The sequence below is a fragment of the Falco punctatus genome (assembly GCF_963210335.1).
Source record: "Falco punctatus genome assembly, chromosome: 3".
NCBI classification, from domain to species: Eukaryota; Metazoa; Chordata; class Aves; order Falconiformes; family Falconidae; genus Falco; species Falco punctatus.
In genome coordinates, this window is record NC_137582.1 from 16,260,618 (window position 1) to 16,404,796 (window position 144,179).

The 144,179-nt window shown below is 40.2% G+C and overlaps 3 long non-coding RNA genes across 5 annotated transcripts in view; all 3 read right to left on the reverse strand.

Moving 5' to 3' along the window:
• Positions 1 to 15,112: 15,112 nt before the first annotated feature.
• Positions 15,113 to 61,064, reverse strand: LOC308060719. Its single transcript, XR_013926862.1, has 2 exons — positions 40,606 to 61,064; positions 15,113 to 38,738 (listed from the first exon to the last, which is right to left on the reverse strand). It is a non-coding gene; the product is annotated as an uncharacterized lncRNA (long non-coding RNA).
• Positions 61,065 to 111,189: 50,125 nt separating this feature from the next.
• Positions 111,190 to 144,179, reverse strand: part of LOC308060717 — a 113,309-nt gene continuing 80,319 nt past the window's right edge. For all 3 annotated transcript variants that reach the window (XR_013926858.1, XR_013926859.1, XR_013926860.1), the window contains 2 exons: positions 125,677 to 125,781; positions 111,190 to 114,903 (listed from right to left, as the gene is read on the reverse strand). This is a non-coding gene — a long non-coding RNA (uncharacterized lncRNA). The remainder of the gene's footprint in view (positions 114,904 to 125,676; positions 125,782 to 144,179) is intronic.
• On the reverse strand, positions 131,494 to 136,841 carry LOC308060720. The gene is made up of 2 exons (XR_013926863.1): positions 135,676 to 136,841; positions 131,494 to 134,054 (listed from the first exon to the last, which is right to left on the reverse strand). It is a non-coding gene; the product is annotated as an uncharacterized lncRNA (long non-coding RNA).

Genomic DNA, 144,179 nt, shown 5'->3' on the forward strand with positions numbered 1-144,179 from the left:
TTCATTATATAGATAGTGGGATCAAGTCCACCCTCAGCAAGTCTGCAGATGGCATCAGGCCAAGTAGTGCAGCTGACATGCCTGAGGGAAGGAATGACTTCCAGGGGCACCTTGATGGGCTTGAGCAGGGGGACCATATGTATCTCATGAATTTCGATGAGGCCAAGTACACCTGGGTCGGGGCAGTGTCTAATGTCAGTACAGGCTGGGGGATGAAGGGATTGAGATCAGCCCTGTGGAAAAGAATCTGAGGTTATTGGGTGGATGAAAAATTGCACGAGCCAGCAATGTGCACTCACAGCCCAGAAAACCAACCATATCTTAGGCTGAATGAAAAGAACTTGATGATCTTAAAGGTCTTTTTCAACCCAAATGGTTCTATGATTCTCTGAACTCTTTATTGTACAAAACCTCCTCATATGACCACTGAGAGGCCAAGAGAAGTGGTTCTCCCCTTTTACTCTGCTCTGGTGAGGTGCCACCTGGAATACTGCATCCAGCTTTGGGGTCCCCAGCAAAGGAAAGAAATGGACCTGTTGGAGTGGGTCTGGAGGAGTGCCACAAAAATGACCAGAAGGATGGAATGCCTCTCCTGTGAAGAAAGGCTGAGAGAGCTGGTGGTGTTCAGCCTGGAGAAGGCTCTGGGGAGACCTTATATTGCAGCCTTTCAGTGCTTAAAGGGGTCTTATAAGAAAGAAGGAAAGAGACTTTTTACCAGGGCCTGTATTGGTAGGACAAAGGACAATGATTTTAAACTGGAAGGGTAGATTTAGGTTGTATATAAGGAAGAAATTTGTTATGATTAGGGCGGTGAGACACTGGAACAGGTTGCCCAGAGAGGTTGTGGATTACCTACCATTGGCGGTGGTCAAGGCCAGGCTGGATGGGACTTTGATCAAACTGGTCTAGTGAAATATTTTCCTGCTTGTTGCAGGGGGTTCGGACTAGATGATCTTTAAAAGTCCTTTCTGACCCAAACCATTTTATGATTCTATGAGATATATATGGTGGCTCTCTCACAGTTAAAAACAAAACAAAACAAACAAACAAACAAAAAACCCCAAAATACCAAAAATTGTAAAGAAAGAAAGAAAATTCAAAATGCTGGTCATTGTATGACAGTAGCCAAACAACTCTGCCAAAAAACATGGTAATTTTAAACAGCATCACAGCTAGGGGGGAGGGTGGTGGTGGTGTTTATTTTTTCTCTTTTAGGGGTCTCTTTGTTTTTATTTCACCAAAGTATTTTTTCTGCTTTTCAAAACTTTTTTTCTTAGTTGGGTCATTAGAAAAGCAAAAAAGAAAAGTAAAAGGGCAATTACAAAACATTTAACAAAACAAATTAAAACTGTAAAGGAGAAATAAAAGTCCTGATTCTTGTCATTTTGTTTCCAAACTGCTTGCAAAACCCCTCAACCACAAATACAAATTTTCCATGTAAATACCTTTGCTATTTTTATTGTCATTTTGGCTTGAAGGAGCACTTGAATGTTAGCCTAGACCTGGGACTTCATCATTTTAAATATACCAAATGTGTCCATTAAAAATGAAGGCAAAGTATTCAATTAAGGAAACAGCACCTGAGTCCAAAAGAGATCAATGTACTTTAATTGCCAATGCACTTTGTTGTCATTTTAAACTGTATCTCTATGAAGCCCATCAGACAAATCTATGATCACTTATCAAAGTAAGCAAAGTTTCCTAGCAGCTGGAGGATCAAAGAATAATAGGCCTTTAGTCTGCAGACTGCATCAGTGCCGTTCTTCAAAGGCAAATAGACTTCTCTGTCCATGACTGCAGAGCACTTTGAGATCCTTTGGGATCACAGGTACTGCGTTTCAAAGTACACCAAGAAGTGTGAAAGTCAAAATTGCAGAACAGTGCTCTGTCATCTGGGAAGAGAATTTTAAAATTAACTAGGGACAGATTCTTCACCATCTGTGTGAATTCACAGAAAAGTTTCCTTTGATAATTCCAGAAAAGGCCACTTGTGAATCCTGAAGAAAACAGCTTCTGACCTTAAGTAAGTGTCTTAGCGGAAGGACTACACTTTCTCTTATTTTCCTGGTGCAGATCAGAACACTAAGCACTCCACTCTACACAGCACAAAGAAGCTGTCTATTCTTATTAGGGACTCATATCTGGTATAATGAGAGATAGATGCTATTTTGAATGCTGCACAAATATTCTGCCCACAGTACTGAAGCAAGACAGAGAGAGGGAATCCCTAAGGCAACCAAAATTCTTTCTGCTTCAGCACTTTTGGAGAGGGGGAAAATGCCATCAGGCTGCATCCTTGGGAGAGCAGCAGAATTCCTCTGAGATGAAAGGAAGTGAGAGGAGGGCTTTAAACCAGACATCTAGCAGAAATTTGGCTAGATGAGCAGGTAAAAGATGAAGATCACATATCTTGCTGAAACTTCTCCTGAAGAGCTCTATTCACTACAGGGATGTGAAGGCATCAAGGATGATGTCTTTTTTTAAAAAAAAATCGTGTACGAAACAGCTTACAGTGCATTCTACAATCTTTCCCCTACCATGGTCCTCAGTGAAAGATCTCAGAAGCAAATAAGTAAGCACAAAAATATATTAGTAACTCTACTGATCCTTTAAAATTCTATTTTGTGTAACTCATTAGCTCACCCACTATTTGAGAAAGAAGTAAAATGTCTTTATTTTGGTCTGTAGGTGTGGCACGAGAAGGAGGGGTAGCTTGCTAGCATTATCATGAATCTACAGGACTCCTTGCACTTAGGGACAGGCTGACGTTCCTGTTATCCTGACTTCCTTAGGCACCACGCTTTGTGCCAGGTGTGGATGTCAGTGGGTATTTCACGAGCGGCAAGCTTTGTTCCTCTAACCTGCAAGTCTGCACTGCCTTCACTAAGCTACCCTTTCCTTTTTGCAAACTGTTCCTGATTCAATATGTAGTGGTGTTTTTAGATGAAGGTCTTGTCTACCTATCCATGAAGCACTAAAGTATATGGGGAGGTTTGTACAAGAAAGAATTCAGAGAATCATAGAATCATTTAGGTTGGAAAAGACCTTTAAGATCATCAAGTTCGACCCTTAACCCAGGACTGCCAAGTCCACCACTAAACCATGTCCCTAAACACCACATCTATGTTTTTTAAACATGTCCAGAGATGGTGACTCCAACACCTCCCTGGGCAGCCTGTTCCAATGCTTGACGGCCATTTCAGTGAAGAATTTTCCTAATATCTAATCTAAACCTTCCCTGGCACAACTTGAGGCCATTTCCACTTGTTCTGTCACTTGTTTATTGGGAGAAGAGACTGACCCCCACCTGCCTACAACCTCCTTTCGGGTAGCTGTATAGAGCAATAATGTCCCCCCTGAGCCTCAAATTCCTGAGTGTTAAAAACTAGTCTTTTCCTACATGGTTAGGCATCATGAGTTGATGGCCCCTTTAGACCCTTCCCTACGCACAGCTGGATCCCTCCATTGTGGCAGTCCTTTCTACGGCCAGGTGTGATAAACTGCATTTCCTTCCACAGGCAACATGTTAATAAACTTTGTTGATGGAGGACAGAGAGGAAAATGGTGAGTGAATGGCTGGGTGACTCTGTGGAGGCTAGAGACAGAAAATGAAGAGAGTGAAGAAAAAATAGAATTTCTTCTTTTTTTAATTCTTGACACTCTCAGCCTGTGAACAGTTTAATCCTTTAAATGATCATGTCTCACATAGTGTATGGTTTTCTTGGCTCTTGAAAACATTTGCTGTTTGAGACATGTAGTTCTAGTATAGCCTAAAGAGATCCGTTTGCGACTTCCTCCAGGATTACTGCTTCTTTAGAAATTGTTTCTGGTCTAAGACTGACAGCAGGGCATTTGAGATAAAGTTTCACAGAAGCTGTAATACAAAGACACTCTTGTATTATCTCAACTCTTCCCTCTCCCTTCATTTCCCCAAATGAGATCATGTATGAGATAATCTGAAAGATGTTCTTTCTCAGTGAGAAACTGGTTGTTCTCACCTCCAGCTGATCAGATTGTGGCTGAGAATATGTGGGCCCTCATTGCTGTTTGAAATTTCTACCTCTTTCCAGAGGAGACTTCCTGCACTGTGAGGCAAATCAAAATGAACACCAGGCACTTGTACGAAACACACTATTTCCTGCCACTGCGCTGAAACACAGAGGTGCAGATACCCAGCAAGGGCAAAAATGTGTGGGAGCATTGCAGAATTGAGCTTGAAATTTGGTTCACTCTCTCTCGAATATTTTTGTCCAAGAATACCTAACCAATGAAGTATTGTAAATTAAAAGAGTCACATAAAATAATCTGTTATGTTTTAAATAACAGCAATAGGGAAGCTAGAGTCTTCATGTGCTTGAACATTTTTGAGAAAGGCAAGTGTAAAGGTCACCCAACTGAGGTGATAATGAGGAAAAAATACTTCTGAGACCTTTTTAAAAGCTGAACATCAAAGTCCCACTTTTAGTGTTTGAAAATATGTCTACTGTGTTGCTGTTTCAAATTTCTACCTGTTTCCAGGGGAGACTTTTCTACGCTGTGAATGAAGACCAGTTACCTTAAGGCCAACTTCTGTGAAGTTAGCCCAAGGGGCTTTTTGATGCAAGGACATGAAGCAAGCCTTTAGAGAAGGGGACACATGCAAGAGTTCCACAGCAATCAGTGTGACTAAAGACAAGCAGCATCTGCCCCCGTGGTATACTCTATTGAAAGAGTTATTTATAGCATGTTTATTCTATAATAATTGATGATATTACATAGCTTTTCTGTCTAAGTAACAATTACCTGCAATAAGCTGATGTATCCCATGTGAGGTACAGGATTTTAGTATCCTCTCATATAAGGTAACAATACATGTACCATAACGGTAGACATTTCTGTTGTCTTAACCAAAACACATTTAACTCATCTCAGTTTTAAAACAAAAAAAGAAAGAAGACTCAATACGATTCTACTGACATCTACCTGAATTCTTGTTTTTAACAAAAGAACACCCCAGAGTATACTTCTTTAAGACACACCTTGTTTCACAAGTGTCTTTTCACTCACCACGCTGGGTTACTTTGCGAAGAAAATTTCATTCTGCTCTCATGCCTCTGGGAAATTCCAGGTGTCCATGTAGAAGTGTACACAGGTATGTGCATACATGCAGCACCAAAATGAATATCCCATGTTGCAGCCTTCTCCCTTTCTCATGTGGACTCTTACCATGCCCAGGCCTTTTCCAATACACAAGCAACAGTGCTTTTTCTTCCACCCAAAAAGAACTAATGGTGGAAAGTAACATGTAAAAAGAGGGGAAAGAAAAAGGAAGTGGATAAATGATCATCTCTCCTGGAAGAACAGGCTTGAACAGGGAAAAGCTTGAGAAAATAAATGCAAAAGATTGAAAAATCAGAAAGTAAATAAAAGAAATTTCCAGTTGTTAAAGTCCTCACAAGATATAGTACATTCAGAGCTCTGGGGACTTGTCCTATGGCTTTGCATTGCTTGGAGGTGGTAACACTAAATTACTAAAGCTCTGCATCGTGGTTGAATACCATCTGGCAACTAAGCCACTGGGATGGAGGAGAGTCAGAAGAGTCAAAGTGAGAAAACTCATGGGTTGAGATACAGCTTAACGGTTAAAGCTGCACACACAAGCCAAGCCAAACAAGGAATTCATTCACCGCTTCCCATGGCAGGCATCCCCAGGCATGCTCAGCCATCCCCAGGAAAGTGGGGTTCCACCATGCCTAATGGTTACTTGGGCACACAAACACCATCACTCCAAACATCCCCCACTTCCTTCTTTTTCCCCCAGTTTTATATGCTGAGCATGACGTCCTATGATATAGAATATCCCTTGGGTCAGTTGGGGTCACCTGCCCTGGCTGTGTCCCCTCCCGACTGCTTGTGCCCCCTCAGCCTGCTCAGCAATAACAAAAACATCCCTGTGTTATCAACACAGTTTCCAGCACAAATCCAAAACACAGCCCCATACCAGCTACCACGGAGAAAATTAACTCTATCACAGACAAAGCCAGCACACTCTGATTGTAAAAATTACTGTGATGAGAAGTAAAGATGGCTGAGTTTTCTGTACAAAGTCCTGATGGCAGAGCTTTAATTTCAGGTAAGAACAGAGGCATATTTAAAAGTAGAAAAAAGCGGGTTTGATATAAAATGAATGGTACAAAAAGCTATTTAATGAAATTAGGTGCTGTAGGTCAGTAAAGAAACACAAGCTAGTGCTCATTTCATGATGTATATTTTACACACATATGGTCAGAAATGAAAGAAGAACAAACCACACCTGCACGACGATGACACGGATCCTGCAAAGAGGAGGGAAAGCAAAGGCTGCATTTATTGAGCCTCCTATCCACCATCTAATTAAAAAAAAAAAAAAAAAAAAAAAAAAAAAAAAAAGTGGTTGTCTCTGTGGAGGAGAGGAAATGTTTTGTCCATCACAAATTCATTAGTGTCTTGGTGCTTCTGTCAATGGTGGTAGCCAAAAGGCTTAGGCAGAGACAGGGCTTCTGGTGTTTCATGCCTCTGTCATCCTTGCACTGTCCTCCTTCCCACTGTCTCCTCACTTGAGACCTCCCTAACAACTTGGCTACAGAAATTTCTGCCTCAGGCTTCCCTGCTTACTACTTTCTTTCCACAGTGTCTAGAGCTGGATCACTTCACAGAGGAAGGAGTGTGACTTTCAAGCTGATTTCCAAGAAATGAGGCAGCAGAAAACAGCCATCCTTTCAGATCCTTCTCATCCCCAGGACTCTCAGAGAAAGATGAGGGATAATGTCACAGATGGGTGTTCTCTCCCTTCCCAACTTTTTGGCTAACATCCAGGAGTGCAGAATTTTCACAGGAAAGCCAACGTAGTCAAATCCAGTGACATTATATTCTGATTTTATGTCATTTTAACTACACCTGTCAGAAGTTTTGGACTTCATGTGCACAGTATTGACTTCAGTTGTATCATGATGGCAAGCACTAAAGAATAAATAGCCTTAAAGGAATATTTTTGCACAAGATTTGAGGGAGGTGACATAGATTTGGTTGTAAATGTTGGACTTCTCACATTTTTAGCTATTGTCCCTTTGATATATGATTAATTCCTTTGATTCTTGTGCCAACCACTGTAGTGCTGAGATCAATACCCAAAATTTTAAATGCAAGGTATCTAATATAAAGGCATGTGTGTCCATCTAGAAATCATTGCCAGATTGGCTGGAGCTGAGATCCAGGTGGAATCTGTTAAAGCTGGGAAAATCTCACATTCACAAGGAATTATTACTTGTTTCTTCCCACCTCATCAGATGCTTGTTACACACAGACTGACACCTTCACATAAGCTTCTGGATTCTTTGTAATGAAAGTCCTCTTGATAGTGGCAACCACTGTTTTACAAGATTACTGTTTCAAACGCATTTTTCCTACTAATTTCTAAAAGCCTAGATAGGATATATGATATTGCCCATATCATATAATACAGAGGTTATACTGTTCTATATAATCATTTGTGACTGTAAGTCCAAGATCACAAAAATAAGTCCTCAGCATAACTTAAGAGAATCCAGTAGTATTATGTGCTAATTCATGGGTCTGAATCTCTAACACTTTCTTCCCAGTCAAAAATTAGCCACTCATCTAGAAATTAATAAATTATGTTTACCTAAATATAATCTGTACGTAGAATATATATATCTTTATATACACATATACAGTTCCACAAATAGGTATATACACACATAAATACCTACATACATATGCATAGACATGTATTTATGGAGTCACCAAGACAAAACCCAAAGGACCTAAGAGGAAAATACTCTATATTCTTAAGCAACCCAGTTCCTAATCTCTTGTCTCAGGAGCAGCAACAGTTGCCTCCTTGGTAAGAATCAAAGTTACTTTGAAAGTAGATTTCACATCAGCGTCAGGCACTGAGTGATCACAAATGCCTAAATTCTATTAAGGTTCAAACAGAAAAATAAAGCACTTCTAGTGCACATGAACAGGAATGTTTGAACAGTGGCCAAAGCAATGAAATAAGCACATTTTAAATTGCAGTGCACACATGTAAGCCTTGTTGCACAGAACTGTGTAAGAGTTCCTGAGTTTCTAAACTGTCAGCTGAAGATCTGTGAGAAGCCATTGGTGTAAGTGGTGTCAGAAGATAGCAAAGCTGACACTGAATCAAGAGTTTCCAGCAAAAAAAAGAGGACCTCTAGAACATCTTTTTGAGATATTTGCATTTCTTAGAAAATTTGTTTGCTGATATCACAGGAGAGTAAAAAAATCCTGCTTCACTTTATCTAAGAAATTAATTATGGCAGCCAAAGCATTTCTTGATCATGGAACTAATGTCATAACAACAAATGTATGCATGCATAGGGGTGTATCCTCAGGTCAGCACTCCATTCAACTTTTCCCAGTCCTCAGTCCTTGGGAGTAAGGGAAACTGAAGAAGCTGTAAAAAATAAGAGCAAAGGGAGAGAAAATGGAAGAAGTAGCTTCCTGAAAAGTGAAGAAAGGAAGGAAAAAAAAAAAAAAAAGCTAATATAAATCAAGCTATAAGAGGTAAGGCAGACAGATTAGAATGAAACTGAAGCATGATTTAAAATCTAGCACTGCAGAAATTAGTTTGTTATAGCCATGTCTGACCTTGATTTGACTGTGTTCTGACAGTTCTGAACATCAAAACTATAGAGAGACATTTCTAAAGGAAAGAGTAGGTGTTATACCCCAGATGGTTTTCTTTTTCTCTGGGAACTAGGCTTTTCAAATTTTCTCCTACTTACTGATTAAAAAAAAAAAAAAAAGAAAAAATCAGAGGAGGTCATTGTTGAAGAGTGTGAAACTACTAACAAAGAAAAAAAATCACTGGTTTTAAATAGTCATCACTTCTTGATGAATAAGAAGGGAAATATTCAAGGGATAAAAAAAAGCAGCAAAAGAAAAACACTGTAGCTTAAGATGTGAGGAGAATCATTGGAATGAAATGTAAAAAATAAAAAAAAAATCCAATACTGTGATAATTTCTTCTATTTTACTGAATTCTTCTCCATTACTGAATGTAAAAGTAAAGACAACTCTCCCTGCTCCTACTTGGTACTTCAAGGATGTAAGGAGAGTACAAAACCTACTTAGGAAGCCCTATTAACAAAACTCAGCATGTTGCAAGGCTGAATGTTGGGTATCTTGCTGCATAGGAAGAGCTTTTTTGTTGCCCTTAGGGACTCAAATGAGGGTGAATTCTTTTACTGTTCTGTATTTCAGTTGATGCAGTTGACCGTAATTTAGGTGCAATAAGACAGATTCTTCTGCCTAATTTTAGTATCACCATTCCTTAAAAGGGCTTCAATTAACATATTCTCTTTTCCTAATGTGTCGTAAGTTAATTTACATTTGAACCAACTTTTGTATATTGCTAAGGTTCAAATCAAAACAACCACATTTCGCTTCTGGAATTAGTAGTTGCTTGAGGTGTGAAAAGAATGTTTCTGTAAGCCTTATTTTAATACAAAATTGTAATACTGTACTGTGCAAGTCACCATGAAGGCTAATTGATTAGATATAACTATTGCTGGGATTTCCTTCAACTGCAAGCACCTAATAACTTTGCTGTGGAACATGATAGCAAACCATTTACTGTTTCACTGTGACTTAGATTTCATATCCATATTTATTGCATTCTATGGTGTCCTTCTTTCTGTAAGAAAATGTATTCTAGCACTATTTGTAATTCCAGTATTGTAATATTTGTGAGTCCTACTTCACACTTCCTATATACTGCTTACCTAGTACAGGAGTTAATCATTCAACCATATTTCAGTACCACTAATTGTCAGTTAATATCTCTGTTGTACAAATCCTATCTGAGAGGATACCCTTAAATAAACTTCCCACTTTAGTACATAAAGTTTTATAGAACAAAAATCTGTATTCCAACAAAATAAACTTATAGTATTTTCCTCAGAGTCTTATTCTTTAGTTTTAGAAGTGTTTTATTTAATGCTTTTCAGGATATTTGCTGCAATTTATCGTTTTTCTCCATCTTTTACTTTCTTTGCACCCTACCATTCCTCAAAGCAAGTAAACTACAAATTGCTAAACAAAACCCACAATATTTGGTCCAGTGCTTTGGTAGATGAAGAATAACATCTTTATTTTTAGATCATAGCACTCCTTTAGGAAGGTAAATAACGAACGCTAATTGCTCTGAAGAAACTGAGAAATCCGTCTATTGTCATCTGTCAGTAAGGAAGAGAAAAAATGACTTTTACTATATACACTAGTACCTTAGAAAAATCAAATAATAAGAACAGATATCAAATACATCTATATTGAAGAAACAGCAAAACTTAAAAATCTGTTACATTAATTTATAGAAAATGGCAACAAAAAGTTTCAAAACCAATTAAATCCATCATACGGTTTTTAGATAATAATACCTCTGCAGCCCATTGAGAGTCAAGATGTGCAAGGTAATCATCAATTAAAAACTTTATGTATCCCACACACTGGGAAAGGAATATTTTTTTATCTTCTGAAGAGCAGTGTCTAAAACCCAGTTCAAATGAAAGAAGTGGGTTATGGTAGTACAAAAGCTTGAGGCCAAGAATTTATTGCACCATTTGCCTGCCATAACCCTATGATCCTCCACTTGACTTGTGTGAAGTGTTGGAATGAGATCTCACACCCAGTGCTCTCTACAACATACCTATACAGCTGTCCCATAAATTCAGCCACACCTCCCTGGAGAAAGTTCTCTGGACCACACTTCATTCCCTTTTTCCTATACTGTCACATACAAATTGTCAAATTTGAACACATTCCCAGGGCCAGTCATTGGGGTGCTTCCGATATAGTCCTTATTTTTGTAGACATTTTGTAGTATTCTGGGATAATATTACATTTTCAATGCTTCATCATAAGCATCCTGACTAATCATACCTGCCTCTATCATTCAGCACATGGCTGTTCTGATTGTCTACCACGTGGTTTACCAGGTATTCACCGCAGGCATTTAGGAAGATGACAAACATGAGAAGTCCTTTGGAAGCCTGAGTTAGAAAAACATCTTTTTCTCCTAATTTCCAACTGACAAGTTTCTTAAGACGGTTAAAAATAATGCACAGAACTTCTTAATCATCCTGTTCTATGCAAGCAGTTCCCACAGCTATTATTCAGACATTGCACACTGTATTTTTAAAACTCCTGACTGATTGCTTCTCTTTTGCATAATGTGTTACAGTATACCCACCAGTGAAAAAAAGTTTACATGTTTCTTGACGTGATTTTTATTAGCTATACATGTTAGTATTAATAGTGTGTGGAGAAGCAGACTGGTGCTATGTTGAAGGACTAGAGTTGTAAGTGCTGCACTGTTTTTAACACAATCTGCTCCTCAGAAGACCTGCCATTTGATGCCTAGAGGAGGCTGAAGCCTAATCTGAAAGGCTGTTTTGTCAGAAGGAATCACTTGTGTGGGTATTTTGTTGGTTTTGACATGCAGCTTAATTAGGTCTTTAATTCCTAAACCACAAATTCTTCTTAAATTGGAGAGGAAAAAAAACCCAACAAAACCGAAAACAAAAAACAAGGCTTTATGCCACCTGGAAGAAATTAAAATAAATGTCCTGCCCCACTAATCTTATTTCAAGTCACAATAATAAATATGCTCTGTATTCAACAGCTTCATTAGCCTGCAGCTAAGTGGAGTCTTCTGTGAAAATGAACATATTCCAGCACCGATACTTGACAGTAACAAATTAGCAAGTACTAGTGAAATCACCAATGCCTGTGATGTATCCCAACTGGTACTATCGAAACATAGGCATTTCTGCATCCGATCAGTGGGAGATTATATACATCCCGGGTATTTTGCTGTTGATTATCAAGGTGTTAAGGGAGTTTAATAATTTTTGTAGGCAGGCCATGAGTTTGGAGATCAGATTTAAAACGGTGGACAGGAAAAAGTAAGGAGATAGTGAGTTCTAGTATGTGCTCAGTATCCGAGGGGCACTGCTCCAGCGCTGGAAGTGAGGAGAACAGAACAGCCCCACTAGTTTGAAATTCCCCCTGCTTCTGCCCACAAACCATCCATCCAGGGCAGGGCCCTCTCTCCTACATGGACCGGTACTTGCCATTTAAAATAACACATTTCAGGAGCCTTCTGCCAGTTTTGAGCTTTGCCATCAGGAGTTCTAGCAGGACAGGGGTCCCCCACAGCTGCAGAGCCAGCTTGTTGCCTCTACCTTTATGTCCCCATGAAGAGAAACTACAAGTCTCTTGGATGACCTAGGGTGTGGTGGGTGCTACCAATATACATTACTCTCAAGTTTTGCATTTTAAGTCTGTAATATCTCTCCTGCTTACTTGTGCCTCCTCTCTTCCCTCACTAGCTGTCTCACTGGACTCAATGCAGTTTCTGGTTTGTACCCCTAATCCCAATACAAGGGCCTTTCTGGTTCAGGGCAATCCTATGACCTTTATTTCCCAGAGGAAATCAATAGGGACAGACATTTACAGACAAAGATATGAACACTGCATTAAGTTGGTTTATGTTTTCACAGGCTTGACAGATATGAGCAATTACTGCTGCATGGTTGGTTAAAGCTAATATGACATACCTAGAAACACCGATCTGCTCATCAAAATATAAATCTGCTGTGAAAATGCAGATGCTCTGCCAGTCCCGGAGCTTGACTACTTTATAACCTAAGTGTCAGCAACCCATTAATACTTTTACCTCCCACCTCATGCTCATTAATTCCTTTTATCTAAGTATTCATGACCCTCACCATTTCCTCACAGTTTAATGACTTCAGAGAAAACCTTTCATCCCATTGTTAACCCCCTTCTTTAGCTCTTGCCTTTTGCAGAGAAAACACGGTCTGCTAGAGCAGCAGTGCTCATGTCCCCCACATGCTCTGAGGGAGGATTCCCTCAGACGTAATTGTAGCAGTCTACTTTCCCCCTGTGGACAAATCAGTCCCAAATCAGCCAAGTACAAAGATGCACAGTTGGGCATCCAATTGTGCTCTGAAGTCATTAGCAAGACAAAACACTCTGTGGAATTTTGGCTTTCAGAATCTCCTCTGCTAGGAGGTTTTCTAAGAAAAACCTGGCAGTTCCAACTGGGAGAGGAATTCCTTCTGCTAAATAGAAGATAAGGAAAGATTAGTTTAGTGACAACAAACTTGGAGTTAATGCTCTTCAAATGGCGATTTGCTCCCTCAGTGACTTCTCCTTCAGAGGACTGAATCATATTATATATACACTCAAAAAGTTCCCTTTTCAAATATTGGCAGTTCAAATTAATTAATGTCTTTAACTGGGAGCATCTTTTTAACAGGAGATACCTGTTGCTCACAATATTTTGTATTAAGGGTACTATGAGCAGCGCTATGAATTATTTTATGTCAATACTGCAAACCCAAAGCAGAATAATGAAGTCTCTGCACTTGGTGTGTCATAGGGGACACTGAATGCTCTGTGTGGCTTGGCAAAAATTTGGTCATTTTCCTCAGTTTCCCATGTACAGGGAAACCTAAACTTAAGGAAAGTCAAAGTTCCTTCACACGGCTGGAAACAACATCCACTGATAAAACAATGCCTCCTGAAGAAAAGAAAGGTCAATTCTATTTGTACACAAAACAACTAGCCACTTAAAGTAAAAAATTGTGATCTGGTTTATAAATAAATCAACTTATTTAAAATTGAAATTTGCCTTTGGATCTCATTTGCCTTTGCTGAATAATTCCATCACTAAATGACTGTTACCAATGGGAAGCAACATCTATACACATGAATCTTGTTAGTTATCAGTTCTCGTGAATCATTTCATCACTCAGCTATACTGATGGAAATAACTCCAAAAAGAACATATATTTTCAAAGTTGTTAAAGGAAAATGTTGACATAAATATAAAGAGGAAAAGCATGTGCAAAATTGTTTTTCCCTTGGGTTGGAGAGGAGGAGGGAGGGGGTTAAACCGCAAAAATTCCATGTCTAGTGCTTTAAACAATAAAAAGAGACACACAAATGCTGAAAAAAATCATGTTGTGAAAAGGATGAAAGTGTAAATATACTTAAGGTGACATTTGCAGGACAAATTGCACTGCAGTTGCCCACTTTGAGTGCATTTTTTTCTTAGTAAAAGTCACAGTGGGAATGTAGAGCATGTTTTAAAATGTGAATCTTGTGTAAGATCTTAATTGAGAGGTACATATTTGTAGGGGAAACAAACAAACCAATCCAAACCAAACAAACAAACAAAAAAAACAAACCACCACCCTCTTACTCCAGGTTACCAGAATTTGAATATAGAAGAAATGGAAGCTGAGGTAGTTTGAAGTGTGGCTCATCCTGACTTGTCAGAGGTCCCTCACAAAGGCAGTCTGTGCTGGGTCAAGGTATAACTCTGTAATCTCCATTTTCTGGGTATAATGCCCTCACAACTGCATTATTTTTTTCCAAGACAAAATCCTGAAATGTTCCTAGATTTGGGGGATACTTAATGCAACATTCCTAGCATTGGTTTAAATTAGGAGTTCGTATTCTGTAGATTAGATTTTTTTCTTTTAACTAATTTATTCTGGATATTGGATCTGGATCTGTAAATTATTGGAATGAACAGGTCATAGCTTTACCTAGACCAGCTGCATTACTCACATTTAAAAATTGGAAGCATACGACTGTTACTTCATTCAATGGCCAAAATGGTGTTAAAATTATCATTATTATTGTTGTTGTGTTATTGTAATTATTATTATCATCATTGTCATCCTGAGATATCACTTAACTGAGAGAAGAAATGGTAGAATAAAACACAGGTCCTTTTGTAAGTTAAAAACATGTGTTTACTTGGCCAGACTCTAAATTGGTTTCATCCTCTCCATTCATTTGGGATAGCTGATTTTAACTACTGTATGAAAACAAAATTGCTTCTGTTTCCTATAAAACTATTGTTTATTTTGGCATCACTCACACACAGAAGTACCCAACAGGGGTCCCACCCCAGGTAGGGGGGACACTCCTATGGGGCTCCCACCCTCATTGCAGCGTGTCTCAGCTTTCCTTCAAGCAAATGAACCAGCACAGTTTTTATTTCAGCATATTTTTTTTGCAGTTTAAATTATTACCACTTTAATTTTATTTTTTCTGGCCACATTCCAATATCAGACTGTTAACCTCAGTGGTTCTGCAACAGCTTCATGAGCAACCAAGTCATCCTTGCAATAGGATGCCAGGATGCCTTGAAGATAACAGCAGGTCCTTCACTTGGTCCAATTAGGACAGTGCTGCTTATGATTCAGAGCTCTTAGAGCTCTTAAGTCCTTGCACTGCAAATACATTCATACAATTTAAGGTGTGTGTGAATAAGATAGACTTAAAATAATTCAGATTCTTCCTGCCAGTGTAGCTTAGGTCGCTTCCCCTGGTTTACACTTGGCCAGCTTGGGCAGTTAAACTGATTTTGGTTACGCATTGGTGCAGGTTTCTTAATATGGAGAAGGTCTGGCATGCTGTTAAGTTCCTGAGGTGGAACCTTTGCCTGATATACTTAATTTTGATCCTTCATTATATTAATACCAATGTGTAAGGGGAGGGGGGGGGAGAAAAAAAAAAGAAAAAAGCATAATAGGCTTATTAAAAAAATGAGCATAAGGATGCATCTGAATGCTTTTCAGTGAGAGGCTGATAGCTGTAGATAGTTATCTCACATGGCAGCCCTGTGTTTTAAGAAGCAGAAAAGTTTTCAGTTTGTGATTACATACATATGGTGGCAGAAGAGGCCCTTGGGGTTGTTGCAGAGACCTCACAGGAAGCTCAGTCACAGGAGCTTCAATCCAGGCCATGGGGGAGGAGGAGGGATGCTTGGAAGTCAGGGCTCAGAGAGATAGGAAACAATTATCATTCAGCTGGCAAAAGGCTAAAGATGTCCTGCAGCAACATTCCCGGGATACCCAAGAGCAAGACCTACCAGCCAAAAGAGGACGAGGAAAAAGGAACTGCATTGTTTCACCCAGGCGGAATTTCATGTCCTATTACATTCGAGTAACGGACTACACAGTGCTTTTATTATTTTTTTTCAGTGAATAATCTTGTTGCTGAAAAAGAGTCTGAAAGCAACCAAAACTTGTAGCAAATTCAGCTCGAGTTTGATGTTTAGTTTTGGGTGTCATGACCTGCTTAATAACTTGTATAGTCTGGATAAAGAAATAAGCAGCACACAGGCTAAATATGTGATTTATAGACTTCCATTTCTAAACAGGTCTTGGAGCTGACCTGCTGCATTGCAAAGAAAATGGGGTGTTACTAATTAGCCTCAATAATTTAGATCAAAATACAGAAAGAATCAAAAATTATTTGAACACTGAGTACATCTCTTGAAATCAATATTTTCACCCCAAATGACCAAAATTTGATGCAAAAACAAATTAACAAAGTTTTGAGAAGGTTATATATATCTCTCTCTATATATATATAGTATTATTTTTTTTACAAAGAAAAATGTTCACCAGGATCTAAAGTAGTTGTTAGTGCAGCTGGAGAACTGAAGAATCTACTTTTTGCACAGCTCATCTGTGTATATATAAGCATGTAAACAGAAAAGAGAAATGGATTGATAATTTCAAGAGGATATTATCTTTAAATAATGCACAAGTGAAGACAAGCCTAGTGACAGTGTGTATGTCTTGTGGTACTGACTGAAATTTCTTGGATGCATAGATGCTTTGAGTGGAGTATGAAGAGAGCCAAACCACCAACTGTGTTTCCTGGGACAGCCAGCATTTTCTTCAGCAATCTACATTTTTTTAAGTGTCATTCAATTTTTTTAAACAGATATTTGTGTCTCTCAGTGTTCCTAGACACTGTTTAAACAAAGATTGCAAGTAACATTATTATCCGTTGTTCAACTATAACAGTTGAGGCTTGAAGAGTAAAATATTTGATCTCCACCTGAGGAAATCTAATAATAGAAGCTCTGCAACAGTAACTGTTAGAATGAGATTACTGCCCACTTATATATCTTTTCTCTTGTCCTGCCTCAGCTGGTGCAAAAATGAGGACTTCTAGTGTTCTCCACTTAATTGTCAGTGGCAGATACTGTAGCCGGAAGACGACATCAGCAATTTGAATGGAGCAATAACCTGTTAAGATGGTTGTTTCATATCTGACAAAAATTTGTATCAGGTGCTGTAGCAACATAAGAAATGGAATAGGTAAAATAATCTGTAACTTCCAACCATCGACACATCATCATCCATTCACCCTTCAGGAGTGTCTTTTAAAAAGCATTCATTCGACTGGAGTGCTTTTATTTCTCAGTGCCCCATCTTGTATTTGTCTCTCCTTAGCAATACAGATACCTAATACTATTTGAAGCTTTTGAGCTTTTGAAAATGTGGCTTTCAGTAGACATTTGAGGCTTCTACAGTGGGCTAAGGTTTGTCATACGAACCCAGAAGATTTAATTTATTACACTGTAACATCAATGAACTTAACAAAATAGTATTGAATAGTGTTCCAGGAGACTAATACTCATTAGGTTTCATGTATCTGTAGATCAGCATTTGCAATGCTGTAAGTAAAGTCTGGATAATAATTGTCACAAAACTGTGTTATATTATTCATCATGGAAAAACATGCAGTGAATGTATTTATCTCTCACTCCAGTGATGTCAGCCCTGTACTACCAGGATGTGAACTCAGTCCCATGAGCCAAATTCCATCCACACGATCACTAGCATGTTTCCGCAGACAGTTTTCAGGACATCCTGATGCAACAGGCCACTTTATTCTGAAGTTGAGTTAACTCATCGGGAAAGCATGCTCTGACTGTGGCTTCTGTACTGAATACAAAACATTTATTATCTCCTCCATCTATTGTGTAATACCATCATCCCATTTTTATCCTTTATTTTATCCTACCACCTTATCAACCCAGAGACATTTCCTCCACTGCAATTAACTTTAGCATTGGAAAATACCACAGCCTTTCTCTTTTGTCTTCAGCATAGGGGAAGCAGGTCTCCAGCTTTGATTTAGAACATTTAGTGCTATTTTTCCAAAGTATAAAATGTACTTATTGCCTCTCTGAGGATGTAAGTACTTATATCCAAGTACTGGGATGATGCAATAAGGGAAAAGTTCTTTACGAGTCACAGAAGTTTGTGAATATTTTCAAAGGAATTTACTTCTCTGGAAATGAAATGCTACTGAAAAATAACCATGGCTATTTATACTGAAAACTCCCAGCACTCCCCATCACCTGAGCTTAAGGGTCATGCTCCCTGAAGTTTGTCAGTCCTCCCAGAAATTCCCACTGTTCATTGGAATTTATTCGGAGTGCCTGTTTACTTTTAATGTGGGAAATATCTCAGAAAGCAGAACTGAGGACACACGGCAACTACAGATGTCTTAAGACTGCTTTTAAGTAGCTCTTCAGCCTACTTCATCTTTCCCTTAAAGAATAGGAATTTGTTAATGATAAACTGAATTACAAATTTGCCATCCAGGGCGCCTATCCCAGATCCATATGTGCATTACAGCAGGCTTCACTAGGCAGCATTGTTCTTTCAAGTCCTAGCATGTGAACAATTGTTCGGCTTTGGGGAAGACAGCCTAAATCGTTAAGTTTCCCTAAATGTGCCTCAGTACAAAAGCTCTGATCCTTAGAAAGGAAACTGTGTCATTAGTGGAAAAGCATGTTTTCTGCCTTGACTTCCAATATGAATCATTTCTATAGGTAAGGTATTCCTGGAACTTGGCAGAAATACTGATCCAAGATGCCGTATTTCTCTGCCTGCTGCATTTGATGGCCTCTGTCTTGGAGTATCTATACACCAGTTGACTGAGTTACATTTACAACTTACACAGACCTCAGCCTGCTTTTCCCTTTTAACTCTAGAGTTGGCATAAAAGGTATCAGACATCTCTTGGGGCTTGGCAGGAGGCAACAGCAGTGAGAGAAGACACACAAAGTGACGTTCTCCTACATGGATTCACTCACTTATCAGTATTTCCTTATGTTGGGGTGTATTCTCCATGCCGAGTGCTCTTACAGCTGGCAGCGCAATGCCTTTTTGTGTCAGAACATTTCATGAACTGTACAAAGGAAATGGTAATAGAAAATCACAGAGAATACATTTAGGATATTTTCGGTGAATTGCATTTACATAAGAAAGGGCTGAGGGATACTCGCAGTAGCTTGACTTGTTCCTATGAGTACTGCGAGCATACAACTGCCCTTTGTACATAAGACCTTTGTGCTAGGAAACATCCCACCGTTTAAAATCTCAGAGCTGGGTTCTGTTGGGGTTTGGGGATTATTATTTTGTTTGTTTGTCTGGTTTTTGTTTAAGAAAAGAGCATTAAACAACTAGGAGGAAGCATTTTATTCTCCAGCAAGAGGTGCTGTGCGCAAAAAGCTCAAAATTAATTGAAGTACAACGAGTAGAAAGTGAAGTTAAGACTTTTCGTCTCTAACCCTGGTAACATGGCTTAACAACTGCAGAAAAAGCTAATTCCACAAGATAAAATGTAGGCATAGCATTCAGCAGATCTGCTTTTACCCAAGCTTTTGTGTGTGATGTTAGGAAAGACACAAATGGGCTGACTGTCAGAGATATTCATCAACACTTTTACTTCTTTTGAAATTCTGGGTACCCGCAATACCTGGAAAGTTAGTTCTGTGTGTGCTTTATCTCAGATTTTTTCCACTGGCTGACAATACTTTCCTACCTTTTAAGGATGTTAATGAGACTTGGTGTGATTTGATTTAACCCATCTTACTTTGCCACTAAGGAAGCTAGAAACTGGCATATAACAAACTTCCATTTCCTTCTTTATATCCCACTTAATAAATAAATACATAAATAAATACATACCCGCTCCTGCTTTACAGAGGATGGAAAATAACTTTCAAATGCACGCTTTAGGCATTCAGTTAGACATTGATTATTATTTTTTAAAGTGGGGTTTATGAAAGAAAGAGATCAACAGCAGGCAAGAGAACAGCTTCAGAAAAGATCATCTCTGTACCAAGAATTTCTGCTTTGTTAGTGATGTTCAGAAAAACACACATATGGCAGAGAGGCAAAGATTTCCAGTAGTACAACAGACAATATTCCCCTTAAACATTTTAGAAATCGACATTTCTGTGTTCATTATGCAATTACACTGGATTGCTGAGTTACTTCACCACTGTGATATAAATGACAGCAAGATGTCTTCTTTTTACATGAACAGACACATTTTCAAACTAGTCCACACTGTGGTAGAATACAAAACAAAATACGGGTTAATTATGTTCACAAAGTTCTGGCTATTTTACAGTGTATCAAGACAGTTTGATCTAAAGTTAATTACTCTTGAATTTAGCTTCCCAGCTCTGATTTGTATATTGATTTCTAAATAAATCTATAGAAGATGGAGAGATTTAAGGCTTTGCTATGTTTGGCCTTCAAAGTCGGTCATTTTTGCCACTGATTTATGTGACATCTTACTTATCAGTCATGTCCTTCCAACTATCAGCTAATAAAATCACAGCTATTTATCATGGACTATCTTATATGCATTAAATGTTGCAAACTTGTAGTAAAAGAAAGTTAAACCAATTGGTTAATCAAAATGCCAGCATACTGAAAACAAGAACTTAAAAACTGGGCTCTGGAATACACAATGAAGTCTTAAACCTGATTTTAAAAACCATAAATCTTTGCAGGATTATGGTTTCAGGCACCTGAATAAATCACCTGTTCATTCTACATTCTAAGCACCTATCAGCTCCCAGTTGCATGAAGTCAATTTGTTGGAAGCTAAACATTATTTTTAAATCAAGAATCTTATTCATGTGCCTAAAATAAAGGTTAGGAAATTAGCTAAAAGGATCCATTATTTCTTTCAGTAGTAACATGTGCTATAAAAATAGTTATTAACTTCAAGCGTTGTATATTTTACTCAACAATAGAACCCTTTAGGCTGGGTTGATCTATTAGCTTCTACTTAATTCAAATTAAGCAAGAATAAAAGCTTTTATAAAAAAATATTTAAAATTTCAGTCAAAAAGTCTCCTGTCTCTCACCACCCATACTTCACAGCTTTTCACACAAATACAGGATAAGCATATCACATGAAGGAATGGAAATGGATTGCTCTATTTTCCTTACTCAAGCTGCATGGCATGGTGAATGTAAGACTATGTTGTATTCTGAAAAAATGTTAAAAATATAAGAAAGCCAACAATATTCACCTTTGTGGAGTAAAAAGTAAGAAAGCAAGCCACAGACTAACCAGAACAGCTGAAGCAATCTACCTTTCCTAACCTTAAAAGAGCAACTACCTTACAAGCATCCTGGAAAGGAATTTCAGGTTTTGAGTGGAAGGCTGAAGTAAGGAGTTAAGCAGCAAGGGAGTGTCTGTAGTAATTTTAGTCCAAAAGCTCACCTGCTTGTTAGCTTTGTTAGAAAATAGGAGTGAAATGTGTAGTCAGACTTCCCATTTTCCCTCTCCTTTCCTTGGTCACCCCCCGCCCCCATATCATCCTTTCATCTCCTATCCTAAAAATGACCACAAACTGCCTGGGACACAGGATACCATTTTTAAGAACGTGATCTTGCAGATGTATGATTGCATGTTTAATGCTACTAGATTTAGTGTAAGGACATTAGTACTAACTTGGCTATCAAAGAGAAAATGGAAAAAACCATGAGCTGACCGTGCATGAGCAGGGGACTCACAGTAGATGATCTCAAGAGATCCCTTCCCACCTCAGCAGCTCTGTGGTTCTGTTATTACAGTAATCTCTATGCCCTCTGGTAACAGGAACCGCTTATACACCATGTGTACCACACGAAGCAGGACATTCCTCTGTCAGTAGCTTGGGCAGGCAAGTATGGTCTTACCCCATTTCAGATGGCTGAGCTGTCCTGTCCATCTTTAACAGGATCTGCAGAGCCTTTCACAAAACTTTGTAAAATCTGGATGGCCGGGGGAGGAAAGGTTCACTCTGCTTTGCTATAGGTAACCAAGTGCTTAAAACGGCCCTTTGAGGCATCTCCTTCTTTCCACTTGCTTACATGAGGGCAAAGGCTTTGACTGTAGGTACTCTGAGGCACGATCAAATTAGTGGTCTCATTCAGGGTCTAGAAATAGCCTGGTAAATAAGCCCCAAACAAGCACTGGGCAACCTTTCTTCACTCAGTTGCAGAGGGAATTTTGTTCATTAGCCCCTAATAAAGAACCTCACCTACCCTGTAAACCACCTTCTCCTGCACAGCACAGCGTACCTAAAGCAAAACTTGTGACTCTCTAATGAGAGAGAAACTTTCTTCCAGAGCACCCTGCAGATCAAGAGCTCTGAAGGCACAGACTGAATATGACAAAATTACGGATCAGCTAATTAATTAGGGAGGATCCTGGTAATTATCCTACCCTGAAAACTATTACCCCCCACATCTCTTTAGAAACACAATCTCAGGTCTTTAAGCAGGTCCTGTGATAGCAATAGTACAACTAAAAGGCAGTAAGGATTGTCTAGATGCCAGTAGACTGGGGTGAGAATCAGGAGATTGTATTGTTGCAGGAGTGTGTTTTGTTTGTTTGAGACTATGGGAAGTACATGTATTTTACCTTGTGGTCCCCCTTTGAAGTGGAGGAGGCAATACCACTTAAGCGTTACTGGGAGAGGGAGAAAGGTCTGGCTGCAAAGATCAGATCATGTAACAAAGCTAGACACCTCAAAAATTAAGAACAGAGACAGAACACTGTAATCCCCTAATTCAAATATTTGATTTTCAAAAGCCAGTGAATTACCTTCAAGATTTTTCTTACAAGAAAATTGGAGAGTCAATCAGAGAAATAATCTGACAAAACTGAAAGCAAAAAGTGGCATTTTAAGTTTTCCTTAAGGAAGAAGAGCAAAGGCCCAGAGTTTCTTCATTAATCTGGATAACAATACTAGATGTAGAGCATTCAACAGATTATCATAAGAAGATGGTAATTCATGCTGGACCGGTTATTCCTTCCCTAGGTATTTATGCTCCTACTTAAATGGACATGCTTAAGCTTGAAGCGGACTGTCCTGATTTCATACTGTCTTTTCAGCAAAGCAGATTCCCAACCATTGGTTTCTGGGAAGGCATCATAATTAGCTGTGGGGGTTTTTTTCAGAGGCATCAGTTACATGTGTGGAGCTGGACTTGTTAGGCATGTAAACAATTTTGAAGAGAATCTATCACTTCTAAGTGCTAATACAAATTTAGGAATCTGGCCTCTGTTATTTTTAAGCTTTCTGACACTAGGCTTCTAGGCTTGATAAAGACAGTGCTAGCACTGGTCTGTTGGCTTTAGCAGAGACAAGATCTCAGGCCTGGAGCAGAAATACTTTGTTGATTCAAGAATAGTTGGAAATGAAATTTTTGAGCAGCAAGTGAAGAATAGAGAAGAAAAAGAAAAAGAGGTTGGACAGCAAGGATTACATATATTTAAATACATACAGTGCATCTCTGAAGGTAAGAGGTTAATTTTGAATAACTATGCCAATTTTAGCTGGGGGGGGGAAAAAAAGTGTTGGTTTCAGACCAAGTGAAGGTTCAGTGAGCTTTTTTGTTGGTTCCAGTTGTGATCCTGTCCTGTTTTCAGCTGGGATAGAGTTAACTTCTTAGCAGCTAGTACAGTGCTGTGTTTTGGCTATGATGTGAGAACAGTGTTGATAATGTGCTGATGTTCTTAGTTGTTGCTGGGTGATGTTTATACTAAATCAAGGACTCTTCCGTTTCCTGGGCCCTGCCAGCGAGAGGGCTGGAGGGGCGTGGGAAATTGGGAGGGGACACAGCCAGGGCAGGTGACCCAAGCTAGCCAAAGGGATATTCCGTACCATATGACGTCATGCTGAGTATAGAAACTGGGGGAAGAAGGAAGGGGAGACATTTGGCATTATGGTGTTTGTCTTCCCATGTAACCGTTACACATGATGGACGTCTGCTGTCCTGGTGATGGCTGAACACCTGCCTGCCCGTGGGAAGTGGGGAATGAATTCCTTGCCTTGCTTTGCTTGTGCGCACAGCTTTTGCTTTACCTATTAAATTGTTCTTATCTCAATCCTTGAGTTTTACACGCCTTTCCCATTCTCCTTCCCATTCCTCTGGGTGAGGGGGAGTGAGCAAGTGGCTGTGTGGCGCTTGGTTGCTGGCCGGGGTTAAACCACAACAGATCCTTAATGTCAGCAGCACTGTGATACAGAGAGGCTTCAGCCACCATTAGAATCTGTGCACTATCAAACAACAATTTGTAAAAGCACTTAAAGACACTGGGGCCATGTGCATTTTGGTGACAGTGAAGACAGGGAACAGCAAAGGGGGAGCAAAGTATGGGGAAGGGAGAAAGAGGAGTGTCATAGGGAGAACGTTTATTAGGGGCAACGTTTGTAGGATGTCTGAAGTGAAAAGGCGAGGTAAGAAAGGAAGGAGGTATTAGGGTGGAGCGAGAAGGGCAAGAGTGGAAGGAGTGACAAATCATATCCAAGTCTAGTTGTTAAGGTAGAAAAGATGTGTGGGGAAAGGAAGGGTGAGGAAAATGGCAACGGTTTGTTTCCAGAGGCTGCCTGGAAGGTGAAGAGATGTCCTGGTTAGAAATGAAAGAGGTCTGGGAAATTTTATCAGATGTCAGATGACAGAAAAAAAAGGGGTAACTTGTGATAAGGGTTTTCCCACTTCTGAATCGTGTCACAAGTGAGTATGTAATTCACAAGTGAATATGTAATTGCAGTAACACCCCGATTTCCAGTGATGAGAATCACTTTGAGAACTCCTCTCTGAGTCCTCAGAACCATTAAGAATTAGCAGATTACTTCCTTCTGTAATTACTTTTAATCATATTTGCTCTGTGGTTATCTGTTGTTAATAGAGCTCTTTGATCTGCTTAACTGCCTCCCATGCAATTAAATAGTGGCAGAAAACACATGGATATTACTTTGCTAACGATGCACTATTTGCATAGAGGAAGATGTAGAAGCAAATGGTATCTCTCTATGAGCTTTTGATTCAAAATGTTGTGGTCATATTTTATCATGTTTATTTTGTTGTTAACTGAACATCAGGCATAATTGCTTGTTGCATTGTTAATCACTTCACTTTCAGCCAAAATGTTCCATTATACCCTGCTGAGTATTATAGAATGTTTCTTTGTTCTGATAGGGTGTTTGTGTCATCTTGCGAGGGATTTATGAGTTGACCCCGCTGCCTTGCTTAAAAGTTGGGGTTTTGCAGAAATGAAAGCTTCAAGAATTGCACCCCTTGCCACAACATATAGCCCCCCAAAGAACCTCTGTCCTATTGATCTTTAATGTCATCTTGTGGGCCATATAGTCCAATCCTATGACTAGCAATGTTGGGTGGTCATCTTCCCAGAATATTTTGGAGGTAGCAAGTGGCTAATCCCTTATTTCTTTTTCAGAAGCTGCCACCTTGACTTTCTGACCTGGAATTAACCTACCCAAGTACCGTACAATTTCATTTTCAAACCACCTTGTCAAGACACACTCAATTTCTAACTGAAATCTATAAATGAACTTCAGACAAGTTGCAGGTGGATGAAAGAAGCTGAATGCCAGAAGAACTTAAAAATGTGCTTATGGGTCAGATCATGTGCTAAGGAGTCAGACCAATGGTCCATCCAGGCCAGTATTCTACTCGGAAGTTCTGCACAAATGGAGGTGATTGTGCACACTTGCAAGAGGGGCTTGAAAAAGCTGGTTACTGGTGTTATGAAAAGGGTAAGAAGAAGCCAAAGGAGAATAGGAAGGAGCCTTATGCTATTCATGTCTACATGGCTTATATAGGTCCACCTGAGTATAAGAATTTCTTCCAAGGCTCTGAGCACTATGAAATGATTCATGTGTGACTCTGGAGGATCTTGGAAATGAGATGCTGCACTTGGCACAAAACAACCAATGCTTGAATATCATCTCGCAGGCTAAACAAACCATTGTTCACCTGCTGTTATCTGGACAACTAGCAAAGCACAAGAGGGCACAAAACCAGTTACTAAATACATCGGCTCTAAGTGAAGCTTCCTGTGAAACTGCATGTGAGAAATTTACAATGGCAATGAAAAGGTCATTTAGAATGAGCACATGGACACAGCTACTACCTGCTGCCCCAGCCCCAGCATCCACAGTCAATGGATTAAGGATTAGAGGGTGCATCCCTGTTGATTGTTTTTAGTACCTGTTTTGGATGCTGTTCATTAGTTTGTTAACTCTCTTACAAACTGTGCTGCCTCCAAAACCTCACATAGCAAACAACTCCAGAGGTTTGCTGTCCACCCCTTAATTATATTTTAGGAAACATTTCTTTACCAAGAGGCTTGTCAAACACTGGAGCAGGCTTCCTAGAGGTGGTCGATTCCCCAAGCCAGTGAGTGTTTAAAAGGCTTTTGGGCAGTGTCCTTAACATCATGCTTTAACTTTTGGTCAGCCCTGAAGCAGTCAGGCAGTTGGACTGGATGATCATTGTAGGTCCCTTCCAACTGAAATTATTCTATTCTATTCTGTTCTATTTAGTTATTTTTTAAGCAATCTACAACTAGTATCAGTGAATGCCCTCAAGTTCGAATACTTTAGGATTTAGTGAACAGCAGCTCTTACTCATTCAGATTTTCATAAACTTCAATTAAATCCCCTATCAGTCTTCCTCTCTCCAAAATGAGTAGTGCCAGCATTTTTAGCCTCTCTTTTTTGCTACTTTCAGGATGATTTGACTCAAAAGTAGACACACCAGCCTCTTCTGTTGACCTTATAGTTTTAGTCAAGACTATGGGATTCCAAGAATGAAACTCCAGTGTGCTACGTGATATTCATGTATGATAATTGAAAGAAACAGCAAACTATTAATGGGGAACAATGAGGAAATCCTTTGAACTATGTACATGCTATAGGAGAGATTGAAAATATCAATTTTGTTTATGCTGTAAAAGATAAAGTACACTTCAGTGTTTTAGGAAGATGTCAGGAGTGTTGTGTGTGCAGGAGTTCCCATGTTAGCAGACTATGCATGCCATGCAGAAGAATCTTGTATAGATCTGAGTCTGGTAGGGATAAGAAGGTCCCAGTTTTCTTAATTTTTCAAAAAGGATTCCTTTTCCTGAACTTATTTACAGTCATTCTGATGAAGATCTGGAAGGAGTTAAAATCTATCAGTCCAGACAAGAGCAAGTCATGGAGAGCTTTGCAGTTTCCCTGTGCTCCGCTTCCTCACACTTCCTTTGCATCACAGCTAGGATGTGGAGGGAAAGGGCAAGAGGGGTTGTGGTCTGCAGCTGAATCTCATCTTAAAGTACAGCTCTTATTTAGCAGGTGGTTGCTCCAAATCTGAAAGCTGTGTTTTGCAATACAAACATCACTCACAGAATCTCTTAAATACGGTGGGTTTCAGAAAAAGAAAAGAAAAAGAATAGGAATAAACATGAGAAATCAAGAAATTAAACCAATGTTTTACCATCAGTCTCCAAAAGAAGCAGAACGGTGTTGCAAACCGGGTACAATACCAATAGGGCTAAATGCAAGGACAAATAAATGCACTGCATTATCATGCAGCTCTCAGATGATGTCCAGCGTGGTCCCAAAGGATAATCTAAAGGAAGGCAAAATGTCAGAGTTGGATGTCTCAAGCTAAGGTGGGAAAATAAGAACATGGAAGAGCCACATCATGGAGCGCTCAGTCCAAAAGGTGGGGGATAGACGGTCTATTTTGAGTATAAGCTCATGCACTGGCTGACAGATTCCATTTTGTCTCCACATCCTGGCTTGATTTCTGTCTTGTTGAACTTTAGCATCCTAAGGTAGGTACCATAAGCTGAGAGCTTAATCCATACTACACTCCCCATATAGATTCAAATCATAATCATACTGAAGGACCCTGAACAGATAGATCTATATCTCCTTATAGAATACAGAGGGAACCCATGGTTGATACAGTTCTGACTTTAATGTTTCAAGTACATGTTTCAAGTAGCTGGCCTGAAGCTGGTTTCTCAGACTTCTGCTTAGCTGGAATGTTTTGTCTGTTAGTAAACCACTTAATTACAGTGGACAGAAAAAATTTTTTAAAAAAGAATGTAACTTAATCTAGCTTCAATTTTACAGCTAAAAAAATATTAGCAATTATTTAATTCTTCAGCCAAGTCATGCTTTGTAGCAACTTTCTGAGCAGCACACAACTAGTAGGCAAAGCAGTATAATTTAATATCCAAGTGGGGAATAGTTCTAATTGTCTACCAAATACCATGTTATTCTGCAGGAGAGACAGGGCAAACTAAGGGCAAGTTTGCAGAGACAACTACAAGAAACCACAGAATTGTTTGTAATTTGAACAAGAGTGAAGAGAGCAGCCTTTTATCTGAAATGAATGGTGTGAGATAGCTCAGAAATACAAACTACTGCATTTGACAGTGGTGTCTTAGGAGTTGATTTTTTATTATAGTATGCACTATAGATGAGCCTTTGGAAAGGATGAATTAATCAGGCCCTTCCCTGAAGTAGTCAAAATACATTATTTCCTTGCCTGAATTAGATTGAGGAGCTGCAGGGAAGAGTGACATTCCATTCACTTTTAAGTAATGTTTCTAAAAACCTGTTTTTATTCTATTTTTATTCCTTTCTTTCCTCCATCTTTTAAGTCTTCACTTCAGTTGTAAGCTTTCTGATCAAGGAAATTTGATTGCTTGTATGTTGTAGATGGGTCTCACATCCGATCAGAATGTGGAAGAAGGCACAAAAGGAAGGAGTCAGGTCATTTACTGGGACATTGTGACTGTCACAGATTTCTTGTCATTTCATCAGCGTTGAACCTGCATCCCGTTGTCTAGCCTAGACCAGATTCTGCCAGTGTTACTCACATCGATGCCTCATTTCAAAAGGGAGCTTCAATCCAATAGCACAGTTCATAAGTGCAAGGTATGATATTGTATGGACCTAGCAGAATTTAACTAAGGTTATTCATAATCCCTGTGCCACCATGGTGGGTTCTACTGTATCAGCTATCTGACAATCTGCTAGTTTGACAGGAGAGAGTTTCAGGGTTTCCATATGTTATTACACTGTTTTTCAGCAGCTGTTCTTCAACACAAGGCTGAACTGAATTACTACGATCAATAGGTCAGCTGAACAGAACCTCTTTGGTTTGCAAAGCAATCAAGTCACTGAATTTTCTATTAACATATTTATTCCAAAGGCCATACCATGAAATACAGTAAGTGGGATTCCAACTGAGCTATTTTTGCTAAAATATGAGGATTCTTCTTCTCTCCAAGCTGCTCTGCAGATCACCATATGGGCACTGTTCTGATTGACCTGTATCACTGAAGCCAGCATGGAGGACAAGCCTCTGAGACCAAAATCTAAAGATGACTGAAAGCAGTGCAAAGAGCTTGCATTTATGCATATGAGCCTAGTAAGCATGTTGGGTTCTGTGTTCTATAGATTCCACTGTTTATTTCAGGTCCAAGCTTCAGTAAACATTAAGGTGGGTGTTTTCCTCACCTTGGCCTGTTCTTCAGTGGCTAACATAGCATAATTAATTTTATTATAATTAATTCTGGCAGTAAGAGGGTTCAAAATGCATTTAAGCCTTCAGTTAATCCTAATAGGTGCTGCTGAATCCATTTATCACCATCCTTTGTGACTGGCAGCCAGCACAAAACCCAGTAGTAAATGCAAAACTGGCTGCATGCCCACAGAGCTGGCAGGCTCTGAGACACTGAATGAATGAATGAGAACATGAAGTAAGCAAAAGAACTTTGATTTTATATGCAAGAGCCCACTGGAGTGCCAACAAAACTCTGTTCTGTTCAAATGTCCCTGCTAACACAACACAATAAGCTGACAAGAGACAGCAAATCCACTTGACTAAAAATAAAACTGAAATCCAACACGATATGCTTGCAACTGCAAGACGAGCATTTTTCTAGCCTAAGCAAAACTCTGCAATTATCCCAGGGACTGGATGGAGGCACAGGGCAGGAAACCTGGGATGGCCAGATTATTCATTGCAGCCTCTTCTCCTGTTTGCATTGTATATGGTTTATGTTGGCCCCCATTGCACTTCTTACTTGATAACTGCCTAAAGAATTAATTTGAATGGAAGCTGCCATTTACATGGAAAAAATCAGCAATGCCTGCACCTTGATTGGATTCACAAGTAGCATGCTGAGAAAAAGGCAAGGAATCCTTTTATTTTTTTTCCTTTTCAGAAAAGAAGTATTTTTATTTGTTATAGTTGCACTGAGGAGCATCAAATGAATAAAATTCTATAGCCAGGCACTGCACATAAAAGCATTAAAAGAGATATTAAAATAAAGTATTGCTTTTCTTATGCTACACGTTAGATACAGAATGCAGATGATTTGCTCAAGATCACACTCAAGAAATATGTAGCAGAGCCTAGAACCAGACCCACACACATTAGATAGAAATGGACCATGATTAGTAGCTGCAGCTGATAACCAGTAAATCTAGGCCTATAGCTTCAGACTTTCAAAGACATTTACATGTTTTATTAGATACCTGGGCATCAACCAACATTAGCAAATATTGCCTAATCTGAGCCTCCAGATGATCCTGTTTAGACCTTGTAATACACAAGAAAAGTCTGAGGCAGGGGTTGAGGGAGCTGATATTCGTTTACATCACTCTACCTATTACCAGGGATGAGTAATTGCCCTGGAAAATTCAATTTGTTCTACCCATACAAGCTCACTCACAAAGAAAACATTCCTGATAACTTTCTGAAGGTCAAAATAATCAGTATTTTCATTGTCCTACTAATTGGAGGAAGGAGGACATAGAACCAATAGCATTAAAGGACTGAGTGAGAAGTTCTGTTACTTGACAATATTGCTGGGATTCAGGAAACACAAGTAAACAAGAAGCGCTGGTTTCTGAGGTAGATTCTCTGTGCTGACACTCAGCTTTTAAACCTAGAACTGAAATTATTTGGGTTTTTTTTCATTGATAGTGTTAACGGCACATAACCCATCTCCCTATCTCAAGAGGAGTGAAGCATCTCACTTGGATTTTAGTTTCTGCTCTACTTCCAGGCACTACAACATGCTGAACCTTCTAAAAATAGCCCAATAATTAAAACACATTAACATTTACTAATGCACCATCTGGATTTGACCTGTTTCTGGATTAAAACTTTGACAGCAGTGGGGATGGCGTCCAGGACATGCTCTTGGCAGCAAATCATAACTTGTGTTATAGAGGAGGACTACTAATCTGAGATCCTAACGTGAGACGACTCATTGGGTTGCTGAGTCAGTTCTCAGCATCTGGAAATGACAGGATCATCACAATCGCTTCAAACTGAGTGCCACATAGGAGATGGTATTATCATTTGATGTAAAACAGTGTTCTCAGACTGTGCAAAAGTTTCAATCCTGCATATGAAAACACTCCTCATACTAGAGATAATTTCTCTTGTGACTTCCTACTGACTGTAGTGTGGTGACCCTCCAGCCCTGTAAATGATGGAATATTTTCTGCATCCCAATGAAGCCTTTCTTATAAAGTATAGCACAAGCAAGCCTCCAACAAAAATGCTTCAGCAATAATGAATATTTGGCTTCAGCTTCTTAGACTTCCTGACATTCTGAAAGCCATTTAGCATGTTGCTTTTGTCCATGTGCCCGTGCCCTGGAGAGCTTAACAATTAGGCCAGAAGGATTTATTAGGATTTCCTAGGATGGCCTAGCAGTATATTTGAGGTGACAGGGGTTCAGATCAATTCTACTCCTCTGAAGCACATACACAATGCATATACTTCTGATCACAGAGAGGTGACTAAACCAGAAGTCTGTGTGCTTCCTTCTCTCATTTTGTCACAAATTTGCTATGGCTACAGGTAGGTCACAGAAAGAGGCAGACAACATATAATGGTGCAGGTTCTAGCTGTTATTTCTTTCACTCCACTATCACCTTAGGACTAAATGGAGCAGATCCCCATTAGGCAGGAAAACAATACACATAGCTGGAAAATACAAAGTTATCTGCTATTTTTTTAAAACAACATTGTTCAATATAATATAGTTCAAACAATAGTTCAAATGATAAATTACTGATTAGTACTGTACAGAATTCATGTGTAAGAGGTGGAGCTTGACTAGCAGGGCACAAGCCAAGGGCTGCAAAAGTCAACAGGAGTCTTCTTATTAAGCACTACAGGTTTTGGACTAGACACTGAAGTTGAGTGATCCAGGAAGAACCCAGTTCTGCTTTAGGCACTAATGTTAACGTCTTCTTTCCAAAATAAGGACCAGTGTGATGTGTTTGGGTGTTAGCACTTCCCACCTTGCTTCTAAGGCATCACACCTTATATAGGGCACCCACAGCTCCTGAGGTCTCTTTGAACAGAGGTTGGAGAACTCAGTGGGATTTCTCTAGTACCCTCAAGGTGTTTTGGTAACTTTCCAGCCATTGGTTTGTAATGTAATTTAGCCCATAAGTTACAAGATGGGGGGAAACTACTGCAGGTTTTTTTACTTTACTGAATTTCTTTTTGACCATTACTGAAAACAGGAAAAACAAACAAACAAACAAAAAAACCCCAGATAGGCTCATCCAGCCTCAGATGTCTTTTGCAGACAGAAATTCTCATGTTGTAAAGGTCTGGGATCTGGAAAGGAGTCATGAACATACCAGCAGCTGGAGTTAGAAGGTTTTTCATCAGTGTGGCTGATCCTTGACTTTTGACCACAAATGATACAAAATGACAGGAGACTTTCTTTGGAAGGACTCTGTTCTTTCCTCATCCTGGCAGGGCATGGAAAGCTCAAGATGTCTGGTCGAGGGATGCATCTTTGTGATGAGTCCCACAGCAGATGCAGGATGAAGCCTCTGTCAGTCTTGTCACTTCACGGAGCAGCTAGCCATATACAAGCCACAGACAATTTGCTTCTCTTTGGAAGTAGCTGATCAAATCAAAGGGGAAAAATGTGCAGGATTGAGGGAGAAATGCTCACTCAGAGAGACACTCACTGTGCCAGGTGCTTGGCTGGCTGTGCTTTGGGCTCCTTGAGGAGTCAAGGTCCTCAGAGAGGACATGTCCCACAGCAGCTCCTCAGGGTGTGCAGCCACAGACTTCACCCCTTCACAGGGTCTGGGCCACCAGACCAGCTCCTTCTGAAAGCTTCCAGCCACTAGGCTGGTTCTTCTGGAAGTTTCTGGGCTGCCAGGCCAAGCTGTCCTTAGGGCAGCTGTATTTTCCCATCCCTGCTGGGCACAGCTGATCCCTTGGGGTCTGCGGCAGACAATCCCTCACAGGGACATTTAAGTTCCTCTTGTTCTCTTTGCTGCTACTCCCTGACCTTGGCCTGCTGTCTCACACCTGCCTCAGCATTTATCTTAGCCAGTGCGGCAGCAAGTCAATACGGAGTTTCTCCTTGTGTTAGCTATAAGATGGGCAGCAGGATTTGGCTTCAGGTCTCTGATCTCTACTGCAGTCATCTGTGTGCATTATGAGCAGAAGAACCTGAAAGGGTGAAAGTGGGTACAATTATTTGTTAGGATGCAGAGCAAAAGAGAACATGGCCTAGTACTCACTCTGGCAATTCTGTGACTACGGGGAGGTCACTTGATTCTCTGTGCCTGCATCTACCCTATGAATAAGGACGACCCCCTTTCATGGTGATGTTGCCTGTTAGCTTCAAGCAGACACAAATGGTGTGAAGTGGTGTTTAGTAACCACTGTGCGAGCGCTGGAGATGGATGCAGTGCACCAAACTACAACACTGACCTGTAGGTCAGTGTACAGGCATGAATATTTGGGTAACAAAGTGATGTGGTGGAGCAGCATAGGTCCCTTGTGCACCATCCTTCTACATACTGAGTTTTAAAAGGCTTAAGGAACAAAGATTTCTTATTGTTTGTTTGCTTTATATTGCTTTTTTATTACGATTGTTTTTGGTATGGATACAAGAGGTGAACCCTCCAGTTATTTATATTCTGATCTGTGAGGCTAGCCTTCTGCCAAGAGTCTTTCAAATATGTGCTAGCTAGCCAATTTATTTTGTCCAGATTTAGCTATTGATTTTGTTCTCTCAGCACAGCATAGTTCTACGTGACACTGAGAGACACATGCATGCGCACACTTCCAAATGTATCTCTTATCCCTTAGAAACCTAAACCTAAGAGAGGAGAAAAATATAGACCATTGACTACCTAAAGAATTTTATGGCACTCTTTGCTGAGGATGTGAAGCATTGGTGACCAGCCTCGCTTTCCAACTTGAAGCAAACTTTTCCACTACTGCAGCAACTTCACTCTCTGCTTGCTCCATCTGTATCTACCACCACTCATTGAACTACTTCAGTGTGTAAAGGCCTCAGAGCCAGAAACTGGGATAGGGACATCCTGGAATAAGAAATTAAAGTTTATGAGAAGATGCATAAGTTCGTAAGAAGAGCTGAAATAAGATGATAATTCTTTTCCTTGATCGCATTTGTTGCTTCAGAGAAACATCATGTTTCAGAAGTGTACTAATCACCAAGGAGGGACTAGAAAGGAACTTTGTTCCTTCCTTCCTTGCTGCATAGTGGTAATCATATTGCATTTGCATTCAAATACTTCTTGAGAGGCTGATTAATATGTCTTTGTCACAGCAACTCAGTTTTAAAGGAGTGACTGAGTTACGAGTCAGAAAGGAATTGTCTCCCCAAACAGAGGAACCACTGGGTGTTTGCCACTGGTTTGATGGCCTTCCTCTGCAACATGGTTTGGTTTCAAGGGTGATTTGGTAGAGAGAGAGCCAGTCCTGCATTCCTTACGGTCTATTTCTCTGCCCTCAATGAATCCAGAAGCTTCAGTCTCTACTGAGAGCACAGTCCATTGGAATAATCTCACACTGCTTATGAATCTGCTCCTGCCCATCCCTGAGTTTTGTAGGCTTCTGGAACTAGATGTGATGCTGACATTCAGATCTGATTTTCCCTGTAGTTTATAAGCAGTTGGATCCATGATTTTTGGATCACACATATCTCTAGTGTCAACACAGCAAAATGGATGTGATGAAATGAAATAAAAAACCAGCAGTGCTCTGTCAAGACCAGCCTGGTTACTGCATAATAGAAATTAGTCCTCGACAAAGACTTGTGCTTCTGTAATGCCCAGAGGACTTTGTGGCTAAGATAAAGCCTAATTTGTTTAATGGCTTTCATGCCCAGAAAGAATAAAGACATGCTCTATCCACACATCAGCAGCTGGACCTCTGGAAACCTTTGCTTAGAAAGAAAAAATAAAATGGATAACCATCTTTTTGTCACAAGATTTCCCCCCTTCCTCTCTTTTCTCGGGGCAGTCAGCAGCACTTCGCAGCTAGTAAATCTGTTTGGCAGGTAATCTGCCACCCATAGACCAGATGCTGCTTTGGCAAGGTTAGCTTTCCTGTTGCCATGGCAAAGCTCAGGCAGGCAAATGACACGGATGCCATGGCACGTTGCCAAGGTAATCTGATGGCACAGGCTTTTGTTAATTGAAAGAGGGAAGCAGGCTGGTGCAGCCTACTTCTCCCTGCCAGTAAAGACTGAACTTTGAGCAGGGTGCAGGACTAATTAACTGCCTCCACCAGCTGTTGGCTGTAGCATGCCAAATCTGACAAGTGGCCAGGGCCACGCAACCTTAACCCTTTCTGCCTTTTGGAGGAGAGGCAGCAGTTAGCGAAGCCGTTGGAACGCTTGTAAAATTTTCTTTTCTTTTCTTTGAAATATATCCAGTGGGAAAAAAAAAAAAAAGAAAAGAAAAAAAAGAGAACAAAAGTGGAGGAAAGTGATTATGTTCCCCTTGAAGGACTGTGAGCTTTTTGTCTGGTTGGCTAATGACTCCTCCTGTGAATTGGTGAAGCTGTCATGACACAGCAGCAGACAAGTCCTGTATATACTCTCTGTGTGCCTTGCAGAATAAAAAGGTGATGTGCGCTGAAAGTTTCAAGGCTGACTAGTGATAAAGGGGTCTGATTTGGGAGCTGGGGGAAAAACATCTCCAATTCTGGCTGTGTTTACCTGTAGACATCTCTAGCTCCCACTGTGCTAGGAAAAGCAGAGCAGTTTGGCTTGGAGGGACTGTGTAAAGAAGCCTTTCTGAAAGTGACTGGGAATAACTCAAAGGTTCTGCGAGTTTCACCAGAGGTTGCATTTTGTGTCTTTATCTCCCGCTCCATGGCATGGCCAGGACTAGGGGTAAGCAAAGACATACATTGTAGGCATGATTGATAAGACTCAGAGACCCCACAGACTTCAGATGCATCCTTATCAACCAGTTTTGAATTTACATATCCCACTTATGGCACCCAACCCAATCACCTGGCAACAAGAAGCAAGTGAGCAGGGAAAAGAGAATTTGCAGCAGCTTTTCCCCTCTGCAAATTACCTCATTCTGCTGCACAGTCACTGGCAGCATCAAAGACAAGTCAATACTGCAGCAATGCCATCACTAGTTCTGCCATGGCCAGGAGTAGAGATATTAGTGCCAAATATATGACAATAGCAGCAAAGAAATATGACTCAAATCTTTTTTGCTTCCAGGAACTGTTCCTTGTAAATCCAACAGTTCTTCCTGTGTAAGTATCATATTTTATTTTAAACTCTTAATTGCGTGTTTACACAATGAGTTGTTTACCTGGTTTTAAGTGATTTGGAGGCAAAGCACAAAAATGTTCACGTAGTCACTGTCTGTTTCTTAGGACAGTTAAAACATAGCTCTGTGGGAGCCCAGCTACTAACCCGGGGACTCATAAACACTCTCAGGGCATTCATACATGAACGTTTGCAAACTGAGCTCAAAAGGGTTAAACCAAATTCTTTGTATTGCAGGTCAAACTCACAACCTTGGCCTATGTAATACAGAGAAGATCAGAACTCCTTGCTACGATGCTGACCATAAAATCAGTTTCTATGATGCTTCTTGTGGCACCTGCTGTTTATGGTTGCTGTGTTCATTTCACTGCCTACTGCCAGACATCACCACTGTTGCTTGCCACCCTGTTTCATCTTGCCATCACTCATCCCAACAGGTCCTGCAACATTACAGTCCTTTTACAAACTGTTAGTGGCATACAGGATCCTACATCCTTCTCACAGAAGGGTCCTGCTTTTGAGCAGACCCTTCCAGCATCTTTTGTCTTTTGCTGTCTGTAGTCTCCATCCAATACGTGTTGCAGTAACTGTTCATTTCCATGTTACTCTTTTCACTATTCGTTTTCAGGTGCATTAATTTCATTTATTCAACTGATGGAAGAAAAGTGACCCAAACTGTTCCTTTAAGTGACAGTCAAAGATGCCTGGCCCATCCAGATCATTCCTTTTGCTATAGGAAGGGAAGGGGTCTTTATCTCTAGATATCTGACTTGCCTGTCTTACTGCTCAGCAACAAGTGTCAATGAATTACCCTCTCACTGAAGATTTCAGCCATGGATCTTACAGATATAGTCAATAAAATCAGTAAACTAACAGCATCTTTAGTCAGAGGTTATTTTTGCCAATATGTGTCTACATGGAGAGAGAGAGAGAGAGAGAGAGAGAGAAAGAGTAACAGCCATAGTCTTCTGTTGTTTGAAATAAGCCTGTTGCTTAAAAGGCTCTAGGCAGTGCAATTTTTACTTTTATAGGCATGGCCTGGATGTGTTTGACTTTTTAAATCCTCTCCTCAGAGATCCAAAGGGGTCTGTTTATAAAATCTGTATCTCAGACTCCTTCCTATATGAAGTTCAGAAAGCAGTTTCTACTGCTATATATAAATTTGTCCCTGATGTTTTATCCTTGGAAGAATCTCTTTCTAATTCAAACACTTCCTTTCACAGACAAAAAGGGTGTCTTAGGCAGACTGTTTCCTATACACACACTCCCACACGCATACTTACACAGAGAGAGAGAGAGAGAGAGAGAGAGAGAGAGAGATGCTCTGGCTGCTATGGGAGCCTTTGTACAAAGTCTGAAACATTAACTGTACAAGAAGCAGAGAAAAGTCAGTGCTTCTTTTGAGCAGTTCATTTCTCCTGCCAAGTAGCTGCCTCTGTCCTTTCATACCTCAGACTGCTTGCAACAGTTGTCAAGTCTCACAGGCAGAGACTGAGATGGCTCCTGCCTCCTGTTCCTCCAGAAGTAAGCCTGTAATTCACACATTCACACTGCAGCACCACAACCTCTCTTGCACTTGTTAGCTAGTTAGACGCTTGGAGGTACAACAGGGAAAGAATCAGGTCAATGACTGAACTGAGGTTGGGAACCTAGTTTCAAAAGCTTCCTAGTCAGTGGCAGAACCTTGTGTATGTCATCTCCTCCAGCTGACCTGGAATGTGCTAAATGCAGATCTCAGTGTGTGTTTTTCCCACACCCATTCTGCACCAGAACTTACTGGTTTGGCGTGGTATCAAGAGCCCACTGACAATAACAACCTGCAAAGAAAGTACTAGAGTTTATTGTGCTTACTTAAGCTTTTGACATGCCATAATAAGACTCAGAAATATGGAATTTTTAGCAGATTTATCCAGATTAATCTGTGAGCAAAACTTTTTTTATTGGTTTTATGCAATAACAATAGAAATATGAGAGCTTTGATAGTTTCCACTAACATTGCTATATTAGAATGCCGCCTTCCCCTAGTGCAGGGATTATGTCTCCATTCCCCATTTCTTCTCTTTGCTAAAACAGGTGGAGGTCATTAAATCTTCTGGCTACCTTGGGATCAATCACTGGAAGAAAAAAGTGAAAAAAAATTCAGTCCCCTCAAACTCATAAGTACTTGAGAGAATACAAGCACACATGAGAAATCACAGGATGGGGAACAATCATGACATAATTTGACTACAAACAACAGAGGAGGTGGGGCTGTCCTATCAAGCGCAGTTACCTTATATCGGGAGTAAACGTAAGAGCCATGGTTCGAGTGCTAGAAAAAGTTTAATTCACCAGAGAGCTACAGGATACACAGAAGTCAATGTGTGATGTCATATTGAGGTCACTCATGACCCGTCTTGTCATTGCTCACATGGGTGATGAAGAAATGAGTAAACCATTTCTCGGTCCTTTGGAGCTGTGATGGCACAGGATCAGTTCGTACACTAGATATGGCACTTAAAGGCACGGACCTACTACAGGCTTATGAGCATCAAAAATCAAGGAGTAGATCAGGACTTTCACTGTCTCCATTGTATACATGCCCCAAGATAGAATAATTTCTCTGCAGTTGCTCGGTTCTTGTGTCAGAGCTCCTGGTTATTTAATGATTAGAAACCAAATTCAAGGCTTCATTGGTGTCTAGCGCATTCCTGCTTGTAGCATACACAAGGGCTTCCTTTCCCATCAACATATTTATGTGGGAAGCATCCTGGGCTTGCAAGGCTTACAAGGCACATGTAACCTATGCTCACCAGAATTTGGCCCGCAGATGCAATCACTGTTGCTAAGAAGGTCATACACGCACTGAAGATATTAGGAGTCTGTCAGAGGGCTGCGCAGTGTTTGTGAGCAGTTAATTAAAATCATGTATTTAGACACATTAGCACTTCCCTCTGTGCGTGTGTGAGTGTGATATCTGCAGGAGCAGAAGTGTTAATCTGTTAGCAGCAATTGCATCATGTATATATAGATCTTATCACAGTGTCTTCTTTTTTCCTTTCAGTCTTTTACTAAAAGATTTCAAGCCTCTTATCCCTCTAAACCTGAATCACAGCATATATTTTATTCACACAAAACAAGGTCTTGTTAAGTGAGTCTGCTATCCCTCTTTCATATAACACTTTGTACATGTGAAAAACTAAAAGCAGAAAAACCACATTACCAGAAATGCAAAGATCTTGTCAAAGTCATGATACTGTAATATTTCTTCATTTTCCTGGAAATTAATATTCATTTGAAGAAATCGAAAAAGATAAAAAGTCCATTAAAAAATAAACCACCACCTTTTTACTTTCAGTAGTGTATATTATTGATGAGATTGATCAGTATCTCAATAGTTCTGTTTGTATTTGGCTCTTGATGCTTATCCATAGAAGAACTGCAGTGTGTAAAAAACTGTTGCTGATGACATGTAAGAATCAGAGGTTAATGACAGAGGAATGTTTTAAAGAGCAGCTGTCTGGGATAACATTTGCTTGGGTTTCAGATCTAAACATAAGCCCTTTGAAATGTAATTGAACACAGGAGATTCCACTGAAAGTTGTTGTGATGACAAATCATTAATCAGATTTGTTCTGAATCAGGTATGTTGGTCATAATGCAGAAATCAGAATAGCATTTCCTGGGTTTGACCTCCAGAATCAACATTTTCATGGCCCTGGGCTTCAGAGTTTTGTTAAAACTCGTTATTACAGAAAGGGACTATTTATAGAAAATCTTTTAAAATGGATGTTTTGGTAAACCCAATTTTGATCAATTAGAATAAGTAAAATAAGTAACATTGAACAAAAAAGGGTTCTCATAGTCACTATGTTTTATGAATGAATACTTAGATATGATTTGACATCATGTGTCTCATTTTTGAGTAACTACCTGGTTTTTCTTTATTTTGAAATTTAGTATTGGTTATAGGTGAAAGCAGAAAACCTAAGTATAACTGACCTGATGGTGTTCAACAGCCAGGTAACACAAAGTGAAAACATTCTTGGAATTGATATGTAAGAAGTAGTGCTTGTTCCCCAGTTGAACAAGGTTTTGGCTTTTGCTGTTGTGGTTTCATTGCTTACAAACTAATTGGTTTCAAGCCTGCTTAGAACAGGAAAACCTAACACACTCTGGGGTTAGCTGTTTCCTCCACTCAGTATGGTTAAAACACATATTTACAGAAGATGTAGGTCTGAAAAAAAGATAGATGGTTAACATAAAAAGCCATTTAACATTTATCAATGCTTAACATTTTTTGCTAGCTGTGCTACAGAGAACAAGAAAAAAAAATATCTCATAGTGCAGTTTAAAGAATAACTCAAAAGACCAGAATACATGCTCAGGATATATGATTCATCTACATATTTAGACTGTGTTACTGTGTTTCATAGTTCAGTGACAATCAAAACAAAATACCCCTGCTAGAGACTGTTATAGATGGCTGGAAAGTTAGGGGAAAGAATTGGCTGAAATTTTGTTGATGGAGTAGGCTGAAAATGTGTCAGAAATCCATCCCTTTCTATGATCGGCTTCAGTGCTGGATGATGCTGACAGTGGAACTGGTGCTGGGAAGAAATGTCTCCTCAGCTCCCACCCCAAACCTCAACATTTCACTGTCATTCACAGAAGAAAACTCAAGCAAAGTATTTCTTACAAATAAAAATCCCCTTCCCCTGTCTCACAAGCCTCACTTATTTTAGAATGAAGAAAACTTCTTTTGTGAGAAGCCATTGTTTGGATGATGAAAGAAGCTTCTAGGACTCACTGTTGGACAAAAGAATCTTTTAAGGAAAAACATAAGATTTTTTAAAGGGCGAGAGGAGGGAAATGGATGCTTCAAAGTTTCTGATAATTTCCAGAAAGTCTTCAGCATGAAACTACACATGAAATTTTACCATCGTCGAATGGCATAATATTGTTCTACTTCAGTATGTAACTCACCAAAGCATAACCAAATATACTAGTGCGCAGCATGTCATGAGGATTTTTTGTGAGGTTATAAATAAATCTAGGCTGAGAGGAGCTTACAAGAATCTGGTTTTATTTATAACCACAATCTATATGATCTGGAAGAACACTTTTTACCACAGCCACTGACATGTGTCTGTTGGGGGACTAGGAGCACCCAGCAGGGATCAAATACGAGTCTATTTTTGTGAGGCATGAAATTATTGATAAAAAGACTTCAGAATGTTTTTACAATGGAGTCCTTATTTGGACTTTAGGGTGGATGAGAAGCACAGGTTTGGTTGGCTGAGTGAATAATTCTAATACTTCATCAGCTCAGTACCAGCATTTATGGTACTTATATTTCACTTTCACTTTCCCGTCAAAGCAAAGAACATATCCACTGCTTAAAGCAAGATGGTCTTTTGGGGACAAGCAGCCTTAGCACAGACCCACCATTCTCCCAGGCTGTGATCTTTGCTTATTTTAACTCTGGGAGATGAAAAATCAACTTTCTGCGAGACTGGGTTAGTCAGTAATCCCTGTCCATGGAAACAAAAAAAAAAGCTGCAGTCAAGGAAAATATGAAGATGGTGTTGAAATAGGTAATGGCTTATCTTCTCCTGAGATTAGAGGTTCAGTTTCCCTCTCTGACTGTCAGCACTTAGATAAACAAAACATGCTGCTTCTGAAAGCAACAAAGGACTGAACATAAATCCCTCTCAATTTCCTCCCTGCCCCCACCTGCAAAAATAATTTAAAAAAAAAGTCCATCCGCCTCACAGGTTTCTCACCGAGACACTGACCAGAGTTAAAAAAGGCATTTCTAATCTTTGGTTACCAGGCTTTTCAGGCTTGGTTTCAGAGAGGATGGTCATTTTGTACGTGGCCTTTCTCATTACCTCTCCTTCCTTCTCTCTTCACTGCCAGGACTCCTATCCCAGATGTAAGTCTTACAATTACCCTCAGAGAGGCTGCAGTGTCCCCTGTACTTCACTTTCTCCGCTGTCACAGTATTTCCCACTCCTTTTATGCCTCCTTCCACACAAGAAGGACCTATCACTGAACAGATTTTCCATTCATCATTGCTTATCACATTGGAAGCAAATCCAGAAGGTTTTGATTGCTGTGTAGGCAGTATTCAACTAGATGACTGTGGGTGTACAGCATAAAGGTAACCTGACAGCGTCCGATTCTGCCCTCAGCTTCCACCAATTAAGCAAGATTTGGTTGATTACTACAACTTTGTTTTCACGCCATAAAATCCCTTGGACTTTTTGCTGTGTCACACATGCACAACTGAGGATCGTGTCAGCAGTGTATATGGCAATAATTACACTCTTTGGTCAGTCAAATTGGTTAGCTGAATGGCACTGAAAATGCCTAAAAGGATAAATGTGCATAGGTCTAGAAGGAGGATGTCTCCCCTTGTTGCATATCCAGACTATACCTGTGTAGATCTTTCTTACTCAGGCTTTTATATCATACCCAGTGTGTTGATGAGCACCCCCAAAGTCAGAAGTCATGTAGGATGTTTCGTTTTCAAGAAATACTTGTTTTCTTCAGGATTTCCCTATGGAGGTGGATCCCTGGGCATTTTTACCTTTTCATTGTTGTAAAGAGTTGTTTCAGAGTTCATGGCTGAGTGTGTTAGGGTCTGTAAGGGTGCCTTGTGGAGATTTGCATGGCAAATGTGGCATTACAGGAGCTGCATATGCTGATCCTGGTGTGGGCAAGTTGTATGCAACAAATGAGGGAGACAGGGTGAAGCTGTTGAAATAAAAATTATTTCAAGCTCCCTACAATCAATTTAAATCTTACGAGGTTTGTGCAACCATGTGCATGAAAGCTAACTGAAAACCAGTAGAGGACTGTGTGTGTTCAAAGACAAAGCAGATTCTTGCTCCAGAAAGGCTAGAACCACATAAATCTCACCCTAACATGGTCAGGAGCTTCCATCAGTCATGTAATAGACATCTCAAAAATTTGTTAGACCGCAAACCTTGTAGAGATGGAACCATTTAAACCATGTCCCTGATAGGCTTTTGGTGACTATATGAGAGTTTTGGTATACATCTTTTGTTGGAAGTATCGGTCTTTTTCATACGTTTCATTGGTTAATGAGTTATTTCAGACCAGTACGTCCCCGATAACTCAGAATAAGCTCTGTCTATAATGTGTATATTTGATGCAGAGTAGATGGATTCTTTGTTTGCAATCACGTGTCTAAAGCAGAAAAAAAGTTTCCACTTCTTTTCAGGTCACTTTCTACAGAAAGGAAACCAAACCTCTGACTTCACAAGAAAAGAAAGGAAAAACAGTATCAGCTGAGACAAATTTGACTCTCTCAACTCCTGAAAACATAATTAATCTTGTACCAGTATACTTACGTGGCAGTTCGACTGACAGTTACTTTTCAAAAGGAAAGTTATTAATCTTCCAAGTTACCATATTAAAAATACAGTGCCTTGCATTATGTTTCTAGATCTGTACACATAAAACCAGAAATAATTGGTGATCTTTTGAAAATAACTGTCTGTACAATAATCCACCTTTTGAGTCCTGTTTCTCAGGATTTTTCTCTAGTTATCAGGAACGCCTGAAACTTTTCTGAATTATCACCTTACAACACGTGATTCAGATCCCAGAACATCTTCAGCCTTCAAAGGAAACAATTCTTCCCTCCTCACCCCTGCCTATGAAGTCCTCTTTCCCAGCCTGCGTCTTGTGTGAGACAGAGACATCCTCACCACCCTGTTTCCCCATGATAAAACAGAGAAGTTACTCATCTACGCTTTGGGTGGGAGAAAAGGTTAGAAAAGCACACAGGGCTGTTGACTCACCCACAAAAAGGCAAAGCTGTGTGTGTAGGTACATCGAAATACCATTGCATGCTCCTACCTAGGTGTGGAAACAAAAGATTTGCTTGTGGTGACTAACTGATGCTGCAGGCTGCCTTGTTTGTGTGACGACTGATTATACCCAGGAAAATTCCCTTAAAGTTTCTCCCATCAGTGCATTGTCTAAGAAAGGAAAGGCTCTTCAGCCTCCGCCACAATTTGGACTGTACCTCATTATTTCCACTCTCCTTTCCACAAATTCAAAAGCTCAGAAGGTGACGAGTGTATTTAGAAATGAAAGGCTTGATATCATCGGAAATTTCTGAACTCATCACTGTGGCAATTAATAAGTTGACAAAGCAAAAGGTTTAATGTAGCAGAAAGATCATTAATGGAGGACGGGCTTTTAAACAAAAACATAAAGTTATCACTGGAAATATTTCTCTCATCTCAAGCCTTGGATTGAAAATGTTCTTGCCTTATGTGAGTCCACGTATAAAGTTTTGGGTCTGGTCAGCTATTTTCAGTTTGCAATCCCAGAGGTCTTCTGAAGAGTTTGTCAACTAGACTGTGCTGAACATCTTCTCGGGAGGCTTAAATTTATTACACGGAGGCTTGCACCTCCCCTTGAAGATATTCAGGGAGTAACAAAATGAAAACAGTTTGAAAAGCACTGATTTAGACTGTTATAAAAAAGCCCAACAGAGGCTCAGACACCCTGGCTATGTTCTGTTATCCGCAAGAAAACCCTTCCTGTCAGGAGGACCGAACTCAAGCCAGTAAATGACCATTCACAGCCAATGGAAAAAGAAAAAAAGCAGAAGAAAAGTGCTGTTGGTCAGTTGGCAGAATTAAAGTAGCTCTACTGGGGCTGAGTATCTGCGTGAGTGTTGCTTTAGCCAAGGATCAGCTCCCGATCCTTGTTACACAACTCAGTGAGGCATAATTCCCTTAATGCGAAGCCAGGAAAAACAAAGCACATCAATGAATCAGAAAAGTATCTGACTGAGAACAGTGATCTCTGCAATCTGGAATTTATACTGAAGGTCCAATTGTAACTAACATTTACAAGATGCAGGTTAGTAAAATAGCACAGACAAACCCTCCACTTTCATTTTGTATCCTTTGCAGTCCTAGCTTGCTAGATGAGGGAGGAAATGTTTGCATTAATTAGCGCATAGATTTGAAGGCCAGTAGTCCTGGGTTATTTTCCAAGCTCTGGCACTGATTTGCTGTTGCCCAATCCTTGCTTATATTAAAACCATGTTTACTGAACTAGTTCAAGAGTGCTTAAGACTACAGTGATTTAAGCAGAATTTAGCTGAATGGAGTGAGACGTTACTGAAGTAATGCCTTGTGCCTACTATCAATAATGCTCTTTTGCAGTAGATCGTAGTAGCAGTAATCTTTAAACCTACAACTGTTGCAACTGACTTACCAAAAGGTACGCACATGCAAAAAAGAGCATCTGGGTGTGAGTTTTATCCTGTGTGACCCACCCCTCTATCTAGTTTTCTCAGGTACTGAGTCTCAAATTCAACACTTTAAAAGTGTTTTTTCTCACTTCAGTGTTTGCAATATTTCCCCAGGAAGAAGAGTTGACCAATGCAGACTGCTTTTAAAGGTCAAAGTGGTCACTGTGTCTGTAAGAAAAAAAAGTCTCCTTTTATTTGATTTGGAAAAGTTTACTTCTGTAAAAATATTCAGCCAACAAATACAGGGATGTTATGAACAAGATTTTTGAAAAAGTGTTGTCAGTTACTTCATCCATACCATGAAAAATACAGGCCATATTCTTTATTAATGTACCATGGTATTAGCTTGAATTTTCATCTTCTGAGAATTTTGCCCCATTGGAGCAAAGTTACAGTTACAATAAAAATAGAATTGTAAGTAGTTCAGGTAGCATATCTATCTATGTTGAAAAGACCAAATGATACCAGGCACTCAGAAGGATCAAACTGGCGGGTTTTTTAGAAACAGTTTTGAAATGAATTAGATGCATGTGACTGGACTCCTCAGTTAGATTGGAGAGCTAAACAAAACTATAAGGGACTAGCTAAGGAAGAAGGAACTAATAGTTTCTTTAAAATATCCAGTTAGAGACCTTGTCACAAAAATTTGGCCTGTATTAATGAAATCTGCTAGTGGCACAAATCCAGAATTGTATCAACCGTGTAGTAAAAGATGAGAATATCAGAAGTTCATTTGGACACCAGATATTAATGACAATAATTTCTGCTATGAACTGTGTTCACTTTGATTGAATATGGTACAGAAAGAGAGATCTGAGTGCATCAATCAGTTTCAGAGAACTCTGAGACAACACTGGGATTTGGCCAAGTAAAAGGTAAACTGAAATTGTGTTAGATGAGATGCTGCAAGTGTCGTGCATATAGTTAGTGTGTTCGGTCACCATCAGCTCTGCCCATTCCAATTGGAAACAGGTAAGGGATGTTACTGAGACAAGGACTGCTGCCCTATTCCTCCCCAGATTTCCCAGATGGACCTACATGCAGTGATAAGATATGCATGCACTGAATTTAATGTTTTGCAGCTCTTCAGACTCGCTGCATGTTTGCACAGCACATGTTTAATACCTGAGCAGTAAGCATGACACCTCCAAGGATACAATGTCCAGGGGTAATGCTTCTGGGAAGTGCTGGACCAAGTCGATGTACTATTGAGCTCAACGTGTCCTGCAGAAAGATTTTTGGACCCAGCCTGATCAGAGTTAATACACAGCAGCTTTAAATGAGACAGAAATCCTGGACACATATATAAACCCACAGTTTTTTTATGGAAATGTAGAACGTGTTCATGCAAACCAATAATGAAAGGAAGAGTTTCACTTGTAAGAGGAGCCTGGAAGTGTTGTTTGCTTAGTATGTCAAAATTAATGCTGAGAAGGGATGCCATTGCTCCCTCTTAATGCACCAGGGTATATTTCATGGAGAGAATCAATTATTAAAGCTATAGAAACATGTCAGTACAAAGCTGAATGAGTGAAAACTGACCATGCGTGACTCAAGGCTGGAAACTTGTTGCAAGTTTCTAATTGCCAGAGGAGGATGTTTCCTGCAACAATGGGAATAGTAGGATTGAAAAAAAGACTTGCTCTTCTCACTGTGGCACTTGGTCTATTCTGAAGGAAGACTGCATGCCAAAGGATGTCTGTGGCAGCCAGATCAACACAGTCAGGATCCTGAAGTCACATAGACTGAACAGTAAGCAGGGATTTGGATGCAGTGGGGCTCACATCCAGACCATGAAGAAGTAGTATCACATGCGTCAGTTTAGACATAGCTTCAAGGGTTTCAGACACTTTCACAGTGGAATTCTTTTCTTCTTTTACTCAGAACCACAGCACCTCTTCCATACAGCTTTTCTAGCTTGTGAAGTCGATCAGTCAAAGAGATATGTCAACTCCAATGAGCAACAGACTGAGTTTCTTAAAGCTGAACTCAAGTGGTCAGTCTGTAAAGGTTTGACTGATTTGCATTAAGAATCTGACAGTGCACTACCAGTTCATTTTCTTTTTTCGCATTTAAAAAAAAATAATCCTTTTTACTAGCCTTACAGGCAAATACATTTAAAAACTAGGTTGTATGATTTCCACCTTTTTATGTCAGTCTGGTAGATATACAAATTTAGCAAAAAACTGAAGGCAGAGCTAAGACAGAGATCAAAGAGAAAAACCCAAAACATTCATGATGCTTTCCCTGCTGTAAAGAAATGTAAAATATTATTTGAGATGTGATCTAATTATTAAACTTTTCCTAAAATCCTTCCTATATACAATATTTTTTTTATTTCACTGAGGGCTGTATTTCCGTAACCAAGCTCAGGGGCTGTGCAGTTTAGAAACAATTTGTCTCAAAGCACAAGGGCAAGAACTCACCTCCATTACTCCTCTGCTGATTTTTTCCAGAGGAGCTTTTCCTGTATTTTAGAAAAAATGACCAAGCAATGTATACACTGGTATGGGAGCATGCAGTTACACAGAAAATGGATTTTAAAGGATATTGACAATCCCACAAAAAAATGTATTTTTCCATTGAATATTATTCAGTCCAGACCAGAGTATTTCATGTGGCTTAATCACGACAACACTGTCTCCCATTCCTTTGGATTTACTCCTGTCCCTAGTTCTACAAGATATAGAGTGCAAATCCCTGTTGATGAATAGTTACTAAAGTGCCCATTAATAACTACAACCCATGATTATATCATCCTTTGATGGAGACTCTGCTCTTTAACCCTTTTTTTGACCCTTTCCCCACATACTAAAAATAAAAATAAAAAGATGGGGTCAGTGTCATGAAAAGTAACAAGTAGCTCTTTACCTGTTGCTTCACAGCCAGATCAGAGAACAGGTGCAAATGTCTTCAGAACTATTATCTGCACTTCATTTGACACTTCATTGTGCAGAATTCCTCCTTGTTCTCTTCAGCACTTCTTAAAAAAGGTCACTGAAATACTTAGACATCTAAAACCATATAGATTGTGTATAGCCTGAAGGTAAAGTTTATCCCTGGTAAACTTACAAACTGAGTTCTTGGCAGGCTGTGGAAGAGGAGTACTGAAACGACCCCCCCACTGAAGCCTGGGAGCTAGCAAAAGGGCCAGCAGCAAGCCTGCTGGAAATCATGCCAAGGGATTAAAAGAGAGACATGAGGGGTAAAACAAACAGCACCCCCACTTGCCAATTTATAATACAGATGGATTTCACTCTCTTGTTTTTTAGTTTGGTTTTTTGTGTGTGGATAGGGGAGGTTGTTTGGTTTTTTTTCTGCCAAAGCTCAGATGTGTCTTGTCTCGCCTGTTTCGATAATGTCAGGGTACTTCTCAAAGTAGGCGGGCTTGCTGGTAGCTGGAAAAGAGACCCTGATTACTGTTTCAAGAACCTGAACAGTTGGAATAACAAAGGGTTTATCCCTAATTAAATGAACACAGAAATAATGAACACACCATGAAGTAGGAGCTTGTGTTTTCCCTGAAGAACTGGCGCCTGGTTTCCATTCACCTCTTCTCAGCGTGGAAGACTAAGATTTATACTATGGTTTGGTTCTGTAACTAGAATGATATGGTGAACTTGATATGGTTTCAAACATACACTCAGTCATGAGTGCTGAGGATTCAAGGCACTCTTGACTATTTACTATTTTAATGCCATGGGTTAACTACTTAACAGAGCAGTACAAAATTCCTAACTTCAACCTTGAAGGAAACATGCCTGTTCTAAACACTACTTATGCACATACTTCAACGCCCTAAACATAAACACATGACTGTTTTATGAATCAATGCCATAACTCAATTTCTGATCCCAGAATAATTGCTTTAGCTACTGAATGGTTCTATAATAAAATATAGCTATCTTTTGGTAACAAGTGTTGATATTGCTATGACTGCTCCATAATGACTTGATCATAATTTCATAGTAATTGTTTTGTTCTTCTTGTATACATGAGGTCCAGAAGCAGCATTTTCTGATCTTACACTCTGAAAGTTAGAGAAGGAAAGTTTTTCAGACTAGATAGTTAATCATCATATAACTGTAATGTATTCCTCACTAATTTTGAAAAATTTAGCTAGAACCAATAATGGGCAAATTAGTTACAAAATAGCCAGTGAAATAAATTTTTTTCTATCTTATAATGCCATATGTATTCCTTCTCTGTCTCAGTAGCTGGGCCACAAAAAGTTTTTCCTAAAAATAAAATTTAAAGAGAAGCAGTGTTTTTCTGGACTACTGTAAGACTGATCTGCAGATTGCTAAGTCAGTGGAAAGATTCCAGCTGATATATGTACTTGTGGATGAGGCCCTCTATCCTTTCTATTACCAGCTGTAGACATCACTGACAAACACCACTTTTCTCATTTATAGCTCTCCTCCTGAGAGCAATTTCATGAGAAAATATCAAATGTGTAAGAGCATAATTTTAAAGTTAGCTTGATTTTAACTATGTGCAGTGCTGTAGAGTAAGTATTTAAAACCGTGCAAGGGATGTCTCATGAACTTACCAAAGACAGATTGAGCAGAATAGCTCCATATCTTTTAATGAGAAATGAATTTTAGATGAAGAAACTTTGGTACATTAAATCTATCTGGCTTTCAACATTATGTGTTGTCACGTGGGAATCTGTAGATTAATCTGAAAAATATGTAAATTAATAAATGAATCATAAATCCAGTAAGGAGCTAGTGAAGGAAGATAAAACCATGCATTGTGCTAAACAGGAAAGGAGTTCCTCTAGAAGTAGTTTTAAAATGCATCTTACTTACTATTTTTATTAGAAACCATGGCACAAATATAATAATAAGAGACTAATAAAATGTGCTGGTGACATGAAGTCAGGAAATATCATCAACACAGAAGAGAATGGGAACATTTCAGAGGTGGAAGAAAACCAGGGAGACTCTTAAGAAACACAATGAACTCTTTTAGTACAACATGGAAAATCAGTTGGAAATGACAGAGACAAAAACTAATCTGGCCTTGAACAGTTGCAGGTTAGTAACAATAAGGTTTCCACTCTTCACTGTAGTGAGGTTCTTGAATAGATTTCCAAAGTAAGTACGAAGTAATCGAAGCAGATTGAGGATGGAGTTTGCTCAATTTATGAAGGGGATTATATGAGTCCTTATTGCCTGCAGTAACAGGAAGCTGGAACAGTGTTGTAGAACCTCATAACGTCTGTTATTTCTAGCTTTATTCTTCTTTTATTTAGCAAAATTTTATGTGCATTTTTTCCTTGTCCTCTCCAACTCCGTGCTTTCTTAAAAACATGAGGAACTCTTGCAAGACAGTGAAAGGTGTAGAAAAGGACTGCAGGAAATCACTATTAAAACACACAGAATAATTTTCCTCATAAGCTTGCTGATTTGAAACACTGGAGTGGTACTCTAGGGCTATTTCCATTGCAACTCATGAGGTGATTACATTTGAATTTGTTTCTTGGAGAAGACCCAGAAAAGACGTTCTAATGGAAAGTCCTGTAATCACGATACCAGTGAGAGTTCATTAACAAGCACCATTACATCACTGCTTGCTTAAAGAAAGACAGTTTTGGGTTTTTTTTGAGTTTTGGTTTTTTTTGGTTTTTTTTTTTTTTTTTGTAGGCAGCTGTGGGGGTGAGAATATTGAAGACATACAAACAAGCCTGTCTTGTTGACTGACTGGTTTTCAAACCCCATAGACATGTGGGTGGAGAGAGTGGGCCATATCACTCTATCTTAAAGCATCAAATATTTCAGCACCTGTAGATAAGTAGTTCAAACTGTGGGAGCCATTCAGAGGAAGGGTTTGCATTGAAAAAAATAAGAAACAAGAAGAAAACAAGCAAAGTGAGTGTGTAAATGGTTCAGTTTGTTAACTTCTAGCAGAAAAGTAACACAAACCACGTATTTTCGATCTATAATTAGAAAAAAGAGCAAAAACCACCTCAAAACTTCCTGCTCTAATTTTAGGATTCTTAGATTTCTCCATCACTCCTGTTTTAATATCTTGGTGCACTGAAAAGATTTGGGTTAAAAAAAAAAAAAAAAAAAAAAGCATCACAACTTCCTTGCCTATGTCTAGACCTGCTCTGATAATTTAGGTTTGCCAGGACAGCAGTACTGTGCTCTCACAGGGTCTTTGAGAGTAAACCTGTGTCTGAAGAGGTTACAACTGGCATGTGAATGTCTACCAGAGTATTCAGAGTATGATATAACGTAAAAGGGAACCATCTCCCTGTTTTTCAGTGAGCATTATCAGTGAAGCCTGATGATCTCAGTGCAAATAAAAATTTGCACTATTTTCTGTGACTGGTAACTGCTCTACCAAGGAAGAAGCAAGTCTAGTTGGCCATCTGAGACACACCCAGTGAAACGATGGGCTTTCTTGAGTTGACACAGGAGGACCACCATGGAAGGATCCAGAAGCAACTATTTCATCATACGTCAAGCATCTGACCAAACAATGGTGTATGACACCTTGATTCACCTGGTTAGGGTGAGGCAGGCTGGTTTGCTGGAAGTTTGCCTACAAATCACAGGTATTATGCCTGGAAAAATACCACACCAGTTTTAACTCTCCAAGAGAATCATAGAACCATAGATTAATTTGAGTTGTAAAGGATCTTTAAAAATCATCTAACCAATGATCTTGCAATGAGCCGGGATAAAAGCAACAGCACACAATTTGAACTCAGCTGAAGGAAAAAAGTATAACGCCATTTGGATTGATTGATTTCCTGCAGACTTTTTGGTAGATTTGAATTTTCAGGAGCAGATGTATAAAGATCTGATGTTTCAGTGTTATTACGAGCAGGGCAGACTGTCCCTGACTACACAGGTGACTGTGTGACAGTCACAAGGATGAATAGCATAGTAAGAGGTAGGACACCATCTCTGCTGAGGGAAGAAGAGAAAAAATTCAAATAGGCCACAAACAGGACCTGAGAGGTGGGAAGATATTAAAAATATATATGATAAACAGATACATTCTCCCTTCTGTATGTTTACATCCAGCCTCCTGCAGCTGACGTGAGGCCTTTCTTGAAATATTTCAACATTAAATAATAAAAAATATTACCAATAATAAATGATTTCAAGAGCAGAAGAGATTCCAAGAAGTGTGACAAAGTGTTAGGACTTTTGGAAAAAGATAATATTTTTAGCAGCCATTTTTTAGGCCTGGACAGAGACTTTTAAACATTGAGATGTGATGTTCTGTTTAAATATTTTCAGGACATCTTTCAGTCTTTGTGGCTGAATTAGGTTCTTTATTTGTCCGTATTTCTAAATGTGATATGAGGGCAATGCTTCTAAGAATTACCATATTAAGAAATAAAGTGGAATGAAAGTGTTTTCTACATACAGAGTACACACTGGCCTGAGAGATGGTTTTGGCTTTTTCTGGAGTTTTGCATAAAGCTGGATAACAAAGTAGATTCTGCTTGGAAGTCCAGTGTTGCCAGGTGTTGTATGTCTGGAAATACTTCCAGAAAAACATCTGGAATATTATCTTCAAGGGAAACAAAGCATTGGAAGCTGTACTGAATTGTCCAATATCACATAGCCTCTCAGAGTAAAACCAGGAAAAGAACCCAGACCTCCTAAGTGTATGGGCTTACTGAAATCTGCCTGTCATTACATGCATTTTGCATTCATTCTTACTGATCAGCAGTCACCCAGTCAGCCAAAAGTCTTCCTGGAAAAAAACAATGACAGAAGCCAGAAGAAATAAAGAATTTGGCTCAAAATCGTTTCAGCCAATAAACAGATATAAGTAACTTTTGGTTTAAAATGTATCAGTAGCTAAAGATCTGATTTATTGCTTAAAGATCAAGATATCACTGTCTTTCTAAGCATAAACACCAGTCATTTTTCCTCAATTACTTTTGTTTAGACAGCTACATCTGTAAGGTATCATGCGTAGTAAATCCCTTTTGCTGTTGCCCTTCTCTGATCTCTGTACGGCTGTGTGCTGCAAGAGATTTCTTTGGGCAGGGACCAGTCTGACATACTGTCGATGCTCTTGCAAGAAATAAATAGAGCAGGCTTGGACAATAATCTTTAAAGAGTTTCCTGTATCCATAGAGGTTCTATTTTTAAGGCTGTCTAAAGAGACCGTATACCCAGCTTAGATAGTAATTACTGGGATTTCTGCTTTAAATTTAGATGCTTTTGAACATTTCAGGTGGATTATTTCATCTTCCAATATAAATCGCCTTTCAGTGTGACAATGTTGGTCTTATCTCACTCCTGTTTTGTGATGAGCGGGTTTTCTAGTTTTCTTGGTGTTGTTTAAACAGCTTTACAAGCAACTTCCATAAGACATCTCTGTACTGATATTTAATAACCTAGATTAAAAAGGCTATAAAAGACCTGTGGTAGGTGATACAAATAAAAGGGTTACTGTTCCACTCACCCCTTATTTCATGGAATTTCTGTTTCAAACCCACTTGGCAGGACTAGGATACAGGTCAGAGGCAGTTTTATCCATTTGGGCTTTTATGCCAAATCCCAAAGCTTGCATATTTGCAGGAAACTGGCAAAAAGGTTTTTATTTTTTGATCAATAAATAACAAATCACAAGGTATTTTATTCTATTTGTAATTAAATAACTAGCCTCCTTCTGTCCTGCAGGGAGACCCAGACTACCAAATTTACTGCATTCTTTTTTTTATTTTTTTTTCTTTAATGTTTGTCCTTGATAGCAATTGCTCCAGTTCCATTTAAGGGAATTTGACCTACAAAAGTAGTCTTAGAATTTAAATATTTACTGTGGAATTTAGAGTTACTGGAAGGTATTGGAAATTTAGAAAAACATCACATTTTTATTAATATCTTCTGGTTGTCAAAAAGCTAGGAAAGCTATATAGCCCCAAAACACAAGTGGTTTTAGTTTTGTTTTTCTTTCTCTTTTAATGGAAATCTATTCTACAGAACAACTTGCCTGCAATTATAATGTCCTTGAAAGGTAAGAAATTCTCACTTTGTGAGCTTAAGTACCTTTGGAAATCTCACCTTTAACCCTGTCTTAGCAGATGATGAGGGAATAAAAATCTACTATGTATGCACAATTTTTTCCTAATTCTTAATAAGAAATGGACCAGTGCATTGTTGCAGTGTGGTTATATTTAGTTTAGATGGGACCTAAATTTTAGGTTTGCTTTAGGAACCAAGTATCATAAGTTTTGGAAAAAAATATTTAAAAAAAAAATCTCTAGTAGTTTGGACTTGTAACAGCTACTCTCTGTGCCACTGTGGTTGTAATGTTGGGTGCCACAGAGAGAGAGAAAAATTCTGAGTCAAAAATAAGCTTTCTAAACTAAGGCAAGATATTACCTCTTGTAAAGAACACCACCCTGCTCAGATCCACAGCTGAACAGGTCACATGTGCACTGCCTACTGCATTTTAGTCAAAGACCTACTTTTTAAAATGTATTAGCTGGTCTACTTCAACTGAATAACTTAGTGACTGCTCCCATTGAGCAGCTGCTCAGTAACATGCAGAAAGGAGAGAAACCTCTGGCTGGAGACAGTGACAAGCAGCTGAGGCAGACAGGAGGAGGGCAAGCTCTCCAGCCAGTGCTGGACGTGCACTAACAGATAAATCTCTGAGTAATTTACTAGCAAGCTAGCTGGGGAATGAAGTAAGACGTATTCTGCTTATGCTAGAAAGCAGACAACCGTCAGTGCTTTTCTGCACACGGGCATTTCTCAGTTGTGAATTCAGCCTGAAATATGGAGTTCAGCCCTAGTTCCAAACAAGACCTTTAAAAACTGGTTTCTTGATTAATTTTATTTTCTTCCCCAAATCGTACAAACACATGTGTTTGCAAATCAGGGCCCTTCTTTTTCCTTGTGCTCTCTCCTTCCAGCACCACATCGGTGACCTGATTTTCAGAGGAACAGCTCTCAAAGTCCACAGGAGGTACTCAGCATGTCTGAAAATCAAGCCATAAATAGACGTGAATCTCTCTTTCTTTTTTCCTCAAGGAACTGAACTGCCAAGTCTCAGCAAACAGCCAAAGAAACCCAGCTTGTTCACAAATGCTAATTTAAAGCTGTATGTGTGTTTGCATAGGCTGGATTGGACTGAATGAGTCTGAGTCACAATAAAAGGGAAATTTATTTTTCTAAAAGGAATCTTCAAATTCTTGGAGGTTCGGTAGGGGAAAAAAAAAGGCTGTCCTTTGAGAGATCTGCATCTGTGGGATCTGTGAGTAAGCCTGGAGCGGAAGTAAAGAGGAAATCCCCCACGCCACTTAATGAAATGCTGTTGTGGGATAATCACTGCCAAAGAAACTCATCAGTTCATCTTTGTCTGTTAAAGAGTCTGAACTGAGCAAGAGAAACATGCATTTCCTGCAGTGGGGACCTTTTTTCCCATATTAAGATCAGGAGTGTTATGCTCCTGTAGGAAATAGTATAATTTATACTGGGGGGGGGGGGGGGGGGGGTGTGGAGCAGGAGGGAGATCTGGATTTTATGATGTCTCCTTTCTCATTTAGGAAAGGGTTTGTCTCTGTTTGTTTTGAAGATCTTGAGAATAAGGAACCATTTCATAGCACAAAAGAAATCAATAGCCACCCTGTTATGTTCTTCTCATGTCTCCTCTGAAATCTTTGTTTTCTCAGATCAAAACTCTGTTGGTGTGCAAAGCAGCTATGGAAAAACTCTAATGGATGGGAGAGAATTCCTGCCTTAAATCCCCACCAAATGCCTAGGTAGAAGAAAGTGAAGTAATTTGTACTCGGGGTAAAGGAACTTCAGGATACTTCCAAAGAGAAGGCATTGCTAAGCTAAAAGCAAGATACTGGAGTTTCTCCATGATGCCCCAACTCCAGAAAACTAGATCCCAAAACTTATTTACCTGAAATGGCAGCATTCAGATATGTTCTGGATCAAGCTAGCTGTACTTTACTTTCATTAAGTAAATGAATATTGAATTGTCCCAGATAATACATGAACCATTACATGGTTAATTTTAACAATTCCTCTCCTGCATATTAATCAGTATAACTCCTCTGACCTCAGCAGGCTAAGGGAAATTAAAGGGATAAATTCCCCAGTGCAAGAAGAGGGAGTAAAAAACCCAAAGGCATTAACAGAATTTAGACCAAGAGTCCCCTAGGGAGGAAGCTTCTGGGCTTGCAGTGGAAGTACAGTGGAAGTATGTCCAGGCATTGCAGATAGCTGGACCGACAAATGCCTTTGCTTGTCTCTGCTTCAGAGATGCTGGCAACAACACCTGCTTCTTTTTCAAGGAGTGTAGATTCAACTTGTGTTCTTGCATCACGCATTTTAACTTAGCTATGGAGAAAGGCTAGATTGGGGAAATTTCAGTTTGTTAACTAAGATGTAAGATCTGGTCAGCTAAAAGTGACTCTACATGATAATTCAACCTAATGAACATTTTAAAGGACACACACACACACACACACCCCTTTCACCTTATTTGAAAAACAATGGGGAAATTATAGGTTCTTGCATAGAAGGGCAAATGGAGATTCTGAACCCACAGACCACATGGAGATGCTACTGCTCTTACAAAGTCAAATAATACAAACAAACAGATTTTGTTTAATTGCCTGTTTGGCTGCTTCTTGTAGCCAAGGGCACTCTGAGTGACAGTGACAAAAGGATCCTGGTTACAAGGGATGAAGATGTTATAAGTCTGAGCCATTTCTGACTAAAAGCAAGTCACAGACTTATCTGACAATGGCTGTATTTCTGTAAAAAACAAAGAAGATATATACTATTTAATTATTTGAATTCTTCATATGGGTATTATTGTTACATTTTTATTGCCACAGTACCTGGGGACACAAGATGTGAACCAAGATCTTACTGCACTGTAAAAAAACAGAACAAAACCGTCTCTGTCATTCAGTGAAGACTGTCCTTGAATTTATAGTCACAGAGATGTTTCAATTGCTTTAATTACTGAAGTGAAGGGATTTTCTATTGATTCCTTTAGAAAACTTTCACAGTCTAATAAAGGATGTCAGTGAGTGCCTTCTTATTCACCTTCTTTTTTGAAGACTTTTAAACGTACATTAATGGCAAGAGGAGATCCAAGGAAAACTTTGCACTGATATTTATTGAAGATAGTCACCTAGCAAACAGGGATGAAGAAAGAGTAGAGGCGTTCAGTGGTTTGGGTTTTTTTTCCTCAGTCATGAATAATACAGATAGACCTTGGGCTGTCCGGCTTTCTGAGCTGGAGGACCACAAGTGTGGGAACAGTGACTTTGCATTTGTGGACAATGGAATTGTAAGCAACCATTTGTATCAGCTGAATGTTCGTAAGTCCTTGCGGCCTGGTGGGATTCATCCCAAAGTACTGCAGAAGCTAGTGATGTTATGGCAGGACCCTTCCTGATCATCTACCAAAGGCTTTGGGAGTCAGGGGAGGTCCCCACTGACTGGAAGCTAGTCAGCATTATTCCAATTTACGAGAAGGGCATGAAGGAAAACCCAGGAAACTACAGATCTGTTAGTCTAACCTCAGCAGCTGGAAAAATTACAGTGAAGATGATACTAGGTACTATTGAAAGACTTTTAAAGAACAATGCAATCATCAGGCACAGTCAACATAGGTTCAGAAAGGGAAAGTCCTGTTTAACTAATTTACTATCCTTTCACAATAAGGTCACCCACGCAGTGGATGAAGGGAAAGTGGTAGATATAGTTTTTCTGGATTTCAGTAAGGCTTTTGATACCATCCCTCACAGCATCCTTCTTGAAAAGTTGTCCAACTGTGGGATGAGTAGGTTCATGGTGCGCTGGGTGGAGAACTGGAAGAATGGCAAGGTTCACAGGGTTGCAGTGAATGGGGCTACATCTGGCTGCTGACCAGTTGCCAGTAGTGTTCCTCAGGGCTCAATTCTAGGACTAGTTCTGTTCAATATTTTTATCAACAGTCTGGATGCAGGAGTTGAATGCACCATTAGCAAGTTTGCTGATGATATTAAACTGGGAGGTACGTCCCTCTTGCAGAGGGACCTAGATAGATTGGAGCATTGGGCAATGATTAATAGATTAAATTTAACAAGACCAAATCCCAGATTCTGCACCTGGGATGGAGCAATGATGAGCACAAGTATAAACTGGGGGAGCATCCCTGCAGAAAGGATCAGCCATAGGAGCCAGCAGCGTGCCCTGGCAGCCAAGAGGGCAACCTGCATCCTGGGGTGCATAAACACAGTGTAACCAGCCGGTCAAAATAGGTGATTAGCCTGCTGTATTCAGCAGTAGTGAGGCCTACTTTGAGTACTGTGGGCAGTTCTGGGCCCCAAAATTTAAGAAGGATGTGAAGGTCCTTGAATGTGTCCAAAGGAGGGCAACAAAATTGGTGAAAGGGCTGGAAGGAATGCCCTGTGAGGAGCAGCTAAGTACTTCAGGCTTGTTTAGTTTGGAGAAAAGGAGGCTGAGGGGTGGCCTTATTGCTCTCCACAGCTTCCTGAGGCTGGGAAGTGGAGAAGGACATGCTGATCTCTTCTCCCTGGGATCCAGTGATAGAATGCATGGGAATGGTTCAAAGCTGCATCAGGTGAGGTTTGAACTGCACATTAGGAAGCATTTCTGTGCTGAGAGAGGGATCAAATGCTAGAACAGGCTTCCTAGAGAGAGGCAATCAATTCCCCAAGCCTGTCAGTGTTTAAGAGGGATTTGGGCAGCACCCTTAATAGCATGCTTTAACTTTTGGTCAGCCCTGAATTGGTCAGACAGTTGGACTGGATGATCATTTTAGGTCTTTCCAACTGAGATCTCTTCTCTTCCCTCTCCTCTCCCTCTCACTTCCATTCTTCAACCTCATTTTGCCTTTGAATTCTTCCCTCTTGTAATTCTCTTTCATCACTGCAAGGAGTTAATCCTTGCTCCACAGGACCAGGATACAGTCAACAGTCTGGGATACAAGTATATTCTCTCTCTCCCACAGTTTCTTCTTTAATCAAATAGGTGTTTGATATATAAACTTTCTGGTACAAGCATGCCATGCTTGCCTCTTCTCAGCTGAACTTAAGCACTCACCACCTCTGCCAAATTATCATTTGCTTCTATTCTTGCTCTTATATTTCTGAGTAATCAGTCTCAATGAGAGATGTGGAAGGTAGATCTGTGTAGAGGAATGAAGCTGGGTTAATTAACATTGATAATATACAACTGTGGGTTGGCTTCAGAGGCAGCGGGTTGGCGATGTAGATAAGGTGCAGGTGTGGCTGGTTAAGATGTTGGGCAGCCAATGAAGAGGGAGCAGCTGAGGGAGAGATTGGAAGAAGCAAGAGGAGAGAGAGCACATGCCCTGGATGAGGTGAGACTAGGAGAAGGCAGCAGAGGGACTGTATGAAGAGTGTGCTGGTATGAGGTGGTGAAAGACCTTGTTGCAGTTTGAGAGTTTGGAGCAGGGGTCCTCAAACTACAGCCTGCGGGCTGGATACAGCCCACCAGGGTCCTCAATCAGGCCCCCGGTACTTACAGAACCCCCCCGCCCCCCCCTGCCAGGGGTTGGGGGGGAAACCAAGCAGCCGCAGATGACTGCCTGTCACTGCATCCGCGAGCCGGCCCCCTGGTTAAAAAGTTTGAGAACCACTGGTTTGGAGAGTGCTGTGACAGTTCTGCTTCCTCTGATTCTCTGAAACACATGACAGCCTGGTGGTGAAGGCCAGCCCAGGGTGCTGAAGTTATACATCCAAATACTTGCATGCAAAAGAGGACCTAGAGCCAAGGTCACCTCAGTTTGAAACTGCTTGCTATTACTAAACTTAATTGTTATCAATCTTTGCTTTAAATCAAGTAAGCAAAACACTGTAATTCTGAAAAACTAATGGTTTATTTTCAGTTCAAAAGTTTTATTTTTTTGAGCCAAAGCAGTTCACTAAAAGCTATGCACATTTCTCCAGTGTTTCAACAATCCAGTCCTCCATTTCTAATTACAAAATTTTACCCACTTTATTTCAACCAAGCTTTATTTAAGCTGCAGTGCAGTATTCCCTCACTATGAATTGAAGCAGAATGAAGGGAAGACAATGTTAAAGAGAAAAATATATGGAGAGATATGTACGTGATTAACTGTTTCAGATTGCCAATTATACTATTACTCAGCACCATGTCTTAATTCCAGATCACATGTCTGTTCTAGCATTCATAAAGGTGATATGTTGTGAAGAGCCAGTATAGTATACTGTTATACATCAATATCTTTCAGGCACTACTGTTACCAAAAATGTTCAATATTCATCACAACTGTAAAATATTCACGTGGAGTTCATTGAACATCAAACATAAAACTCAACTTCTATTCTCCAAGTAATCATAACTGTTCAAGCTATGCTGAAATTATAGCCAGTTTGGCATCTTACAGACAAACTGTTTTTTAAAAAAATCAATCAACTTCTCTGATCAATTTGTGAACTCAGATTTGCTTCATGAGCCTTTGTTTGGCCAATATGTGAGAGGAAGAAGGGGAACACTTAAAAAGGAATGAAACTTCTGATCTATCTAGGAAACTACCATACAAAATAAATCTAAAATTAAAAGGTTTTCTATAATTTTGGCTCTCAAAGAGACTTTTAACCCATTGATTCGAAGGTGAATTATAAATTAAACAAATTATGGTTTTGACCTCTGGTTTAAACTTGCAAAATTCTCTTTTTCGCATTTAGTTGGAATGAAGCCATTAGTAAGTTTGGGGCTATATATCCACAATGTTGACCATTGTGATGATTCTGAGGACCTATATATGCTGGTATCCAAGGGCTGCTGCACATCCCTTTTGAATAAGAGTAAATAACTGAAGATTGAAAAGGGAGCACTGTTCCCTCCAAAATAAAAGGGAGAAAAATGCAGTCTGTACCACCTAATCTGATCTTCCTGTGAATGGAAGAATGGACCTGAAACTTCAAAAAGCAAAGTATTTTTAAATGATGGGTTATTTTAGAAGTGGTCTACTTAGTAATCAGATGGAGCTTTAGCAGCCCAGAAGATCAAATGTGTTAGTAAATCAGGGGAGAAATAAGGAGAATGCCTCTCATTTTTAAGGGATATTGATGAGCCTTTGTCGTTACCTCTGCTGTTCCTACAAAAAGAAAAGATGCAGATACGATGCTACAGAAGCAATTTGTGTTGTGCTGAAAGTGAGTGATGACAGAAACTGGTTTAAGAAAGAACATAGAGAAACTCTTTAGAACAAGAATGCAGTTCTCCAACCAGGAATTTCTTGTACAGAGAAATCTTGGGTGCAAGGAACCTTTGTAGGGTCACTGTAAAAGAAATGGATACTGAATGAATCGAGAAAAAAAATGGACCCTTGAATATTACCGGTGCTGAACTAATGGAGTATCTTAACAAGGAAACAATGATTTCTTCTGAACTCAAAGTTTTCAAATAAAAATGGGCTTCCTTTCTGAAAGACTTGATTTTATCAAGGAAGATGTAAAGAAAATTAAATACTACAAGGAAATCAGATTACTAGATCAACAGTCCCATTTCCTGATAGAATCATAAGAAGTCAGTGGCTAGATTTTCAGTAACATTACATGATGAAAAATTTTACCGTTTGTGTTATTGTGTTTAAAACTAAATATCAGTTAAGCATTCAACACAAGGAACAAATAAAAAGAGTTTCTCCGGACATGAACCTCTTCAATACACACCTTTTATAAGCTTTCTCCCCCCAAAATGAATACTCCTTGATTTCACTTGAAGCCTTATAGGAATCTTGTGCTGTGGACAATTTCTTTGTAAGAGTGAATGCATGAGAGCCACTGTGGATCTAGTGTACTATATGGGAAGCCAAGAACATACGTACAGCTTGAAAAATCCTAAATGGGATTTCCATGGGCTTATTATTATCACACATGCATAGCAGATGTACAGTTTTCTCTGATAACTGGGTTTGAATCTGCAATAACACCATGAAAACTTTTCCTGTGTAAGTAGCACTAAATATCACAGAAAAAAGAAAAAGACTTAAGAACGGACCAGATCTCTGGCTTTGAGGTACCAAGTAAGTCTTGGTCTCACTTAACATTTTTTAAAAGTTTTTCAGTTCTTTTCACACCAAACCTCAATGCAAGAGAGCAGTGTACTAATCTGCTGGGGTCAATGTGCTTTTCATTTGCAAATGTCACCAGTCATTTCTTTAAAAGTCCTGCAAACTGCTGCCAGAAACCAGGATCAGCACTGACCTGTGTGGGATCTTTCTGTGCTGAGGTACCATGTAGATAGTCAGTGTTTATACATACACATAAATGCTCAGAATAAGGGGTGCTAGAAATTCTCGAACCAACAGAGGTCTGCAGCAACTTAATTATTACTTAATTGCAATGTTGAAATAAATAACTTGAAGTTAAAAAAAAAATGACAAGTCTTCATTTACTCTTTCTGGGGGAGAGGAAACATTAAGATTTAAGCACATATCAATACTGGGTAAAACAACCAGGTTTGATTCATCTGTACAGATGTTCTTAGTTCTTGCAGTTCTAATCTTCCAATTACTAATCCCATTGTAGACACCAAACATCATGCAAAGAAGGGCCTCTGAACCCCTGTGAATTCCATTCTATCTTCTAATCCAGTCCATCATTTCCGTGTCCAGCTTTAACACAGTAGGAACTGAAAAGATATTGTTTATATTGCTCAAAACTACTCCAATCCTTTCTTTACAATCTTCCTTTACCATAGCTATGGTTCTGAGTGCTGTGCAGCTAACATCAGAAAGCTGCATAATTATGCACTTGACTTACAAGGTGGAAGGTTGCAGAGATGAAGTATATTTGCCCTGTACTCACTTTCTTCGATAGTTGTCAGTGCACAGACACTGCTAGCAGGAGGCCACTGGGCTAGATGGACACTTGATGTGACCTAGAGCAGACACCTTTCTATTTCTTAGTAAACCCAGGAGCTGAACTACATGCAATCCTGCAAAGAGCTGTGAACCAAATAATTTCACATTTGGGGGGAAAGTGGTGCAAGCTGCAAGATTTTGAGTGTGCGAGGATCATTCTTTGTAAAGGTTTGTAACCAGAATAAGTCACACAGGTGGAGAGAATGCAAAACACAGTGATTTAGAAACTCTTGTGGTCATGAAAGACCACCATTGTATTTGTGCATGACCTACAAGCTCCAGAGGCCATGTGTGAAACAGAACACGAAAAATGTTACTTTAAAGAGAAGCACATACAGGTTTGGCAGTGCCTGCTGAATTCTAGAATATGTGACCTCTTGTTGATAATTCGTAGTACAATTTTTCAAAGAAAGCAGGAAATGGAGGCTTACGGCAGAAAAAAAAAAATGAAAAAAGAAAGAAAAAGCTGACTCTTACTTGAAAGCAGTCTATATATATAGCGTTCCAGAAAACCTTAACTGAACTGTTTACTTTAATCATATTTGTTGTTAATTTAATTATAATGTAGGGTCTCTTGAAAGAAAGAGAGGCATGGAAATAAATACAGGTCTGGAAGACAAAATATTTGTGCTCTCATTCTAACTCTTAATATAAGACTAGTTGCATCATGATGCTGAGGAAGTAATTTACAAACCTCTATTTCCCTCTCTGTAAACTGGGGATAAAAATATCTTCCTCTTCTATTCACAGTGGTGCTTTGAGGTTTCAGGATAGTCTTAATTTTTTTTTACTGGTACTAGCAGGATTCCATGGGAAGAAGTTATTCGAGGGTGGAGTAGAAGCATTAAAAAAATCTTAGAAAACAGGTCCTTCAGTGCTGGTGAGAACCAGGTCAAGCGGCTAAGCAGCAACAGCAAATAGGTGGAAACTGCAGCACTCCCTTCCCCACTCGAATGAAGTGGTCTTGCACTGTCCAGCCCGGAAACATACGGCACTGAAAGACAGTTGTGGTGTCATCGCATTCAAACTCTAGTTAACAGTGACATGACACCCTACTGCTGTTTCTTCTAAGAGATGTGTTATAGGCATGGAGAGAGCTACCTTACATCTATAGAGACATTTAGCTCTGAATTAAGCCATTCGCAGTCTTGTGACTTGGACAGAACTATACTTATTTATACCAGAATATTTGGCTCTCATTGTAGCCTTCTTTTCTTTTTTCACTTTAGTACTGCCAGTAAAAATCAAAACCAAACAAAACTCTGCTAAAATGGGTCGCAAGTCTTTGTGCAGAGCCATGAAGTTGGCCCTTGGCAGTATGTTCCCATTGTGTCCAATTCCACCACAGCATTCTGCTCCCGGCTGCACCCAGTCTACAGCCTTCACTGGCACTGGGACATCTTTCCTGCAGGACACAGCAATTAGCTGTTTTAAGGAGTTTTCATCCCACCATTTACTATGTTGCTGAGGCACACTGATGAGTATCTGAAGATGAAAGGTATGTCAGAGCATACTTGAAGTCTGTTCTGAAGTGCAATTCCATTAATTTTGGCTTAGCACCTAAAACAAGGATGAACTGATCTGCAAAGCTGGAGCTGGGCGGCAGCTTGCTTTCCTACCTATTCTTGGGAGCTGTGGGAATGGAGCATTGCTGCAGGCACACTCATACAGGTTGCCAGTACAGTGGTCCTATGACTAATTGAAGAGATTTTGAAACACCTCACCGAGACTTCTGCAAACGTCTTGCTCAGCCTTTACTAGCCGTACTGTTGCTGGACATCGGGAGTTGATGTAGGTGTTAGTTTAAAAGAGTTACGCTAAGAACAGAAGTCTGTGGTATACAAGAATAGCACAAAGGGTGGAGCCCTCGCTTCACCTGTGATTGGTAATAAATCGTGACATAGATCAGGACTGTTGTTTTCACTCCTTTCCACTGCAACATGCTGACCACTAGAGTTTGCTGTATTAACGTTCGAGCGAACAAATCCAAAAGATCTGAAGCAGCCCTACAAGACAATTTCCAAAGAAAGCATGAATATTCCCTTCCCACAAACTGTAGAAATGACAATGCCCTTCTCCAGCTGTTGAGATGAACTCAACTTGAAATGTAGAAGAAGCTGAGCTGCAGGAAGTGTATGATTAAGTAATTGGCACTATTTTCTCTCCATTGGTACGGTGCCAATGTTCCAGCAGTGTGCTAAGGGGCACTGTGCTATTTTCAGATTAAGTGAAAAATCAAGGTCCTGACTGCTGATCATTTTAGCTAATTAAAGATCCCTTGGCATTTATTTGCAGAAGAAGGGATATTAGCTTTGATGAGCTGGCAAAACTCCAGCTAAGAGAAGCAGATGCTGCAGACCAGGTTTCCCTGAAGTTCCGAAAGGTGAGTGTCTCTTTTCTTCTTTCACTCTCTACAGAGTAACAATGAAGTGTGTTGTAAAAAGGAGTCACTTTTTACCTGGAAGGTGGTGACAAATGCACCTACACCCCCCTCTGTGTAGTTTGTTAAGCACTGTGGTATGCACTAGGAAGGAAAATTAAATATATTGGCAAAGAATCGTTCAGCTTTTTGGATGCAAAGTGGGCACTGGTTTTGGCAATTGGATTTTGATTTCTGGATGAATCTTCAATGCAGTTTCAATGTTTTCACATTTAATACTTCTTAGTGAGATCCATCTATTCTTTCTGACAGAGGTACTGCACAGTTTGTTCTCATCTCCACTCATACCCTCCGTTAAGCTGGATCCGTTCCCAGTGGTGGCATCAGCACAGGGAACATTGACAGAAGGGACAATCTCTTCTAATTTTCCATGACTACTGCCACCACGGTCCCAGGGAGCAAGACACAAGGAAGATCAATTCTAAAGAACTCTTGCTTCAGCTTGCAGCTCTGGTAATGAGTGTCCTCATTCACTGTTGGGATGGGGCACGTTCTGTCAAGATGGGGAACTGTCCCCCCTGATCTTTAACAATGTCTCAGCTTGTGGAAAGTGATTCGTTTCAGACACACATGATTTGGCCACGTTTTTACAAAGATAGCAAAGGACTCTACATACCAAGCCCATCCTTTGCCAAATTTCAGTTCACTGCTTCAAAGCCTGTAAGGGCCAAAGCCTCTCATCGAAATGGCTTCCCAGCAAAACACTTCTAGAGTGAAGAAAAAAGTATTACCCCCATCCTCATACCCCACAAAGCTTCTCTGTGTCAGTTTCAAAAATTCCAAAAGGAAAGACAACCAAACAAAAACACAAGTTAACTGGAACAGATTAAACAATCTCAGTCCAAGTAACTACACTTTAGCAAAGTGAATAAGCTAGTGAAAAGGGGCCATATAAGTGCATCAAGCCAACTTGGCTTCTTTTAGTTATTTGAAATGGTAATAATATTTATCAGGCTGATGATACAGGAAAAAAAACAGACCCTGAGATAGCAGTCACATACAATCATAATGTTCCCTCTTTTAACATCCCTTCCATCTGTTTCTATTACTCACTGCTTGTGTCCCTACTGAGGTCATAACCCAGTTCACTCATGGTGAGGTAAACACTGTTTAATGGGACTATTTGCAATGAGTAGGTTACAAGATGGCATTTACTGGATCGCAGCCAGGAGTAAAATTCCAAATACTCATACGTTGAGTTTCCAAGCCTGAGATCTCAAGTCAAAGGTCTCCTTCATACTCTTGATTTTCATAGAAAATCAGCTTTGTAAGTGCCTAATTATTTTTGGAACAGAGCCTAAGTCATCTAGCAATAGCATTTTGAAATTGTGACTTTCCGTCTAGTTATCTGTGCAGAGCCATGCACTTAGAGCATTCATAAACAATAAAATCACAGTCATTGTTTTTCCTGAACTGAGCCCCAACCCAACAGATGCAGTTATAAAGAAATTAGTGGAACTAGAAACAAACACTTTAGGAATTGCCAAATAAGCTAAAAATAAGAGGCACATGACATGCTGCAGAAGCAAAATATTCTGCCTCAAAACTTGAACAATAGTGATCAGAGGCAGCCTAAGAATTTGAGGGCAAGCCAGAAAAACAACAGTTTTTCAGCACTCACAGTTCGACATACCCAACTGCTCTCTACTATGGTGCTTTTGGAATGCACAGGGCTGGCTGAAGAGCCACAGGGAGGATTAACTAGGTGGTATATTGGGAAAAGTGAGGAAATGAGCAAACACATATCTCAAAGCAATTCAGGTAACTGGGAGGATGCAGGGGGATGCTCTATTATTTCTCCTGGGGCTCCTGAGACAACAGAGGAGCCCAGCATCACAGTTCCTTTCATCAGTTGTGATGAGCTTGAGTCATTCTATGACTTTACTTGTTCTTTGCCCAGACACTTAGAATTGTTCTGAGTTTATAGCCCCTTGCCTTTCCATCCCCACATGCAAATATAGTTTCTATAACACAATATCCTATCCCTTCTGAATTATAAAGGTGCGAAGTAAAGTCAATTAAGTTTTTAATATTAGCCTTTTCTTTGTCCAGTAAACAAACATCAGGTGTACCCTTTAAAGTCAAGCAAGTAGAAAATGGTGTCTTTCTGTCCGTATTTTTTTCCAAACATCCCTGATCACTTCTTAAGCTCTAAAGCACTTGACATTTTATGCACAGCTTTAAGCAAATGACCAAATCAGACAATGCCCTGCTTTAAAACTGAGGCCACAGCTTCCCCCAGCTGACGACTGCTGCTGTTCCCAATAACGAAACACTCAGAGTGTTTGCAGATGGCTTTCTTTGGTCTAACCGTTCTGCAGAAGCAATATACTCTTTGGGGGCCAGTGCTCTTTCTGTTCTTCTCCAGCTCTCCACTTTCAACCCAGAGGCAGCATTTTAGTAATTTCTTCATACAAGTTCTTGGACTAATGAGCAATTTGTGCCTATTGGTGTTGAAGTGTAACCCTTTAAAGGGAAGTTTCATTTCACTTCAAGATAACATGTACCTCTTCTTTTTAATAAGCCTGCCTGAGCAGTACTGTGATGCTTCTGAAATGGTTTCTTCTGCACACCTTTTAGTGTTGTTACAAGTTTCAGCTAATAGGAAACTCCTCAAGAGAAGTGACTTTTCAGGCTAGTCACACAGTTGCCATGGCGTTATTGTAATCATAAGCACAAGCAGGGAGGTATCTCACAGATGTACCTCACTTTGGCCAGAGGTATGCACAGCTACCATCAATCACAGTGCCAAATAATGTAGCCAGGCGGGGCTGAAAGTCCTGGTGTGTAAGTTCAGAGAGAAAAGCCTAAATTAGAAATTCTTTTTGGCTGTTTTCCTATGTCGAGTTGAAATAAATGACACACAGACCTCAACTGCAACTTTAGATAGGGTTGGCTTCCCTGACACAGTGTACAGATCTTAGATAAATGACCACAAAGAGTGACAAGTTTCTAAGAAAAAAAAATAACCTATTTATGGACACAATTTCTTGTGCGATCCCCTGAAAGCAGAGCAGCCACTCTCACTCAGTGCTGTAACACCGTTTTTGTGGACAATGCACAAACAGTCCTTAATGACTAAGAGAGACTTTTCAAGGGTTAGCAGCAGCAAGAACCGAACAACGTTGTTTCCTAATGATATTGTCTAACGCCAAGCCTAGCCCAGGTGGAGGCAGAAGGGTGGGAGTTAGATGGCCAGTAGTTCATACCACATTTACACTAAAGGTGCCTTAAATGAATCCAGAGAGCCATCCTGTTGTGTACTCTGAGCACCGGACTTGTACAGCTGGTGTAAACCTCACGTCACCTCTGCTTGGGCTATACCTCATGTGTTTGCAACATGGAGTCAAAGCCTGTCTCTTGGGAATTCCTGGGGTGGAGGAGGACCAGGGTGCTGCATGGGTGCTGTCATGGCTTCATGTTTGCCTGTAGGTAGGAGGCAGTGCAATCACAATTAAGCAATGCAACTACTTCACTGAACCATGACCTAAAGCACTAGGTGTTTTCCCTGGCATGTCATGGATTATGATGCTTTATTGTGGGCAAGAGATAAAGAAAATTGAGGGGTGTGTATCTCACAGTCTTAAGTGTGCCATAAATTGACCTAAGTATAAAGGGCAGTGGGAAGATCATACCAACCTACAAAAATGAGCATTATCTTTTTTTCCTATCTATCATCACACAATGAATCTTCCACTGTTTTGCCTCTCACATAAGCTGTAGCCATCTGCCTGCAGACTGTACAGCTTATCTATGGCTATATTACACTCACCTACACATCAAACACCTCCTACAGGAGTACCTAATATTACATTGTGGGAATAAGATAGGACAGTATCTGTGGATGAATTCATCAGTCTCTGTGAATTTTCTGGCTTTTATAAAATAAATCACTTGGGGTTTTTTTTCAAATATTTATTTGTAGATGTTGGTGATTGCCCCCATTCTGGAACATCAGATGGTGAAAATCAGAGCAAACTCAGAAACAGCATTGTTAGTCTTGCCCTGCTAGGTTAAGGATATGTATGTGTAGTATCCTGTATGTAAACGTGCCTGCATGCATGTATATGTATGTAGAACTAATTGCTTAAAAATCCTTTTCTGGCAGATGACAGAGGGACACGTAAAATAATTTCCACTTTGTGAGAATCTTGACAAATGCTCTTCACTGATTAGCCTCGAGTTTGGGGAGATATAATTCTCAATTTGTTCTGGAAAATACCGTTTTCCTTTTTACAAGCTTCTTGGTGGCTGTGGACCAGCAGATATATTGTCTAGACTGGTAAATTCCATGGTTGGGTGCAGTTGGTATAGAGCTGCTTTCATTCTTCAGGTTTCCAAGCACATCGTAAACTGTTCACAGGGCTTACGCCCAGCCCATCACTGAAATACAGTCACTGCTGCCTTGGAATTCAGCAGCTGCTTAATGGTTCATAGCTCACTCTTGTTCCCAATTAGGCCAGTAGCAATCTTTCTGCTGCTTTCAATGAGAAGGTTCTTGTGCGCTAAGCCAGGCATGTGCTTAAGTACCTTGTTAAATCACAGTCTAAAGGCTTGAACTTTCTCATATAACATTCATACTGACTTCACTGGATGCAGATTTGAGCCTTCAGGGAGGAAATAAATAGGAAGATCAATTGAAAACACAGGGTGAATTTTAGGTAGATGTAAAATAGGGTGAAAGTGGAGTACACACAGCTAGTAAAGCAGATGATCCAGATGTTCCCTGTCTGCTCTAGCTGGGCATGTCAGACACCAGAAAGGAGCCAGTTTTATTCTTAGAGTGGTTGACAGTCCCATAGAGGGGAATGCTTACAGTAGAAAGGTAAGTAAAGAACAACTGTTAAACCCAAGTTAATGAGAGTACTTTGAAAACTCCCTCTAACGTGAACTGAATGGTACATATTTCCAACTAAATGAGTTCCTTGAGCCAGGCTTGAAAATTTTTCTCTTTAGTGAAACAAGCAAGAAATTGCACAAAGTAACAGGTAATCTAGTACATGACCTAACGTCCATGTCCATGCCAGTAAGAAACATCTGCTAATAGCCTAATTCTGAAGGTCTAATGCAACACTAACCAGTGGCTTCAGTACCAGGCATGAGCACATAGGGAATAAGTCTCAGTTACCTTTCCAATCAAGTCTTAGCTATGTTTTCACCTACACAATCTTGCCCGGTGTTTTTCAGCTGCACACTGCACTTCCTTCTTTTTTGCTTGCTGACAAAGAGGAGATAGAATTGCAAGGTAGCCATTTATTTCAGCGTAATGGAGGCTTTTGATAACTAGCTGAAGAAACCTGCCACAGGAAAACCCACATCTATTTCTAATTTCCTGCACTGTCTTCTCCCCCTCCCCCTCTCCATGCCTTTTTCAATTTATTTTTTTTTTAATTTTTACTTTTAATGAATGAACTGGGAAGACAGAGTGCAGAAGCTCCACTAGCATAGCATTCAGTTCAATGGACATGAGATGAGTTTGAAAATACAGATATTTTTTTCTTCCTCTACAAATGCAGTAATTTTTATAATCCCTCACACACACACAGTAACAGCACATGTTTCTGTCAACTATGCATGAACAGCTGCTTTTCAAAGCAGTTTGATTACTCATCTTTCTCAAAACCTTTTTCCACTGTGAATATCTTAAACCAATAATCACATGATTAATTGATATGAAATTAATATGTTACAGTATAAACTAGTGATTCATACAAACTAATGGGAAATTTACTTAAGATCCTCACCACCAGAATATGCCTCAAATTATAAAGTATCTAGAGATTGGCATTCATTACAGTTTGTACAGCATCTAGGTTGCAACCCTTTATCTGCAGCTACAAATATCAAAGTTTAATCAGAATAGATTGGAAACACTTGCAGATGTTTAATTTATGACCACATCACTTTGAAGTTATAAATGTGAAAGTGAAACACACAAAAATTACCCTTGTTATGAAGTTCACGGTCCTTTAAAGGAGAGAAACCACTTGAGAAATATGTTGAATGGTTTAAGACATAATTTATTTTTTAACTTGGGAAATTTCTAAAAGACAACTTAAAAAATCATCAACTCTTGACGCTGGAAAAGCTGGTAACTTTTGCTTCAATATAATATAATTTTATTTGATTTTCAGAGGGGGACTCAGTTGAAGAGGAAAATACCTACTACTGAGGTGTCTGCATGCCAGCTAGGTATCAAATGCATTACGGCTACTGGATAATTTAGGTTTCAATTCAATTCAATTCATATAGTTTCCTAGTATAATTCTAGACTGTAAAGTATCAAGTCCAACCTCCAGTTACCACTTCAGAAGAGCTCAGTGTCCCGTGTCATGTCAAGAAAGACATTGACCTCCTCGTGTGTGTCCAGAGGAGGACCACAAAGATGATCAAAGGGCTGCAGCTCAGAAGGTAAGCTGAGACAGTAGGTGTTGTTCAGCCTAGAGAAGCCTCCAGGGAGACCTTACAGTGGCCTTTAATACTGAAAGGGGACCTAGAGGAAAAATGGGGAGAGACTCTTTATCAGGAAGTGTGGTGATAGGATGAGGGGTAGTAGCTTTAAACTGAAAAAAACATAGAGGGTAGATTTATATTAGATATTGGGAAGAAATTCTTTACTTTGAGGGTGGTGAAACACTGTAACGAGTTACTTAGAGATGTTGTAGATGCCTCATCCATGGCAGTGTTCAAGGCCAGGTTAGATGGGGTATTGAGCAACCTGGTCTAGTGGAAGGTGTCCCTGACCAAGACATGGGAGTTGAAACTAGATAATCTTTAAGGTCCCTTCCAACGCAAGCTGTTCTATAATTCTATGAACACTGGCATCAAGGGGTCTGCATTTTCAGACACAGTTCACTATATTTAACTGCATTGCAAAGTCTTCCCACGTAATGTTTCCAAAGTGCCTCTTTTACACTTTTCCGTGTGAAAGGGGGTACCTCTGGGGAGCGGCAAAGATTGCACTTATGAGGAGGACATGGTGAGTCAGATCAGATCAGTCACGAATGGTCTTCCAACTGTTCAGTACAAACTCCCTGAACATCACTGATACTTGTGAATATTTTAGAATAGCATGCAAAGAATAAGTTAAGCAAATGCTTTTAAAATTTAAAGACCAACAGGAATCTCTAGGATATGGTCGGGCGGGGGTTGTGTGTATCAGTACATTGCAGGCACCAATTACTTTGAAACATCATTTACCACCACAAGTCAGATGGCAGATTTCTAGCAGTACTCTGTTGTGGACATAATTTTTTTCTCTCTTGTTTTTTCCCTGCCCAGCTACATTGCATTGTCATGAGGAAGAGGAACAAAAAATTAAATTGACAAACTTGAGAGGAAACTGTCCCTGTGCGTTGCCCATAGGACTTTTGAAATCATCTGCAACTTGAGGGAGAAATGGAAAACATCACACCTAAAGAAAAAGTCTATCCCATGATTTCATGCAAACACTGGTTTTTGATTTTTGGTTTTCCACAAACTTTTGAATACTAAATTTTCACATGCATCTTAAAATTGAGAAAGGTAATTTAAAAAGGAAGGATAGTATGTACAGATATTTCACTGTGACTCAGGAAGAGTGGATTCACTGTTCTTTCCTGAAATACACATCTTACCCACACAAAGTCATCCACCATGAGATTTTTGAGGTGCTTAAACAAAGCAGGAGACTAAAGGTCTGCCTAGCTGATATGCCAGCGATCCTAAATTTGGTAGATACTTCTCATGTTACTTATCCTAAGGCAAAGACCAGCATTACATTCAGTGTTACTACCTGAGTTCACACCATCTTTCTTTCCTACTTACAACATTTTCTGTTTTTCAGATATTTCAGCATTTCAGTTCTTTGCCTGTGAAGGTGTGGGAAGACCAGAGGAGGGCAGGCAGAGTCTGGGATGGAAAAAAGTAGCAGCTAGAAAGAGATGCTTAAAATATGTCACAGAAATCAATAATCCAAACGGAAGGGAAAAAAAAAAAAAGAAAAAAGGAAAAAGAAAAAAGAAAAAAAAAGAGGGAGATGGCTTTTATAGAGAATCAGGGAATTCACCTTTGCTTTTCACACAGAAAGAACCCTGAAGCTGAATGCTGCCTCTTTCTACGGTTGTATCCAATTAACAAACATGAGGCAAGGTGACAGGCAAGTTCTTCACTTCTCCATTTCGCTTAATCTTTCTCCTTCTTGGATTCTTATTCTGGATGAAATATCTAAAAGTTGCCTCTGTGGATTGATTTCTCATCTCAAGGATACAAAGTTTATGGTTATTTATTACACTGCTGTGGCAGACACTTCAAAGAATGAATCAGTCACAGACAACTCTTCTTTCTCATTTTATATATGATGACAAGTAGTGGACAAAAAGATTGCAGGGGGAAAATGAGGTGGGAAGTATCTTAAGAATACTATGCCCATAAGTATTTCCAGTCTTTGCATAACTCATCAGAAAAGAAGTGAGAAGAAATCCTTCCCTCTTTGCCAGCATACTTTGAACAAAAACCAGGACAACCAGGGAGAACGCCTTTCTCCTGGGGAACAAAGAGATATTTCTCAGGGTGTGTTTCAGAGGCCACATGGTGAGAGGTGAGGTGAGACAATGTCTGTTCATCAGCCTATGGACTTAGATCTTGCTTAACAGAGATTTGAGGAAAGCAGTCACAGATCTCGTGTGCTCTGGAGAAAGAAAGATGGGACATTGACTGCAGGAAACTTGGGAGTTGAATCACCAAGAATATCTCAAAAGGTAGTGCCACACTCTGCTTTCTGTGTAAAGGTGTCGTAATCCTTTAAACTGCACTGAACCTCAAAGGTCCCAGCAAGGGATCACACCTTTCGTGTGGGAGAAGCTCCCCTACTATTCAACATTGGGAGAAAATCTGAAAGTGATGATGGAAAAAAAGTGTGACTTCTGGGATATCGTGGCTGGTATCAACAAGGGAGCAGATATTTAGTCTTTTTATATATGATGTCCAAAACAAGAATAAGCTACAGGGGGACCTTGGAAAGAAGACAAGCAGTATAATTTCTTGTTTAGTGAAAGAAAAATATTCTTATGATTCTTTATTTTTGACAGGAATTAATGTGAAGAATTAGTTTCCAGAGCCTGGAAACAAGCAAAAAGAAAGGTGATAGACTAGAATGAGTAGGAATACTCATATACTTACTATGTTTTGGTTGGTCCACATGAATGTTAAGTCAACAAAAGAACAAACTCATCCTTATAAGACCTGTCCATCATAAGAAAACAAAACAAAACAAAACAAAACAAAACAAAAAAAACCCAAACAAACCCAAAACATTTTACTCACAAAGGCACATTTCTTCTTTACATCACTTCTGTCTGGCTGAAGCCTCAGACAAAGTCTACAAGCAAGTTAAGACAATTTTGTAAAGCTATACTACTTTTAGTAGGTGAGTCAGGAACATCTTGTGGTAAGAAGAACAGAATGTTGAAGGGAGGACTCGGAGAAGAGTGTTCACCTAGTATCCTGCATAGCCAGAGACCAAGTGTATTGTTATCACATCTCCTCAGTATTTGATCTTAAGCTGGGATGAGATATATCTGAGCTGCTAACAGTTGATAGGAGCACTGAGAAGATAACAAACATTCATGTTGATGTAAGCTTCGTCCCTGCAGGAAGAAGGAAAATTATTACAGCCACTCCGTAAATCCCCTCTCCGTTAGATGCAGCCATCTGAAACTTGGGTGCCTGATATTCATAAACGATCTAGACCCTTCTCTGTAATTAACAGGGAAAAACAGGCAGCTCCACAGGGAGGCTAACCATTCTGCAATACAAACTAATCTGTGGAGATGAGTCACCCTCTCCACCGATGGGGAACTAGGTTGGCCTATATGCATTGCTTTTGACCCAGCTAATGCGGGTGAAGGAAATTCCATCAATTGTGTTTCTTAATTAACAGGATGTACAACATTTGCATGTTATTAGCCATCTTCTTCCAGATGAAGCTGGAAAACTCTGCCAGTATACTTCCCAGTTTCTAGACCACCTAGCAGGCACAAAAGAACGTTTTCTTTAAATTTGGATCTCATACCTTCCCATTAGGCCACCTGAATTACATTCTTTTAAAAGAAACTATAAGCACTCAGATAGAAGCAGTTGAGTTTATTCCTGCAGAAATGAGAGATTAGCAGCATCAGACTAATAACTATGCACAAAACCAATCGTCTGAAAGATGCCATGGCAGAAAACTGTGACAGGAGTTGGATTATACAGTCATAAAAACTCAAGAGATTTGTCAAGGGAATGTATAAAGCCAGGGTTGTTCCTATCTCTGTTCAATTTAATTTCTTAAGTATGCCTGTTTTTCTTGCTAACATATGATTCTGTCTCATTAAAAAAATATGGAAAAAAGCATTTTATTTTCTCTCTTTCTCCATATGCATATTAATATACCAACACTCTAATACGAGTCTCATTTTCTGTAGCTAGCTGTTGAATTTTCACATGTATTGTTAATGTAGGTGGCAACACCACCTACATTTGAAGTTTCCCAACACTCCTAATAAATCTTGATTTTCATTGGCTTAAAATTCTGTCAAACTGTAACCGCTCAGGCTAAACATTTCCAGACTTGGTATCTGCCTTAGGCTGAATTTTTAAAGATACTAGCATTCAAAATACCTCATACATCTCTCAAAGACATTGAGGTAAAACTCACTGGTTGCCATCTCATCTCAGAAAAATAATAATAATAATGCCTTACAATAGTTTGTTGGAATAACACTAAGTATACTAGATTTTGTGGTAGAGACTAAAAATTTAAGAGATGGAAGGTGAAATCTGTACTAAGGATATATTGTATGCCTTTTCTGTCTCTTAGTTGTAGCCTTTCAAAAAGCCCCTGAGTTTGTCCGTGTTCAGACAAGAGCTGAGGCAGTTGGCAGGTGTGTGCTTAAAAATTCCTTCCATACTAGTTGTGTTTTCCTGCCTGCTGCCAGCTCTCAAGACCAGAAAGTCTCTTTCTTTCTCTCTTTTTGTGTGATTTCAGTGTTTTACCTGCTGATTGCTAAGCCCAGGCTCTGTGAAGGAGGATACAGTCCAGTTTAAACTGGACAAAGTTCAGCTCAGCAAGAGTTTAGAACTTAAATGTGGCATTGTATACCAGGACAGGTACCACTTAGAGAAAATGAGACAGATGTATCTGAAGCTCCACATCTCCTAAACCTCACATTCACCAACAAGCATTTTGTACACCTCCACTGGGAAAATGTACGTTTCAGTGTCTGTTAGTGCTGCTCAGCAAAAAGGATGAGAACCTTACCCAGCAGTTACAAATATATCTCAAGAGGCAAGAGGTCTGTGCAATGGATCTAAAGGCTGTCATGCCTCTAAGGGTACCTGTGCATGTCACTCACTTGCTACCTGATGGATTTTGTGTTTTGCTTTGGATTTTTTCTCCTTTTTTCCGTATTACAGACCTCGGAAATTACTCTCTCCTTCATGCACAGTCACCCTTTTGATAGAACCCTGATGTTGCAAAGACAAACACTCAAAACTTAGAAAACACCAAGTGAGAAATGCAATGCAGTCAAGTGCATATCATAAAACAAGGCTTTTAAGGTCCACTTTTAACTACCTTGCTTCAAAATAAACATGTAATCCTTCCCACTGCAAGTCATGTGCACATATGCAGTGGACAAAGTTAGACTCTTAAATAGGTCTCACTGAAGTTTATTTTGAATGGTTTCAGGCTCTTTTCTTCTTTGTCCATGTCCTGCTCAACACAAAATTTTGGCAAAATGGATTTCATCAAACCATGATTTTTATGGTAGGCATAAAAATCCTACCTTGCAAAGTGAGTCCAAACTGTAGACAGATTTACAATGGAGGATAAGCATATTTTGACATTGTTTGGCTAGAAGCATCCAACAAGATGTCACAGAGCACTTGGCAGGGGAGAGTTCTGTTGCTGTATGGTACCAGTTTCCCCTAGCATTGACACCACTGATCTTTATCTATCTTTATGATCCTTTACCCCATAACTCAGCCAAGAAGTTCCACGCCAGTTATCATTATTTATTTCTAAATTGTTGCCTTTGGAGATTACCTTGGATTTTGGTAGCTTTTAGTTTTTATCTGTTTAGCCAGGAAAGTTTTTTCCTCTTATATCAAACCTTAATATGAAGAAAGCTAAGACTTACTTTCTTCTATGGGTTGAGTTAGCCAGGATTGTGCAATGATACCTGTTTTCCACAAAACAGGCTGCTCATAGTTTTAGCAGGAGCTAGACAAAACATAGCAAATGACTTTTCAGTGCAGTTAGGTACAAGTCTTTTAATACTTAAAATAAATTAAAATAAAGTAAAATAACAGATAATACAAAATACATTGGAATACAGAAATTTTTACCTGGAATTTTAAGAGAAGGTAGGTGGGTACATGATCTACAACCTGATGTTAGTCTTCAGTTGTTTTATGAATCTAAAGGATTTTAATTCTCAATGTTCTTAATTTCACAGTAATTCACTATGTGATATCAAATCAATTAGGAAACCTAGCCCAAATTAATCCAATCTCATTTATGAGATTGGTAGATAGATATCTCTATATAGATATATATCTCTATAAGATATCTCTATATTTTTGCTTATATTTTGCTTATACAATGTATCTTGATCAAAACTCTTCATAGCTGCAGACATATTGTTCTAAAATTCCATATTCTAAGACATTTATTTCTATTATTGCCTATGCAAAATACTATGTACCCTTTCTGACACTAATGATCTGGTCTATAATTGTATCATAAATTTTTAATCTCCAAATTTTTTTTCCAAACAATTGATCTCAATGGGATAATCATTCTGACAGTGTCTCTAATCTCAACTCAGGGGAGAAAAAAATTAACCTTCATTTTCTTCCTTATGCCTGACATATTTTACCATATAATCAGATTGTTTTTCTTTAAATTAATGTTGGCTCCATGCCGTTTTTCTCTATTTGCAGGTATTAATGAATAAATTTAAACTCTGAATCACAGGTTTTTAAATTGGCTGAAGGAATAAATGTATAGCTACATTCATAAATATGTATCAAAGCAGTCAAAGGCTTAGCTATATATTCTACCTTGATGTGTATGCAAACTTTCCATTACTGTTAATGGGAGATAATGTGGGCTGTTTTGAGGGCAGAATATATTCCAGGCAGTATCCTGTAACATGTTTTTTTGCTACTAGTCCCATTTTTCCTTCGTCATATGCTGTTTGCTACTGTAACATAGCATTTGAATTTGAATTTTAGGAACTTTACTGAAAGCGTCAACGGTTTATCACAACAGAAATATTTTGCAACATTTACAATGGGTATGTCTGTACTAGGAAACCAAACATGGCAAGGGCACAGACCAAAGCATATTTGGCCAGATATAGATGCCTAAATTGCAGACAGTCACATTTAAGCAGAGGAAGCTCTCCCTGAATTTCTGTTCTTTGATTAGGACCACATACAATGTAACAAAAAAAAGTCATTATTACTAATAATATTGGAGGTGGTAGCAAGGGAACACTGGTACCATGATGGTGATGCAGAAAGATGTCCTTGCGGCAGAAAAAAAATTACTTATCCCTGTACACAGGCTGCAGGCCAGACAACTAAAGGCCAAAAACAGATCTGTTGAAAATGTTTTCTCAAGATATTATAGTTCCACATCTTATTATGAAAGGCTAAATAAAAGTTCCATGATGCCAGTGAGCTGTTCACAGTTTTTATCACCACTCATTTCATAAAAGCCTTTAAAAATACCTAGCTTTCCCATGTGCATCCCAAATGACACATCTCTCTGGGCTTTTACTACAACTAGTGTCAGGAAGTCACTGAAGAGTTTGTGGGTTCAGAACCTTTATCTAAGAACCAGAGCCAAGGCAATTCCTTTATTTTTGTGAGTATCTAATGCTTTTCTTACTTTTAATGTAATTTGGTTGTGTCTCAAGTTCTCTTGAGAGAAAAAGGGGGAGAATGAGAGAATTGGGTAAGACAGAGAAAGATGTTCCCCTCACAGTGAAAAAGTTGGTGCAGAACATCCTACAGCCCAATTTCAAGAAGTCAGTTGTGTTCCTACTTCTGCTGGGATATGTGCATAACATGGTGACAACTTAAGTTCTAAGTAGCTATGCTTAGCCAACAAAAACGGCATTATTCTCCCCCTCCCCCATGAAATGGGTTAGAGGGAAATTATTTAGAACATCCAATTAAAAAAAAAAAAAAAAAAAAAAAAGTGAGCCAGTAAGATCTTCTCTAATAATAGACAAGCATGTCACTGGTGGGTACGCTCACAGTTCCCTTAGTGTGTGCCCCAATCATTAAATTGTCATCAGTAAGAGGCAATACTTGGAGAGGGTGGATCTAGGTTCCAGGTGGCTGCCATCTGCAGACTAGTTGCAACTGTAAAGTTTTGGGTAACCTAAATACATAGTCTATCCCTTAACTTCTAGTCAGCTTTAAATGACAAAACCGGGTCTATTTCATTATTTTTAAAGATGAACAATTTTCCTATCAATTGATGTTTAATAATCTCAAGATCAGTTGGAAAAGGAAAAAAATGCAAATTAAATTAAACACAGCATCCTTTAAAACCAGAAAAGATACCTGCTATTGAAATCCTGAGGCACTCACTCTGCATACAGCTAAAAGCAAAATGCTAACGCATAAACTGTAAGTCATTTTGGTTCTAACGAGGCTTCAGGCTATGGTTAAAATCATGCTCTTATGAGGTAGTACTAGTTTTATTTGTTAACAGCACATTGGAAGTATTTCTGGCCCTATTTAGGAATGATCTCTGCAGCTTTATTAGATGCTATAAAGAACTAAAAGTGAAGAGAAATCAGAGGTAATGATAGAAGTATTGCAGTATTGTCTTAAAAGCTGTAACAAACAGCAATGTGTACAGTCATCAGTGGAAGAGGTGCTAGTACAACAACAGAACAATATAATTTAATTGGAAAAAGCTGCCAAGGGAAGGTGGTATTCTGATATAAAACTGCTAGATACGGAGGAACAAATGAGAGTTTTAAACCAGAAGAAAAAAATCCCATATCACTCCTTGTTTGCCTTGGAACTGCACCTTGCTTTGGCCATTTTGTTGTGCTCCTTGGGAATTAAGTGTGGTTTTGCTTATAGGAGATAGACCTTTTGAGTTTTTGTAGCCTTATGTTTCCTCATGAAAGATGGAGCTACTAACTGTGGCATCACTCTCCAAGGCAACATATGCAAACAAGTTACAGTAGTCTGTTGCCTACAGTACTGTCATATTTCATTTGGAAGATTATATGAGGAGATTTCACACAGAAGAAACAGTCCTTACATTCCCTTATTTATGAATTGCATGCCAGAGTGCTCCCATTAGACATCAAATGAAAAATGTGTCCAAGCGATGAGTATTTGTACTCAATAGCTCAACATTGTTCATCTAGAAGCGCTCCAAAGTCTTAGTGTGCTCTCTTAGATGAATGGGCAGTTCACTGTGTGGACTTGGACCACATCACTTGGCTCTGGCAGGAATCAACGTGTTGAAAGGATGCTGGTTTTTTATACATGTAAATAACATATTTTTGTATTGCTGTGTGTACTCTCCAAAGCTAAGGAAATAAATAACTTGGGTAGCTTAGGTAGAGGATGTGATGCCTTTTATGGGACCGTAGTGTATAATGTCTGGGCCCAAATGTTGTTTTCATGAATATAAAATATTTCCAAATCATCAAGTCTGCATTGACCAACCCTCAATTTTGCAATTAAAAGTTCCAAAATAAAAATCAATTTTGTCTTAAAAGTGAGAAATATTTTGATTTATTTAGCAATTTTTTTTCATCTGGAAGTGATGAATTCAGGAACAATTTGCAAATTTTGTGGCTGTTCAGGATTCCTCTGTAAATAAATAAATGACTGAAAAAAATCAGTCTGGTACATGAGTGACTTTCAAACATGAACAAGAGTAAATTAACCAGCTTTAAAAACAAACTTTAAAAATGCTATGCAATTTTTACTGTAATCATATCTCACCTTCATTTCATGATGCAGAAGGGATTCAGACGTAATGTTACAGAGTAACTAAAATCCAGTCATCCAGTCCATTCTGTTTCAACTGGAGAAAGGAGCTTCTTATCATCAGAGTGTTGAAACACAGGTTTTTGGTTTCATTGACCTATAGCAAAGATGATGGTTCTGCTGTTACTTGATTTCTGTGAAGTGTAACTGACTGCAAAAATCTAATCATTACATCATAATGGTTAACAGCAAGTGCTCTCTTACTGTGGCCACCATGTATAAAAACAACTGCAGAATACTGCACTGCCAAAATTGATAAAATACATACTGCACAGTTAACTCTGCTTAGGGCAAAACTGACCAGAAAAATATGGGTCTTTTCCTCTGCTCATGAGGTGATCAGAATCAGCTGTGAAAGCTGCCTGCCTCCAGGTATCACTGGTCTACCCTGGCTGTTCATACTTACAACCCATATTACCCTATGTAGTACTTTATGTGGTATGTAGCCAGGGTATGTACCAAAGAAAGTGCTTATCACTGGGGAAGCTGGTTTAGGGCTTTTTGCAGACCTGCTTTGATACCTAGTATCCAGAAGATTAATTGCATCATCTTCTAAGTACCGACTACTACGTTGACTATCTCTGCCCAAAGTCATCCCAAAACAGAAAATGTGAAAAGATGTCAGTCAAAACCCTACTGAAATCAAACACTATCTTTTGTGCACAGCTCTTTCCTCCTTGTGACCTTCTAAGGAAGAGCTTGGCACTACATACACCAGGGGAAAAGGATACTAGGCTAGGTATATATAAAAGAAACAATATGTTTAAGCTTTGAACACTGCTAAATGAGAGGATTTCTACCAGTAAAGACCTGTAGCATAAACTATATGACACAGGTTCTTCAGTGAAAAAGCGAAGAGCATGTAAAGATTTTAAATTGAAAAGGCAACTGTGATTCATTGTAAATTTCTCAATATGTGTGCTCTGAAGGAAGAGATAAAATGAAAATGGAAAATTAATTGAAAGCCACTATGTTTTCTTCAGCAGAGCCCTGACAACTGTTTATTTCATACAAGCTAGTATGCTGTTTTCTTTCTAGGAGGTCCTGAGCAATCTTATTTAAAGTAAGACAATAACTTCAGTGGGAAAGATTGAAGATTTCTTCTCCTTCGGGCACAGATGCCTTCCTGAAGGTAACATTAATAAGAAAGAATGAAAATTGAGAATACTGATGTTTTTGACTTAAATTCAGGCCAGGTCCCCAGACTGTTTAACACCTGAAACAACGTTGTCTGGGTGGACTTAGTACATTCAGTGACAGTAAGAATAATTTTCTTTTCCCCTTAAAGCTTTAAATTCTTTGTATTTTTGTATTCCTTCCTTTTCTCGGTTTTGGGTTGGGTTTTTTGTTTTGTTTTTTTTTTTTTTTTTTTGACATTCACACTAATATAATTACTTCAACAGCTGACAAGCTCGAGTGGTACAGATTTGAGTAGGTACTGTGTATAATTAGAAGAGGAATAAGTCTGACCTTGCTGACATAAAGAAAAAGCCCAGAGAGCTATGGGTGGATAAATATAAGAAACTAGATATTCAGGATGAATATAATTCTTTAGTGGAGTAGTACAAAAGTAGTTAAAAATGGAGGTAAGTGTCGCTGAATGACATGACACAGGTCAAGATAAGCCAAATAACACTCAGCCCTGAAAAAAACAGACATCAAAATGCCAAGTCAAATTATTCAGTGGAATCACTTCTGTATCATGGCTGGCTGTGACAACTGAACCATTAAAAATGTAAATAAAAAGAGGACTTGCTTCTTGGCAGGTTTTAAGGGCTAAAAACACCTGTTCACCAAGCTTACAAGAGATAAATTACACTAATAAGCACGTTTAAAAATAATTTATAAAGAATTAATCAGTGAAGCAAGGTGGTTTTGTCCTAGAAATCAACACTTCTACTGATTCGAGGAATTTTCATGCAAAGCCAGTCTTCTCAATGACTCTTTGCCATGCTTCATTTGTTCCATTGCAGACTGTGAGGTCCTGGTTTGTGTTCTCCAAAATAAGCATGCAGAAGTGCAAACATGTTATTGCGCACACCAAATGGGCAGTTACAAATGCAATCACTTGTTGGCACAAAATTGGTCACATTGAGCACAAAACAGATCGCTGTCCCTGTGTAATTACTCTGAAGCACTCATAAGAACAGATCTGGCGTGCAGAAATGGATTTTTAAAAACTGCTTTGGACATCTTTGTCCCATAAATGAATAAAAATCTACTGTTCAGGTACATGATACTTGTTCCCAATCAGGCCTGAGTGGTTGCATAAGAAAGTTTTGGTCGTAATAAGGTATTCATACAGTTGCTTAATAAATGTCCTCTGCTAGACCAGGAGAAACTGTATGGTGTTTGTGTGACAAGGTTTTGGCAGCAGGGGGGCTGCAGGGGTGGCTTCTGTGAGAAACTGCTAGAAGCTTCCCCTGGGTCCAAAAGAGGCAATGCCAGCTGGCTCCAAGATGGACCCACTGCTTGGCCAAGGCCGAGCCCATCAGCGATGGTGGTAGGTCCTCTGGGATAACATAGTTAAGAAGGGAGGGTGAAAACTGCAGCAGAACAGCAGCAGAGAGAGGAGTGAGACTGTGTGGGAGCTGCAGCCCCACAGCCTCCCAGGCCAGTGCAGGAGGCTGGAGCTGCTCCAGGTCCGGGGCAGAGATTCACCCACGGCCCACGGTGCACCCCCGGCGGGGCAGGCCGTGCCCCCAGCCCATGGAGCCCCCGGTGGGGCAGGCTGTGCCCCCAGCCCATGGAGCCCCCGGTGGGGCAGGCCGTGCCCCCAGCCCATGCAGCCCCCGGCGGGGCAGGCCGTGCCCCCAGCCCATGCAGCCCCCGGCGGGGCAGGCCGTGCCCCCAGCCCATGGAGCCCCCGGCGGGGCAGGCCGTGCCCCCAGCCCATGGAGCCCCCGGTAGGCAGGGGCAAAGTGTGAGGAGCCTCCCCCTGAGAGGCAGGAGCTGCAGGGACAGCGTGTGAGGGACTGACCCCAGCCCCATTCCTGTCCCCTGCACTGCTGGGGGGGAGGAGGGAGGGAAATTTGGAGTGAAGTTGAGCCTGGGGAGAAGGAAGGGGTGGGGGGAAGGTGGTTTAAGATTTAGGTTTTATTTTTCATTATCCTACACTGATTAGATTGGTAGTATCAATTTCTGCAAGTCAAGTCTGTTTTGCTCATGACGGTAACGTGTTAGCGATCTCTCCCTGCCCTTACCTCAACCCACAGGCCTTTTGTTATAATTTCTCTCCCCTGCCCAGCTGAGGATGGAAGAGTGATGTAGCAGTTTTGGTGGGCACTGGGCACCCAGCCAGGGTCAACCCAGCACAGCAATACATCAAAAAAGTGTGGAAGAGTAAAGATATTAATGAATTTGACTTAGAAACAAATTATTTAGTAAATAACTTGAAATAAACATGCAAATTCAGACAGGGTGAAATCTTGTTCCCCGACATAGAGGCTAGACTATAATACACAACACAATACCAAACAGTTCGGTTTCCCAGAAATTCATATGAACATTTTCTTGATTTGAAGGTGCAGCAGTTCACACTCCTTGAAATCCACTTGAAGAACTTTGATTTAACAGAATTTTTCAATTGAAACTCAGTCAGAACTGACAAAGTTCATCTGTGATCTCTCTTCAGGCTGCTGTTATGAAATGACCAACTACACACAAATAAGTATGGAAAACTGAATAAATATTTCTGGGAACTGTATGTCAGTGTCTCAATTCTCTGTTACTCAAAGTACTAACAGGATCTTAACATCCACTGCAAATTATTATCACTGTTACAATGACAAGTGCATTCTAACCTAAAAAGAAAAATGAAAGTAAATACACATCAAATAGGAAACTATTTATAAAGGCAGGAAGGAAGCAGACAATTTTAGAGATTCAATCAACATAATAGACAGAATGTTTTACTGGAAAAGAGAGGCAGAAATGAAGAGCAGTCTATCAGGGCTTCCTTACATTGCAATTTTTACTTGGACAGGATCATGAGCTGCATATTTAGGTTGCCATATGCAGCAAGCTATGTTCAGAGCTTCCCCCCAAAAGATGTTGATACACACACCGTCATCCATGACCTAGGAGTGCAGTGGTCTGAAAAATAGAGCAATAAATCAGACATGAGGAAGCAAATAATCTCATCCTGACTTTTCTGTATGACTCAACTGACAACACGAGTCTCATAGTAATTCTGAAGGTTGTAGGGCCTCATAGAAAATCTTAATAGAAAAACCTTTGTTGCTGGGCATATTTATTTGCAGACATTACAATCATATGCTCCTGCAGAGAGGCAAATAATGTCAAGAAAGCCCATATCCTTCTGTTTCTGATGCCACAAGATCATGCACAAAATTGTCTACGACGTGCAAAAAGAGTTTATGCAAAAATGAGCACGTTGGTAATGTCGTAAAGCTCTGTATGCAATTAAATCTTACGAGCCACTCAAACACCATTTTTACCACAGCCACAGGAACATGTGGATTTGAGAAAAAGCAGGAGTAGGACACCATGTGCTTCCATATAGGGGCCCTTCCTTGCTGTCGTCTTTTCCTTCTGGCTCAGGCAATTAGGAACAGCTTCAGTTTGACCCTGCTGTGTTTGTCTTGAGGGAGCTGAAGCTTTCACCTGAATTTGCTCTGATTCTTCTGCCTCATACATGGAGAAAGACCATAATTAAAGCTCAACATCTTCTCTTCATTGGTCTTTTAAACTGCCACAGGTTTTTGTGCTGGATTTTTGTAGGAGGCATGGTTTTTTTTCCTAATAATCCCTTTAAGCCACAACCCCAGGAGCCTATTCATTGCCAGCACCATGCAGGACAATGGAAGAAAGAGGCCTCAGTTTTAACCAAGTGCTGGCCCATGTAACCAAACGGGGAGGGAAGTCAACTATGTGACCCCATGCAGGCTCCTATTGTTGGCTCCAACCCTTTGCAAGTTGTCCTGATCCTTTTTCAGTACAGCAAACTAGCTAATAGTATAGGTGAAACTTAATCCAGTTATGTTCATGGTCTCAAATACCTCAGGTCCCAGCTGTGTGTCCTGGTCCTCTGACTATCCCTGCCCGTTTCATAAATGTCATAACTGTTACTTGTTCTTCAATTATTTTTTTCCATAAAGCAACGAGTTCCCTCCAGAACAAAGCCTGGGTGTGCCTGTGGGTCTCGACAGTTCACAGGAGGGGTTCTGCTGGATGGCACCGAACGAAGGAGTTTGGCTCCTTCTTCCCTGTGCTGTCCTCCAGATTGTCCCAGAAAGCTTTGCATGTTCATTCCTGCTCTTATGCAGCACCCCAGGGCATGCAATGCATACCCTCAGTAGCATGCTGTAAAACCAGCATTCTAGTGGGCTCCAGAAGCCAGTTAAAATGTTCCTCACAATTGGAATGGAAAAAACATCACAAAAGATAGTAAGTGAGAATATAACAGCAAAAGAAAAGCCCTACTGGCCATAATAACCTAGTTCAGCATTTTGTCTCTTGCAGGGGCTGCTAGGAGATGCCATACAAGAAGCATACCTGGACCCTGTGGCCCATTCACCTCGTGCTTCCTCAGCTTCTGCAGCCACCTTATTAGGGATATTAGGGATATATTCTTGCTGTATTGTGTCTGTTAATTGACCAGATGTCCATGAACTTCCCTAACCTCCTTCTAAAGTTGCCACTGCTGTCTATCCTCATCTCCCTCTGTCCAGAAGGTCACCATGCTTGATGTAAGAAAGTACTTTATCTGGTTTATATCAATCATATAATTATTTAATGAATTCTTCTGTAGTTCTACTATCGTGGAGGGTGGCAAAAAAGATTCTACATTTACCTTATCCAACCCTTCATGATTCCATAAAACTCCATTGTACACTTTCCACAGCTTTCTCCCTTCAAAATGAAGCTCCCCAGACCCTCCAGTCTCTCTTTGCAAGGCAGCTGCTCCATCCATTGGTTATTTCAGTTGCCAGCACAAACTGTCTATAACACTTAACCTGCTGATCAGGACTCAGTGATGGAGCAGATGCACTATGCAGTGTTGTATTTAACTATGAAATCTACAGCTTCCCACTATCTCACAAAAAGTTTGTTTTGGCACTAATGCAACCTAGACGATGAAGCATGGGACCTGAGCAGGGGTGGTCAGTGTCAGCAAACATGATGAGAAAATCTGTATAGTTAGCATGAATATGCAGAAATACTAAGCAATCACCTGGGTTGAAATGTGCTTGAATACCTCTAAATTCCTTGAGAGTCAACCAAAAGCAGCTCATCCAACTCTGATAGCACCTTATTTTAATTGCTGTGAAACTGTGTTGAGTTTGCTGGCTTTATGTTCAAATGCATGCCGGTGTAAATGAGAGAGAAATCTGGCCCAGTGCTTTTTGTTTTCTGTGGCTTGACAAAATTACTAGAAAGCTGCTGGAAATGGAAGCCTGAGGAATGCTACCCAATTTGGATCCTTCCCTTTGTCTGGTTCTGCAAGAGACAGAGAAAAACCTGAGATTTACAGGAGAGATTAAAAAAGCTGTAGACCTTAAGAAAACACCTATTTTCCCCTGTACTTTTCTCCTGCATCACCTACCAACAGAAAGGATTGGATAGAAACTCTACTGTGACGGAGGTCTGCAGGACCGCTTCCTGGAAAACACCAAGTAAACTACTAAGATATAAGTGACAGAAGCATGCCAACATTGCATATAGGTAAAATCATCTGACCTTAGGGGTTGAGACCTCTTTGAAAGCATAGACATTTCCAGGGTGATAGGCATACCCAAGGAGTGTGATAAGCTGTGATGGGCCTAAGCAGAAGAAATAGATTTAACAGAGTTAGGCATGGCTGTGAGAGAAAAAGGAATCTTTGGTTTTCAGACTGCTGGAAGCCTTTGGGTGGGATTGGGATCTAATCACCCTCTACATCTGACTTCACCACTTCTTCCTAACACTATTTTGTTCTTTAATCTAGAGTAATAATTAGAAAAATACATATACACATAGCTATGTTTTAAAATGTAGTTAAATACATAAATGACACCTGTATGCATTTTTAAGACTATCAAAAAAGGTAAAAAGTAAACCTTACTCTTTCTTCAACTCCTGGAGAGAAGATCCAGGACTTCTGCTTCAAGTGCTACTCAACCACAACAGAGATTTGCCTTCAGAGGAGTCTTTCTGACTTTGTAAATTCTCAGTTTGACCCATCATAACAACCCTTATCATCACCACCACCAGAACAAAAAGTTATGTCATTATCTGTAACCATAGCAGCAGCAGCAGGAGTAAAGCAACTGAATTTTCTGGATTAAATGTATCCATCATCAGTTAGCACTAAGTGTTAAAACGTTGCCATAAAGAAAAACTTGGGAAAGGAGGACAGATTTAGATTTTCACAGCTGCCATGGCTTAGTAAGAGGTATCTCTTTGCCTTCCAGAAACACAATAGTGCAGATAGATAGAAAACAACATATAAATTGGGTTCTTTTTGCTACCTCAGTCACCTTCGCAGTAGGTAAAAATAAAGTTGCTAGCTATTTCACCGCTAAAAAGCACCAGGAGTGCTGAGTTTTTTAAGTTTATGTGGTTTCATTTCAGAACTAGATTTTACATTATTTTTCCATCTTCCTGCTATTTCACTGTCTCTAAAACATAGTTCTACCAAAGATTAAAAAAACTGTTTTGTTATCACAGTGAAGCACTCTTAGTAATGGGTTGGAAGAATAAATACATTCAACTGAAACATTGCTAAAAATAGGAAATCAAATAGTAATGGTCAGCTGGTCACCAGCTCAGGTGTTTAGGTTTTTTTATTATTTATTTTCCAGGCAGTGTTTTAACCAGCAACAGTAAGACAAACTAACATGCATATACATTCAACATCTTTCCACTGAGGGCCTAAAACTTTCAATAATCTTTTAAATTCGTTTGTCCAGCATTCTTACCAGCAGTCTATCATCTTCCTCCAGGAATGATTTATAGAAGGCTTCTCTAATTAGGCAAAAAGGATATTATCAAATCACTTTGGAAAAATGTTGTAGATAAAAGAGGTAACAGAAGATTAACCATTTCAATTAACCATTAACCAAGATCATCATTTATTAGTCACATATGGCTCTTGCATCACACTGACAGGGCCTTCCTAGAGGCACAGAAAATATCCGTCTTCAGTCATGCTACACCTGCATCAGCAGATCTACTTGAGTAGTCTTTTCTTTTTTAATCTCACACCTTTAAACAGATAAATTTCTTCCCACAAATATAGACATGCAGCTCTTGTTGGCTGCATTTTTGTATTTTATCATTATGATTTCTCAGAGCCTTTTTGAGTGTCCACATAATGCCTGCTGTAAGAGCCACTGTTGGACAGTCCATCCAGACATCGTGTTTCTGACAGAGAAGAGGGCTGGGGGGGAATGTCTGAACTGGGAAAGCATATAGCAAGAATGTTCCCAGAGTGGGTGCTTAATAATAACAACCATAGGCATGTTCTCATTTGGCCTCAAGATCTTCTCTCTAGATCTGGCCTGGTGTGGATGATGTACTCAAGTCAGAGGCATAATGTTGTCCCTGAGTTACATACTATTAAATATATATGTAATTAGTACAGCTAAGAGCATTCACAGCATAAAGCATATAAGTCATTCATTTTGGAAATTTTTCTGACATTGTCATATTGTATGTCCACCACCAACTTCACAGTGGAACAGATACATCTCTTCCCAAAATGTCATTTAGTGGTTCTCAAAAGGAGGGGATTTTGACTTCCACCAGCCTGGTTTGCATTTACATCCTGTGTGGCCATATTTCAAATTGAAAACATATGACACAGCTCTTCCATGGCTGAGAATACTTCATCTTCTGTCTACGTTATGTCCCATTCCTCCAAGATCACAGCTAATCTGCCAACCTTTCCCCTAACAGAGGCAGTGTTTTATCTACACACTTCTTCCTGTTCCAACTAGTATTGTTACTTATTTACCTTATTACAAACGTCAGTCCCGGGGTTAAAGTTATCTCATAGGCATTCACAAATGAGTAGGGCTTCATGTAACTAAAACCTGAAGTCAGTCTCAAGAAACAAAGATCTGAATCTGGATAAAGTGCTAACAATCCCCCAAAGTAACTAGGTAAAACCCATGAAGGCAAAAGAATGCAAAAAGTGGTGGGAGAAGGTAGCAATAATATATGACATTAACCAGCAGATAGCTGACAGAGCATGTTCTTCTGGTTCTCTTCCAACCTGGTAGACTACACTAAAAACCTAGCTGTCCTTTTAACAAAAAAAACTCATTAGTCTGAGCAGGATGTTCTTTGGCTTCCTATTGCCTCTGCTACTACTGCACTTTAAAAAAGGAGCTGTCCAGCAAGAACATGAAACAGTAACAAAAATAATCAAATCAACGTCAAAAGGAACCAGGGAAAGCTTCAAGTTACAGCACACACTATCAAGAGAAGACAAGTGAACATCAGATTATTGCTTTTCCCAGAGAGGTATATGTATCATGAACCTACCTGTTAAAGATGAACTGAAGCTATCCTCCATCTCCTACTTGGAAAACTCAAATGAGTAATATTTTTTCATGTTGACAGCAGATATACCAAATAATTTTGTCATGTCCAATGTTGTTTGTTGTCTGAGTGATGATGAAAGGAGCTGCAAGGTTAGTGACTCACTATGGTACATCTATTGACACAGAACAATTATGTTACTCATAGGTTTCTAATTGCTTGTTCATTGTCTGAAAAGAAAAGAAAAGAAAAGAAAAGAAAAGAAAAGAAAAGAAAAGAAAAGAAAAGAAAAGAAAAGAAAAGAAAAGAAAAGAAAAGAAAAGAAAAGAAAAGAAAAGAAAAGAAAAGAAAAGAAAAGAAAAGAAAAGAAAAGAAAAAATCAAGAGTCCCGGTATATGTGTATATTAAGGTTTTGATCAACACCCCATTAAAGTCAAGATGGAGGAGACACATCTCACTACAGTGTGGAGTTCTATATCTAAACTTCTGGCTCTCCTCATAATCAATAGAGTGAAGGTCAATCAACTCAAAAGGCTTTAAGGTGTAATTCCTCTCATCCTGAAGCAGGCAACAGCTTTTGGTCAGCTCAGTCACACTCTAAACTCTATTGACTGTATTGGAGTTGACTATAATAGGATAACTAGCTCAGACACAAACTTATAGTGTGGCTATCAAAAGCTAGATAAGGTAATTTCCACCAGGGGATTTTATTGTCATCTACAGTGCACACTGCCAGAAGCTTTGTTTGGGAAAATGATGGCCAAAAAGGTGAAGGAATGAGGCAAAGCAAAAGAAATATTGAGGTAGGAAGCATATATCTTAATTGTTATCTGCTGCTGAACATATTATTTGGATTGTTTTCTATTTTATCAAGCCTTCTTCGACAGAACTCTATGGCAAAAGACTGCATTCTGAGAGGTAAATCTGATGTCAGGGGAACATTTCTAAGATATGAGATGAAAAACACGGCCATCAAATTCAGGGACAGAGACCAGTCTGCAAGACCCTAAAGGCTTCCAGAGTGTGTTAACCCAGCTAAAACAGTATGGGCAGTACTGAAAAGGCACATTAGTATAACCTCCTGTTGCTGAATATTAATTTTTTTTTAGCATTGACACGACAGTCATTCCCTTCCCTTCATTTGATTAATCACAAAGGACAATATTTTCATGCCTGGAACCAGGCCATATCTTTACTGTATGTTTTTATGATATTTACACGGCAGTTGGAATTAGCGAAGATTGTCATTAGAGCTCCATTCCAGCATTCCATCAGATAAACAACAAATTATCTGGGTTGATTAAGTTCACCTTGACAAAGGGGTCAATGTCTGAGGCATCATCTGCTGACAAATTCATATCCACAGACTTCAAGGGGAATATTTGTTAGTAATTAGCTTCAACTTGCTTCTAGGATAGGAATTTAAGGGCTTTACTTTGGCTTTGTTTTTCAGATCAAACATCTAAATTTCACTGGGTTCTGAAAGAGGCAAGCATGCAGAAGGCACAATGTTACTGCAGTGCTCTCCTTGGAATATGAACTGTGGTTTGGTGACTCTCAACCAGCTGTATGGATTCCTTAAACTGCTCACACAATTGATCTAAAATAATGTTCACCAACTCTTACTGGAAAAGAGACGAATAAACAGTCACGGAATTGAAAACATATATTCATCATGTACTTGAAATAGGTTGGATAATTCCCCTCAGCCTTGTTATGTTCATTTAACCAGACAGTAACAGAATTTACTCATAGTTTACCAGATCTTACTACAGCGAAAAAATGAATTATGTGTTCCACTTTCAGTGGAGAGGCAGGAAGAAAATTCACACGCATATGCATACACACACATATACACTCACTCTTACATACTTCCCCCCCTCCCCCTCCCTGAAAATACTTCATTCAGACAAAGAGTGAGCACCTGAGCCATACTGTAAAAACATACTTAGGAATTTCCAAGTTCATTTGAAAGGTCACAGTCTTTTCTGCTTGTCTCTACTAGAGGGACGATTCATCTTGGAGAATGAAAGGAGACCAGGAAACAGTTTTGGGGGTGGATTAAAAAATGTATTGGTTATAAAATTGCATAAGCCCGTATACATTCTGAGAGCAAGAAACCTGACTTCCTTTCTGTGCTGATTTCTCATCCCACAAGCAGTTTCCTTAGCAAAAGCAGTATATCACAGAACTCCATTGTAAGTGTCTATCAGAACAGGCTGTTGGATAACTTTACAGTTGGAGCTATCACGGTGCTGTACGCTGGCAGCAGGTGCCTCTTGCCACCTTGTAGGAGACACTCAGCACTTTCCCAGACTGGATCGTTAACAGTTTAATTTCTATGTGGGAATCTACCGATCATTTGCAACTAGCAGAAAAGGTGAATGTTACTTATATATTGTTTAAGCTGTCATTGGGAGCCTAGCTGGATCTTAAGTCATTCTTACACCTGCTTTCATTGCTGTCCTGAAAGAGATTCAAGAAGCTCAAGGAAAATGACCAAAATTAGAAGGTTATAGGATCAGACAGGATTAAAAAGGCCTAGCACCCATTTGACTTCCATTACTGCCTAGTACCTTGACCCACATAGGGCGCCTAGAGCATGGTTTCAAAGCTTTGTAAAAATCTGGCTTCTGTATCATTCCTGGATTGTTTCCAGCAACAAATATTAGCAGCTCACCATGATCTTTCCTCTTGGCAATGTTCAGCAAAATGACTGTCTGCTGTCAGCTTCACTGACGTAAATCCAAAGCAATGTCATTGAACTCCAAGGGGAAAATTCAGTTCTGTTTCTTCAACTCCACTGACTTCAGGGGGCTTGCATTGGTAAGTCAGGGCATAGACTAGGCACTCCTCCCTCTTTTCAGATTTACACTAGGATCACTGAATTCAAATCTGGCCCATAGTCATGTCATCACTTGAAAACCATCCTTGCCAGAGAAATTACATCAGGTTGTTGGTATTGCTTCAGATAATTGTCCTTTCTTGATAAGTTTTTTCTTCATACCAGTAATGAATGTTTCCTTTTATCGGGTCGACTGCTGAAAGTGTTAAATCAGAAGTCAATATAAAGAACAATTCTGGGTAAAATATAGAACGTTGAAAAATATAAAATTCTTAGGGCAAAAACTAAAAGGAGAGAGTTTAACATAGTTGACATCTAAGCAAGTACATAAGCAAGTACCTTGTTCAGCCATGGTTCCTGAATGGAAAACAGTGGCCGTAATGATTCCAATACATATAGAAAACACACAAAGGAGCGTTAGGCAAGGGAACCTGCAGACAGCGTGTCTGAACTGAAAAGCAGTGTAGGAGTAACAATGTCTAAATGCAGTCCCAAATTTCCCACAGATTTCAGGGCTAGCAAGTAGCAAGTCTTCTGTCCCATCCTTGATGATCACAGATTGTCCAGTACTTAGTTTTTCATTATGTCCTCCAACATGGTAATGACAACATCTGAAGTCTTTCAATGTTCTTTTGTGGGGTTGCATAAGCAAATAATAACTTGCTGGAGTTTGGAGAGGTTAGCAGTTAGTTTTACCAATTTCAGGTAGTCTTTTCCTATCACAGAGAGAAAGTGTCACAAATCAGCTTCTGTATTAAAAGTGGGTGAGTATGTACACCAAGCAACAAGGACGTCCACGGTGTTATTCCCTTTGCTTTACTGTGAGCAAGCCTCAGGAAGCCACCCACTCTGCTTGTAAAGATTTTTGCGAGAGCCACACAGCACAGCTTATCAGAGGGAAAACCCACCTTTGTGGGAGGGGTTTTGCTACTGCAGTTCATCTGCCTTCATGTTTGATCTGTTACTCTGTTTAATTTCCTTGTCATGGTCTTGCCAGGAATGTACTCACACTGTTCAGAAACGGGTCTCTCCTGCCCTTTTAGAAGCATGTGACTCATTTCCTTTCCACGGTGACATCTCTTATCAAAAGTGTAAGCAGAAATAAGGCAGTTATCTTGGATCATCAGTGATTTGCATATCTCTGTTAATCATTTAGCCCTGAAAATCTATGCCAAAATCTTCATCAGCTTCAGTGGGATTTGTTGCCATTTCAACGTTTCTGAAAATTGGGCCACTTTGGGGAACTGGACTACTGACAGAAGAGCCCAAGTTTGGGTACCATTTCTTAAAGTTCTGGCCTTCATTAATTTTATCAAGAAAAAAAAGTCAGGAAAAAACAATAACAGTGCATTTTGCCCAAGAACTATCTGTAGCTCTATCACTTGGGTAATGAGAGACATTGTCAACAGACCACTAAGCTGACCTAGTATAATTTCAGCTTAGCTGATTGGCATTTAATAGCTTTGATGATCACTTGCTGAAAGCTTGCCACGTTATCCGTGTGCCATGCTGTCCTGTACACAAAGGTGCACAAGTATTTCTCGGGCTCACCTTCAAAGAGGTAAAAAAAAAAAAACAAACTACAAATTCTCTGTGAGAGGCTCAGCACAATAAATGTGGTCTGTGATGCTCTGGTCCCAAGCAATGGCTACAGGCCCCCATCCCTACTGTCAATAAGGAGACACAAGGAGACTCTGGACAAATCCTTTGTTCTAGAGAGAACAGAATAAGATGATGTGGCAACAGTGCTGCTGTAAATATCCTTATCAAGAAGCCTTCATGAAGCCCTTTCCTATCCAACATTTCTGCTATGCTCATGACCATAATATCTCTGGTTTTCCTTCCAAGCAGAGAGAAACAAAGGAACACAAAAGGTCCTCAGGCTAATTTTTCCTATGCACATGAGACTGGAACAAGTATGATACCATTTGGGCTCGAAGCTGGGCCAAGAAAAATGCATTTAGACCCAGGGATCTCCACAGCTCATATTCCCATCATGGGAGGCTTTGATCAGAGTACTCTACATCTGTGTCCATGTTACTTTCCACACGCAAAGGCAGCTCAGCTTACCTCTTGCTGTGCTCCTGGTAGCTGACACGTGTGATCTGAGGTTTCCCCAAAGGGACAGAGAGGATGGAGTAAAGCTGCTCAGAACTGTGTTGCCCTGGCTTTGTTCTATTCACAGCTAATGCATGATGCAGCTTTGTGGGGCTCTTCTTATTCTCTCCATCTTTTCCCCTGGGGTCGTATGGTCATGCCAATCATTTAAAGAGAGGATAAAGGCAGATACATAAAGGCACAGTAAGGGAGGGGTAGCGTGCCCTCCAGCTACTTTGCCCAGCCGTGGAAGATTTTCCCTACACAGTTTTGCTCCTCTAGGCATGGTGGAATACACTTTGATTTTCCATCCTTTCTGAACTCATTATCATCTGAAGTCAGTGACATTGGTACAAATTAACACCTGATCTCTGTTTCTAAGGAAGAGAAAACATACCAGGTGGACATTTAGAAAAATCAATTCCCATGATAAAGCCAAGGATATTAAAAAAAGAGAGAGAGAAAGAAACACACAAAGATTACAGAGCGCAGCTCTCCCACAGAAGCAGACAGAGTGGCAGCCAGCCATTGTTCAGAAAGGCAGCATCAGCACCAAGAATCAGATGACTAAGCTCCTGATAATGAATGAAATATTTTTGCTATGCTGAAAAAATTCTGGCACTGCAGGAGGATTTAGGATAAAGGAAGCAATTTGAAGGGCCATTCTGAAGGACACCGTCAGGTACCTTTCTGCTACAAGAAATTCCAGTACCCTGAAAAGAAGCAATGGTTTTTGGTTTCAGCAAGGGTAAAAGGATGCATGCTTAAATTAGTGTGGACTTGATAAGAACAAATGTGAATAGCATTCTCTGCTAAATGCCATCAGTTTTGTTGCGAGAGACATGATGGAGTTCTGGTTGAGGTTCAAATTGGCTCTGAAAAGGCAGTGGAGACTGGGCATCCCTGCTTCTTGCAAGCTAACATATGGCTGCAGCATCTTGAAGTGTTAGTTCCTGCTCGGCTGCTCATTGTCACCCCTGTGCTGCAAGGTGGGGAGCCTATGCAGAGCTGGAAGGGAACATGTGCTTACAACTCAGCTGTTTCATTCGCAGTCTGGTAGCTCAGCACAAACCGACTTCATCCCAGAGCTGAGTGGTAACATCTCAAAGGAAGATTCACCAGCGCTCACATGCTCACTTGTCTTGCTATCACAGCTGCCTTCTAATATCCCATCCAGAGGTAATGTGGTTATCTGCATTGCGCTAAAGTGTCATGGATGTACCCATGTACCCTTTATGGGTACCCAGTCCATCACATTGCTTGCAGCGTGACCCTATGCTAGGCAAAAGAAGACAGCAACCAAATGAAGACTCTTGAGAGAGGGCATTCATAAGTCAATGTTATGTCTGACTGTCAGTACCATTTGACTATACTGGAATAATGGAAAGACACTGCAGTTCACCCTTACAAAAATGAAGGATAGAAATATAAGTAAATGAAAAAGTTTGGATGCTCATGTATAAGAAGTCATACATACATACATGCATACATATGCATATGTCTATGTTGAAAAATTAAGGTTATATATACTCTACGGTAAGAAAATGGTAGCAAAGGAGGAGGTTTTACAATGCGAACTGGGCTTTGAAACGGTCTTCTTTCTCCTGGAAAATAGCTTCTGAGCTAGAACCCTTTCACTGAAATACACAAAATTTCCCCATTAATGATACATATTTCAATTTGTGGGCTAAAATGTTTACAATGCTACTGCAAATAATTGGTTCTTTACAAACTTACTGTGCCGCACCCTGTGAGAAGAGTTACTGGAAATCTTTTTTTAAAACAAACCTTCCCTTCAATACAGCCTAACACATGGATAGATTAGGTATCAACTTGGGGTACTGGAGGAAACAGCACAATTAAGACTGAGTCCCCCACATAATTCCACCACACAGAAGCCTAACTCCATCCAAAAATCAAACTTAGTCAGGACGGAGACTCCAGTTCAAGGTTTGCTCTTGCACCTGCAAACCAGGATATCTGCTTTAATGATTTAGTGAAGTCATTTTAAATGTTGTAAACAAAGTTGGGATCAGGTCTAGAAGTCAAAATTCATGCTCATTTCCTAGCAATTCTGTTCCTTTTTATTCTGAAAACTGAGTAAGTCTAAACAGCCTCAGATTTCTTGCATTAAATATTAAACCCAAAGTCCAAGGCTTCAGTGGGAACACGGCATCTACAAAGCTTTCATTAACTGCACTGTGAAGCTTTGAAGCTCCGCTGTGCAACTATTAGCTGATCTTATTTAACAAACTGCTGTAGGCCTATGTGTTGTTTGTGACTGAGCAGGTGATGATTTTCTCTTCGCTGCCACCAGTCAAGGACTTTCCACTACCGGGACCCAGGCTCCAGCTTTGCTGTAGCGGGGGGAAAGGGAAATGTTATCGCCATTGATTTCTAGTTCAAAGAAAGCTTTTTGCTTTCACACTTTGAGAAACACAGACTATCAGATCATCTCACAGCCAGGTTAATAGTGGGGTATGCTTTATTTCGTGGCTGACGCGGTTGTTATGTTTAGTGCTTGTAGGAATCGAGACCGCTCAGGTAGCGATTTTTGCCCTCTGTATTCTCTAAATTCCTTTCTAAATCTATAGCCTGCTAATACTGGCCAGATTGTTTTCACAGACTCACAGATTTCACAAAACCCTCTTAGGTCCGGTTTTTCCTTACAGATGAAAGCAGTTGCATACATGAGGCTACTGTATAGTGACAAAGGGTAGTAAGTTATTTTGCTTACTTTCAAATAAGATGTTGTATCCTAGAGACCAGCTCTAATGCATTGAATAGCACATATGTATCCTGGTTTGGGTTGTGAAACTCCATCTTCTGGTAATGGTCATTTCATGAGCAGATGGTATGAAGTATCTGTTGATGCAAAGATAAGGTCAGGCTCCAGGATGTATTAAGTATGACACTGCAGTACGATAAGGTTCAGGTGTACCTGAAGATGACTTCACAGGAAGGGGAGCAGGAGGATAAATAAACAGAATACAAGCTAGGAAAGGTTAAGGGATTATTGCTCTCATTACAAGCACTAGATTACTTAAAGCAAGAGAAACTCGTAGCAAATTCCAGTAAACAGAGGGAGAGGGTGGATGCTACAAGAAAGAGATGACAAAATTGATCCTATGTCATTTTAGGCAACTCTGAATTTTGTGGCTTTCACCGTAAGCCTGATCTCCAAAGGAAATTATTAAATGCTACAGTCCTCACTGAAGACTTTCACTGAAGATTTATCAGTGTGGGTTTGCTCTTCCATTCCTTGTAGACTGATCAACATGAATGCTGTCACGCTGTCCCTGTGGAGTCTAGTAAGGTAGGATGCACCAGTTGTAAACTTACTACCAAAAGATTCCTGAAGTCTTGGGACTCACCCAGCCCCAGTGAAATCCTCCAAAATGTGGCATCTGGTCCAACTTAAAAGAATCCTAAAAGGAACACAAATAATGGCTAGGATATGTAATCACATTGAGAAACTGTTTGGAAAGAGACATGTTTTCTGATTGCTGTGTAAATGGTCCCAAGACTTGCATAAAAGCACCAGCTAACATGACTACACAAACCCTTTAGGAGCAAAGGCAAATAAGATAAGGATTTTCAGTTCTGTTGCCATTGAGTCTTTGAAGCAATGGCAGTCTAGACAAATCAAGTTCTGCTTAACCTCCTGCTACAGATGAAATAAATATGCCCAGAAAGAAAACACATAAAATTACTATGCTTTAACTATAAGGGAAAAACCAAGTGCGAAAGAAAAAGACCTTCACATACAACTCAAAAGGTTTTGTATTTTTCAGCATCTGTGGTCTGGTACCTACTTTCAGAGATCACCACTATTACAAGGAAACGACTGAACTGTCTCAGAAAGGTAAGAGAGTATAAGAAGTAAAAGGCTAACATGTTAAGTAAAGCTAGGCCTTTGGCATCCACGACAGTGAAATACCATGTAATACATGCCTCTGAAACCATGCCAGCCTGCATTGTGGCTGCTTACCTAGCTGAAATAGAACACTGTTATTGTGCTTTTTCTAATGGGAAGAATACTTTTTCATACCTAGAAGGTACCTCATAAAACAATCAGGCAGCAAATTTAACAAGCCAAAGGAAGTATTTTTTTTTATTATTATTATTTTTCCGCACAGCACATAAAGCAGTTGTGGATGTGGAGTGCAATGCACAGAATGGGTTGAAAAGGGGTTTGGCAGATGCATAAAGGAGAGGGCCACTGTGGGTCATTAAATGTGATTATCAGGAGAAAGCACCCAAGCTGCTGACTGCTGGAAGGATGGATGCCAAGGAGGAGTCACCTTGCATAGAAACCGTATTCCTTACATCCTTTCCTAAAATGTCCTTCAGCAGCCAACGTGAGTCATGACACTGGATTAGGTGAAGTCTGTCTCGTGTGCTTCAGCAGTTGTGCTGCTACCTCATCTGCTGCTCCTTGTCTTGTAGCGCATTAAGATAATTTTGAAATGCCATCTCTCAGTTTGGGACCTGCCTCTTCCTTGGGTCCTGCACTGATGTAGGCACAAGAAAGATCTATTTTTCTGGCCATCAGCCACTATCTACTGTGCTGGTTAAGTGTGTCAGTTCATCACAGCTGTTAACTTCACAGTTTATCTGTAGAGTGGTCTTGGTTGCAGGTTCTCAGAGTGACAGATTTCCTCCTTACTACAGAGAAGAAAAGGGACAATACATGCAAAAGGGGGAAAGGGAACAAAGTAAGACATGAGAAGCAAAGAACTGAGGGAGAAAAAATGGCCAGAGTTATGTAGGAAGTAGACTGGTATTTCTTTTGTCAAATACATATTTTAAAAGCCAGTGCTCTGATGAACTTGCCTGATTGACGGCTGTGAAGGAGATTATTCTGGTCAACAGTGTCTCTGGACCATAGGACTGTGATATTATTTGTATTGGAAGACAGAGCTGTATGATGGAAAACAAAAACTTGCCTAGCTTCTTGCCTCATCTTGAAATATGGCCACTGCCCCGAGGGTATTTTCACTCCCGATATGCAGCAGTTATCCTACGCCCCGTCAGATCTGGATAGCCATGCCAGGAATGACAGCGCTTACGCCTGCCAGCACGGGGCTCCCACGTGGACCATTAAGATTTCTTGTGATGCAGTGTTGCTTCTCAAACTGTGAGATAAATGTGTCTGTCCTCCCAGAAACATCAGGAGATGTGGGATGGTTCTGGGGGATGGTTAGGGCTTAACTGGTGTATTTGGTGTCCTTGCAGCAAAGAAAACAGGTTGCCAGACTGAGTGAGAGCTAAATCCAGCCTCTGAGTTGCACATCTGGCTATGCATGGCTGAGGTGATTTTGGGGGATGTGTGAGAGGAAGGGGTGGAACACCAAGAGTCCAGATTAAATCTGGAATGAATATATTCTCTAATGGAATAGTCAGATTCCCTGGTTTTCTCTAGATCACAAACTCTTTCTGAGGTCAGGGAAAACCTCATTGTGGCACTAGTATTGCTGTGCTGCTATTGAAAACTGATGCATTGTTCACAGTGCTAAGGCTCTTTTCTCATACTGCCTGGGACAATTTACATCTTGTTGGAGTTCCTAAGAAAACAACTTACTACTGTCAAATCTCAAACTTTGACAAGCGTGCATCAGTCCCTACCCCATCCCAAGGGAAATATTACTCTTATGGTTTCTGACAGGATTTTTGTATTTTACTTAGTGAAGACTGCGTATAACACAGAACCACACATCAACATGGGACACAAACCCACTCAAGCTGGCATTCAGCATATGCCTGGCAGTCAAGTAAATGAGAGATGGTTTCACCAAAGACATGGGGCCAATCAAATGAAATTATTCAGCTCCCAGTTTAGATTATCTGTGATTGAACTTGATTGTAGCACGGATGAAAACAAAACCTGATTTCAATAAAGGTCATAAAACCAGTGAAACATCTAGGTCTGGAACGTGTGGTTTCTAGTTAGCATTTCAGCAGACCCATCTCCTAGGCTACATGGGAATGATAAAAGAGCTACAGCCCTGAATTTTGCTACCTTAAAACCAGGTGAAGGTTGGATTTCAGCTCCACAGTGAAACTGCCCACAGTAGAGGACCAATCCACGTTACGTTACAGCTATGACTTCCTTCCACAGGATCCATCTCAAGTCATCAACTCCTATAAAGGGTCATATCCTGCATTTTTGTCCAGGTCTTCTCTAAGTGGAAAAACTTTTTCTTTTATTCATCTGTTTTAAAAAAGATAATCCACTGCCACTTCCATGTTTATACTTTTACAGTTTCAGAACAAACCATTATTTTTTAAATGAGTCAAAAGCTGATAAATATCCTGCTTTTTATGTACTTGTAAGCTTCCCTGGGCACTCTGCACCACAAAGCTCACAATGTGCTGGTTCAGGATTGAACTGGGAAGGCAATTAAGCAAGTTGATACCCTCTCTCAAAAACCTAGTGCAGCAGAGATGTGCAAATAAATAATTGAATGAAATCTTATCTTTGCTGCTAAATACGGAGGATTTTTTTTGTATTTTGCATCACTTTAATTGAGCTAAGAAAGTCACAGACAATGCAAACTGGAGCTTTTAGTTCAAGCTGCACAGGGTCCAAGTTATTCCATAGTACCTGTGTTTTTCCCCCGCTCCTTGACCCTAGGTCAAGTCTGGATGGCTGATAAAACTGTTGTTTGATACCTCAGTCCTGAACTCAGACAAAAATGCTGACATTGTGCAGAAAAAGTGCTTAGTAAAAGGCAAAGAGTGTCTCAGCACCAGAGACTTCATGGCTTTCCTTCATGCTGCTGAATATGAAACCCCTTCAGCTGGGTCCAAAAGGAATGGGGAATAGGAAGACAAAAAGGAGGAGCTAGAGAAATTGCCTTTATCTTGCTTCTCATTCTTCAGGGAAACAGCTCATCTTTGACTTTCTTAACAGCCATGATTCTTCTGAAAGAATAGAAAGATAATAAAACCTTCCTTTTCCCTCGCCATGCAGTTTTCCTTTCTTCCTCATGCCCAAAGAACATGGAAATATTAATCCTGAAAGTAATGTAACGTATCTTCCACTCTTTCTTCTACACATCAGCTGGCTCCAATCCATGGTCAGAATACCTCTTCATACTTCTCCACAGTCCGTCCTCTGCATTATCTTCGTTAATCTCTGTCTCACAAATTTTTCTCCATAGATACCATTCTGTTTCTTTCTCCTCATCTGAGACATTTTCTGGAGGTAACTGGGTGACAGAAATGAGGTGCTCTCATCTCACCCTACAGATTTCTCAGTGAGATAAGTGGAAGTCATCCCTGCCTGAACAACTCCTGGTCTTGTAGCAGGATGAGCCACTGTGCACTCTGCACCATGAGGACTTCAGACAAACCTCATCCCTGGGATGCATTTGATGCAAAAGATCTGGGAAGAGTCAGCTGGGGCTTTGCTTACAGTATCCAAGGCTCCAGATGGGGTTTTGACAGCTGTTATAACCTACTTACTGTAAGGAAGTTATTCCTGGAGGGAACTGGAAGCAGGTTAGGTAGGCAGCGAATCTGTGTGAACATCATAATAAGCTCTGCTAGCTTTATATCATTACAGAGCTCTCCTCCAGTAAGGAGATTCTCTATGCTGGTCTTGAGGTCAAGTGACAGCTTTGTTTCCTAAAGGAGTAGCTCCAGGTGAGAATCTCCCTTTATAATTATTCTATCCTTGTTCATTTTCCCAAAACTGAAATAATTCATCTATGCTTTAAGTTGTACACAAGGAAGTACCACGTCCTACCTCTCCTTCCCTGAAGGTATTTCCCCCGCTTCCCTGCTCCTCTCCCTGCAACTAGTCCTGAGAGATAGGAACCCACTGCTTATTGGTGCAGCGTCCTGATTTTCTGCCAAAATCCTTGTTTCTGTTTTAGTTGATCCTACTTTGCTGCGGTAAGTTTTTCTTCAGCTGCATCTTGTGAGCTATGAATCCTTCCTTGCCAAGTGCAGAGTTCATACTTTCCCTTGATTTACTGGCAGTAAAATATTGTCTGATCAGATGTCTTAGCACAATGCTATTCTCATCTAAGGATGACATTTTTACCTTTCAAAGAAAAACAGAGCTTCACTTGAAGATAAAAAGGAAGAGAGCTGAAGAATGTAAACAGAGTTTAAATTCTCTTATCAAAGTTAAAGAAGAAAAAAAAAATGCCCCAAACTATTTTAAACAGAGGCCCTATATAAGGAAGTCTGCAAAACCACTTCCCATTTCATAGAACAGGATATGCCAAAGAAATGATACAGCTTGGCACGAATAACAAAGATAATTTCCACTTTATTTAAATACTACAAGGACATTTAAAGACATCTCAGGACATAAATCCCATTTTGATTACATTCTTCAGCTTTGCTTTAATGTTCTTTTTTCTGGGTAGAAGGGGAAACTAGGAGGATAGTCAAAACTTGTGGTTTGTAAAAATTATGAGCATCCTTTAAGCAGGTCTGGAAATTAAAACCTTACAGACCTTCCCCATGCAAGCCTAGAGAAGGAAACCAGCATGTAATCTTCTCCTCTTTGCTTTACTGGAACCCTTTTATCGCTCATGGCTGACCTGGAAGATGAGAGGTAATTTAAACTCTAATTGTCTCAATAAGAGCCAAGTAAAGAAAACAAAACTATATTAAAACAAACAGTCTATGGCCACTGAATCTATCCTCTGTCAGACTTATCACCCTGGGGACACTGATGGATGGGGTCAGAATTCAAATCTTGTAGGCTGGGATCACTGATGAGAACAGCCCCTGCTGGCTGCTAAACAGATGGGCACCCTCAAACCTACACAGCCATGCACACATCCTCAGCTGATGGAAACCATCGCTTCTCTGCAGGAGTCAATAAAGAGATATCAATATTCAGCAGCTGGGAATCCAGCCTATACAATTTTCAATTTGGGTTAAGCTCAGGATTCTCAAGTGTTGGATCCAAAACCGAGGCATGAGCAGTCCCTCAGGACTTTGCCATTTGTAAGTGCCAGTAAAACCCACACAAGTGTCAAGTAAACCTGCACAAATGCAGACTCTCATGTCTTGCATACATGCAAGGTTCACAAGAGAAAAGACATCTTGAGAGAGCTGTAAGAATTTAATTAGGCGTGCAATCCTATAGGCATCTTGTTCTTAAATCAGTTACGTTAGACGGATGAGTAATGATATTAAAAGCCAGTAGCTTCTGTCCCACAGGGAAAAAAGTGGGAATTTTGCACTGTTGGGGGAAAAAAACCCCATCTGTTCTCCATTAGGGAATGGTTCTGCAATGTGCCACAAAGAACTGTGTATGGTTTAGTTCATCCTTCTATACTGGCTTTAATTCTGTTCCTACAATTAAAACACTCTAAAAATCATTTTGTTAAGAGAGTAAGGGGAAGGAGTGACAGAAAACTCACGGGAAAATAACTGTATACACAAATCACAGGCCCTGCCTAAATCTTAAGCTCCTGGTCCACACAGTGGGAAGAATAATTCAAGTCAGGGAAAATCCCAATTAAGTCTACAACATACCTAATATACTTCAACTAAACCAGTCTCCCTCGTCATTCTTCTTAAATATCAAAACACAAACTCAATGTAAAGCAAAGTATCATTCTAGAAGTCCTAGAAGATGACTATAGATGTCTTGTTAAGCTCTGCCAACTCCTGAAAGTCAGAGTGGGTAGCATCTATCCATAGAGTCCACATACAGAATGCTGACCAATTAAGTCAGTCCTGGAAGTAAGAGTTGGACATTATAAAGTATCATTCCTTATTAACATACAGACAATACAGATGCAATAAATCTTCCAGATATTCCAAAATCATCCAACATAGTTCATGGAAATATTTGGAAGGCTCAGATGCAGTGGGAGACCTTTGCTTGTGCATCCCTGCTCTATGGTCTCATTGGACTTTAAAATGGTCCAATGACTTCAGAGGTTGCAATGAGCCTGTTTCTCCTTGATGTGCAATGCAATGACTGCAGGGCACTACATACACACAGTGGCTCAATGAGTGCGGATTCAAGTGACGTTTTCAAAGGTATCATCTAAGACATGAGTTGGAGCTGAGAATCCAGATCCTCTAGGTAAGTTTTGATCGCCTGTCTCCAGGTGAGGGATCATGCCAGCCTGTACCCAAGGGCACAAAGGAGGAAAGGCTCCTTGAAACATTTCTTCTCCAACCTTGTGTGAGGCTGGGCACAATCCACTTCTAAATTATCTAAGGAAAGCAGTTCTGATCTGAGGAGAGAAAAGGAAATTTGCCAGAGAAATGTTTTCAGGACATAGTTATACAATAGCAACTAGAAAGGTCATCATGAAGCATCAGCTAGTGTTTGTTCCTGTGCCTTTCACTGAGCAAGCTTAAAATGAGGTTGGTTTCATATAAGTAATCACTCAGCCAATTAAAAAAAGAAAACTAAGAAGAGCCCTGTTCACTACCACCTTATAACATGAGGGGACTAATGCAGAGATCTTATTGCAGTTTGGTGATAGCATCTTTGCTCCTTATGAAGCCTGCCAGTTAGTAGAGACAACTGCCAAAAATAAGTCCTGTCTTTCCTAGGCAAGGACACAACAACCCTAACTGGGGCAATGGAGGCAGGTAGGAGAGTCTGAAAAGTGAAAGGAAGAGAGCAATAATCAAAACAACTTTGTTTTGTTCTCACCACTGGGTGTGTCCTTGTTTTGAGTGAGGAAGTAACTTAGTTTAACATCCAGATCAGCTGAAAAACCTCAGCTTTACCGTAATTGAAGTTCAGTTTTTCACATCCCTTTGCTCTTCCCTTACACCCTGTTGCATTTTCATAATTGACCAGCAGTCTCACCTCAGTGCTGGTCAGACTGGTTAATTTGATGACCAAGGCCAACTTCCTTGTGAAACAACTGCTGTAAAAAAGCTGTTTCTGCATATGTGCCTGCACGTGTTCTCTTCCCATTACTCCTCAAACATCGAATACAGACAAACATGAAGCAGAAGCTCTCTCTGGGAATTTTGAGGGACAAAAGAGCCTTGTAAAACAAGCCAGGAAGGTGTATTATTACAGAGGATAAGAAAATAAACAGCCACATAGTCCTCTGTCCTCATTCCCAGAGCTTTTTTATGTAGCTCAAGCACCACCACACAGGTAGCACCAGCACTCCCACAGCTGCTATGCTGACCTTTCCTCAAACACCTCTCGCCTCATAGACAATCACCGTTTTTCCTTGATTCTGCCACAGGAGAAATTCAGGTCAAGATACACAAGTCCTGATGGAGCCATGATGGTGGTGATTCACTATAGACTGTCTGGAATGATAGGTGGGCCAAAGTACAATGTCTTTTACGCCATTATTTCTTCCAAAGGATTTTGGGAAACTGAGTACCACCAACAGGTTAAAGAGAAAGGAAGAAAATGTCATCGCGTAATGCTGGTGTAAAGCTTTGCTCCATCAATCTCAGCTTGAGAACAGGAGGGAAAGACTGAATGAAGAAGGTGTTACTTGCTTGCTAATGTAAAGAAATTGTGAGAAATTACCCATGTAGAATCCGTAGAGCCTGCCCCTGCCAAATGACTTTGGCATGTGGGATCCTGTAGAACCTGTCCCTTCAATCAATTTGCCAGAAGTCTGAATTTAATTAAACTGTTCAAGGGAGACTTCTGGGGACTTTTTGCATGTGGGACCCTGAAGAGTTTCGTGACCATTCAGAAAATTGTTGTTTTCTTTGAAACAATGGCACGTGTATGGAAATTGCATCCAGCAGTTGTAGGTTTCATCTTCTACAATGTCACTTCAGTGGCTAGAAGAAAGGTGGCACATTATGAAATTGTTCATAGAGCTACAAGGCTTTTACTTCCCTGCACTTTCTCAGAATGAAAAAATAAGTCACTGTGCTGAGATGTGGTATCTTGTGCGGTCCGTTGCTGGACAGAGATGTGGAAAGTGCTACTCCTGAAACAGGACCACATCATGCGACATCTGTATGTACAACACCAAGGGCAATACCAAACCCAGAAATCCAACAGATTTGAAGCACCTGACACATGAATAGTCACCCAGAGCTTTGCTTCCTGCTGGATGTGTTTTTTAGGCAACCCTTGAGATACTGCAGGTTTCCTCTGGGGTGGAAGAAATTATGGCAATAATAGGTTAATTAGAGCTAGCTGGTTAAAAATAAAACCACGTAGTTTACGCAGGTGCTCTGTCTTAAAACAGGATGTGGGGTAAGCTGTGAACATCATCAGAAATGGCTCTTTCTTTGGGTGGCGCCAAGAATATAGACTTTTAAGCAACTTGTCTATTTAACCTGTGTGGTTTCCTGAAGGCTGTGCTTTTCTGTAACTTCTCAGAATAGTGTGCAGGTCATAGGTTAGTTTTGTTGATGAACAGGTCCCCTGTTTAAACTGCACAGATAATGATCAGGGGCTAAAATACATCAAGGCAGAGTTGTTCTCTGGTTGCCACTTGCAGAACTCAGTACCTTATTTTTCTTGACAGTGGTGCCGATCTGCAGGTTGGATGTATTTCCAAATCCAGACACCTTTTCTCTCTCATTTAGGGTTTCATAACTGTAGTTTCATATTATTTCACTAAGAATGGGGGATCAAACATAATGCCCACAGCCCGCCCCACCTCCCCCCACCTCTGCCAGCTGAAGTACTGCAAGATCCTTAACAAGATTGCAGTAATAATTTTAAAGAAGATCCTTCACAACCTTTACATTTACAGGATCATTCACTTACTGGGAAGGAGCAGTCTTTGAATGACAAAGTTTATTATTTTGTTTTACTAGTGCATTTGGTCGAAAATTATTCAACTGTTGTGCAGCACTCACTGCCATAAAAATGCAAGCCACTGAGATTTTGATGTTCTGCAGCAGGGAATGAAGCCAAACGTATCAGCCCTGACCTATTTTCTGTCCTTAAATTGAGCTCAGTGGAGCAAAGAAGTCCCTTTTAGAGCGAGCATCTGAAACATTGTGTCTCTGACCGGAAAGGAATACTTAACAGCAGCCTTTGTATTGCTTTTACTGAGAATGGATAAACAAGTGGGTATCAAGGCTGTAGAAGTTTGTCCTTCGCCCCTTCATTCCCCTCCCCCTTTATATTTTCTCTAGAAGTTATAATGAACGTAACTGATACCTCAAACGTCTATCAGACTGTATAGTGAGATCTTTTTCCCATTCATAGTGGCAAGACTCTCCATTTCATCACATGCATGGATACAGGAGATAGCTACTAAAGATTGTATTGCTATTTCTTATCTTTCCCACATTTTACTTTAATCCCTAGTGTGAATACAACACCTAGCAAAATATGTATTCTTGGTAGCTGAGAATCTCTGGGGTTCTCAGGTCTCAATAGTTTCGTAGTTTTGAAGAACTGGATAACAATGTGGGCTGCAAGATAAGCAACTTTCTGCCCATGCATGGAAAGGGTGTGGCACCCAGCAGCTTCTCAGCTATCGATGCAGAAAAAATGCATGTCTCACTTCCATCATCACAGCCCTGTAATACAACTGGTACACAAAACCAAGAGTTTGTAAACTACTCGGTAAACAACGGGGAGTTTGTAACCACCAAGCAGATCCAAGAGAATTGTTTCTTTTGTTGTTTGCCCTGAAGGTAAACAGTATTGCTAATAGCAACACTGTGAAAATTCAATACATTGACAGAACAATTTTCACTGTGAAGTACTTTACGACCTAGAAATTCAGCTGTGGAGTGCCTGATATGTCATTACCCAGGTTTCTGCCAGGAGTATGGGATGCGGCTGGTCTGAAGGGAAGCATTTCTATCAGCGACTAATAAGGAGAATTCAGAGAAGCAAATTCTACACATTGCCCAGTGACTTTCTCAGACAGCAGAAATGCCAGAATTTTCTTGCAAATGATGTTGAGGTACTTTTAATGATCATAGCTGTGAAGGCCTTTGGCTCCTGTTTCACAGAAGGCATGACACCTTCAAAACAGCCCCGCTCCGTGTCCAGATGAGGCCCTGGGTCTGAGGAAGGATGAGATCTATTTTATCACTGACATTGCTTCCAGCAACACTTACACACCCTCCACTGTGTGTTGTTACCCAGAAGTGACCTCCATCTTCTGGGTTCAAATGTAGTGCAGTGTCTCGAAGCAGTGTGCCAATTCGGGGAAGGGTGTGCATGAATTTTTCTTACTGTTTCATGCAGAACAGTTAAATACTGACTCACAACTCACAGAAATCAGTGGAGATCTCAGTGAGACTGGACTGAGCCATAAGCAAGGAGAGGCCCTTCATACTGTAACTTCTTGATTTTTATTGGCCAGTGCTCATTTTTTTTTACATGGCAACAGATCTCAACATTTGACTATTTACACAGCTCTTGTACCAACAAATATTTTCCCCAAAGTGTTGCAGTAATTAACATATAAATAAACCATGTCTTTTCAAAGCTGATGACATATGTTAGCAAGTGTTTGCCAACACAAAGCTTAGCACAGCAAATACAGGGACATTTCATTTCTTCATCTTTTCAGGCAGACTGTTGCTAAGACAGGTCATTAGCAAGTTGTAGAGCCTCCAATTGTGATCCATATGGCAGGAACTAACAGTTATCAACCACATCCATCTCACCAGCCTAATCAGTGCCTTTGGAAGGATTTTCAGGAATGCAACTTAAAAAGTACAGGAAAGCAATACAGAGATGTATCCATAGCTGATGTAATTTGGCATAGTTTGAATCATAGACTCATTTAGGTTGGTAAAGACCCTTCGGATCATCAAGTCCAACCACTAACCTAACACTGCCAAGTCCACCACTAAACCGTGCTCCCAAATGCCACATCTACACATCTTTTAAACACCTCCAGGGATGGTTAACCCACGACTTCCCTGGGCAGCCTGTTCCAATGCTTGACAACCCTTTCAGTGAAGAATTTTTTCCTAATATCCAATCTAAACCTTCCCTGGTGCAACTTGAGGCCTTTTCCTTGTGTTCTGTTGGTGTTACTTGGGAGAAGAGACTGAACCCCACCTGTCTGCAGCCTCCTGTCAGGCAGCTGTAGAGAGCGATAAGGTCCCTCCTCAGCCTCCTTTTCATGAGGCTAAATCAAGCAAACTCAGCTCTTGATATTGATTCTCCCCTTTTCTCCAGTTTCACTTCAGAGGATTTAGTCCTCAATTTTAGCACTGTAATTGTGAAGATCTACAACCGTGTCATGCCGGATTAATGTAGATCATGTCATCGAGCTGAGAGCTAGAGGTGTCTTATATGTAGAACTCTAAATCATTCCTGTAAAGAACCGGTCCATTGTATAAAATATTATAGACTTCAGCCCTTTGCAATTGAAAATATTTAATAAGATAAGCTAATATAATGGAGTAGTAGCTTACACTAGATGGACAGATTTCTTCTGTCCTTCCATGGTAACAGACAGGGAAAAGAATGTTCAATTTGCAGATCCTTCAGTGCAGGTATGGACAGCCTTATGACGTATTTAAATAATTAAATAGTTATTGGTGGATGCTTTTTTCATTAGTACATTCTCAGAGACATTCCCTATATCCTGTAGGCCCAGTGCATAACAACTTGAAAACCTCTGAAATAGCAGTTGCAAGGAAACTTCCCTGAAATAAAACTCCTTGCATTTTTTCCCTGTGGGCCTGACAGAAACCCAGCTTGGGTTGATGGAAAGGAGTCAAAAGATGTAACATGATCGCAGGAGCACTGCACAAGAAGCCCTTGGTCTGAGTATGTTTTTCCTAGTATCCTTCCTGAGGGGATGAGTACTTTGCATCCACTGGTGACCACCCCTGCCTATCCCAATATCACAAATTTCCAAAGTGAAATCAACATTTTGCACTTTTTTAAAAAAAAGACCCAGCCTTAATTCAGTTATGAGCTATAGCTAATCTATTCATCTCATTGTAAACAAAATTACAGCCACACTACCTGGTGTGTTCTGCATCTAGGTTAGCTTAAAACAAGCCAGGTCCGATATCAGTGCATAGGAAAGCTGAGCTGGGTCATCTTATACTGACCATACTCAGTCAGGCACCTATCATCCTAAAATCCTAAAAACCTCACAAGGGAATGAGAATTGCTGGGCCAGTTTCCTACAGTCTTTCACCTTGTGTATCTGTTTGACTCAGCACTGTGTCTTGACGGAATTCACTGTCCTGATCTATGATGGCCATTTGCAGAAGGAACATCTGAATGTACCAGATTATCAGACACTAAAATAAGGAACCTAAAGTAAATTGTAGATAGAATTATGGTGCTGACACCATAAAACCCTGCCTGATCACTTCTTCATTTGAGGCAACATGGAAACATATATTTTTGTCAGTTTAACACAAGATATCCACAGATGCTACCATCTTGCTCTGGCTGGGTGTTCTGATGTAAGTGTAAGTTTTGATTGGATTCAGGACCTGAGCATTAGTGGGGCCACCAATGAGACAGGGGTTCTCAGACATATTGAGAACCTGGTGTTTAGACCAAAATATGAGCTTTTATTTTAGAACCGCTTGTTCAAAAATCAACAACCAAAAAAAAAAAAAAAAAAGAAAGAAAGAAAGAAAGATAGTAGTAAACATATTTTAGGCTTTAGCAATTAAAAGCCTTGTAAGGAAAAGGAGAGAATTCAGCTTCAGCCCTGTTTTTAATTGTGTCTAATGTCTTCCCATACAGAGCATTTGAGTTGTTTTGGCAAAACAGACTAGAATCCACCATTTTTCCTGACAAGAAATGCACTCGTCTCTTAGGTACAGGGACAGCGTCTCTCATTCCTGCTTTGCCTCTGGCCCTTTGAATCTTACCCTTTTTTTCCATACACCAGCACTGCTGCAAGGATGGTGAGTAGGAAAATCCTGGTGCTTAGAACCTGACCCCAGCCATGCCAGGCTGAAGAGAGCTGAATCCAGATCTCCCTGTGCCTGAGCACTGAACAATGCAAAAGGCAGCCGTGCCCCTCCAACACACAGCAGCTGCTTTTTAAAAGGGGAAAGTGAATCATTTCCTTGGTACTCAGCCTGATAACTTTGGAGTACATGTTTAGGAAACAGCTTTGGACTGTGAATCACAAAATATCAGAGGTGGAAAGTCTGAGCTGGTAACATTTCAGATTTGTGTCTCAAGTGTGTCCTATAGAAATGGCTCATTTAGGTACTCCTCTGCCCTGTGCTCTGATCTCTGCCTTTGCAAACACAGATCCCTCAAACCGCTGCACGCAGGATGCAGGCTGGTACCATCTGATGACCTGCAAGCAATTTTAAAAGTGAAACCTTAAGGTCAGTACCAGGCACTGCAGAAGATAGATATCAGTTTAGGATTCAGAAAAATGGGCTTAGAGAGGCATTGTGGCACAGCCAGCTGCAAGGAGAAATAAGCGTTACTGACTGACAGACTTGTCACGCAGCCAGGTATAATAAGGTTCTAGCTCCATGTGGAAGTAATGCTTTGTGAATGTTTATTTACTTTCCATTACTTTCAATTTTGATATTCTAGGGAATATTTTGGATGACAAAATGCTTTAGAGAACAGCTCTCCCTGAATAATAGAATGGATTCAATTGACAGAACAAATAAACTTGAATACTGAGAGCGAAAGAAAACATAAATAGGCAAGACAGAAAATGGTGGGAGGCAGAACAGGGAGACGAGGGAGGGAAATTGCATGCCAAGGTCACAGAGCAAGACAGTAGCTAAGACAGAAATAGAATTCAATGCAATAACAGCAAAGGACTGGCTTGCTTAGGTATTTTTTTAAGGTTTAACAAGTTACATCCTGTTTATTAACCTTAAAAAGATTTTTTTATTTATTTGTTCAGTTGACTGCAATAGCAATTGTAAATGTGACTCAGGTTTCTCTTCAGATCCTAAATGTTTCTCTGTCCCAGCTCATTCTGAATTATCCAGTGGGAGCAATGCTTTTGCAGTCAGAAAGCCGCCGGCAAGAGGTCCCATTCTGCTGTCTCTGAGCCACCAAAAAGCCCCTAGTTGCACGTACAGATCCACTGGCTCCAGTGCATGCACTGTGCAGCTTGCTGTGGGAGGTGGGGCCATCTCACCTTCCCAAACCAAATGGGAAAAACTCATGAGGCTTTGGGCTGAAAGCCTGAGCTGTTACAGCCTGTGTTGATCGAGGTCCCTTGGAAAGCCCCAGCATGAGACAGGGCTCCAGGAGTGCTCTGAAGGACTCTGGTCTGGGATGCTGCAAGCCCACCTGCCTCAAGGCAGCAATGCTGGAGCCTGGTGAGAAAGCAAAAGACAAAACAGCAATTAGCTCAAATATAGTTTATTTCAAACTTCTTGTTTTCATTTACTCTGAGTAATACTGAGATCCATCAGCCAGGCATCTTTCACTTAAGCAGGGAAACAGATAAAGAGGAGGAAGCTGCATCTGAGGATACTTCCGATGAAGGGGAGGATGGAGCTCCTAAAGCCTGTTTCTTCAAAGAACAGGATTAAATATGCCTTTGAGAAAGTTGTGTAATATTCTTTTAAAAAAAATAATCAGCAACTGAAAAAATAAATAGACAAAATCTGATCAGAAATCTTCACAGAAGCTTTTAAAATTATTTTTGGGCTATTACAGATGGAGACCAGGATCTACCCAGTTCATTTCTTCTGTTATAAAATATGAAGCTATGTGACACAGTTTGCTGTGCTCACCAGTGGCGTATTTGATTCACATTGTAGTAGATAGTTTGTATTCATGCTTTGCCTGATACTACCTGCTGGTTTCATAGGTCCATTGCCTGCATTGTTTTGGGCGTTGCCGTTCTTTTTAGTAGCTTCAACTGAAACCATAAATCCAAATAGCCATAAATATTATTGGATATTTGGATTTAGATCTGAACTTGATGCCACTGAGACATCTGTTGAATATGGCCATGCAGACTAGCTTTCCTTCATCCAGAAAATCCTTGCAGTTCTGTGAGTATTGTGACACCAAGGTCTCAAAGAACAATTTTTTATGTTGCTTCAGTGTAACATAGAGGTTTTTCAGTATATGTGAAAAATATCATATTGCTTCCATTTAATTGCTGAACCATGAATTTTGTGGGTCTGGTTTCACATACTCCCACATTAGAAAATGTACCGTATAATCTCTCTTCATCTCAGCTTCTCCATCAATCAACTGGGAATAATAGCAGCTGATTTAGGAGTACTATGGACTTTAATTAATGTGTGTACAGCATGTTGAGATCCCTGAAGAATAAGATGCTTTAGAACATCAAAGAATAAACAATGACATTCTTTGTATTATGTCCTGGAGTCAAGATACTTTAACATTAAGCTTCAGACCTATAAGGGATACAGAGGGAATCCCTTTCCAGCACTAAGCAAAATCAAAATGTGCCTCTGCCAACAAAGCAATATAAAAGAAATTCATAAGCACATATTTTCTAGATTCTCAGTCTGAGAAAAGATTTTTGCACATTTTCCCACTCCCTGTCCTATCTCTAATCCTACTGTTGCTGAAGCGTTTAGCTCTGGACTACAACAGAGTGATTCTCATTTAGCTCCTTAATGTCAAGGAGTGATGTTTGAGGTTCTCACACTGACATCACCAGCATGGGCAATACCCATCTGAGAGATCTCAGCTGTTCTCTGGAAGACCCGGTGGCCTGCCCATTGTCCTAACAGAATATACCCTCATAGCAGAGCCAGTGCAGCCAGCTTCAGAGCGGAGCAGTCACGCGGCGGTACCCTCCCAAATCACAACGTAGCCACTAGTGCCGACCTCCATTCTCACCCTGCTGGTCCATCATACTGCAGTGGGATCTTTCCTAGTGAAGAGGAAGTTTGGCTTCTGACCCTGCTGAAGGTTTGGAAGACTGTAAGAAATTCTGATGATTGTACCCTTACACTTACTACAAAGCGGGGGAGTAACCCTCTTGAAATGACAGGTAATGTAAAGTCAGTACTTCCTTCTTCCACCCACACATACCCAATTCCCTAAAGAGAAGCATGAATTAAAATGTCTTTTACTTCAGGTGAGCATTTTTTCTTTGAGAAATCAGAAGCAAGCAGAAAGCCCAAGTGAGAATCCCTATTAATTCTACAGTTAAAGTAAACCCATTAGACAGGAATCATACATACACAGAAACAACACCTGCGTGCATATATGTAGCTACCACTGCATCCATAGACACAAAGTGCCAGAGTGTTCAAGAGTTGTGTATTTTTCCCATAAAAATTCTCAACCATAAAAACTTTTTATCATGCAGTTGATCCCACTGCTAGAGACCCTGATCCTTTGCAGCTCAGAAATGCTGGATATATTCTGTCCAGAACACCTAGAAGGGGAAATCTTGGGGTGGGCTGGGGTGGGGACTTCTTTGGGTACTATCTGTTGTTGTTGACAGCTGAGATAATGGCCCATTAAGTGGTAAGACCTTTTGTTTTCCTTGTACAAGAGCACAGTGGAAATTAACTTAATTTAATACAATTAAATGCTCTGAAAAAATACAATTTACTTTTTTGTCTAAATATTTTAAGGCCAACTTCTAGTGATCTTTTGAGTTACGTTAAGTTCATTCAGGGGCCAAAGACTCAGAACCTCAGAATTATTCCTTGCACCTCCATCATTTGTGAACGCTGTATCATGACAAGTGTTGTTCCTTATTCATAAACAAAGATACATTCCCCATGTCCTGTGAATATTGACTAAGCTGCCTTATACTTTTTAAGTTTTCCAGAACTTAATTCAGTCCCTTTTACAACTTCCCAAATGCTTAAGAGAAATGACATGTTTTATGATCACTAAACGTGTCATTACCCTTTGAGGTCTATAGCTGAGACAGCAAGTTTCTGGCTTTTTAATTTAGTTTTTTTTACAGGCTTAGGCTTTCCAGTAATACCTCTCCCAAGTTTAGTCTTCCCAATTTTCTTCCTTCTGTATTCAGCAGCCGCAGAGGCAGGGAAAGGCACACACAAAGCCAAAGAGGACACTGAAGGTCACACAGGATTAGCACAGACCATTCTTAAGTCCACAGGCTAGACCCTAGGCCGGTGCAGATCACCAAAGCTTGACTAGCCAAGGATATGCAGTTGGAGTTTGCAAGGCAGCAAAAGTCTCCAAAGAGTGTGCAGAAATACACCTAGTACCTACACAAAGGCATTGTCACCTCTCTGGGGCTGGAATTTCTGAAGAAGGAGGGAAATGCTGGTGGGGGTGAGGGTGTGTTGCAGTGGGAGGTTCAGTCACGCACAGCAGATAAAGAAATACAGAATGGCATATAGCAGGCTTGAGTTTTCCAAAGGAGGCATTCTAAGTCTGTACCTTTCCCTTCGCTCCCTCTTTTCGCTACACGATTGGCTCTTTCCATTCCCAAACCTTAAAGTGAGTCATCACTTCCCTTGCCTAGGTTGCTGCAGTGAGACAGGGCTGTACTTCTTCCCCACCCCTAAACTGTCTCTCATATGGTCCCCATCAGATGTTCCTTGATTTCTACGGAGCACACAAAAATGTTAGAAGGAAAGGAGAGCTTCTCTCATTTTCCTGTCGATAATAATTTGGAGACTGCTGATTTCTAACACTGGGATTGCAACTAGCTGTTATCTGCACGCTGGTTGTGCTTCTGTGGTGCAAAATCAGTCTCCTGATGACTGTAGGAAAGGTCAAGGACAGAGATTGGCATTGTGGTGGAGATGGAGATCTCTGGAGCCTGAGAAGGGTCTGTGGATTAAAACAATAGTCAGATGTCATGACTGAGGGGAAGAGGAAGAAACAACACTCCCAGCCATGTCACCACACACAAGTGACAACAAAAAGTAAGTCTAGATTACTGTATCGCTTTTACTAACCTTAGTCCATCTTGCCCTCCAAAACCTCTGGATTCTTCCAGTAATAGAAGTAGCTTTCAAAGATATGTATGTTGCAGGTAATTCTCTGTGCTGTTGTTTTCTGTAGAAAACGTTGTCTCATATTGGAGCCATGTTTTAGAATGTGAAGCTGAAGGACCGTCTCATATTGAAGCTTCACTGGAAGAACTTTTAGGACGAGTGAATAAAATAGAAGTAACCAGACCCCAAGTCTGGAAAGCATTTATTCATTCAGAAGGTCTCAGGAACTCAGACATGAAATTGCTGAGCTTTTAGCTGTAGTGCGTTTCCTTTTGCATAAATAAGCTTTGGTGTCAAAGTTGTGAAGGGTGGGAAAGGTAACAGTCATCTTTAAAAAGCGTTCAGGGATAAATTTTACGTGATTCACGGGCAAATCAGTAGGAACTACAAGAGGAGCTGAATTAGTAGGTGTGGGTAGGACAGAGGCATCAAGCACAGGGAGAAGGGCACTGCAGTTAAAATAATGAAGTTTGAATTTAGAAAAGCTTTTTATTATGCCCTTCATTGCAGTCTTTAAAAAAAGTAAGTTGGCACAGGACAAAGGAACGAATCTGAATTGACTTAACAGATAGAAAGGAAAAGTTAGCAATAAATTTATACATTTAAACAACTGAAGGAAGTTCACAGTGGTAATCCATAGAGATCTATGCTGTTAAAACGTATAAAAGGCAGTGGAATATGGTGAAGAGCTATGTGGCAAAGCCTGCAAATGGTACAGACTTGTCCAGCATAATGTAATCTACAATGAACTGGAAAGTGATAGGAAGATGTCGTAAGACTGAATGACTTGGGGGGGGGGGGGGGGGGGGGGGGGGGGGAGGGAAATGGCAATTCCAATACACATACCAAACAGTATGGATAGAAATTATATCTGCATGGTGATGGATTCTGACTTAGATTTACTCACTCATGGTAAAGATCTGGGAACCACTGAGTGCAATTCCCAGTAAAGCATCCCTCCAGTGCTCAAGGGCAGTCAAAATTCAAGCAGAGAGCTACCAAAAGGATAAAGGCAAACATAAAACATCTATATGCTCTATATAAATTCACAAGGTATAAATTGATGAAAACCTTTTGAACCTAGTCTGGTTCTGATGTCCCCATTCTTTTCTTATTTACAGTCATTGTGAGCAATGGGTTATTAAGGTAAATGGACTTTTGTTTTGACCCTGAGGGGTGGCTCTTGTGTTAAGCAACATGACTAACAGCTGTTACACATGGGTTTGAAGTCCATACCCCAAGAAAAATTACAGTTAAGAAAAAGACAACAATTGAATATTGACAGGCAGGCATGATGACATAAGTTTTGCAGAATGAGTGATTTTTGAGTATCCCCAGTAACCTGGTGTTCAAAGGGTAGGTTTTTCGCTGGTATCGTAAATTAGACCCCCTGTCAGGTCCCTCAGGCTGGATAAGCACAGACGCCGATTATTTCTGAGCACTTCAGTCACTAGATACATTATTACTGACAATACAATCTTTTGAATTGTTTTCCAGACCCCTTAATTTTAGGATATTTTGCTTTCTTCCCTATTGCTAAAATACATTTCTAATCAATATCCAGGTTTGTTGAATTCTTTTTTCCCCTCCCATGCTGATTTACCGGCAGCATTTAGAAAATGCAGCTCTGCTCCTCTAATGATTTACAAGGATGTTGGCCATCCTTACCCCGACCATTTCAAAAGTGGCTCACTGGCACTCCTAAGAACGTAAGTAAGTTCATTTCCATTTTACAGTAAGGCAAGGATGGCCCCAGGCTCAGAGCGAACACATTCTTGAAGGGATACTGGATCCCAAGCCTGCCTGGGCACACAGGGAGAAGCAATGCACTGCCAGACCACAGGCTGCCTGGGTGGGAAAATCAGGAGCAATGACGAGCATGGCATGGTGACATGGACTCTGAAGGCCTCTTCTTTTCACGGAGGGTGGGCACAGAACCCCACACAGACTGAGCTCTGCCCGTTCTTAGACTTCTTCCCCCTCTCTGGCACAAAGGCACCTGGGTATGGTGGAATAATTAGAGTCATGGCTGAGGGCTACAAGAGATGTGATGAAGCCATGAACAGCACACAGTGGAGCCCACATCTCCAGGGTTTAGGTGGCATGAAGGACAACTGACAGCAGAGGCAGCACACAGGCAGGGCAACGGACACACATCAGAAGCAGGGGAGGCACAGACCTGCTCACATTATCGTAGCTTCTGCACTCGTGGGGCTGCTCTGCTCACTTTTGGCCAGCACTAGCGCAAACTCCTCAGAGGAGTCTGCAGGTTGCTTCCATCAGGTCAGCACGTCTTCGTGTGGCTGAGCCTCTGGGAATCTCCCCTCCTGTTTGTCTCCAAGGGAAGCACGGCCATTGAGTGCCTGTTTCATGGGGGGCAGATTAAACTCATACAGATCTGCCCTCACTTTTTAAAGCATAAAATACTGCTGCTGTTACTGTGAGAAGAGCAGAGACATCTTGGCTTCTGTTTTTACACAGACTGAAAACAACAATTCTGCTGTGCAGAGCACTCAGCTCAGCTCATCTTCTACCAAACACCTTCCCCCTGGGGCTCATCAGCATGGCTCAGCTCCATGCTGCCCTGACTGATGCTTAAGGCTCCCTGGCACTGTCTGGAGTGCTCTAGCTGGAGGGGCAGTTCCTCTTGGCTAGGGCAATCATGTCAGCCCCAGCCTCCTCACCTCTGGAGCTGAAATTATCTTATAAAAATGCCACTGCAGCAGCTACGGGTAGACAGATCTGCCCCTCCCTTGTCAGTCATATCTATCTGCAGGCTGCCTCTGCATTTTTCATCTCCCTTGCAAGTTGGGGGAAAAGAAATAATACACAGCTCAGCTGTTTCTGTCTGTAGGCATTTAAGCTGGTAAGGCTCAGCTGTATAAATCTTCCCAGCTGTGAGAACCTCAGTGCTTTTATTCCCATGATAAAGCCTTTGGCTCTAAATGTGTTTCAGGGATATTCAAAGTGGAAATCTTTCTCTCCATCTGGGGAATTGCTTGGTGTCGACTGACAAGGAAATGGGAGGTCAGTAGCATTAAAAAAAAAAAAAAAAGAAAGAAAGAAAAAAAAGAAGAAAAAAATAAAAGAACCCTGGGTTATAGAATTAACTTTATATAATAACACTCAGTGTGTGTTTTAGGAAGAGAGGAGTGGTAGGGAGGCATGGGGGATGGGAGGTGTGACTTGCGCAGAACCTTTCATTGGAAAACTAATGCAGCCATCCCCAAGGCGCTGTGCTGCTAAGATCTGGCATTTTCCTGCTCCAATGGAAAAGGAAGACCGATACTTTCCCTTATAGTAACCTTTGCTGATTAATCAGTGTAGTGACATTGAAGTCAGTTCCAGTGGGAAATAATTGCTGTCACTCTCAGACACAATATGGAAATAAGATGCCATGGTGACAGCAATTGTTTTGAAGGGCTGGCAAGGAAATCCAGATCAAAGATCGGTGCCTGGCAGGCAAAGTGTTCACTTAAAGTCAAGGAGAGAAGAGTTTAGGCATAGACATTTCTCCTAAAACTGACAGGATTTGGACAACAAATGGGTAAACTTTAATAAAAACCTGGATGCAAGGAAATTTTCATACGGCAGGTTGGCTTGAAACCCAGGGCTCAAACCTGCAGTTGAATATGAGCATTGTCAAATCTGGAAAAGTGTATTTCAAAGGTCAACTGGTTAGACAGGTAAGACAGCCTCCTTGCTGTGATGCTAGGATTTGGTTTCCATTCTGGGTTCTGCAAAGGATTTCCTGTTTGTGACTGTGAACGTGATCCCAGTTGCTTTTTCTGCCTCGGTTTCTCACCTGTAAAAAAAGCAGTAAGCCCTTTCCTGTCTCCAAGAGTTTTGTAATGATATCAAAATGCCCAGTGCTTGGACACTAATGTTATAAGCTGAGATGGGCTTGAGGTGTTTTTGTTGTTCAGACCCAGTTCATTAAAGAAAGATGTCCATTGGTATATAACTCTCAATTGTTTTTAATGAGACCCAAATGAGCCGATGTGGAGCCAATGTATACCAGTTTATATGTGAAAGCAATCTGGTCCATCCAGCTAAGTTTTACTCTTGGGTCTCTGGAAACAAAGTCAGATTTTCTCTTTCTTCACCACCCCAGCAAGATCACCAGTTCAACAGATCAAATATTCTGCTACAATCCAAGACCTCAGCAGACAGGGCTTAAACCGTATGTGAAAGGGAGCCCCTGTTTTGGAGATTAAAAGTGCGCAATGATAGGAGCCTACAATGATAGGAGTGACAAATTTGATCTTAAACATGTAACTGAGAGTTTCCTAAGCTTATAATATTCCAAAGGGCTGGCTTTTAAAACAATAATAATATAATAATAATGAAAAAAATCACCTTGCTCTAAAGAGTGATATATTGTCAGCATTAACAATACCTTAACGATATTTCTCATCTGGGAGTAAATACACGGATTTGAGTAATACACAGAGCTATCAACAAAGCAGAAGCAAATACAGCATCTACCATTCCACCTGACTCCCATATTTCTAGGAGGTAAATGAAAGCAAACCAAAGCAAATCACTGTGATCTTGAAAACATATGGCACCGAAAGCAAGGAGCTGTACCACATGGTTTACATGGGAAACAGAATCTGATTTCCATCAACATAATGAGAATTTGTTCCCATGCTGTTCTGATAACGCAGGCCTCTGCCATAAATACAAATATGCTGTTGTTTAGGGATAAATTCAATTATTTTACATTTCCACTGCACTTACATAATGAAGGAACGTGACTTCTTGCCTGCTTATTAGCAGGACTTGGATGGTCCATCGCTGCCTCCGGTAAATGACTCTCTCAGGAACCAGCCGAAAGAAGGCGAAGCCAGGTCAACCTCTTAGAACCAATATATGGTCTAGGCATATATTGTGTGGGTATATATTGTGTGGGTAATAACAGCCTGCATTGGGACCCCTGGTACTGACAAGCCCTCAGCTGCACAGGTACAAATAAGGATGAACTGGGAAGGGGGATGAATCTGTCTGGGTTGGAAATGTTAATTGATACCTTGAGTCAGTCTATGCTTCACCACTGATCTTTCATGTCTAAGACACTTAGAAAGACCATATATAAGCCTTATGAACTGGTGGGCTGTCCTCTTGCAACACTGCTTTCATGTCATATGTAGCACGTGGACCATAAGTCTTGGTGCAAATTCTAGCCAGAAAGACCAGCTGAGAACCCTGAAGAGGGAATTTTACTCACCCCAGGGAAGCCTTGAGATTCCAGGATAGACTAGACCATTTCCCTCCCTACAAAGGAAAAATTAAAAAAAATATATATACTTCTGTAGTAGGACTTGAAAAGCAGTTGGCTGTAGTCTGTGAATTACCTCTGTGAGGGGCAAATCAGTCCACTTCTCAGTGTGACCTACCCAAGCCTTTTGCCTGCCTTGCTCTTTAAGACTTGATGGCCCAAATCCTCAAAGTTATTAGTAAACATCACACCTACTGGTGTGATTTGTGGAAATTGATTTTAGTGGGAAATGGCAATTAATTTATTCTGGTGATGGAAGCCAAGCCCTTTGGGACAAACTACGGTGGTATAAAGAGTATCTACCTCAATGAGGCTTTGCTGAGGGTTAATGTAATACCAAAGGATAATCTTTCCACTACATTTGCAATGGATGGTGTCTTTCACTCAGCAATTCCAGTAACACTTCCAATGTTCATCTCTTCTTTTTCTCACCTGTTATGTCAGATGGATGATGACCACCAATCACTACAAATCATGTGCCAGTGCACGCTTTTGCCAGCTCTGAGAGGCTGTGCATTGAAACTGGCAGCAAGTAAATTAATGACCTACCAGGCACAAATCACAACTGCAGCATTTCAGAAGTTGTACAGAAAAAACTAATTAAACTGACTGCCACGCACCCAGAACAAGAAACTGGGAAATGGGCCAAAACAGTTCCCAAAATAGCTCCTTTTGAAAATGCAAATGTTTTTTCTTCCCTTACTTCCCTCCCCTTTGTAGCCACCCTGACACTCATTCCTGCATAAAGCATCCAGGTGATTCCTTTCCTCCTGCAATTTAGAGTTACTGTCCTCTGCACAGAACCGTTATTGCCCACTGAAATCCATCACATCTCAGAGAAGAGCAGAGTACATCTGATCCTATTAAAGAGCCACCCCTCTAGCAGCACTCCAGCTGGCTGGACCTTAGCTTTGTCACCGTATGGCCGTCCTTATAATCTTGTTAGAGAAACAGGCAGCAAGATGTATGTGTCCTGTATGTGTCACTGCAAGACTCACATTTTCTCTATGTAAATTCAACATTTAGAAAATTATGTTTTCTTTTTCAATTGGGCCTACAGCTTTTCAGGACAACAGATTTCTCTTATTATCCATATGTGCAATATCAATCTCCATAGATACTTATGGGAATATAAATTGCACGATGTCCCTTTGTGGCTACATTATTTCTTCATTTGTGGTCTAGAACTCAAGTACCATGGAAAGAAACATCTTTGGTGTACACTAGACAAACAGATGCATAAACGCTTCTAAATATGCCATAAGTACTTTTGGTTAATTACAGTCCAGAGCTGGAGCATAGTTATGCAGTGAATGGGAAATTCAGGAGTTATTCGTATACCCCAGCTGTCAGAGCGTACCTCATTTCCAAGCTCATGTAGTTAGGAATTCCTTCTCTAAAAACACTGTAATTCTCAAATGTGTTTATGTGTTATTCTCTGAGATTAATATGAACTAATAAGAAGCTGTATCCCTTTATCTTTAGCAACGTTATGCTGATTTATGCAAAAGAAACCCCACAGAGAGGGAGAGAGAGAAAATGGATATTACACTGTAATCAAGATTCTTATTTACAGAAGACAAATCTTGAGGAACAGAGCTGTCTAAACAATCTGGGAGCTGGATGCATCATTTTGGCTTGACTTTGGGAAGATGGAAGCCACTGTAAAACCAAACAAGTGAAAGCAAGCTACAGCGGGTGTTCACTGTTTTGTACATCTTCAAATGAAATACCTGGTCCTCAACTCTTAGATTTAAAAGGAATAAAGTACATTTGTTTCTACCATCAAGTTTAACCAGTGATAAAATATGTTTCAGGAGGGCTGACAGCCCCATACCCCTGTTCCCCAGGGACTGATGATCCTGATGCAAGGGAGAAGCGTCATTCACCTAAGTATGTAATTTACATGATTGCACAGCACAGAATCCCCCCATGCAGGATGAGAAGTTCCCCAGGTATCATCAAGGCTTCTCTGCTAAGCTGGAAGTGACAGCCTGGAAGTGAGCAGCAAAGAGGTATTGATTAGAGACAAATTTTCCAATGACAATTTATAACCAGTTTTACCAGGAGGCAGCTGGATCCCAGAGACTGACACCATCTACTTCATCCTTCTGTTTCTTCTTACTCAGTACTAGGTAAAGGAGTACCTGGGTTCCCTAATCCCTCCCTGTGTGTAGCTCCTGTGTAACTCATGCTAGCAGATTTGGGGAGCCTTTTACTTGGCGAAAGTTCCCTTATTTACCACCCATAAGAGATTCACCTGTTTTTTCCCTTGTTGGATTGATCTGTATTAAACCTTTTCTTTTTTTTGTGGAAAACCCCTGGTTTCAATCTGAAGCTCTGCCCACATCAGGATGCACATGCAGCCTGACAACATAGGCTAAACTCTGATGTCATTGTCCAGTTCTCAGATGAAATTTTCAAAAGCAACTAAGTGACTTAGGACCTCGCTTCTCAGTCATAATTAAAGCATTTAGGAATTTACGTCTCAGTGGAAGTCTTAGACAGCCATGAGCCTATATGACCATTGGGAAATGGTGCAATTTAGGTCTCAGAGTCATCTAGGCACTTTTGAAGATGTTTTCCTTACTTTTTAATTGAATGAGGTCCTGAGAATAGGCTGAGAGAGGATTGAAGAGGACTTTGACCATGTATCTATGGTCTATGCCAAGTGTTGCACACTTGGGTCTTTTTTCTCCAAAAAAAAGGTTAAATTTGTCAGACCACAATATATTCACCAGCCTCAAAAAAAGTTTGCTTATGTATGAAGGCCAGCAGCAATTGTGAGGATAAAATTCCTAATCCTTTATGCAATAGATCCAGGGCACAGTGAACTAAATGCCATTTCTCCGGGCTTTCAACATATATGCACTTAAACCAGCCTTCTGGGATATAAGAGTGTCTGTGCTGGAAGTTCGCCTGAAGTTTAAAGCACTAAAATAGCATTTCAGACATAGCAGAAGCCAGCTGATTTTAGAGAAATTGTGACCATAGGATTAACTATTGCTCACCCAGGTTTCCATCAGCGCAGTATCCTCCTCTCTTTGGCGGAGAGGGGGGTGCTGTCAGGACCGAGGAGTGCTCAAAACTGTGTGGTCAAGCCAGCAGTGAATCCAAGCTCTGTCCTTTCGCATCCTACAGCTCTAATTTTCGGCATTAAGTAACACCTGCATCAGCAGTGGAGATCACTAGGAGGCAAAGGTGAAAATGTTGACCTAAAATATGCATCAATGGCCTGCATCTTTAGAGAGCTGGCATATACCGACACAGACTCTTGCTGCCTAAGCTGGCCTCTGTTTCCTGATCCTGTCCTCCTCGTATGTGCTGGCTGGGATGGTGATGGGGGAAACCAGCCTGAAGCAGAGACCACCAGTAAGACACCAGGCTGTTGCTGACTGTATGCTGCTAACAGCTCATACCAAAGAGATGGTAGTTATTACGGCATGCCTGATTGCTTTAATTTTTGCTCTATTTCCAGATCGGCCCAAAATCCAGAGAGCTGCAAAGTGGTTTATAGGTTCATTCCATTGGTTGTATTGGTTGGTGCATGTAGTTACTAACTGATCAATCTTGTCATCAAGAAGTTAGCAAATATTTACCCTCTCCTTTCTCTGGATGTGTAAAGTGAATGAGAGACGTTAAATGACTGGTCTCAGGTGCTTATAGCTACCTCGCATTAGTCTTAGACTGTGGCTAAACCTACAAATTCTAACTGCAGGACACAGGATTCAAACTCATGGCTGCAACTGTCATGTCATACAAATATGCACCGCAAGGAATAGAGACAAAATTAATACAAATTCTAGTCCTAATACCGTGAAATCTGATTAGTGCAGAAAGGGCAACTCTGAGCCGATACTTGATGGTGGTGATGATCACATTTAACCCCATCAACCATTCCTGATTTGCTTAGCATGCGCATCATGCTGGACAAGAAATATTCAAAGAGATGCAATCAATATGTTTCTTTTAACACTGGGTATGCCCTTGGTTGTGTCAGTTCACAACAACCTAAAATGCTAACAACCAGATTTGATCCAAGTATTTATTCTACTTTACAGAGCCAAGCAGAATGGAGAACTCCTGATACCAGCACTAAGGGAAGCAGGAGTTACAGCTGTCCTGCCAATACAATAAAACTTATTCTGTATATCAGTGTATCCAGTGGCACTGTTAATAGCTCATTGATCCTCTGTACCTAAAAGGTTGCAGCAGGGTTGTTTGCCAGCATCAGTTAAGCAGAACAATAGCTGTGATTGGGAAAATATTGAACACTTTCCATGCTGATGTTATGCCTTATCACAGTTCTTTTTTCAGCTGGGTTACTGTGCTCTGACCTGCCAGGAAACACCTGTTCTTCAAGCAGTTTCTTTGCATGTTCTCTCTGTTAGTCTTTTTCTCTCTTTCCTCTCAGTGAAAATATAGCTCTGAAAGTGGCTTTGGTAAGCTTCACAGCTGTTTTTCTTATTCTGATATAAAGCCACCCCACCAGCTCACAAAGGAACCCACTTAGCTTTCCTTTATGACACTGTCATTGTGTGGGACCATAAAACACCCTGCTTCTCAAAGTTTGTGCAGCCAGCAGTTGTGTTATGTGGCTCTTTGTAATTTTGGGTTTAGTAAAACTGGATTTTTTTTCTCTTGGACAATGCTGCAGGGGGAGAAAGGGAGCAAAATTTAAGAAAGAGAAAAGCCTGGTGATCAGTAAATAATGAAAAACATCAATGCTACCAGTGATGCAGCCGAAAAGACGTCATGAATCAATGAGTCAGCTGGACAAAGGCATGTTGAGAGCTAGGAGTCAGGGAGACATGTAGACATTTGGCAAATCTAATGAGCTGCAATAACAGATATATTTAGCAGTGCTGCGTGACGTGGAGGATGAATCTCATAGTCAGGTTAACCCTTTGACAATGGCAGGTGTATTGCCAGTCATCTTCTTAATCACTGACTGGGATACTAGGTAGGGAAAGTCCTGTCTTCTCCTGAGGAGAGATTGACACAAATAGGTGGCTAAAGAGTGACTATTGGATTGTCAATGTTGGATGACGATTTAGGATGAATTCCAGTCCTTATCATGACCTTGTAGTCTTCACCACTCAATCACTGTGCGGTTCAGGTCTTCATCAGGAAAACGGGGCTTACATCGCTTTCTCATGGACTGTTTCGTTTCCCACAAGGCAGAAGCCCAGTGTGGTCCGCTCTCTCCCCAGAAAGAGTAGGTGAGCCCAGAGCTTAAATCGCAAATTGTTGTCATCATGTTGTTTCCACTCACAAGAGTGGCTTGTCAGCACAGGTTGATCAGGATGCTAGTGCCAGTCTCTAGATGTTACTCCAGGAAACTCTGACAGTAACAGTAATATTGCATTTGAAACAGACATGGGCTTTTGATAACTGCATCTATCTTACAGGGACCAGAAAAAACACCACACAGGTAGGTTGGTAACCACCCCACCTAAAATTTCAAGCATTTGCAATGCATTACTTGTGAGCAATCTGCAGATTGAGAATGATGCAATTCATTAGAAAATGCATTTGAAGACAAATTTACACAATAGAAAGAACAGACACCTCCTGAAGGAATCACTGCAAACGATTTATCCAGTTTAAGTCAAAACAGAGTATGAAAGGTCCTTCGTCCAACAGCTTGTAGAGCAATTTATGGCTGGTAAAAATGGTAGCATTCAGGCAGTCAATCTCTATCAAAACCAAACAAATTTATTAGAGTGTCTCAGAGCTTAATACTTCCTTTTCACAGAGCAAAACCACAAAATATGTGTAAGTTATGTTAGTGGCATGTGTCAACGGCCAAAAAAGAGAGGTTTTGAGACGGAAGAAATACTATACAACGTACCTTCTATGCATTTAGTTAACATCAAAAATCAGCAGATTCTAACTGCAATTCTTGTTGCATTTTTCTGGAAAGATAGTATATCCCAGAACGTCAGCACACAGAAAGATGAAGGAAGAAGCACAGGAGTATCCAATCAGACTCTTTTCCTCCCTCTTTTATAATCCAAACAGTAAATTAAACCAGATTTGTGAAGGGAAACAGAAACCTTACTGATAGTATTTGGAAGTGCCATGCTTTGGAAAGAAATCAAAATAAAAGTCACAGCTGAGTTATCTGTCCCTAAACCTTGCCCTGATGATCTATCTATTTTAATAAAAGTCTGCAAACTCAAAAGTGCAATTCTTAAAGGCTTGCAAAGTCTCCAGCAGATGGTGGTTTATTTGTGCATCACCATTGGGCCACATTTGCTAAGGCTGGCATCTATTTTTTCCTCTGCCCCAAAATATTATTATTATAATTTGTATATTTAAGTGCCAGATTTTCTGATTTGGCTGAGCTGCTCTCATCACTAGAGCAGGCCAAACTGGCTTTAAGCCACTTATATCTTCCCCTGGAGTCTAGAGGCAGCCAGATGTCAGTCCAGTACCTTGCATAAATTAGAGCAGCTTCAGGAATGCTCTTCCCACTTACCCACATGCACAAAGGGACACTCCAGCACCCAAGAACAACCAAGACAGAAGAATGCTCAATTACATTTCTTTTGCCCCTGATACTTCCTTTCCATTAGGGGAATACGAAGCACAATACGGGTTTGAAAAGTCTCTCCTTTACACCATGAAGAGATTTAATTTATAGTGGGAATCCTAAGAGGCAGAGAGCTACCAGTTTCATGGCATTGTAGGACTGGGACAAAGAGACTGTAGCACAGCTGGGGTTTTATTACCAAACATCAGATTTGTCTTTCTCTTTCATACCAAAAAATACAGTGGAGGAAGTTCTGCTTTCTAAAATATATGAGATACTTTCTATGACATCAATGACATATTATTTCACCTGACGTACCTTGCAGCTTAGTAATTTAGGGTGCAGTCTTGCTGCTTGTTCCAGGGACCTAAATTACACCAACAAAGTGCAGATACAAAATCGTATCCATAATTCTACAGGTTTGAAAATTAGATTTTGGGTTAAAGCCAGTCTGAAAAACTGAATATAATATGTGTACATGCATGCAGATAGAGGATGTAAATTCCAACGGGTTTTCAAGGGAGCACCAGTAAAACATTGCCAAAAGGAGAGAACTATGTCTGTGATATAATCCATCTCAGACATTATTTCATGATCAAGGTAATTTTTCTGTCCCTATGGCAATATTTTACCCAAATAATGCTAAAGAAAACTGTCCCTATTTGTTTCATTACGCTTCCGAGTATAAATCTTCATTTGAAGAGCCTTCTGAAACAGAAAGCAAATGCTGAATTGAAGGGGTTGTGTCTGTAAACGTGGTGCAGGAGAGCTAATGCCTGAGTCACCAGGAAATAGCAATTACATCTGCAGTGGAATCACCCCCATGTAAACAGAATCAAGAAGAGGAGGAAATAGGTATGTGTATGTCTGTGTGCAGCGGTATGTGTCTTTAGCCCAGAAAGTGTATTTTTCTTCTATGTTCATATCTCTCTGGAAACATTTTCACATAATAGATGGCTAATATTTTGCACATCTCCTATTTATTCTGGGCCCCATTCCTTTGGTCTGTATTTCTGGTAGGGATCCTTCTATTGATACGTAGTCCTGAGCACATGCATTTTATGTAATGAACAAGACACAGTTTTTGGCATGAAAAAAAATGGGGTACAAAGACGTCTTTAATTACTGTATCAATGTGCATAATAGAGTTGAATTAGGATCACCAAGACAACCTTAAATCTGAGTTTTTAATATTTGCCTTGAAACTACATCTTTAGTCTTTTCACATATTTCCTAAGAATGTCATTTTCCAACTTTTATATCATCAAATGGGGGAAAAGGATAGACTTTCTGTGGTGTAGAGCAGTGCTGACACCCACACAAATCATTGGGGGGCTGGAAACTTGAGATCTGCCTCTGCCACGAGGCTTAAAGGAGAAACTGATAGTAGTAACAGGTTGTTGTCCACTCTGTGAACAGCTCTGAAGGAGAACCGGGCATTTTTTCAGAGGGTTTCACAGAGATTTGCTGACAGCAGACTCAGGAAATCCGGGTTCGGCTTTGGGATCTGGCAGGGAACCTAATCCAGTAAGTGCACTTTTCTGAAGAGGAAACCCTTGTCTCTTTTTCTCGAAAGAGACCTTTTCTCATGCCTGTTTAGTCTCAGTTCCTCACTCTGTTAGACCCACTCACATCTCCTTAGCGGAGGATCAAAGTCCCAACATTTTCACCAGAAGCATCTTTTCAAGTCAGGCGGGGGGACAGCATCATTGGTAAAAACAAAATTCTCAGAGGATTTACAAGGAAAAAATCTAAGATGCCCTGGATGAAGACACATAAACAAATTCATTGAAGGACAAATGTAGGCTGTTTTTGTGGGTACAGCCAAAGACTGTCCATGAAACAAGTCTTAAGTGCCTCTAAAATTCAAAACAGTACTCCAAAACATGAAACAATAGAAATTTCAAGAAACAACTTCTCCATCTTTTTTCAGCAAAACCAAATCAAACCAAACCACCTCTGTCTATTTTTTTTGGTTTTTTTCTTCCTGACTTAATTCATGAAACCAGCTGACCCAATCTGCTTAGGGAAAAAATGCATTTGAAGCAGGCACATAACAGGGAATATTAAACACCAAATCATTAAAGATTAGAAAAATTATTGGCAGCTGAAAACCAAGCTTCTCTAATGGGATGCATCAAGCTGGTATTACCAGCTGGGTTATAACAATGTACTTCAGTGGTTAAAGGAGTTAAAGAAATTTTGGGGAGTTCAGTTTTCAGTACAGAACTGGACACATAATAGCCTGTTGCCTTTCTTGAAAATCATACACATGGTCTGTAATATGGAAAACTCCCACAAATATTAAGAATTTAAATAAGGTAATGGTTTATCAAATGTTATTCTTGTTCAAGATACTTTCATCAGAAACTTGAGACAAATTCATAACAGAATATAACAAGCATCCTTCACCCTTTACAGATAAGTTTTCCAGTTCATGGGTTCTTTGGGTTTTTGTTTTTTTTGTTTCTTGGGTTCTTTTGAAAGAAGATTCATCTGGATTTATTTTTGTATTTTTGCCAGTTAGGATTTATTAGAGCTTTTCTTCTTGGCATTGTAATTAGGTGTTGCAAAATTTTAAGCTTTATATTTTTTTAATGGGTAGTCATTTTGTATTTGTATAAGTGTATTTAGAGCTCCTCTCTGCAATCAGCTTCTCAGACTTCTTTCCCTCTTTTTGTGAGTATCTGAGACCAGAAAAGAAAGAGATGTTAATTAGACATGTTAGTTTTATAATTGGGGAACAGATGGCAGGATGCTCTAGTATTTTAGCGGTGACTGAAGCAGGTTTTAGGGTAATCTTTTCATTTAAGTGCCTGGAAATTGTATAAACACAGCTCAGTTGCTTCTGTTACTTAGCCTGGCTGTCTCAGGATGCAGTCACACATCCTCTTTCAGCTCCAGCTGTTTCAGCTGAGTTTAATTCCCACAGCTGTTCATATTATCATAGAGTGAAAGAATGGTTTGGGTTGGAAGGGACCTTAAAAATCATCTAGTTCCAAACCCCACTGCCTTGCTCAGGGACACGTTCCACTAGACCAGATTCCCCAAAGCCATGTCCAACCTGGCCTTGAACACTTCCAGCGATGGGGCATCCACAGCTTCTCTGGGCAACAGGTACCAGTGCCTCACCACCCTCACAGTAAATAATTTCTTCCTATGTCTCATCTAAATCTACCGTCTTTCAGTTTAAATCCATTTCCACTTGTTTTATTGCTACATGACCTCCATCATTGCATCCAAACTGGAAATTACTAACCCATCTGATCTATTGGTGGAGATGCTCACATGAGCAGTCCCCAGCTTGCCCTAACCAGGTTAACTAGCCTCGTGCAAGTGCTGGGCTTGTTTGTCTACATTGCCAGGGAGCAACCGAGCCTATGGATGGGAGGGTAAGAACACTCACAGCTCTGGGTGGCAAGAGCAAATAAGGAGAAAGAGATAAAGTGACCACTTCAGGAAGCACATCTGAAGTCAGGATGAAAGGCATGTCCAGCTTTTGGAAATGACAGTCCATTGCCACTGCAGTGTGAATGCAGAATATCCAGATCCTTCTGTTTCATTCCCATGTTGGCAAACATCCAAAATACACCAGCTAGTCCCAAGACTCTTGCTTTGAATGAGTTTAGAGCTGTCTATACCTCTGGCAAGTTAATCACATCTTCAGAGCACTGCAGGCCAAGATCTTGAGAATATTTTCCTCTTTGAAGCAGTCTTTTATTGCCAGCACTATGAGTGGAGAAATAACGAAAAGGTGACATTGGCAAAGACGACTCATTCTTACTAGATCATTTGACCAGCTCAAGCAAGAAATAACAGGGAGAGAGAAATTTCTAGGAAAAAAATATCTCACGCTAGGATGTGAGTCTCCTCTCTTCCTCTCCTCACGTTGCCCCTACCAAATTTCTCCACAGAAATCAAATTCCACTACTGTTAGTTTTAGAAATATTGAAAAGCCTTTATCAGAGGCTTAGCATCACTTCTAAAATGTAGAAGGATCCACGTAATGTAAGTGGCCACAGAGCCCAGAAGCCATACCTATGCCTTTGGTGATCCACGAAAGAGTCAGGGATCACAGAGTAGAGAAAAAAGAAATCATAGGGGGAAAAAAAATTTGTAACAGTTTCAATTTTTCAGGGTCATTATCAAAAAAATATACCACTCCCAACTGCAGTTACTTGGCTGGTACAGGTAGATGTGTATAGCATGGTATTGCCATCTTCTCACCTTGTCCCCTGTCATCTCCTTGCTGTCTCCTCCCCCAAAGCAGTGGGAAGGATTTGATGACTCCTCATTTCTATTACTCTACCATAGTATCTTGCAACTTTCTATCTAAAGTGCTTATGGTATGAAATTAATGATTTAGAAGAAAAAATATACTGCACAGGAGGTGGAAGTACCAGGGTGAGATCTAACCTGGCTGAGCTGAAAGTGTATTGCACAGAAATGTATTCCTCAGCTTATCAAAGTACCAAATAAGTGATAAAAAATGTGAAGAACTGAATGTACTGAGCAGCAGTAGTACTGCTGGTGGTTCTGTGCACAGAATTACCTTTGCCATTGTTAGATTTGGAATGCTCATGGGGAAGTCTATCACTCCCGTGGTTCTCAGAGTACATTATTTGACTTTCCTTATCTCCTAGGATCTGTTGGGGTGATCTGAGGTATATTTGTGGGGAAACGTGAATTTTTCTGCTTCTTGCAAACAGTCAAACAGGGTAATGCTCGAGGGGGCACAAAAAAGGTCTTGTCCTCAAACATTTTCACAAACTCTTTAGTAGAAGGAGAATCAAAAGCAAATTTGTTCGTACTGGCTATTGCACAATATTTTCCTACTCCTTTATGATGCTCTGAAAACAATGTCAGTGGAAGGTACACAAGTTAATACAAATCATATGCCCTTCAAGCTTATCAATGTGTACTTGGATCTGTATCATTAAGGCTTCATAGTCTTTGTAGTTTTCGTGATAGCGAATAACATGTATTTGAATTAGGGACGGATATACTTGTTGTTCACATAACTTTTGACACAGTTGGATCAGCACAACATTATACCTACTGCACTGATGAAAGATTCAGTACATGAATGTGCTCTTCTGAAACTGCCCAAACAACAGGAAATAGTTTATGGCTTTTAATATATTTTTGACAGTGTTAGATCCATGTATCACTCCCCTCCCCAAAATTCTTATGCACATTTTTGCAGATCTGTTTCCCAAGAGAATTTACCCAGTTTCTGTGGAACAAACTGACTGTGAGGGCAAAATCTGGTCACAACCCAGAGGACCCTATTCCAGCCTAAGCCTATTTAGGAAGGGAACAGCAATTTGTTTTCAATGACTTCACTCACCCTTACTGCAACGTTTCCAGTAAATGCAGGCGTTGTTCTTGTGTGAGCTCAGCATGTCATTCCTAATGTGGTCCTGACTGAAATTTTACATTGGTTATTGGAATAAGTACTTTTCTTTAAATGTTATCTCTCATGTGATTATGCTGAATCATTGTAAAATGAAAAAAAATCTGATGAGCTGTCCATATAAATACTGAACTACATTAGATCATCACAACTGGTGCTGTTAAAGCAAATGTAAATACCTAATTATTAGCTAGTAGATCCAAAACACTGCCAAATAGTTTTCGGTCGCTGTGTTTACACAGTGACAGATTCTCATGTTAGTCATATCCTTCTGAACAAATGTTTTGGATGGACTTTTAAATCAGTGTCCACAAGGAAATAGAAAGAGGCAGCCAAACTCTCTTGAACGTCTGCCATTGACAAAGGTTAAGCATTTACAGTCACTCTCCGCCTAAGTATTCTAAGGAAACATTAAGGAGTGAAAAACGGAAGGCGAGGATGTTCTGTACTCTCAGCAACAATGCAGCAAGAGTGACAGAAGCAGATCCAAAGCAGCCGGTTCCTGGGCCAGGTCCTGTTCCCATTAACGTCAATGGTAAAACTCCCTTTTGGTCTAAAGGGACTAGGATGGGGCAACTGGTCCTTCAACTGACTAAGGAAAAAATAGCAAGGTCCTGACTCTTTTTGCTTCCACTTCTTATTCATGGAGATTCCCTTTGGGACTGAGTAACATTGAGTCAAGAGGTAAGCATGGACCTTAACTGGCCTGTTAGGAAGGCTAATACCTATTGCATCCACTTAATTTCCCTGAAAAACTATACTCATTTCCCTCATTTCTTTTAGAGCCATCCAAAACATTTAAGTCTATTCTGTCCCAATTAATTTCACTCACAAAATCAGCTGGATTACAGCAGTGGAGAAATTTGGTTTGCATGAAAACAATAATATAGCCAAGATAAAATTTATACCTAGGGGAATTTTGTTATTGCTGTCCTCTCATCGCCCAACAATAAGGCTACATATTTGGGATGACTTTTTGGTCACTGCCTTAACCTTTAAACGTTACCCCCCACATAAACCTTATACAGGGGTTGAAGCAGATGGATGTACATAGTTCACTGACCCAGTGGCTGTGCCCTGGCACCTCTAAAGCATGTCAAATATACCTGCAGGCACCCCAAGGAATGGACAGCCATGGACAACTGCCTGCAGGCACACAGGAGATAAGGGGGTATGTCCTTCCTTATCCCAGCCAAATGTCCATTATTCTGCATTTTAATCTCCTCACTCTGCAGGTAAGTAGAAAAGACAGAAGGACACAAAACAGGTACTTCACTATTCCTTGTCTTTCAGCACTGAAGATCTGAGTGCAATATATTTTTGGGTTGTCTTTGTTTTTCAGGTTAAAAATAAATCTGAAAAGAAACAATACTTTTTTAGATATTAAAAACATAAATGAAGATTAGAGAGACATATATACCTAAAATTCAGACCCTCACCTGTCTTCACTCTTTAGGGTTCCACTTTTGTTATCCCTTAATAGGCAAGGGATGAAGATTTGTGCATAAACTGGAAATATAAATCTTACTCCTAAAGTGAGACACTGTCTGTAGAATGAAAAATGTCTTTCCCAAACCTCTGATTTACAGTCCTTAAAGAAAGTGTTGCTGAGTATATAAAGCTATTGAGCAGGTCCAAAGATGATTTTACGTTACTTTAGCTTTGTTGGGTTTGTAAAGATCATTTGGTTTCTATAAATTAGGATATGCTCCAGCTCACACGGTAGTCAACGGCAAGATCTGTGAACATCAGTGGAAGACAGATTAGACTTTTATTCTGTATGCAGCAAAGTACATAGCTGCAAGCAGCATTGCTGTAATGCACCTACTGTGCCATGGAAAAAGTGAGGGCAGGAACAACTGAGGAAGCTACAGTGAGAAAACTATCAGGTGTCATCACAGACCAGACAACTCCTGTTCCTTCATTTCATTCTGGTCTATCAGTGGTGGCACTTTCTTTAGGAATGAGATGATGGGATGCGGCGAGTTAACAAACATTTCATGTCCAGGCAACATACTGATCTAGACATCAATTAACTCTCATTCCATGAATGTCCATATAAAAAACTGGCTGATGGGAAACTGTGCAGCGCTCTCTGAGCCAGAAGCTTCTTGTGATCAGCCAGACCTCCCAACATCAACCTCTTATGCTGTGAGCTTGGAGTCCACCTTTCCTCATTTTTGCCATGATTCTCTTCTCGCAAGAAGCAGCTACAAGTGATTCTTCTGCTTCTCAGAGCACAAAACCTTATCCAAAAGGGAGTGGAAATCTTTGCCTGTCCCTGGCCTTTAGCCTTTACACAGAAGTTTCAAGGTTTTCAGTGACAAACCAACCAATTCCCCTGGAGGCAGAAACAAAGCCAGGAGGAATCTGCGCCACAAGCTTATCTCTTACACCAGGAAATCTTCCCTCACCAAGACTGACAAGTGGCATCCAAGACTTTTGCTCATATCCTGGTATAACTGGCCAGGTTATTCCTCTGCTTTACCACATTTCTAAGTTCACTTGAACCAGTAACAACATTCATGAACAGTAGGTTGCACTGATGGGAGGCAAATGCAACACATTTTGTCCAAAGCGTTATCCACAGTAAAGGAGGTTTTAACTATGCATTTAGACCAGCAGAGACTTATTTGAAGACTGTGTTGCTGGTCTTATTCTGACATGAGGGTCCATGCCTGTTCACGTACGTTGGAATAACCACTAACACTTTTCTTACTCAGTTAATGACCACTAATAACCCATAGCTAGCCCAGATGAGGCTAGTTTTCACTGTAAACAGTTGAGTTGCAGGCATTTGTATCTCAGCCATACAAACTATTCTGAAAATGAAATTCAGGATAATCTCCTCCTGGCAGTAAAACTGAGGTGGATTAAATACATATTTTAAAAACCAATGCATTTGGCAGGTTGTTGGTTTAAAAAATTTTAGAACAAAGGAACAAAGAACTGGAAGTCTTCCAGAAGAAGAGATAATTTGATGATTCTCTATATAAATCTAACATTTCTTCATCTTTTATAAATGGAATTTTGCAGATCATTAGTCCCTTAATGTTGTATAGCTATCGGTTGTAAGGATTTTGTGCATGCCTCTGTGTGTGTGTGTGCGCGCGCGCAAAAAAAAAGCATTAAAATGGTTGAGATATAGAGAAAATTGACTGCTGCATAGTCACCACTTTTCATAAAGATTTTTACTACACCCTTGGTATTATGGATCTATAATATGCAAATGTGTAGCATCATTAATATGCATTTGCTGCATACACCCTCCTTAACAGAGTATGTTATGGGAATACAAATTAAAAACAATACACTCGACTCAGCTAAATTTTAATGGCCCATTGTATGAGCGATCCCTGATTGGGAGGTACCTAAGCCCTTTGTCTTCAATACTTCCCTTCCTTCCCCACAGCCATTCTCTGTATTTGTTCCTGTTTTCACTGACACCTCCATAGCTGAATTAATTCATTCTCAGCATAAAAATAAAGTAATATGCAGGTTCCTCCTTGTTACCTTCAATGGAGGTAGCTGGCACAGGAAGAGAAAACAAAGATCTAGAAATAAGTTCAGCCAAGAGTCCCCATGGTGGAATAAGCTGTGCAGCCCAATCTGCTGGCTAAATGTGCCCTGACTTTACTTTGGCTTGTATTTGCTGCTGATGGGAGCTTAGGCATTACCTAACCGAGGTGAGTCATCTGAGCACATCCCCTGGCACACTTCTCTCCTGTCTTCCCTTCCTGGCTGCTTGTCGAGGGAAAAGAGCCTTTCGACACCTTCCCTTCAGCCAGCAAAACCTCAGTGCCGCAGCTCTGCAGAGACAAGGTCACTTCATCTGGCAAACCAGACCAAGAGCTGTCTCCGAGAACCTAAAGATACTGACTCACATGCACCAGCGGCTTAAACTGTGACAGCGGATGCGATTAGTGGTCCCAAGCTTTCCCTTCTGATTCCCGAGCAGAGCTGGCACTTGTGCAACCGGGAAAAACCTAAACATGAAGCATTTTTAAATCACCACAAAAGACAGCTGTGCATTTTAAAGTCAACTGGTGTTGATTCAGGTTTGTCCTCAGCTGTGCCTTAAAGTGGAGCCTTTCAGGAGACAGTTCACAAGCAACTGAGACAGGGACACTGCTGGCATTAGGGAAAGCAGATGCCACCCAAAATAAAGCTACCCGTCCTCATTAGTCAGCGAATGCAGTCAAGCCTAATAATGAGCTTGCTGCTCTCATTAGTGCTCTTTGCCTGCAGGCTGTAAACTTTGTAGATCAGGTGCACCTCCAGCCACACTGAGGGGACAGTGTCATCTGACAATGGGTGTGACAAGGATTGGTAGGGAAGGTAATTCTTTCCACTGCCCCAGTTAAATCTGAGGAAGAATTAGGTTAAAGTCCTTAGTGGTCACTAAGTGCTTAACATACGATCAGTTTATCTTCATGCATTTAAGGCAAACCTTATATAAACTGAAAAATTAAAACCACACATTCACCTCTATAGTTTCCTTAGAATTAATTATTCAGTGATGGACACCAGTGTTATTTTCCGTTACTTCGCTATGACTGTCCCAGAGCTCAATCCTTTCAAAATCCAATGGGGAGAAAAATACCATAGCGAGATGCGCTCTGCTGTGCTAATTGGGCTTCCCAATATGGTGTGAGGACATTTGTCGCTCAGCCTGCTTATTCAGTGCTGCATATTCAAGCTGTTTCAGCAGGTCTAGCTGCTCTTATGGGAAATTAAGCTGCAATCAGATTCTGCAGTCATCTAGGTCTAGACTGTGATATTGATCACAGAACAGACAAACTGAAGGAACAAGGTAGAAATGGCCTCTTTGTATATGAGCACAGTTACTTGACAGAAAATGACCTTTTGCAGACGTGAATCTGCTATGTGAGGCATAATGTGGTTGATCCTGAAAGCTGTGGAAGAGCTGGAAAGCCATTGCATAGGAAAGATTTGGATTATTTTATGCATATATATGTGTATACATAAATATATGTATATCTTTAAATATATGTATATTCATAGGTGTGTGTATAATGTATATTAAATATGTATTTATATATATATATGTATCACATCACTTTTTCCCACTAACTTTTGACCATGAATCTGAGGTACAGTGAACTTTGGAGTAATGATAAGGATCTCTTCCAGATTTATAACCATTAATTACAATGTCTTTCATGGAAATTTCTTCACAGGTGTGAATGAAAGAAAACATGCTGCTCTGCTTCACAGACTGCAGAATCTTAGATGCAGTTGCTTCTTTTTGAAACTCTTTGGTAAAACTCAGCTCCTGCCTAAAACAGGATTGTTAAAGTTGAAAACTCCAAGAGACCTATACAAGTTCCCATCATGTGCCAGATTTTCAGCTGAAGTTCTTGTCCATTTTGACTCCTTTATCAATACTTAATGACTACTGAACATAGGTTGTTGAATTTCTTCATGCTTTGAACTAATTTTATCACAACTATAATTGAGATATTGACCAGTGAAGTAGGAATGGGATGACATGATGGAAACAAACATTTTCTTCTCCTAGTTGCAACTAGCTGATGATTGGATGTGAAATGTAATACTGGTAATGTTCTGAGTGTCCCAGTCCAGAGATGGGTGGAAGAGGGTATGTAATGTGAACCGATCTCTGTATGAAAATAATACTGGCTAGGATGGGTAAAGGCTATATATAAAAATAAAGATCTTGAACACAGAGGTATAAAACACAGATTTAAATTCCAGAGGGCAAGTGATGACAGAGATAGGGATAGCAGTTGTGAACTAGGATACTATTAGCTCACAACCATAAGTTCCCAACAAAAAATATAAAATCAGTTTACAAGTATTTTGTTCTTAAGTAATATTTAGAGTAGCATTATACAGAAAACACAAAGCAAACTGATGCATCCAGTGAATCAACACAGTCAGTAAACCTAGGCTGCAAAAAGAATATGGTGAGCATGGTGAGCACTACTGTAAATTAAAAGGAAAGGACTCTTACTGGGGATAATCATAGCTGTGGCTTTTAAGTAACCCCAGAAAACATAACTGTCCAAATAACACTTGATGTTACCTTACAAACTTGCCTGAGATCACAACATCCTTCACATTGTGTTTTCATTTGTGAAAAGGATGACCAAAATTCACATACCTGCTAAAATACAGCAACCACATATAAAACAAGCACTCTTTGTAACTATGATTTCCTTTCATTTCTTATTTCTCATAAACCCCAGAGTTTTAACAAAATTATTGATTCCTTTGAAAGAGAGTCAAAGAGATTTTAAGTGCCCTTGCATCCTAGTTTCTGAAATATTTGATCCATTAATGTCTGTCAGCGGTCCCTGTCAGCAATGGTCACCCTGTTGTCTTCATCTCTGGAACTACGAAGGAGAACCCCTGGATACCAGAGACCTTCTTCACATAAACCTCACTTCTATGGACTACAGCAAGGGTTGCTGACAGCTGCCTCTGATGTTTGGGTGTCTTTCCAGCTTACAACAAAAAGACTTTGTGCCATAGGACCTTACTGGTGCCAATGATCTTTCTCTCAAAACCAGCAGGCTGTGAGTGCTCTACAAGAGCTTGCAAGAGAAGGGCAATGGCTTGCACATCTAAGAACCATCAGCATCCACCCTGTGCCCGAGCAAAATTTTAAAAGTTCGTGCAAGCACCACCATGTTTCTCAGATTTTTAAAAAACAAAATGAACAGTATCAAATGGAAAACCTAAGAGACCAAGAGGTTCACTGCAATAACCACCAGAATGTCAGTGCAACCCCTGCCTCTTACAGCAAAATAGACTTTCAGCAGGGAAACATTTCCCTTAGCTAAAAAAAACCAACCAAGTCTGAGCTGAAGGAGAGTGGCTCACAGCAAATAATTGGAAATCCCCCCTGCTCCAGTCTAGAGCCAATTCACCTTATTGCTACAAAATGGTAGATGGTAAGATGGTCCTGATTAATCACTCAGTTTGCCACCTGTAAGAGGAAGATGGCAGGTCGCAGTGCCCCTGGCTAAAGGCAAAAATAACTTCTTCAGTGAAATGTCTGTCTCCATGTAGACTTTATGTTCAAAAGATGATGAAAGATCATGTGAAAAACCATGCACAGGGAGGCTCACTCAGTCTGGTCCGGCTGAACTGGCTTTGAAGCACTAGTGTCTGAACCCCTTGCTACAATTAACATGCTCCTTTCCTCATTAATATTGGACCCAGCTGGTTTAGGTCCTGTGTGGATGGATCATCTGGCACCCTGACGAGATCAGTGGAGGAACATAAACACAACAGAAGCCACTGCCATCAAAATAAGCGGTTTCTTCAGCATAACAAAATAACTAATTCACATCAAAAATGTGGTATTTCAGTTTCTCCTTCTTGACCATTAATATCAGCTGGGGGATTTCTCAATGTTCATCAAAAAAGCTGGTAGGTATGGCACAGTACTAATGAGGATTAAAAAAAAAAAAAAAAGGACAAGAGGAAAACTAGTTCAAGCTCAAACCCAGATTTGGTTTTTTCAGCTGGAGTGTCCTTGATTTTATTTCTGTTAAGATGTAAATATACTTAGCCAGAAAAGTATACAGATACAAAACTTTAGAAATTACAGACTCAGTATATATAGGTACTGTTTTCCATCCAAGGATCTTTAGATGCTTTAGAGAAATAGATTCCAATGTGTCTGGGCATGTTATCCTACTCATTTGACAGACAGAGAAAAAGAGGGAAGAGAACAATACCATTTCCTACTGTCAGAAAACGAGCCTCTGTCAAAGCCTGGGCCAAACCCAAAAATCTTGACCTCTACTTGTGAGGGATGTTACAGTCCACTCCAAATGACTCTGGAGGTTATAAACAGTTTTCTTTTCATGTTCTAAGACATACACACACATACCTATAGTAAAAATGTTATATTAGTTATTGGTTTCTTCAGGAAGCCAATGTTTTGACTGCTCTAAACAATTGCTCATTAAAAGGCTTAAAATAGGTTTGTTTTATCAACTTCTTTCTCCATGAAACAGAAACAAAGAAGACAATGTCTCTTTCCATTAAGCTGACAGCCACTGCAACCCTCGCGTTTCAAAACAGCTAAGTTTTCTGTTTCTGTAAATTAGTGGAGTGGCACCTGAGCGTGCTCACTCATGCTTCACACAGAACTCGTCAGTAGCGGCTGTACTGATGGGTTTATAATACCTGCAGTCCCTGCGGGTGACGAAGCCTCTCCTTGACAAGCATCCCTGCACAGAGCTTCCCTGGCAGCAGCTGGAGCCCAGGGAGGGCGGCACCCCACCAAAATCGTGAGAAAGCAAGGACTTTCAAAGCTGTTTAAAACATTTATTATGGGAAGCAAATTGTTATGCCAAGTGAAATCTTACATATTGAAAAAGTGCAAATCTTAAGAAGTCTGTGTTCAGCCAACTTGAGAGGCTGCGAGGGCATTTGTC